Below are 137,475 nucleotides of genomic sequence, written 5' to 3' on the forward strand. Positions count from 1 at the left end.
AAGGTCCGTTTCGAAGCCGCGCTGCTCGCTAGAATGCAAAATATTTTGCAGCTTGTTTTGTGCAATAGCGGAAAAAAATGCTTATTTAAATGCCATCCAAGCTAAAGCATTAAAATCAGGAGTGTATGCAACCTTAATATTGGAATATCCAGAAATTTCTTGTTTCACCTTGTCCTGTATTGTCTCAAATTTGGGGACATCGAAATAATCGGCAAATTCATCATCTACTAACTGGGCTTCATTATTGTTGAGGTCAGAATTGTCTTGAAGAAATTGACTCATAATTATTTTGCAATCATTAATAATGGTCTCTTTCTCAGTTTGTGAGAATTAAATTAGTTTGTTAGTTGGGGGAAAAAGGAACAAAGCTATGTTATGGTATTTTGACAAATTTGGAGTAACTGTTGATAAAATTTGGCTATTGAGTTGGAATTTAAGGCTTTTAATTATTTCTGAGTCATAGTACTCGATATTGCAGGTTTTCTTTAACTTGTTTAAATTTGGCAAAATTAAATGTATCGTTGGGCGTTTAGAAGCTTCAAGTTTTTAGGACACATTCTCAAAAACTTCCAGCAATCGTACAATTGCTTCTAAATGATTAATATTGATGTCATCCACTCTGCAGGTCTGATTTTTTTCTTTTAAAATTGCTGTTAGCTCTATCCAATTTATTTCAATGGACTTGAGCAAATAGTAGACGGTATTCCACCGAGTTGGACAAAAACTCTTTAAAGACACCCCTAAAGATGAATTATTTCCTGACTTTTTAAAATATCTGACTAGCTTGCTGCAACTTGTGACAATATTTTCCACCTCGGGAATAGCGTTAAAAGCTTTTTCAACAGCGTTGTTAAGCAAGTGGTTTATGCAGTGATCAGGTGATCCTGATCAAGAATATATATACTTTATAGGGTCGGAGATGTCTCCTTCCTGCGTTGCACACTTTTGACCAAAATTATAATACCCTCTGCAAGGGTATAATGATGCAAACTGTTTAATGGCAGAGTCGTCAATAATGTTAAGAGGACGGCAGTTCTTAAGAACCCATTCGGTTTCAACAGATAAGCCCTCGTCTTTTGTAGCTTTGTTCACTTCAACAAGAGCAGCGTTGTGGAATTTGCTGGCATTTAAGATGTAGCATTTATTTTTGACCAGGTTAGATGTGCTTCCTGTAAACTTTAAAACAGTACACAGTAGCACATCTTTCAACCTACAAAGTCATCAATTTTTTCTCCATTTTCGTTTTTAATTTTGCGAAAAAACTCCCAGACTTCGCTTCTGCCTCTCTGTACATTCCACTTTGCAGGTTCTCTTTGATACCCACCGCGCTTCGCACAGCCTATATATTTTAAATAAATTAAATTAACTCTTAAAAACCTAAAAACTAAACTTTAAAAAACTCTACAAATATATACATACAGGCTCGTCGGCTTCTTTTATAAATTCGTTGTCCATATTTTCGTCTTTTTTTTTTGCAGCTCTTTTTTTTTGATATTAAGTTAAAAATTGTTAAAAATTTGTAGACAAATTTTTAGCAGCTCTCAGAAAGAAATGTGCACGAATGATAAGAAACAACTCGAAGGATTCGGGCATACATGACATTGACATATTTCTTATTTCACTTTTCGATTCGTTCATTCCCTGTCATTTCGTTTGACGTCTCAAATTACGAGAGGAACCTAAGCTTACATTCATACAATCTCATTTCATTTCCATCCTTCCACTCACTTCATTCTATTCGAATGTACTCTATTAGAAGTATGTTATGAATGTAATCATGCAGATGTCTAATACAGACCCACTAACCTATTAGCAATAAGCACAAAACAATATCCAACCTAATAACCCAGCACTAGTAGACGGCGCCAGAAGCAGAAATCAGCATTATCAGCGGGAAGAATGACCGACTGACCGAAGCAAGCAAAAACCAGCTAGCTAAGCCGAAATGCATGTACAAGCAGTACATGAACAAACAATCTGAGTGAGCAGACTCAGAGATGGGTGACCCTGAAATTAACATTAGTTTTAGCACCTCCATAACATTGACCTTCCTTAGATTTAAGTATGTATAATTTAGCATCTTATATAAGAGTTGTTCTTCTGAAATAAAGACAGTTCCGAAATCAGATCACGGCACTTAAAATCAACCTACTTCGAGTGATCCTGTGTAAAACGGTTCACAAGTAGGACTCTCTGAAAGCTATCTACTTCGCGTGGCTCAAGTGTAAACGGACCACCAGTAGAACTTTCATCATCGAATCTACTTCGAGTGGCTCCTGCGTAAACGGACCACAAGTAGAATCCGCGGCATACCAGTCTACTTCAAGTGTTGCTCCCGTGAAACGGACCACAAGTAGACCCCGCATTACCTAACCACTTCGAGTGTTGCTCCCGTGAAACGGACCACGAGGAAATCCCGCGGCATACAAGTCTATTTCGAGTGTTGCTCCCGTGAAACGGACCACCAGTAGACCCCGCGTTACCTAACCTACTTCGAGTGTTGCTCCCGTGAAACGGACCGCCAGTAGGACCGGCCGATAAGGAATCAGCCGAACCACCATACCACCGGTACTTGAGGAAAACCACCCCAGGACTTCAAGCACATCAACTCCTGCCTGATCACAGCAAGCGTCTGGCCAACCCGAGCAGTCCCTTGCAGAATCCAGGTAAATTTTGTCAGGACTATTTACGGTTTTTGACTACGACTCCGGGACCTACCGTTATTCCCGTGAGTTCAAGTTTGACGTAGTTGCCGCATAACGCTCTACGGACGAATATTTGGTGACCCCGCCGCGATCCTTTAGGATCACAACTTGAACACAAACCTCAACACAATTTAACTCAACAGAAAAAAAAAAAAAAGGGAGAGACACATCGCAACAATGGGATCAGAATCAGACCCCGTAATCCAAATGCTCATTGATGAGCAAATTGAAAGCAACATAGTCATCCAAAGGCTAATAAGAAACTTCACTAAGGACTCCGCAGAGCGTAAACTCAAGGGAGGATACTTCGAGGAGAGACTCAGACAGCTCACTCACTCATGGACCCAGTTTAAAAAAAATGATGCCAAGCTCCATGAGCTAGCTGTAAGTCCTGAGAATGAGTATTTCACAAAGACCATAGCGCTAGAAGAGCTTGTGAAAAAATATGAAGCAATATTTTCGGATGGAATCCCATCAGTGTCAGGCCCGTCACAAAGGCCCCGAAAAACAGTAGAAAATCTTGAGCCAAAGGCACAAGCACAAGGAATCGAGGGAGAAAACCCTCACGTAACCTTGTTAAAATGCAGACGAAGACGCAGAAGAAGGACGGCTATATGATATGGAAGATTTTCTGTGCAACCGCACCGAAGGACGGGAAGTGTCCACCCACGTCAGACAACACATAAAGGAGCTATGGAAGGAAATTGTCACGGGATACCATGATCTCATCGACCTGAAACCAGCCATAAAAAATAATGGACACACCAATGACAGATTTCAGGTTGTACGAGCAGAATACTTTTCGTTTTTGAGCGAAGAATCGCAATCAACTTCAGCATCAACACAAAAACCCGCGATCGCGATTGCGCAGCTTACATGATACCGTGCTCCGAACGGTCGCCACTCTCGACGCACTCAAAGTGTCAACAGACAACTGGGACCCAATCTTAATACTAGCCGTCACCGATCCAACCAATCGACAATCTCTGAAGCAGATGTTAGAAAACCTTGAGCGTCAGGCAACCAGTCAAGTAACAATGCAGAAAAATACGTCGGCTGCTCCACTTCGATCCAGTTCATCACGATTGGTGTGTTCAGCCACAGCCCTGCTTACAGATAAGCCCACCGTTCTGTTACCAACCGCTCAAGTGGCAATACATGGCCCAGCCGGAACCCATCAGCAATGCCGCACACTCCTAGATTCTGGATCACAGATTAACATAATCACCAGAAGGATGGCTGACACACTTGGACTACAATTGGAGCCATCAACCTTGAATATCGCTGCACTGGGAGGAACAACTAAAAGATCACGGAAAAAGGCTGTGGTGACCCTGTCATCATTAACCACTGACTTCGAAGATCAAATCAACGTCGTTGTAATACCGGAAATAATGCCCAATCAACCATCCCACCCTATTCAAGCGCCAACAAATATTTCACCTCAGTTGCGCTTAGCCGATCCTGAATTTACGCAGCCCCAGAATATTGATCTGTTGTTGGGCGCCGAAATCATCTCCCAGCTTATGAGGCCACAACAGACATATTTGGGAGAAGGACAACCACTACTAAAAAATACCGCGCTTGGATGGATTGTGATGGGGCCAGTGCGACCGGAATCAGCTCCTAATATCAAGGCAGAACAAGTCGTCGGTAATACGACGGCTTGGACACCGGAAGCTAACGAGCCACGACAAAGTTTGATTGCATGCATCGGCAAGGAGCAAATAGTAAAATCCGGAAGAGTACATAGTTCCCCACTCAATGCGGATCAACAAGAAGCTAACGAGCCACGACAAGATCAACAAGGGGAGCCGCAGACGGACCCCAAACCACAAGCCCAAGGTTGTCAACTCACAACTGAAGAGCACAGAGTGGAAGGGCCAGTAACCAAGGATATTCAAGGAGTAGAAGTCACCTCCTATCTGGCATGGGTAACATGCATCTCCGAAAGGGAGCAAGAAGCAAGGTCAAGAGAGGACCAAGAGTCCTGTATGCGCACTGACCAACCAGAAAAAAGGTGTACTACTTCGTGGGATGCCCAAGGAGAATGGTTACGAGGGCGGTAGAGATCTCACCCACATGATTCAAAAATTTTTTTTGTATTAACATTAGATTTTTAGTAATTAGTTTTAAGATCCACAATATTTTCTACCGCAAGGGTACACATCGGTTCACTGAGACGATCCAACAACAACGCTCAGCTGCATTGGATTGAGTCCCTCAATGGGCGGGGAGAATGTTGCCACCTAGGGCCAAGACCTACTACCCCATATGCACACTTAGTAATTTGATCCATCAGCATGTTGCTATATACAGACCCACTAACCTATTAGCAATAAGCACAAAACAATATCCAACCTAATAACCCAGCATTAGTAGACGGCGCCAGAAGCAGAAATCAGCATTATCAGCGGGAAGAATGACCGACTGACCGAAGCAAGCAAAAACCAGCTAGCTAAGCCGAAATGCATGTACAAGCAGTACATGAACAAACAATCTGAGCCAGCAGACTCAGAGGTGGGTGACCCTGACATTAACATTAGTTTTAGCAAGTCCATAACATTGACCTTTCTTAGATTTAAGTATGTATAATTTAGCATCTTATATAAGAGTTGTTCTTCTGAAATAAAGACAGTTCCGAAATCAGAGTCAATCGTCTCGTTACTCAGTGTCTGAACCACGGCATTTAAAATTAACCTACTTCGAGTGATCCTGTGTAAAACGGTTCACAAGTAGGACTCTCTGAAAGCTATCTACTTCGCGTGGCTCCAGTGTAAACGGACCACCAGTAGAACTTTCATCATCGAATCTACTTCGAGTGGCTCCTGCGTAAACGGACCACAAGTAGAATCCGCGGCATACCAGTCTACTTCAAGTGTTGCTCCCGTGAAACGGACCACAAGTAGACCCCGCATTACCTAACCACTTCGAGTGTTGCTCCCGTGAAACGGACCACGAGGAGATCCCGCGGCAGACCAGTCTATTTTGAGTGTTGCTCCCGTGAAACGGACCACCAGTAGACCCCGCGTTACCTAACCTACTTCGAGTGTTGCTCCCGTGAAACGGACCGCCAGTAGGACCGGCCGATAAGGAATCAGCCGAACCACCATACCACCGGTACTTGAGGAAAACCACCCCAGGACTTCAAGCACATCACAGCCTGATCACAGCAAGCGTCTGGCCAACCCGAGCAGTCCCTTGCAGAATCCAGGTAAATTTAGTCAGGACTATTTACGGTTTTTGACTACGACTCCGGGACCTACCGTTATTCCCGTGAGTTCAAGTTTGACGTAGTTGCCGCATAACGGTCTACGGACGAACATTTGGTGACCCCGCCGCGATCCTTTAGGATCACAACTTGAACACAAACCTCAACACAATTTAACTCAACAGAAAAAAAAAAAAAAAAAAGGGAGAGACACATCGCAACAATGGGATCAGAATCAGACCCCGTAATCCAAATGCTCATTGATGAGCAAATTGAAAGCAACATAGTCATCCAAAGGCTAATAAGAAACTTCACTAAGGACTCCGCAGAGCGTAAACTCAAGGGAGGATACTTCGAGGAGAGACTCAGACAGCTCACTCACTCATGGACCCAGTTTAAAAAAAATGATGCCAAGCTCCATGAGCTAGCCGTAAGTCCTGAGAATGAGTATTTCACAAAGGCCAAAGCGCTAGTAGAGCTTGTGAAAAAATATGAAGCAAAATTTTCGGATGGAATCCCATCAGTGTCAGGCCCGTCACAAAGGCCCCGAAAAACAGGAGAATATCTTGAGCCAAAGGCACAAGCACAAGGCATCGAGGGAGAAAACCCTCACGTAACCTCATTAAAACGCAGACAAGAAGGACGGCTAGATGATATGGAAGACTTTCTGTACAACCGCACCGAAGGACGGGAAGTGTCCACCCACGTCAGACAACACATGAAGGAGCTATGGAGGGAAATCGGCACGGGATACCATGATCTCATCGACCTGGAACCAGCCATAATAAATGATGGACACACCAATGATAGATTTCAGGTTGTACGAGCAGAATACTTTTCGTTTTTAAGCGAAGAATCGCAATCAACTTCAGCATCAACACAAAAACCCGCGATTGCACCTCCGTTTGTAATACCACCAGTAGAAATTCCAAAGTTTGACGGAGACTACCGGCATTGGCTACGATTCTACGAAATTTTTACGGAATGCATCCACGATCAAGACTACAGTGATGCAGTAAAATTCCGTCATTTGGAGAATCATGTAACAGGTGAAGCACAAAACCTAATCGCAACGTCGATTGGCGGACAGACCAGTTACCAGGATGCATGGCAACGACTAAAGAATCGATACCACATTGAACGGCTGTTGATTAAATCCGCGATTCAAGAGCTTTTCGGACACCCCAGAACAAATGGATCAGCGAACCAGCTGCGCAGCTTACATGATACCATGCTCCGAACGGTCGCCACTCTCGACGCACTCAAAGTGTCAACAGACAACTGGGACCCAATCTTGATACACATCATTGAGGAAAGATTGGATCCACACACGCTGTCAGCTCTAGAACTAGCCATAACCGATCCAACCAATCGACAATCTCTGAAGCAGATGTTAGAAAACCTTGAGCGTCAGGCAACCAGTCAAGTAACAATGCAGAAAAATACGTCGGCTGCTCCACTTCGATCCAGTTCATCACGATTGGTGTGTTCAGCCACAGCCCTGCTTACAGATAAGCCCACCGTTCTGTTACCAACCGCTCAAGTGGCACTACATGGAACCCATCAGCAATGCCGCACACTCCTAGATTCTGGATCACAGATTAACATAATCACCAGAAGGATGGCTGACACACTTGGACTACAATTGGAGCCATCAACCTTGAATATCGCTGCACTGGGAGGAACAACTAAAAGATCACGGAAAAAGGCTGTGGTGACCCTGTCATCATTAACCACTGACTTCGAAGATCAAATCAACGTCGTTGTAATACCGGAAATAATGCCCAATCAACCATCCCACCCTATTCAAGCGCCAACAAATATCTCACCTCAGTTGCGCTAAGCCGATCCTGAATTTACGCAGCCCCAGAATATTGATCTGTTGTTGGGGGCCGAAATCATCTCCCAGCTTATGAGGCCACAACAGACATATTTGGGAGAAGGACAACCACTACTAAAAAATACCGCGCTTGGATGGATTGTGATGGGGCCAGTGCGACCGGAATCAGCTCCTAATATCAAGGCAAAACAAGTCGTCGGTAATACGACGGCTTGGACACCGGAAGCTAACGAGCCACGACAAAGTTTGATTGCATGCATCGGCAAGGAGCAAATAGTAAAATCCGGAAGAGTACAAAGTTCCCCACTCAATGCGGATCAACAAGAAGCTAACGAGCCTCGACAAGATCAACAAGGAGAGCCGCAGACGGACCCCAAACCACAAGCCCAAGGTTGTCAAATCACAACTGAAGAGCACAGAGTGTAAGGGCCAGTAACCAAGAAAATTCAAGGAGTAGAAGTCACCTCCTATCTGGCATGGGTAACATGCATCTCCGAAAGGGAGCAAGAAGCAAGGTCAAGAGACGACCAAGAGTCCTGTATGCGCACTGACCAACCAGAAAAAAGGTGTAGTACCTTGTGGGATGCCCAAGGAGAATGGTTAGGAGGGCGCGCAACAAGGCGAAGGAGATAACAGGTCGGATAGAATTATCGTTGGTAGAGATCTCACCCACATCATTCAAAAATTTTTTTTGTATTAACATTAGATTTTTAGTAATTAGTTTTAAGATCCACAATATTTTCTAGCGCAAGGATACACATCGCTTCACTGAGACGATCCAACAACAACGCCCAGCTGCATTGGATTGAGTCCCTCAATGGGGGGGGAGAATGTTGCCACCTAGTGCCAAGACCTACTACCCCATATGCACACTTAGTAATTTGATCCATCAGCATGTTGCTATATACAGACCCACTAACCTATTAGCAATAACCCAAAACACGGCGCCAGAAGCAGACGGCGCCAGAAGCAGAAATCAGCATTATCAGCGGGAAGAATGACCGACTGACCGAAGCAAGCAAAAACCAGCTAGCTAAGCCGAAATGCATGCACAAGCAGTACATAAACAAACAATCTGAGCCAGCAGACTCAGAGGTGGGTGACCCTGACATTAACATTAGTTTTAGCAAGTCCATAACATTGACCTTTCTTAGATTTAAGTATGTATAATTTAGCATCTTATATAAGAGTTGTTCTTCTGAAATAAAGACAGTTCCGAAATCAGAGTCAATCGTCTCGTTACTCAGTGTCTGAACCACGGCACTTAAAATTAACCTACTTCGAGTGATCCTGTGTAAAACGGTTCACAAGTAGGACTCTCTGAAAGCTATCTACTTCGCGTGGCTCCAGTGTAAAAGGACCACCAGTAGAACTTTCATCATCGAATCTACTTCGAGTGGCTCCTGCGTAAACGGACCACAAGTAGAATCCGCGGCATACCAGTCTACTTCAAGTGTTGCTCCCGTGAAACGGACCACAAGTAGACCCCGCATTACCTAACCACTTCGAGTGTTGCTCCCGTGAAACGGACCACGAGGAGATCCCGCGGCAGACCAGTCTATTTTGAGTGTTGCTCCCGTGAAACGGACCACCAGAAGACCCCGCGTTACCTAACCTACTTCGAGTGTTGCTCCCGTGAAACGGACCGCCAGTAGGACCGGCCGATAAGGAATCAGCCGAACCACCATACCACCGGTACTTGAGGAAAACCACCCCAGGACTTCAAGCACATCACAGCCTGATCACAGCAAGCGTCTGGCCAACCCGAGCAGTCCCTTGCAGAATCCAGGTAAATTTAGTCAGGACTATTTACGGTTTTTGACTACGACTCCGGGACCGACCGTTACTCCCGTGAGTTCAAGTTTGACGTAGTTGCCGCATAACGCTCTACGGACGAACAATGCGAATGCAAATAAATTAACGGCGATGTTTGGAGTAAAGTTTATGAGCTAAGTGCTGACTCGGCATCTAGAAACCCTAGGCCCTAGGGTGATCCAACAATAATCCAAGATTTCTACCCACTGTTTGTTACCCTTTAGTAATGTTAACTTATATTCTGCGTATAATAGTTATTAAATTACATTATGTTAGTTATTAAATACAATATTTAATATTTAATACAATATTTAATTTTAATTTAATTTAATTTCTTTCTTGTTTTTGTTAAGTTTGTATGTTTTAAGATGTGGGCTATGATGGCATAATTTTTTTTGTAAAATTTTTATGTTTTAAGATGTGGGCAATGCCACAGGCACAGATTATTTTCTTAAATTTTAAAGTTTTAAGGGATGGGCACTAATAGGGATAAATTTTTTTAGTAAAATGTGTATATTTTAGGTTATAAGCAATGATAGGCACCTTTTAGTTTTTAAATTTTATCTAAAAAAGTAAATGTTATTTAAAACAAAAAATTTTTAAATCTAAAATTTTCGTTTTTTGAAAAGTTTTAACTTTAAATAATTTCAAAACGGGATATGGGCATTTCAAAATTTTGATGGGCATTGCATTATTACACTATTAGAAAACGATTTCAATAGTTTTTTTTCTTTATCTGTCCAAAAAATGACCAAAACTAAACACTTAAATATTTCAAAAAAGTTTTTTTTTTTAAATTCTACAAGATTGGAACGAAAACGACTTTATTTCGATATTAAGAAAAAAAAATCAAAAAGTCAAATTTTAAAAATGTTTGAATATTTCCTAAACGGGAGTTGGGCATTTCCAAATATTGATGGTCAATTAATGGGCAATCGATTATCATTATATATATTATATATTATGTATATTAGAAGTTCTAATTTAGAACATAATTATCATGTTCTACAATTTTGTATAGCTTCACATTAAATAAATTACAGGATTTTTATTTGTGTTGCAATTAAAACATTATCCTGATCTTAATATTAATTCAAAAAATTAATTTATTAAATTATTAAAAAAATTAAAAATTTTTTAAATTCGAAATTGGAAATCCTTTTAATTCTTTTTTACGCCTCAATACAGGTTTTCTATAGCATTTAGATTGTTCGAACACTAATAAAAGTATATTTTTGTGTTCTTAAAAATTTGATTAGAAATTTCCACGTTTCCTTTGGATCATCATATTCTTGAACTACTCAAAGGAAATAAATTTTCTTCAGCAAATATTAGTTGAATTTATTCGATGTCATTATAAGCTCCGATTGAAAGAACTGAAACAACACAATAAAATTGTATTCGAACCTTAATCTTTGATATATTTTTTTGGTAAGCAGAGGTTAGGCGATACAATTCCTTTCACGTTATTTCCAAAATAAATTTTTATTTTGGTTGATCGATATATTAGATATTTTTCCATTTCAGATCCCACGCAAATGTTTGCCCCATTATTATATTATTTTTTGTTCATAATTGGAACTTTTTCTTGTAATAGTCTTGGTTTTTTGAATTTTTGTAAATCGATGGTTGTACCAATATCTACATTCCTAGTTAAAAATTTAAACAGTTTTAAAGATCATGGTTACATTTTTATGTTGAGCAAATAACTGGCAATGTAATGGATTCACCAAATATTCTATTATCAATACAGTAAACATCTTTATATATAAAAGAAAGTTGTGTTAGTTACACCACTTATAACTCAAGAACGGCAGAACAGATTTGGCTGAAAAATGGTAGGGAGGTAGCTTAGCTGGCTCTAAGACGGTCATAGGATACTTTTTTCCCGTTCGACAGCGTTCCGGTGTGACTTGACATGAAACGTCAGTCACTATAAAACGTGGTATAACATAAAAGAATCATACTTGGAATAACAAAACGCAAATGACAGCTATGTAATTGACGTTATCATGGAAGCAGCAGAAAGGCGTGGAGTCAGGCTTGAAGATCAACAGCAATAGATTTAATTCGCTCGCAAAGACATGAACACGATAGGGCAAGGTCTGTTGAATTCCGTGCACAGATAACAGTAGATCGAAATCAGCAATTTCTTGCATTTCGATATGATCCAGCTGTTGATTATAGCTCCAGTCGCCATGTCATCATTGGCCAGATGAGCCATGTCTGCACTTGCTGCCAGGCTCTGAAGTTCAATAATGAAACGAAAGAAATGTGTTCCAGACAGGCGGGAAAATCAAATTACGTCAACTTGAAACACCACCAGAGCCACTACGAACTCTGCTTGCTGGAACCACTGCTGAATCGAAGCATTTCCTATTAAATATTAGAAAATATAATTCTTGCTTCCAAATGACGTCATTTGGTTCACAAAGCTGGCGCCCTGCTCTCGTTCCCAGACAGTAAACATAAATTTCTTCAAATGTACTTCAACATCAGATATGGGAAAAGAACTGCTAGCATGTAATCTTATTGTTTGGATGAATGTACCAAGGCACACAAAAAAGCGTGTCTGTCGTGTTCTTCATTTCTTGATCGTCCAACCACAATACGCCACAGAGAAGCGTGGCAGGGTACAGCTAGTTTTTGAAAAAAAAAATAACGTTTATATAAGAAACTTTTTTCGAAAATATAAATAGTTTTCGAAAAAAAGGCATTAAACATTTACATGAAATGGTTATTTTTCGAACCTGCCATATGAGAATGTATAGTCATGCTGTAAAATTATTATCGATGCATCGTATAATAGTGTTAATTCTTAATGATTTATTCTGGACAGAATATTGGAAGTAAAAGTGCATATTTGAAAGACTAAGTTGAGAAAAGATGATATTTTTTATATTAAAAAGATATACAATTTGGAAGGTGTAACACAAAGGCGCTTAGCTCTATACTCAAGATGCTTATTTGTTTGTAATTACTCACATCTTATGGAGATGTGGGAGCTTGCTACGCCATTAGGATTATGTGCTCACGGACATATTACACTAAAAAGTTTTCAATTTTTTCTCTCGGCCGCTATTTATAACAGAATTTCTGGTAAATCCCAAATAATTTTATGCATTTTTTTTTCATTGCTACTCCAATTGCTTTTGTTTTTAGCTCGAGCACTTAAGATATAAATTGTAATAAAAAGTTATCGAAATATGCCATGGAGTAGTTGGGCCTGCCCTCCCTTTCGTAGCGGAACGCTGGCCACTTCTTGCGTCCGCATCTAATTCTTTCCTCTCAATCCCCTCCTACTTTCTTATTATCCTATTCCTAACCCCCACTTTATCCTCTACTCAGTCTTCATTCTTTCATTCAAATTTTTATTAAATAATCTATACAAATTATGCTTAAGCAGTTTTCTATCTCTATCCTTTACTTTTTCTTATTCCGACGCTTTGGTTTCGCTCTGGGCTTAACTTATAATAATACGGCAATTATCATAATATTATAACAAACTCACTTTCCGCCCGGGTTTATATCCCTACCTAAGAGAGCTCTCCTTAAGACGTAGGGACTACCGCCAAAACAAAAAGGAAATTTATTTAATTTCCTTGGGAAATTGTCAACCGTTAGCTCCAACGGCCGCGATCGGAACTTACATTTAAATGTACCAATAAAAAAAAATAAATATATATAAAATAAGAAAAACAAACCAGAATAAAAAAAACGGAATAATTAAAGAACAATGAAATACATATACACCAACACAAAAATAAATGGTTATTAAAATTAAATAATAAATAATTATAAAATAGAAATAAATAATCAATAGCGCAAAACGGTTCTCTCCTAATGTATATCTCTATCGGATTTCCAATCACGATCGGCTATCTTCCAGGCTTCTTTCCTTCGTGGGTGGATTCCGGACCCGAGAAGGCGAGGCAATTCTCCGGATTATGGCCAACCCGTCATATATATAAAAAAGGAGCCTCCTAGCCTGCGGTCCGTCCGCGGTGGGTCATATCAACACTTTCAGCCGCCCTTCACAATTACATTTCAGGTCCGGCTTCAATCCTTAGCAAGGCGCCAAAAAAAAACTGCGGCGCCAAAATCAATAGGAAAAAAAAGGGGGGATCAAACGACCGTTGGGTTTCTTGATTTTTGAGACTTTTTTAAATCCCCCATAAAACAAACACGCCAGGCCTAGCTTCCTTTTTTCACGGCCTGGCTTCTTCCCCCGGAGATGCGAGTCTGGTCGGTCCTGGAATGAAGAAGCCCATTAATTACGGCTCTCCTTCCTAGACCGACCTCTTACCTTATATTCCTGCCGATCCTGCTTCCCGCTTTGTTTCCTTCAATTTCCTTTGATCCGGCAAAATTACAATTCCTTTGCGCCACAAAACATGAGAAAGTTATTTTTTTTTTCTTTTGTCCTTCTTCCTCTTTTTTTTTTTATTTTATATGTCTACGACCGCATCGCTTGACCACTGCCTTTCAATTCACCTTCCCTTCGATCTTTCCCTGGCATGGTCATTCGGATCGAACCGTTGTTCCGGACCCGATCCGTCCCAGGTCATTAACCCGATTCCCAAAATTTCCCTGCTCGGAACTAGGTGGCAGCCCTGCGCCCTTTTACCTCCCCTAGGTGGCAACCCTGTTCCCAATTGTTTACATCAGCCACAACAGCCACATTAGCATTTTACGCTTATTAGCGTCAAATGATAATGGAAAGATGGACGATTCAGCTCTACTTCTTGGATCAGACCCATGCTCGGGAGGCGGCTCTGGACCCAATCCTCAGCGCCCAACGTGGGAGACGACCCCTCGGATTCTCGATGACACCATGGCACTTGGCTTCTTCTCTCTGCCGGCGTCTTCCTGTCCCGCAAGTACCTCCATATCTACCGGATGCCTGATTTATGCTTTCTTTTCTCTTCCAGGCACCTCTCCGTTGGTCGTTATCTCCTCCCTTTTTATTTGTGTCACTGCCTCAGATCCTTTACGTGGAATACTCCCGCGGTCTTTCCGTCCAGATTCTCCACCTCATACATGTTTTTGCCGATCGGCCTTCGGATTCTGCATTTCACAAACTTCCTTGCGAATTTGGCATTGAAGCTCTTTCCGAAGTCGCTTAAGACAAAATTCCTTCGCAAGACTTCCTGGCCAGGTCGAAACCGAATCACTCGCGTCTTCCTGTTATAGGTTCTTGCACTTGCTTCATGTGCCCCGTGTAAGTTCCTCCTTACCGCGTCTCTGATCAAGGCGATCCTGTCCGACGGCAGCAAACACAGGAGCTCATTGTCCTCCAGTGCCTTTATCTTTCTAGCCACCTTATAGTCGGTTCCATCTGTGAACATGTGCTGTCCAAACAGGGCAAAGTGCGGGGTTACCCCCGTCGCCGTATGCACTGACGTTCTCAAAGCTGCTTCAATTTCCGTCAGGATAGGTCCCAATCTCGGTGGTCCTCGCCCAGGTATGCCCTAATGGCGTTCAGTACCGACTGGTTCCCCCTCTCTGCCGCATTCGACTGAGGGGAATACACTGCTGTCCTGTCGTGGCGGATGTGGAATTCCTGCATCATTTCCTGGAATCGCTTTGCCACGAACTGTTTCCCATTGTCCTGTTGTCATGTACTTTTGAGCTTCAAATTACGTGGTTTGGAATCCGAGCATCCAGTCTTCCTCTGGTTCCTTAACGGCTTCCACCATCCTGGAGAGCGTGTCTGCCACCACGTTCTCTGACCCTTTACAGTACGATTGCCATCTGATATGGTTGCAGTTTGAACGACCACCTCGCTAACCTTCCGGCCAGGTTCTTGACGGACATGATCCATTGTAGGCTCGAATGATCCGTGATCAGCTTACACGGCATAAGCTCAATGTACGGATGAAAACGTTCCACCGCCAGCACGGCTGCTAAACATTCTTTCTCCGTCACGCTTTAGTTGCGCTGCGCTGGGTTCAGTTTCTGCGAAAAGAAGGCTATGGGCCGTTCGCTTTTGTCCTCCTCTATTTGGAACAGTACCGCTCCTACTCCGGTATCTGAAGCATCGCACTGTACATAAAACATCCTTTTAAAATCCGGATGTCTCAGAACCAGTGATGCACTCAGCGCCTCCTTCAGCGTCCTTACGGACCTCTCCGCCTCCTCTGTCATAACGAACTTGCCTTTTTTTAAGGTATCCGTGAGCGGCGCCGCTAGTTCTGCAAAGTTCCGTATGAATCTTCGATACTACCCTGCCATCCCGAGAAACCGTCGAACCTCCTTGTCACTTTTCGGCATCATCACCTTTTTTAAGGCCTCCACTTTCTCTGGGTCTGTCCTCACGATTCCTCCGCCGATCACATATCCTAGGTAACGCAGCTCCTTGAAGCAGAAGTGCGACTTTTTTAGGCCAATCGTCAGCCCTGCTGCCTTCAGGCTCCTGGATACCTCTTCCAGCATTTCCATGTATTCCTGAAAATTTTCTGACACTACTAATAGGTCGTCCAGGTACACGAAGACGCTTTCCCTGAGCCTCTGCGGTATGACTTTGTCCATCAGCCGACACAGCCTTTGGGCTGCGTTTGTCAACCCGAATGGCATCACCTCGAAATGGTACAACGGGCGTCCCGGGACCGTAAACGCCGTATACCTCTTGCTGGCTTCGTCCAGCTTTATCTGCCAGAACGCATGCTTAAGGTCCATACTCGAGATATACCTTGTCGTTTCTATGCGACTCAAGATCCCCTCGATGTTCTGCTGCGGATACGCGTCCTTGACCGTTATCTTGTTCAGCTTTCGGGCATCGAGGCAGAGGCGATTCTTTCCTGGCTTTCGGACTAACGTGATGGTGTTACTCCATGCGCTGTCACTCTCTTCTATAACTCCCAGGCATAGCATCTCATCTATTTCCTGGTAAATGAGTGTCTGCCCCGCTGGTGACACTGGATAGTGCCAATCCTTGATCGGGGTTGCCCCTTCCGTCAGCTCGATGCTATGCCTCATAGCCTCTGTCCGTCCTAAACCGTTTTCCTCAAAATTCAGGAACGAGTTCTTTATCCTGTTTAGTTGTTTTGTTTCCTCTTCTCCCAGTTCATGCTGCTCATGACCATCCTTCTCTGTCCCTGTTCTGCTCGCTTCCTCTTCAGCCATTTCCACCTCGCATACTCCAAACAACTCCGCCGCGATTTCAAACTCCTGCCAGAAATTCACTCCTAGGTATAATTCCTGCTCCAACGATGGACATAGGTAAAATAGGATTTCTCGAGTCCTTTTTTTGTACTCCACTTGCATCTTCACCTTGCCTAAGATAAGTTGCTGCGATCCATTCGCCGTTCGGACCTTAGTATACCATGGCTTCCATAGGATTTCGAGACGTTCCACCAATTCTCTGCAGCCTCTTCTAATTAGACTAATCGAAGCTCCGGAATCTAGTAGTCCTCTCATCATTCTCCCTGCTACCTTGACCATTGCGTATGGTCGTGGGTCTGTTTTGGGTCCTTCACGCGTCATGGACATCACCTAGCGGGTTACTTCCTGTCGTTCTTTTTTTCTCGCTTTGAAACGCTCGCGGATCTTCTTGACTCTTCTTGTACCCATCGTCATCCCTGCTAGCTGGTTCTCTCGGAAGATTCTTTCCCTCGCCTCCTTGTACTGACGCACCCTCTCCTCCAAACTTCGATAGACACTATTTGCCGCTTTACCTCCTACCGCTTCCTGGGTGTCTGATAAGGGTATTCGTGCTTCTATCCTTAGCCTTCCTACTGCCTCTTCTGGACTTCGGGCTCTTTCATCGAACGCTGGTTGCCCTCCGACGCAACGTTCCGGTTGGCGTTTCCCGGCCTGCAATTTGGGCATTTGAGCGTTTCGGTGTTTGCCAATCCACATTTGTAGCAGTAAAGCCTACGCTGAGCCGCTTCGCAGTCCATGTAGACATGACCCTCCTGCTGACAGTTCCAACAGGTGATAACTTTTCGGGGTGTGCCGCTGGAGATCGCCGCCATCGTATCTTCTTGTTTGTCCGTTCCGTTCATTTCGGCTGGTCCTCCTGTCCAGAAGGGGTGCACCTCTTCCAGTCTTCCAACTCGTTGCTCATCCCGGGGCTTGAATCCGGCGTTCACGCGATGAGTATGTCCTGCTCCTCGCTCCAGATTTAGAACTCGTTCTACTTCCTTGCACTCATCATGCAGGTCGGACATTTCATTGCAGTCGTCGCATGCAGACGTGTTTTTATTGTGCTCCGGGAAAAAAAAAATTCAATAAAATCATAAAAGTGCAGTGACTGCTCTAAGAAATCTACAATAACGCGAAAAGACGCTTTTTGCGATGAAATCGCTAATGTTTATATTGATTAATTAATTAATTAATTAATATAAAACACAACACTTAAAACTCAAACTAAATCAACCTCGACTGCAATGAGTTCAAACGACGTTCGCACACAACGTCAACGTGAGCTAGACGAGAGACGGCTCTCAGTACAAAGAAACAACGCGTACTTCTCTTTTAAAGCAACCGAAAACCATGCAAGCTCCGATCAAGCTCGGTCAATTACCCCCAACTTGACCGAATTCTTAAACGTAGAGAGCGAGAGAGCGCGTTTCTGCTCCCCCTCGATACCATCGATGTCTCTGCAGCCAAAGAGTGCAGTAACTAGCACCTCAATTTCTTTGACAACGTCAACAGTAACAACAACAACAACCGCAACTGTATCGACAGCGCGTTTAACGACGTCATCAGCTAGCAGCGCAAATAGTAATACGTCCGCGCTGCCCGAAAACCAAAACAAAAACAAAAACAATGACTATATTAAGCCGGCTGTGCAGACTGGCATGGATCGCTACATCCAAATCAAAAGGAAGCTGAGCCCCCTGAATTCCAAACGCAAAATAACCCGTGGCAATGCTAGCCTAGTAGCAAAAGAAACGCCCATTAACTCAAACCGATTTAAAATCTTGGCAGACGCCGATGAGGTTGAGGCGGTCGAATCCACTGAAGTTGGGAAAAGGAAGCCAAAACCTCCGCCTATCTATATACGCGAAAAAAGTTCCAATGTTCTTGTCAACAAAATTATTGAGCTTATTGGTAAGGATAACTTCCACATAATACCCCTTGTAAAGGGCAACATTCAAGAAACAAAAGTTCAAATGAAGTCTGAAGATAACTATAGAGTATTATCAAAATATCTTACCGAGAATAAAAAGAACTTTTACACGTACCAGCTAAAAAGCAGCAAGGGCCTGCAAGTCGTACTTAAGGGCATAGAGCCCGAAGTAACGCCTGCAGAGATAAAAAAGGCGCTACAGGAGAAGGGTTTTAGCGCCAAGACAGTCTTTAATATCCTTAACAGGGATAGAAAGCCGCAGCCACTCTTTAAGGTTGAGCTTGAACCAGAAACCAAGCTCCTGAAGAAATACGAAGTGCACCCAATATACAATCTTCAGTATCTGCTGCACCGCAGAATTACAGTTGAGGAACCGCACAAACGCAATGGCCCGGTACAATGTGCGAACTGCCAGGAATATGGCCATACAAGGTCATACTGTAAACTGCGCCCGGTGTGTGTAGTTTGCGGAGAACTTCATGACTCCGCACACTGCCCAGCGAGCAAAGATGACAGCAACTCGAAAAAGTGCGGCAACTGCGGTGGCAATCACACTGCTAATTATAGAGGATGCCCAGTCTATAAGGAGCTGAAAAGTCGCATCCACCAGAAAGGAATAGCTGCCCGCACCCAAAATGGACAGTTCACGGCGTCCAGATCAAACCCTGAAGTCTTCTTCTCGACTGCAGCCAGATCCTCACTAGGACCCATTAACGTTGACAAAAATGTGACATACGCAAGCGCCTTAAAATCAGGACCGGCGACACCTGCCTCAAGAAGCTCATTTCTGCAATCAGCATATCAAGAACCGAACACGGCTCAGCAACATCAACCAACAGAGCAGCCAAAAAGCAACTTTGAAGCTATGATATGCAGCCTACAACAAAGCCTGACGGAATTTATGTCGTTTATGCGCACAACTATGCAAGATTTAATGCGAAACCAAAATCTATTGATTCAAATGCTGGTTTCACAACAATCCAAATAATGGCTTTCCTACGGATATCTACGTGGAACGCTAACGGCGTTTCGCAACATAAACTTGAGTTAGCTCAATTCCTACTCGACAATCACATCGATGTAATGCTGCTTTCGGAAACACACCTCACAAACAAATACAATTTTCAACTACGAGGATATTCATTCTACGGAACAAATCATCCAGATGGTAAAGCACATGGTGGGACTGGAATTCTAATCAGAAGCCGCATAAAGCACCATTATCAAAACAAATTTGCTAAAAACTACCTACAGGCCACATCTATAAATATACAACTAAATACTGGCAACCAACTTACACTAGCCGCCGTATACTGCCCCCTCGCTTTAATATAGCTGAAGATGAGTTTATGCAGTTTTTCAACACACTTGGAGACCACTTCATAGCAGCAGGAGACTACAATGCCAAGCACACACACTGGGGATCCCGTCTCGTGACTCCAAAAGGGAAGCAGCTCTATAATGCAATTATCAAAGCCAAGAACAAGCTCGACTATGTTTCTTCTGGCACACCAACATACTGGCCGGCAGACCCAAGGAAACTACCAGATTTAATAGACTTTGCGATTACCAAAAACATCCCTAAAAATCTGATAAGCGCCAATTGCCTATCGGATCTTTCATCTGATCACTCGCCTGTCCTGTTCATTCTACTGCGACATCCAGGAACATTGGAACAACCATTAAAATTGACCTCACAGAAAACCAATTGGGTTAAGTACAGAAAATATATCAGCTCACACATTGAGCTAAGTCCTCATCTCCACGATGAAGCCAACGTAGACAGCTTTGTTAATTCACTTGAGTCTGTGCTCGTCTCTGCAGCTCGAGCCTCAACATCGCAAACTATAAATACACAAAGTAATAAAAAGACAAATCTACAAATCGAACAGCTCGTCCTCGAAAAGCGGCGTTCACGTCGCGAGTGGCAATTCCACAGATCGCCATCTACTAAGCAAAGCTTTAGACATGCCTCACGTCAACTTACTAAAGCCCTACAGCAAGAAGAAGCTTATGTCCACCGCCGCTATATAGAGCAATTGTCAACTTCTAGTACAAAACACTCACTATGGAGAGCTCACCCAACTCTAAGCTCACCGAAAGAAACAGTGATGCCTATTAGAAATCCCACAGGCGGCTGGGCGCGCAGCGATGCAGACAGAGCCAGCACGTTTGCCAATCACCTCAAAAATATCTTCCAACCAAATCCGGCCACTAGTGCCTTTACTCTGCCGACTTTACCATATGAGCCTCAGCTTCAACATGAACCAATCGAGTTTCGCCCAAACGAAATCGCTAATATCATCAAAAACCAACTAAATCCGAAAAAATCACCAGGCTGCGACCTCATAACTCCCAAAATGATCATTGAGCTTCCATATTGCGCCGTCTGCACTATCACCCAGCTCTTCAATGCCATCGCAAAACTTGGCCACTTTCCAGCGAGATGGAAAAAGTCAATTATAATAATGATAGCAAAGCCGGGAAAAGACCACACAATTCCCACGTCGTATAGACCTATAAGCCTACTTTCATGCTTATCTAAACTCTTTGAGAAATGCATTCTGACTCGAATAAACACATACCTAAGGATCCAGGAAGGAATCCCGTCACATCAGTTTGGGTTTCGTGAAAAGCACGGTACAATTGAGCAGGTCAACCGGATAACAGCAGAAATTCGGAATGCATTCGAAAAACGCGAGTACTGTACCGCAATATTTCTAGATGTCTCTCAAGCATTTGATAGAGTCTGGCTAGAAGGTCTAATGTACAAAATCAAGACAATGCTCCCTTGTAATACCCACAAGCTTTTAGAGTCTTACCTCTACGACAGAAAATTTGCTGTGAGGTGCAACACTGATATATCTGACGAATTCACTGTTGGAGCTGGAGTTCCTCAAGGAAGCGTACTCGGACCAACATTATATGTTCTCTACACAGCAGACATCCCGACAAGCACACGATTAACAACATCTACGTTTGCTGATGATACAGCTATTCTTAGCCGCTCAAAATGCCCGATGCAAGCAACTGCGCAGCTAGCTCTTCATCTGGTGGATGTTGAAAAATGGCTATCAGACTGGCGAATTAAAGTAAACGAACAAAAATGCAAGCACGTTACGTTCACCTTGAATAGGCAAAACTGCCCGCCCCTTACGCTAAACAACACCCTACTCCCGCAAGCAAACGAGGTAACATATCTAGGAGTACACCTCGATAGAAGACTCACATGGCGTCGGCACATAGAAGCTAAAAGAACCCACCTAAAGCTAAAAGCCAGCAGCCTTCATTGGCTTATCAACGCTCGGTCTCCCCTTTGCCTTGAATATAAAGTCCTGCTGTATAACTCGGTACTTAAACCTATATGGATGTACGGCTCCCAGTTATGGGGGAATGCCAGCAATAGCAATATTGACATAGTCCAGCGAGCTCAGTCGAAGATCTTGAGAACAATCACCGGGGCACCTTGGTACGTTCGCAACGAAAACATACATCGCGACTTAAACATTCTTCCAGTCAAAGATGTGATCGCAGAACAGAAGGAAAAGTACTTTAGCAAGCTATTGTCGCACCCTAACCACCTGGCGAGAGGTCTAACAAGGTTGAGTAACCAATCACGACTTCGTCGGAATGACCTACCCACCCAGCGACCGTCTTGAGGAACGTGCAACCAGAATGCAGTCTTAGTCTACTGTTAGTTAAATGTTAATGTTAAGATTTGAAAACTTATTGTTAGTCTCAAAATTAAGAGAAGATCCAATAAATAAAAGCAAAGTTTAATAAAAAAAATCATGCAGGTGTTCTAGGGTGTAGACTCGCATTGGATAAATCCACTGCCTCATCGGTTCTAGGAGATTTCTTTTTGCCGTCTTGATGACCCAATCGTTTTCCACTCCTGATTTCACCGAAGCTACCAGTCTACTTAGGGCCATAAAATACTCCTCCAGTGACTCCCCTTGCCGTTGCTTCCTCTCCGCGATATCCTGGATGCGATCGTAGTCGCCTCTATTATCGCAATATCTGCGTTGCAGGGCTTCTTTTAACTCTCTCCAGTCTTGCGGCGGCTTGGTCCTTATTAGTAGCCAGTACCATTCGGATGCCTCTTCCGTCAAAAACCGGTGGAAGTCTCGAAGCAGTTCAATCTACGGTATCCCGTATTGTTTCTGAAGATGTTCCACCCGGAACAGAAAATCTTCAGCCCTCATCATTCCTGGACGACCGGAAAATTGGAAACCCCATTTATCTATCGGAACATACTGCCGGCTTCTCTGTTGTGCCCCCTGTTCCTGCGGTATCATATATGTTCCAGCCATATTGGTGCTTCTGGGCCAGTCCATTTGTGATCCTTGGAAACTTCTATTCCTGCTCGAGCTCCGGTGCCTCCAATTATTCGGCGGTGGTGTAAACTCTCAATTCCCGCTTCGCTCCGCTCTTTGGCTGCTTTCCGCTAGTACCCGGTTCAGCAAGGCGTTCGTTCCGACCGTTCCTAATGCGTCTCCTTGGCTTCTGTTGTTTCCTGTCCCTGAACTTGGTGGGGCAAGAAAAACCGTAGCTTTCTCTGCCTTTTGTTTGTCTCCCTGTTGCTTTCCTGAATTAGGAGAACCGCCAGCTGAACCATTAGGCCGTGGATTCTCCACCTGGGTGGCCATGGAGGATTCTGATGACCTCGAGGAAGGAACTTTTCCGGAGTCCCGATCCAGCTTCCGGAGTATTTGTTCAAATCCCGTCCTCATGCACAGGTAGATCCTTCGATCCACCAGTTGGCTGAGCTCTACCCTTAGCTGCTTTTGGGAAGTGTGAATGAGGGCCTGCATCTCTCGTCGATTGAAGGATGCATAGGCCTCTGCGTTTTCCAGGCTATACAGCTCCTGAATGGGATCTAACTGGACATGAGAGTACGTCCCGAATGGAGTTGATGCTTGTTCCATGCTGAGGTTACTCGGGATTGCCCCCCTTTGTTGTGCGCTGAGTCGAGTGGTCCCTCTGCTTTGCTCGGTACCTCCCTGTGCTCCCCCTCCATGTCCAAATCTCTTTCCCCTCCTTCGAGCATCGATAGGCTTGGTCCGCCCATAGAGTCCTATTTTTATTTTACTCAAGTTTTCCAATAAGGAATTATCCAATCTATTTATATGCAAGCGCTGACTGGCTGTATTAATTAATTTCAATACCGGCCGGTACCACCAGAATGAGTCCCCGATAACCAAAATAAATAAATAAATAAACAAAATGAATAAATAAACCAATTAAATAAATGAATAAATAAATAAATAATTGATAAAAAAATATAAATGAACATTATTAAACCAAATAAACAAATGAATAAATAATTATACTAATAAATGTCGAAATAATATAAATAATTACAAAAAAGCTCCCTCCTTAAATTTTGGACTAATAGACTTCTATAAAAAATTCTCTCAGTAACACAACTATATCTGGTTTCCTATCTGCGGGCTATAGGGAAGGATGTTTGGGGTTCCGGATTGAGGCTTTCCGTTTGAACCGTGTTTTCCTTGATCTCCGGGTGAGTGTTATTAGCAGCATTGTCGACTATAATAACCATCAATTTTATTGATGGTTATTAGTCAAGATGCCTTAAGATATATATATATTTAATATTTTTGTTTTCTATTTGTAGGGTTTTTTCTTCTGGTCCTTCTTGGAGCAACGCAAAGGCTATTTGTGTTTAGCCGTTTGGGACTTCCGTTTTTGGTTCAGAACCCCTACAAATATAAAAAAATTTCTATTTCTTTCTATCCTATTCTTCTATCAACGCATATGTATCCTTTGTAGTTTAAGACACAGCCGTTGTATTTTCCCCATCTATTAATCTTATCCTTTTCCTACTCTTATCTATTTCTACTTTAAGTCCTATATATTTATCACAGTACATATCACAGTTCATTCCTTGCTGCGCAAATCGGCCTTTGGTCTATTCAGGCCCGATGTCGCATATGGAATTCCAATTCAACTTTGATTTGTACTGCCATAAATTGACTCTATTTCCTTGCTTCTTTCGCAGTCCAGAAACCTACTAATTGGGGACCTCTCGAGCGGTTCTCTATTTAGCTTTCTGGACCCACGAAAGTAGAGGTTCCTCTTGTGGAGGCTATAGCGTTGGTTTCAAATTGGGCGCCATACTGTTATGACCAACTCCTGGTCCTACGGTTCGGCAATCGGCATGGGTCTGGCTCCGGCTAGCTCAACCAGGGCCGTGGTTTCCCTGACCCTTCCCATACAGACCGCTAACAATAATAAACATCCAACATATACTAAACAGCACATGTTAGACGTTTCACAACACTAAATTCCCCACAACATTTAAATTTAAATCTTAACCTACCGAGACAATCACACTTCTAACACTCATCCTCACCTGACCAACACGGGATCTCTATCCTACTCCTGCTGACATGGAGTAGTTGGGCCTGCCCTCCCTTCCGTAGCGGAACGCTGGCCACTTCTTGCGTCCACCCCTAATTCTTTCCTCTCAATCCCCTCCTATTTTCTTATTATCCTATTCCTAACCCCCACTTTATCCTCTACTCAGTCTTCATTCTTTCATACAAATTTTTATTAAATAATCTATACAAATTATGCTTAATCAGTTTTCTATTTCTATCCTTTACTTTTTCTTATTCCGACGCTTCGGTTTCGCCCTGGGCTTAACTCATAATAATACGGCAATTATCATAATATTATAACAAACTCACTTTCCGCCCGGGTTTATATCCCTACCTAAGAGAGCTCTCCTTAAGACGTAAGGACTACCGCCAAAACAAAAAGGAAATTTATTTAATTTCCTTGGGAAATTGTCAACCGTTAGCTCCAACGGCCGCGATCGGAACTTACATTTAAATGTACTAATAAAAAAAATAAATGTATATAAAATAAGAAAAACAAACCAGAATAAAAAAATAACGGAATAATTAAAGAACAATGAAATACATATACACCAACACAAAAATAAATGGTTATTAAAATTAAATAATAAATAATAATAAAATAGAAATAAATAATCAATAACGCAAAACAGTTCTCTCCTAATGTATATCTCTATCGGATTTCCAATCACGATCGGCTATCTTCCAGGCTTCTTTCCTTCGTGGGTGGATTCCGGACCCGAGAAGGCGAGGCAATTCTCCGGATTATGGCCAACCCGTCATATATATAAAAAAGGAGCCTCCTAGCCTGCGGTCCGTCCGCGGTGGGTCATATCAACACTTTCAGCCGCCCTTCGCAATCACATTTCAGGTCCGGCTTCAATCCTTAGCAAGGCGCCAAAAAAACTGCGGCGCCAAAATCAATAGGAAAAAAAAGGGGTTTCCGTTGGGTCAAAACGACCGTTGGGTTTCTTGATATTTGAGACTTTTTTAAATCCCCCATAAAACAAACACGCCAGGCCTAGCTTCCTTTTTTCACGGCCTGGCTTCTTCCCCCGGAGATGCGAGTCTGGTCGGTCCTGGAATGAAGAAGCCCATTAATTACGGCTCTCCTTCCTAGACCGACCTCTTACCTTATATTCCTGCCGATCCTGCTTCCCGCTTTGTTTCCTTCAATTTCCTTTGATCCGGCAAAATTACAATTCCTTTGCGCCACAAAACATGAGAAAGTTATTTTTTTTTCTTTTGTCCTTCTTCCTCTTTTTTTTTTTTATTTTATATGTCTACGACCGCATCGCTTGACCACTGCCTTTCAATTCACCTTCCCTTCGATCTTTCCCTGGCATGGTCATTCGGATCGAACCGTCGTTCCGGACCCGATCCGTCCCAGGTCATTAACCCTCTTATTCCCAAAATTTCCCTGCTCGGAACTAGGTGGCAGCCCTGCGCCCTTTTACCTCCCCTAGGTGGCAACCCTGTTCCCGATTGTTTACATCGGCCACAACAATACTGGGATTTGATTGAAAGAAAACATTTTTTCACTAAATTGAGGAAGCCAAATAAAACAAAAAAATCTCTATTGACAGTAGGACCATAGTAACTTTATTTGAAAAAATGTGTTTATCCTGGAAAGTATAAAATCTTTTGCTCGTCAAACAGGTTTTTCGATGTGAGTAATAGGCTTTTTTAACAAACAATTGTACAAACGGCGGATTGTCATTTATATCGTTTGGTATATACCGACAAATACCAGAACATGCTTATCACGATATAAATTTATCATTACGAATTATATCGATACATTTTGTTAACACCCTAAGATTCTATGTCCGTCAAATTAGCGTCGCCTAGTTGGCGTCGAAGTGGAACGGTGGAATCGGAACACATCAACGAATTTTTTTATTTTCAATTATTTTACTGTTTAGCCACTAAATTGATTGAAATAAAGTTTAGAATTGTTAAGAATTGAAGAATTTATAGTTTTTTCTTACTTTTGGCGGGATCAACAACCTTAAAATACCATTAAAATACATTTTAAAACTTGGCCCCACACTGTTTTGGGTCCTAGCTCAGAAATAAGAGGAGACCCCAAAAAGCCCGATATTGCAGCTAATATAAATATTGTCAAAATATTGAGGGTAATTCCTGTAAGTTTCATAAAAATCGCTCCCTACGTTTTGGAGAAAATCGGATAAAAGTGGGCCAATCTCGTTAACGGCCCATACAAAAATGACCACCAAAAATTGTTTTTAATATTCTGAAGCTCCAAGAGGAGGCCCCCATATGCACGGTAGTTGAGTCGATGAATCACCTTTTCTAGTATATCTGGAGCAAAAATCATTCAAATCGCTCCCTACAATTTTGAGAAAATCGATTATAGTTCCCCATTGATTTTAATTGATAAGGGAGGCGCCAACTCGTGAACCGGAACCAGTCCACGAACAAGTTCGTTCCACTAGTTCCAAATCTACAGACCGCCTTTGTTGGGCATGAATATGCTTATTGAGTCCTTTACAGAGGATGCCCCATTATGCACGGTATGCCGTTGCAAACCTAATTTTTCATATAATTTAATAAGACTATTTGCATTAAAATCGCTCCCTACGATTTGACGCAATTTATCTTTAAAAATTTCTGCATTTTCTTAACCAATACTGGACCTTGTTCCCAACACAAATCGCGCCAATGTTAAATTTGAATGGCCCCACATGCTTTCTTTATGGAGGATGCCCCATTTTTCACGGTATACCATTGTAAAGCTAATTTTTTAAATTTCTGAACCTATTTTACCAATACTGGCCCCATAACCGCTTCACATGTTTTGATGCTGGCCAACATGGCGGCAGCCATGATCGAATTTGAATTTCCCCATTATCTCCCCTTATAGAGGATGCCCCATTTTGCACGGTATATCACGAGAAAGCTAATTTTTTGCTTAATTGAATACCGGTCGTTCCATTCAAATCGCTCCCTACGATTCGATGGAATTAAGTATTCAAATTTGTACATGCTTAACAGGTGCTTAACAGCACAATGTTGTAAAAGCTCAACAGCCACAAGTGTTGGCCTATTTTTAACACTGAATGGGCGCCATTCCCCATTTCCATTTAACAGTTGAGACGATGCCGGTGTACATCAAAAATTGTGTAAGAAATAATAATACATTATTTAGTATTATACGATCGTATAATACAATTATACGTTTTAATATTTTTTCAGAACGTAGCTTTATACGAATATGTGCCACGCCGTGGTCGCTGGGCCCCGGGACAGGCACGAGGACGGGCCCCGGGAGCCCCACGCGGACGGGCTCCGGGAGCGCCCCGAGGACAGGCCCCGATAGCGCCCCGGGGACGGGCCCCGGGGACGGGCCCCGGGAGCGCCCCGCGGACGGGCCCCGGGAGAGCAAGGAGAACGGGCCCCGGGAGCGCCGCCAGGCCAGCTCCGACGTCTTCCACGGCGGGCCCGGAACCCAGCAGCCACTGAAACAGCAGCAGCAGGTTCAGAAGCAGCAGGACAAGCAGAAGCAGCCACTGAACCAGCTGCAACAGGACCGGCAGTCATTGAACCAGCTGCAGCAGGACCGGCAGTCACTGAAGCAGCTGAACCAGCCGAAGATGCTGAAAATTAAAATTTCTTAAAAAGTGAAAAGAAAAAATATAAAACAAGATAAAATTAATAATAAACATTTTATTCATATTTGGGGCGGGCATATTGGAGCGGGCGGGGTTAGAGAAAAATGCGGGAGTGTCAACAGTAGGGATTCCGCCAGAGCGTGGTGCCTCAAGAAGGACTGCAAGGCATTGGCGAAGCTCCGTTGGGCCATGGAATCGGTGACCACCTCGAATTTCTTAGACACGGGTGGAAAGCGCCGGGGTTGCTGGTAGCTCAACTGGCTGGTGCTCACTGCCTCCATGAGCATCTTGGAATGAGTACTCTATCTTCTTGCAGGGGATCACTGTCTCCGTTTTGAACTCGGCGTCTTTGCTCTTTTCTGGATTCCTCTCCAAAAATAGCCTTCGACAGCAATGGTGCACAGTCCCCAGAGCTTCCCACAGATGCATCTTCTTGATGATGGCTTGCAGGGCGTACTTCGACCGCGTTAACTTGGCAGTCTTCAGGGCCTCAATTACCGCTTCGTATCCATTCGTTGGCGCTTTCAGAAAATGCGCAATTCCCAGGCGGGTGTCCAGCAGAGCATACACGGCTTTGAGAAGCTGAAGCTTTATGGAGAGGGCCATAAAGGGTTCGTGGTACAGCTTGAAGACCGCCTCGAATGGGTCGAATTGGTGCTCCTTAAGTAGGTGCTGAAACAGCTCCTCACTGCAGCCTCAGAAGCTCCGCCATCCGAGCACCCAGCTTTATATGTCGAATCTTAAAAGCGGGCTGAGGCTGCATGCAGGCCGCTTGGAAGCTTAGAGCGATTTGTAAAACATGGGCCGCCTGTCGCAGATGCACTTCATCGTTGTTGAAGAACTGTTGCAGCACAAAGTTGCGTCGCTTGTAGTTTTGTAGAACCTTTGTAGAACTGCAGTGGCTTTTGCCATGGCTCGAAGGCGTTGATGGCGGGAGGAGCTGCAGCCGCCGCTGCTTCCAACTCCCTTTCGTATTCCGCAATCGCCGCTGCGTCCTCTGCATCGTCTTCTTCGTCGTCACCAATGATCTCATCGTCGCTGAGAATGGGCTCGAACTGCTTCTGCGGTGTACACGATCGCTCTTCATCATCCCGATCCCTATCTCCGCGATGAAGCGACTCGGAAGAGTGCCTGTAGTGATAGGCTTTTTTGTTTTTATGTTTTTTATAGTGGAAGCGCGAGTCCTCATCGTCGTAGTCCATGGTATCAGGAGAGCGTGGTCGCGTAGGTGAATCAATTGAAGCTGGCAGGCGGGGAAGGCGGCAGGGGAAGCTGCAAACACTGCGAGCGAGAGCGTTCCAATCGCTTCCTTCGGGACCGATGGCTTGAGTATTCGGGTGATCATGACCAATCCCTCGAACCCTTGTCCCGGGAACTGGTTTGAAAGACACAGGTTTGAAAGTGATTATAAAGTTATGCTCGTTATATACTCACCATCTTATATATTCCCTATCATTGCTCTCCGAACGGGTGTGAGATTTTCGAGCGGGTGGTCATCAGGGCGCCATTCCAGCCGTTGACATCATGATTCTGCAGATAGATAGCTGATGTTGTCCACCACCTGGGGTCATAGTCCCGGGAAGTCCCTCTTGATCATGTGATTCAAGAATTTACAAGAGTTTAATTCTAAAATGAAAGTCACATTAGATAAATTCGAAGTGGAATCTACTAATCTTACCTGACCAAGGTGACCACATGGCAATTTTGTGGAAGGGCGTAATAATGGGCCTCATTCTCCTCCGCTCCGTCGGGACAAGCTCCTTTCGAGATGGCCGTAGCACTGACCTTTTCCCGTAGTCCCGTGGCACAGATGTCCAAAGAGCCCAAGCTGAGTTTCTATAAGATTACGAGGATTATGATATGAGTTATTTCAAAATTCCATGTGTAGTACTCACCTTATTGGCCAACTCCGCCAGATAGAGCTGACGCAGTGGCTCCTGCAAACACTGCAGGCTCGTCACTTTGTCTTTCAGCGGTAGTGATCCCAGGCAGGTGACATCGAAGCTACAAATGGCGTCCTTGGCCACGGCCGTGAAGAGTTGTTCGATCTGGGCCTGCACAATGTTGCTGATCTGCAAGCCACGTCCCCTTGAGCGCCCACTGTAGTGGGATGAAGAATAGTTCGAATCACTGCTACCAATGTGGGATTCCGAGCTGACGGAGCGCTAAGAGCCAGAGAATTCACCCCAACTGGAGATTGATCCTATGCGCATCAGCTTCTTTTGCCTGCCACATATAATAAATATTTTAAAATCATTTAAAAGTGAATACAAAACACCTTACCTAAAATCAGCAGCTGCTGAGATGCGCGATCCTCGGTTGCGTCGGTTGCTGGCACCTTGAGCTAGTGCTGCCTCCTATCTGGAGGCGTACAGTAGAATCATCATTTGCCACCGCCTTGTGTTTCTCCATCACGGACAGAATGCGAGTCAGTACTGGTGGTTTGCACAGATCAATTTCCTGGAACTCTAGTAGCTGAGCCAACTCCAAGGCGCCCAGCTTAAGGGTGTGGTGAGGCATCGCTGACATGACGGGTGGTGGTTCGATTTGCGTCAGAGATCGAGGATCCGAGGATCAGCGACTCAATGTTGGCGTTTTACTCCACGGTATCGTTATGCAGGATAACCCGCTCCATCTATGCCTGGAACTCTGTGATCTTCTGTTTCAGCAGCAGGGCTAGATGGTAGAAGGTAAAGCTGGAAAATTAGTAGAGAAATAAGAATCAGAACTGTTCTAGAACATCTATAACGAATAAAGACGTACTCATGTTGTTAGGGTAACCATAATGCGGACTGCCAGAATGGAGACATTTAATGGAGACATACATTTTAAAACTTGGCCCCACACTGTTTTGGGTCCTAGCTCAGAAATAAGAGGAGACCCCAAAAAGCCCGATATTGCAGCTAATATAAATATTGTCAAAATATTGAGGGTAATTCCTGAAAGTTTCATAAAAATCGCTCCCTACGTTTTGGAGAAAATCGGATAAAAGTGGGCCAATGTCGTTAACGGCCCATACAAAAATGACCACCAAAAATTGTTTTTAATATTCTCAAGCTCCAAGAGGAGGCCCCCATATGCACGGTAGTTGAGTCGATGAATCACCTTTTCTAGTATATCTGGAGCAAAAATCATTCAAATCGCTCCCTACAATTTTGAGAAAATCGATTATAGTTCCCCATTGATTTTAATTGATAAGGGAGGCGCCAACTCGTGAACCGGAACCAGTCCACGAACAAGTTCGTTCCACTAGTTCCAAATCTACAGACCGCATGAATATGATTATTGAGTCCTTTACAGAGGATGCCCCATTATGCACGGTATGCCGTTGCAAACCTAATTTTTCATATAATTTAATAAGACTATTTGCATTAAAATCGCTCCCTACGATTTGACGCAATTTATCTTTAAAAATTTCTGCATTTTCTTTACCAATACTGGACCTTGTTCCAAACACAAATCGCGCCAATGTTAAATTTGAATGGCCTAACATGATTTCTTTATGGAGGATGCCCCATTTTGCACGGTATACCATTGTAAAGCTAATTTTTTCTGAATCGAATGAGATTATTTCTATCAGAATCGCTCCCTACGATTCGATGGAATCAAGTCTTGAAAATTTCTGAACCTATTTTACCAATACTGGCCCCATAACCGCTTCACATGTTTTGATGCTGGTCAACATGGCGGCAGCCATGATCGAATTTGAATTTCCCCATTATCTCCCTTTGTAGAGGATGCCCCATTTTGCACGGTATATCACGAGAAAGCTAATTTTTTGCTTAATCGAATACCGGTAGTTCCATTCAAATCGCTCCCTACGATTCGATGGAATCGAATCGATGGAATGGCCATGTGTTGGCCTATTTTCAACACTGAATGGGCGCCATTCCCCAAGCATGTGCATATGTATATTTCAAGCATGTACAAATTTCTCTATGCGTTATACATATGTAGGTGTTCTCAGAACTGTTGATTCTTATTTCTCTACTAATTTTCGGATCAGCAACATTGTGCAGGCCCAGATCGAGCAACTCTTCACGGCCGTGGCCAAGGACGCCATTTGTAGCTTCGATGTCACCTGCCTGGGATCACTACCGCATCACTACAGACAAAGTGACGAGCCTGCAAGTGACGAGTTTGCAGGAGCCACTGCGTCAGCTGTATCTGTCGGAGTGGGCCAATAAGGTGGGTACTACACATGGAATTTTGAAATAACTCATATCATAATCATAGTAATCTTATAGAAACTCAGCTTGGGCTCTTTGGAAATCTGTGCCACGGGACTACGACTAAAGGTCAGTGCTACGGCCATCTCGAAAGGAGCCAGTCCCGACGGAGCGGAGGAGAATGAGGCCCATTATTACGCCCTTCCACAACATTGCCGTGTGGTTGGCTTGGTCAGGTAAGATTAGTAGATTTCACTTCGACTTCATCTAATGTGACTTTCATTTTAGAATTAAACTCTTGTAAACTCTTGAATCACATGATCAAGGGGGACTTCCCGGGACTATGACCCCAGGTGGTGGACAGCATCAGCTATCTATCTGCAGAATCATGATGTCAACGGCTGGAGTGGCGCCCTGATGAACATGTACCAGCCGGTGAAGACCTACGAGTACAAGCGGAGCGAGGAGCTAACGCCCATGAACGAGGCTGTGAAGCTCTTGCTGCCGATGTTGGTGCGCTGATGGTGCGCCTCCTGACCGAGCAGTCGGTGCTGCTCCAGAAGCACATCCTTAAGATCTACTTCGCCCTTACGCAGTACAGCCTGCCTCACCCCCAATGGGATTGGAATGTGTCCGATAGCTCCCATTTGGACGATGATGAGCACACCAAATTCGCCTACTGGAAGACCAAGAAGTGGGCTCTCCACTTCATGGTTCGCATGTTCGAATGGTAAGTTTCCCAAAGAATCACAAATTGTTTGCCGAAAACATTAATTTTTCTGTTTTTCTTTTTTAGGTATGGAAGTCTCAGCAACGTAGTTAGTGAAAATTACCTAAAATTCGCTGAGTGCTCGCCAACGTTCAGCTAAGGTGTCCTGGGGTTGTTTCTCAAGATCCTCGACCAGTACTGGAATCGTATCTACGTCGCGCCGCGTGTCCTCACGAATGTGCTCAACTATCTGAAGAATGCGTAAGTACCTGCCACTTTATCCCTAATCCCTAATAATAATATTATTTATGTTATTACACTTTTTAGTGTAAGCCAGGCCTATACCTGGAAGCTAATCAAGCCGCACATAGTGGCAGTTATTCAGGATGCGATATTCCCCATCATGTCATTCACCGACTCCGATCAGGACCTGCGGGAGAAGGGACGAGTATGTCCGCCTGAAGTTTGGTAAATAATAGGAATCTGTTGAAACAAAAGAACCTACTTAATTCCCTAATTTTCAGATATATTTGAGGACTATGCCACGCCAGTTATGGCTGCCCAATTCATGCTGCATTCCATGTGCAAGAAACGCAAGGCCATGAGCACAATTATGCAGGTCATCACGTCGCCGAATGCGGACTACAAGCAAAAGGATTGATTCCGCACATGATTGGAACATTAGCGGATGTCCTGCTGAAGAAGGCTCAATACCGGGACCAAGTGGTATCTATGCTAACCACATACGTTTTCCCGGAGTTCCAGAATCCCGCCGGCAATATGCGAGCGCGTGCATGTTGGGTTCTGCACTATTTCTGTGAAGTGCAGATAAAGAATCCCCAGTACCTGGCCGAGGTCATGCGGCTGACCACGAACGCCCTGCTAACGGACAAGGAACTGCCCTTTAAAGTGGAGGCGGTCATTGGCCTGCAGATGTTCCTCTCATCCCAGGACGAGGCGACCCAATCCGTTGAGGGTCAAATTAAGAACATCACCAAGGAGTTGCTCACCATTATTGGTTAACCGTGAAACCGAGAACGAAGATCTGACCAACGTGATGCAAAAGATCGTGTGCACCTTAACGGAGCAACTGTTGCCGGTGAACACCATCGAGACTCTGCTCAGTGTGATGGAGAAGCATCCCGACGTCCTCCTCAATCTTCATCCGATTGTTATCAATGTGGTGGGACACATTTTCCAGCACAACATTACTGGTGGGTTGGGATTCTCTCTCAATGAAGGTCTATATTTTAAATTTTGACGGCCAAGTCCATCTCGCCCGAGACGTGGCAGATGCTGGAACTGATCTACCAGGTATTCAAGAAGGACGGCATCGACTACTTCATCGACATTATGCCGGCTCTGCATATCTATGTGACGGTCGACACGCCCGCATTCCTCCATCCCAACAGGCTGCTGGCTATTCTGGCTGCCGCCATGTTGGCCAGCATCAAAACATGTGAAGCGGTTATGGGGCCAGTATTGGTCAATTGGGTTCAGAAAATTTCAAGACTTGATTCCATCGAATCGTAGGGAGCGATTTGAATGGAACTACCGGTATTCGATTAAGCAAAAAATTAGCTTTCTCGTGATATACCGTGCAAAATGGGGCATCCTCTACAAAGGGAGATAATGGGGAAATTCAAATTCGATCATGGCTGCCGCCATGTTGACCAGCATCAAAACATGTGAAGCGGTTATGGGGCCAGTATTGGTCAATTGGGTTCAGAAAATTTCAAGACTTGATTCCATCGAATCGTAGGGAGCGATTTGAATGGAACTGCCGGTATTCGATTAAGCAAAAAATTAGCTTTCTCGTGATATACCGTGCAAAATGGGGCATCCTCTACAAAGGGAGATAATGGGGAAATTCAAATTCGATCATGGCTGCCGCCATGTTGGCCAGCATCAAAACATGTGAAGCGGTTATGGGGCCAGTATTGGTCAATTGGGTTCAGAAAATTTCAAGACTTGATTCCATCGAATCGTAGGGAGCGATTTGAATGGAACTACCGGTATTCGATTAAGCAAAAAATTAGCTTTCGATAGTGGGGAAATTCAAATTCGATCATGGCTGCCGCCATGTTGGCCAGCATCAAAACATGTGAAGCGGTTATGGGGCCAGTATTGGTCAATTGGGTTCAGAAAATTTCAAGACTTGATTCCATCGAATCGTAGGGAGCGATTTGAATGGAACTACCGGTATTCGATTAAGCAAAAAATTAGCTTTCTCGTGATATACCGTGCAAAATGGGGCATCCTCTACAAAGGGAGATAATGGGGAAATTCAAATTCGATCATGGCTGCCGCCATGTTGACCAGCATCAAAACATGTGAAGCGGTTATGGGGCCAGAATTGGTAAAATAGGTTCAGAAATTTTCAAGACTTGATTCCATCGAATCGTAGGTAGCGATTCTGATAGAAATAATCTCATTCGATTCAGAAAAAAATTAGCTTTACAATGGTATACCGTGCAAAATGGGGCATCCTCCATAAAGAAATCATGTTAAGCCATTCAAATTTAACATTGGCGCGATTTGTGTTTGGAACAAGGTCCAGTATTGGTAAAGAAAATGCAGAAATTTTTAAAGATAAATTGCGTCAAATCGTAGGGAGCGATTTTAATGCAAATAGTCTTATTAAATTATATGAAAAATTAGGTTTGCAACGGCATACCGTGCATAATGGGGCATCCTCTGTAAAGGACTCAATAAGCATATTCATGCCCAACAAAGGCGGTCTGTAGATTTGGAACTAGTGGAACGAACTTGTTCGTGGACTGGTTCCGGTTCACGAGTTGGCGCCTCCCTTATCAATTAAAATCAATGGGGAACTAAAAATCGATTTTCTCAAAATTGTAGGGAGCGATTTGAATGATTTTTGCTTCAGATATACTAGAAAAGGTGATACATCGACTCAACTACCGTGCATATGGGGGCCTCCTCTTAGAGCTTCAGAATATTAAAAACAATTTTTGGTGGTCATTTTTGTATGGGCCGTCAACGAGATTGGCCCACTTTTATCCGATTTTCTCCAAAACGTAGGGAGCGATTTTTATGAAACCTTCAGGAATTACCCTCAATATTTTGACCTATTAGCTGCAATATCGGGCTTTTTGGGGCCTCCTCTTATTTCTGAGCTAGGACCCAAAACAGTGTGGTGCCAATTTTTCAAATGTATTTTAATGGTATTTTAAGGTTGTTGATCCCGCCCAACGTAAGAAAAAACTAAAAATTCTTCAATTCGTAACAATTCTAAACTTTATTTCAATCAATTTAGTGGCTAAACAGTAAAATAATTGAAAATAAAAAAATTCGTTGCTGTGTTCCGATTCCACCGTTCCACTTCGACGCTAACTAGGCGACGCTAATTTGACGGACATTAAGAATCTTGTATAAGTTTGTTTTGTTTGCACGTTTTAAAACATGGAACGTAGAAAACTCTTTTTGCCGAATAAGGTAGGTGATTTAAACAAATTTGGTTCAGCATTTAAACAGTTTCTTTACCAGGTGATGCAATACGGCGATTTCATAAACCAAATTCGCAAGACCCTTTATTATGGTGCTGGAACTGTGGATTCAGATATGGAGGTGTCACTCCCTTTGGCGGAATATGCAGCTGAGATTTTCTCAGAGCCACATCGTGGACATACGCTGCATCGCCTGAACTGCGTGGCAGCGGGAAAAATACAAGCCACCCCGTGCTCGTTAATTATGGCATTAATATATTTGGACCGCTTAAATGTCATAGATCCGGGGTACTGTTGTAGAATCACCCCTCAAGAACTGTTTGTTGTTTCACTGGTAAGTATGCGTCACCACAAAAATAACCTGTTGAGTGACAGATTTAAAAAAAATTGCTGCAAAGAACAAATTAAATTAGCTTGATTTACTCCAGAAGATAAATTAAAGTGTAAATTTAAAAAAAAAAAAAGGTTTACGATGTTACAGAATCTACTTTAGCATATTTAGGTGTTTTTGTATATTAAACAGTGCCGATAATAATCGGTCATACACTTGTCTCATTATTATGATACAATTTTTTCAATGCATTCTATGACCGTGTGATACTATGTTATATAATAAATCTCACATACATAATTAATCATTATTAATTATATTATGCTTTTTCAACGTTTTAAACACACAACTCACTAAAATACTATTTTCTTATATTAGAATTCAATTGTAGGTGTAAAACTTTTATTTTAAAAGCCTTCTAATTTCATAAATACATATGTTGGTTCATTTGCGTATTCTTGATCAGGATCTTTTTGAATGGATGTTAGAATGTGACTGTGTTTGTACTTGGTTGTGTTTTCCACTTGAAACTTTTGTAGTATGAACAGCTAAGTTTAACTTCTAATTTCGCAAAGGTCAAAACAAAGTAGGCGAAGTAATTCGAAGCATATTCGATATTCGTTATTAATCACCATTATTTTTTTGTCGTTCAAAATATTTTGCGCGGAAAACTTTAACTATATTGTTCAATGGTTAAGATGTCTTCCTGTCAATGTTAAGGTCGTGAGTTCGATCCCCAGCATAAAAATCTGTATTTTCTTTTAGTAGTGCAGTCTCAAAATACACTGTGATATTTAATAATTTTTTTAAAAGGGGGATTCTTAATAATTGAAATTGTTTTAAACCAGGGATGCCCAGTCCCATTGCTCTCGTTCCTCCTTTGTTGTTGGATTGCTCTGTCATATGGGTAGAGCAAAATCATATACGTGTGCTGCTCCCAGTATAGGCAAGGCAAATTACAATAACAATTTTTCGTAGTTTAATAACACTTAAACAGTTTCAACACTTTTCTGGCATTTTGTTGTTGGATTGCCGAAAACTTTTCACTGCAAAAAATCACTTCTTGTTGTGGTTTTGGACAGAATGGTTGACTGTGGAACGATGCATTTTTTCTTTGTCGAAAATTTTCTTTGCGAGCAGCAATGTATTATATGTAATATAATAATAAGCGGAAACAAAAAAATTAATTTGGAAAGGCATTTTATTAAATGCTATGCTAAAGTATCTGCGTCACAAGCCGATATGGAAGCGCAGTAAAAAAAATTCGAAAAATAATTGAGCATATTGAAAATAATTATAATCCTAAAATTAATTCTCAATTATCCGAAAAAATTTTTTTTTTTTCTGTTGAAAATGTTACAAAAATTTTTTTCAGTGATACGATAGAAAAAAAAAAAACTATCGCTCATATGTATTTGTGCTTTTGTGCATAGGTATTGGAATTTGCTCTGTCATAAGCAGTGTTTGGGCACCCCTGTTTTAAACCATACCTTGCAAATAACTGTTAACCGTTTTTTGCTTACGCTCTGTTCTCGAGAGCAACCGAAAAAAACCATGCCGTTTCGGTTTCTCTATGAGCAGCACACTTTGTTTCGTTTGGTTTCGGTTTTTTGTTGAACGAATTACGATGAGCCAATCATGAAACTCTCGTCTACCGAACATCGCTCAATGAGAGATTCGAGTGACGCTGGCGGAGAGAGACTCTGTAAAAGACCGATTGACTGAAAAAGTCAGCGCAAAAAGTCTTTTCAATAATTTGTTTTCGTTTCGCTGCACAGTGGTACATGGTACATGCAATTTTCACGAAAAAACTTCTTAAAATTTTAAACGTGAATTTTTCCAATTTCAAACTAATGTATTGATTATTTTAACTAAAAAATGAATATTTTTTTTTTTTTTAAATTCATTTATTTTGAGTTAAGCTTAACATCTAATATAAAAAATATATAAATTTGAATATAAAAAAATTATGCACTTTTTCTTTAATTTCTCGTCCCATTTTCAATAAATTTGATGAATCACTGTTTACACGAGAGATTTACAAAGCAAATTGACAGGTTGAGCCCACGAAACTTCACATACACACATACATGCACAAAAGACTTTGAATTGTCGAACGCAAGCAAACGGTCCTACAATGAGCAGACCAAACGAAAACAGAAAAAACTGTTCTTCGACTGAGCGTGAGCAAAATTTCTATACGAGCAACTCAATCGGCAACTCAAGTTCTATAAATCTGGTCTGATACATAGCTGATTTCGAGATAGTTTTCACTCCTGAATCCGGATTTGGAATCAGGGCTATTTATGGACTGATATATGCCTGAATATTGAATTCAGGGACGAGAGGCCATTTTCAAAAATTTAAGCTTTTTTGTTTGGTTTTGGATATGAACCATTTTATTCACATCAAAAAAAAAGGTATAGAATTTTAGTTTTAATATGCATATGTATGTATATGACAAGTGTAGAAAAATTATTTTATTAATTTTATCTGAATAATACAGCGTTTGTCGTTGATCAAATTTTTTGCATCTGAGAAGGAACTCTCAGATGCCGCGTTAGTTGCAGGAATACAAAATATGCTGCATTTAAATAATAAAAAAAATTATTTTTGTTTATTTTCCACCACTCAGGGCAATTGAAATTACACTGCAATCTATGCCGAATTCTTTCTTAGTTTGAAATTCATTTATTTCCCATTGGCTGTTTGAGGTTCAGATATGTTCTACTTAAATAAACGAAAATTTTAAATGCATTCGTGTAGACCCCTAGTAGTTATTAATCTTTCAGCTTGAAATTCAGGCCATAACAGTGTCTTGTTTCCATAAGACACGATTTAAGATACGTTATAAAATTTATTCTCTATTGTTAATCCAATCATGCATGCATCAACACAGGCCAACACAGGCATTACACAGGCCAATCCATAACTTTTAGGCTCCACTGAACCAAAGTCCAGAACAAACATAGGTTTCATCACCCATAGTTTCCGCGGTACATCTAAGAGAAAAAATGATAAAATTTTGCCATATATTAAAATATGGGGGCTGTGGAATTGAGTTTACCATCATTGTTTTTAGTAAATTTCATTTTTGATATATACGTATACTAACTAAAATAAAAAAACTTTCATTTAGCGGTTACTATGTCTTTGAAATACTGTTACCATCCAATGTTAAAATCTCAGATTTATATACCCTTGCAGAGGGTATTATAATTTTGGTCAAAAGTGTGCAACGCAGTAAAGGAGACATCTCCGACCCTATAAAGTATATATATTCTTGGTCAGGATCACCTCCTGAGTCGATATAAGCATGTCCGTCTGTCCGTTTCTACGCAAACTACTCTTTCACTTTTAAAGCTATAGAGTTGAAACTTTGCTTCTATGATATTTTTTTGATGAAAAATTTTAAGATTCCTTCCTTTTTCCTTTTCCTTTTTCTTATTGAAATCAGTAAATCCTAAAATGTTTCAATTTTGAATTTAATGGAAAACACGAAATTAATTTGATGTATTTATTATAGTAGTTAGTTAAACCACTAACCATACAACATATAGACTTCTCATTTCATACAACGAAAATGGACGCAAAAATTTCTTGCGACAGGCCCCCGGAGGCCCCAGAGAGAATCTTTCTCTCATTCTTACGCTCATTTTTACGCTCATAATCTCATTTAACTTTTATGGTTGTTCAGTCGCAGAGAGGCGCATCATCAAGAAGGTTCTTCCGCGGTTTAACCGATCTTTATATGTATGCGTGCTAACACATTCACATACACGGTTTCATGTGTGCGTTGGATTTCGTTTTGAAACCAGCTAATTTTTGATTTTTGTAACTTTACAGGCATGCTACCCTAAGAAAATGGGAGTTATCATTATAGAAAATGAGAGTTATAGTTATTACATACACACCTGGCCAAAATAATAAGTACACAGATATAGTGTTTATTTGTTTCGATATAACTCGATTTTTATGCAATGCACACCCGCCATTTTTTTTATATTGATAAGTTACAATGTAACACAATTTCTAAAACAAGAATGAAATATGGGAACCTCGTGGATTCAATACTAAGCTTAATTTTCTGCTGGGTGGGCGATTTTGGTCTGGTCAAAATAATAAGTACACATGTGTATTTGATAAATTTTAAAGGATTAAAGCTAGATTCGAGTTAAGATATGTTGGTTTTTATTATTTCCTAGCATATTTAAGTATATCCCAGGAAAAAAAATTCTATAGTTGGGCAAAAAAAGAGTTGTACAACAGAAAAAAGAAAAATTGCTTTAATTCTGCAAAAGGAAGGATAAAATCTTCGGGAAATCGCTAAAAGACTTGTGCAGTCATTATGTTTGGTCCAGAATGCCCTAAAATTCAACATTCAATTCGAAACTCGAGGTCGGAAGAAGAAATCCTGTCAAACGACCGACACCCGAATCCTAAGTTTTTACTGCTCATCCATTGCTGCTCATATTGACCATGAAATATCGTCTAGATCAGTTCGTCGAAGACGTACTAATGCTGGCTTACAAGGACACATAGCCAGAAAAGTTACTCTCCTTCGAGGGAATAAATTAAAGATGTGGAAACAGTTAGCCCAAAATCATTTGGCATGATCTGGAACAGAGGGTTCCAAAAAGTGGAATAATGTCCTATGGAGCGACGAAACAAAAATAAATCTATTTGGTAACGACTCCAGAAAGAATGTACGACTTGTTTCGTCGACCCAAAGGCAAAGAATTCGACGCCCGGTACTCGAAATAGACCGTTAAACACGGAAGCGGAAACATTATGATTTGGGACTGTTTTTCTTGGCATGGAGTCGTCCCGATTTACGGATTACCGATACTATGACCCAATTTGGATATAAAATTATATTGTCTGACATAATGCTGAGGAAGACATGCCCTTGAGTTGGGTCTTTCTACAGGACAACGACCCAAAACACACATCAAAGCTGGTCAAAGCTTAGTTCACCGAAAACAAGGTGGACATTATGAAGTGGCCAAGTCAAACTGCAGACTTAAACCCAATAGATAACCTATGGGGAGAGCTTAATCGTCGGATTGGCACAAACACATTTCAAAATATAGAAGAATTGCAGCAAAGACAAGGTACGAGAGTTGTTTGGAGACGTGCCGTAAATTAAATGCCCAGCATGCCGAAACGAATAACAAAAGTTATACAAAATATGGGGGGATATACTGGGTATTAGCATAAGATTACTATAAAAAGAAAAAAATTGAGAAAATGTTTTTTATTTTTAAGTTAGAGGCTTTGAAGAATTGCTGTACTTATTTTTTTGACCAACCCTTTTTTATGTTTTTTAGGTTTAATCGACCATAAATTCTACAAATTTCGTGAATTATTCTTATGTTAAGTATTTTTATAATCAACATTATGCCAGAAAACTAAAAGAAATTAGAATTGGTTCGTTACGGTTATCAAAAAAGATTTACGTGACATAGAAGAAATCTTATGAGCGTGTACTTATTATTTTGGCCAGGTGTGTACCTATGAAAAAATTTTATTATATTTTATATTATATATTTTTATATATCATACTTTTTATACATATTTTTTTTATATTTTTTTTTATACATACGTATTTATATATTTACGAACAATTAAAAACCATTGTACTTAGATAGGAACAGGGTATCTTTCAGTCGCTTTTATTTAAAACCCAAATTTCACTGTTGTTATTTTCAAACGGATGGTTCTTGCATACCCTACTGATGCCCACGGAAACAAAAAATCAGCTGTTTTTGTTTATTCTCACTCCAAAAAAATCATCTATCAGAAGGGTATCAAGGTATATCCGCTGGCAGAACTACAACAATATATATTAATATATAAATTTTAATGCATTCGTTGACATATGCATATTTATAAGTGAAAAACATTTTACAGCTACCACTTAATCGTATTCCATAACAAATATAAAATATGGGTTGAAATATTAATAAATAAAAAAATTTTTTTCATCATTAGCGTATAATGTATACCCCAATTTTCTTAGGGTAGCATGCCTGTAAAGTTACAAAAATCAAAAATTTTAGCTGGTTTCAAAACGAAATCCAAGTTCACAAGATATTTAGATAGTCTTTAGTTTAAGTTGCACCTTTCTACATTCGATATGCCTACGCCAGGTTAGTAGTCTGTCGAGATAGACGCCGAGGTACGTTACATTGTTAACTTAGGGGATCTGCATATCGTTTAGTGAAAGTGAAAGGCATGTTTTTGTATTAACAGTAAATTAAGTGCAAACACTTAACGCTTTTATTCATTTATTTTTATATGCCAGCCAGACCGCGATTTTGCCAAGATAATCAGCGAGTTAGTTTGTTGCTTGGATTTGGTATCTAAAGCGTCTTAGGATCGCAGTATTGTCAGCAAACGTGGACGTTGTTAGGACATAAAAGAGGGTCCATAGTGTGATCTTCCAGGTGATTATGGTATTATGGTTCCTGGTATTATGCGTACTAGAAGGCATTTTTTGAACAATTTAAACAAACAAGTAGGCTTCTATGTCTGTTTGATGACAAGACTGAATTGAATTCTTTGGGAAGTAACCAAGATTAATGATTCTATTGAATAGCTTACAAAACGACCTCAAAAGCGCAAAAGTCACTGGGTGCTGTCTGGGTAAAACCCTGTCCGTGTGCGTAATTTTTGATGCCGTGTACGCCGTGTACGCGTGAGTTTTGGTGGCGTGTAGCAGTTGTTTGTCCCATGCGACTCTGCAGCTCCTTGTTTCACACAGCCCTTATAATTTGCGGAAACATTTTTTATTTTGTGTTGGTAGAGGGGCGTCTCCGCAGACTATTACACAGACAGTACCAAGTGTGCAGTATGGCGTATGTGTGTCCATTCTCTTGACGGTTAGTGCATTACGTTAAGTAGACTTTCACTGCGATTCTACGGTTCAATAGATATTGCAGCTTGTAGATCGAGTGAACTTCGTTTTCCATTTCGCTTGACCTTGAAGAGTGATTGCGAATTCTTGTTTTTTTTAGAATTTATGTATTTCCCTGCCACTTGAAGGTTCTCGCTGCATTTTATCAGATATGTATAATAATCTTTCTTAGCTTCGCCCAGCTCGGTATTTTTCTTTGGTCTTTGTTTGCAGCCTAGATTCAAAGATATTGGCTTTATTAAGCGGAACAACGTAAACGTTCTCATTCTCGACCAGCGCAACAATTTTTTTCCCAGGGCGTTCAAGCTTTTGGAAGACAATTGGAAGTAAGCCGTTCCCCGGAAAATAAAGGAAGGAAGGTGGAATGATCCCATCGCATCCAAGTGCATGCTAGGCTGGGTTGTCCAAGGATCCGGAAAAGACAGTAAACATTTTTCTATGCACGACTGTCAATGCAACGACTGAAATTGATAAGGCCGTAAAAGAAAGCTTCAACGTAGAACCCATAATTCCAAGGACACTTCGCTCTAAAGATGATGAAGAAGATTTCAAAATCATGCAAAAAAGAGAACCAATTCTTCTGCTAAAAAAAGCAACGCCATCGAACTGAAAAAACGACGGCCACTAAGACCCACTAAAAGGGAAACTGCAGGTTCTGATGTCAATTTTTGATCCCATAGGATTCTTTGAAGGATCTGACATTACGACAAATCTGGTCATTGCCAAAAGTAAAGTCGCTCCCTTGAAACCGTTTTCGATACCACGAATGGAACTGCTCGCCGCCGTCGTCAGCATCCGCATGGCTCACTTGAACATTGGCAAATGCACTTTTTGGACAGACTCCAAGACCGTTCTGTTATAGTTGACAATGGAGCCGCACAGTGGCGCTGGATTCCTATACACGAAAACGTTGCGGATATGGCTTCGAAAGTCATCGCCAAAACAAACTTGGAGCAGTGGACCAGCAGACCGGCATTTCTCAAAAGGCCTAAAGACCAATCATTAGTCAAGTCTACCACTGGAAAACAATAATAACGAGCTCGAAGAGGTAGTTGTAGTAACCAAAGTAGAATGTTTGCGTCAACACGATAATAGAAAACTAACGAATGATTTACGGGCGGTAGCAGTACTCGCAAACACCGAATTCGAAAATATCATCTCCATATCATCTCTAATCGTCACAGGCACAGAAGAAGCCGAAAACGACGAACAAGATTTTTTAAGCTCGTAAAATTATCATTTAAGGGGGTCACCCTGTGTGGAAGCCGTTTTTCTAACTGTTTTTTGGAATTTTTTTTCTACGGTCGATTAAAAGAGCTTTAGAGATGGAGCTTTAAATTTTTTATCATATATTTAGTATATAATCATGAATATTCACAAATTTTTTTGAGCGTAAAAAATAAAAATTGATGAAGTTTTAGCGCGATGAAGTACAGTATTAAAAAACAAATTCTATAAATTTCAAAACGATCGGTCAAGTCATTGTTTAGATATCTTGATTGCCAAATGGAAAAAAGTGGTTTCGAAAAAACCTTTTTGTCCAACGTCCCTCTCGGTCTGCCGGGCGTCCGAACGCATTCCTTCTCAGCGCAATAACTTTCTAACGGCATCGAATATCGAAAAATCCTTTGAACCATATATTCTACATATCTTATAGATACGATTTATGAAAAAATAATTTTTAATTTTTTAATAATACTGTTTTTTTTGTAATTGAAGGAGGGTAAGCAGAGCGGGAGTGAAACAGTTGTCAATTTCCAACCAAAGCTATCAACTGTTTCACTTCGGTATCGAGGTAGAGAGTATAGTAGTAGAGTAGAAGAGTAAGAGTAGGAGAAACGCTTTGGTTTACTAAGCTTCTTTGTTTATTCTATTATTCATCACTCATTTGAGCTATTTTCCGTTGCACTTATTTATTTAAAACAATTGTGCTCTATGTTTAAAGTTGCTGTTTGATTAGGTTTGTTTAGTTTTTTTTGTGGTTCCAGCGTCTTTTCGCGTATCATGTCTTACTCCAGATTTGTCAAAAGTGTGCAACGCAGTGAAGGAGACATCTCCAACCTTTTAAAGTATATATATTCTTGATCAGGATCACTTCCTGAGTCTATATAAGCATGTCCGTCTGTCTGTTGGTTTCTACGCAAACTAGTCTCTCAGTCTTAGAGCTATCGAACTTTACCCAAATCCTTTTCTTTGCAGGTCGGTATATAATTCGGAACGACCGGGATCGGTCAACTATATCCTATAGCTGCCATATAACTAATTGATCGGAAATTCCATAACTTTGTTCTTTTTAAAGTTAGAGGGTTGGGGGGTTATAGAGTCCATACATGGCATTCCTATACGGCCAAATTATCTTAATTACAAAATTTTATAAGGATCGGCCGACTATCCTATTGCTGTCATAGAACGATCGGAATTGGCATAACTTTGGAGTTTTATAAGTTAGAAAGATGGGACTTGGTACAGATTCCATTTTGGGCAATACAATCCGATTTGCCAAATTTCATAAGGATCGGCCTTATAAAAGGACCAGAGAAGAACCCTCAATTAATTAATTATAATTATAATTAATTAATTAATTATTATTATATAACTGGGTATTAACTTGGGTATTATTATACTAATATACTATAATAATTTTAAATAAATTTAATTAATTATAATAATTAATTATATATAATTATATATATTTATTAATTATATATAATTATAATTAATTAATTATTATTATATAACGGTACAATTACGATTTCTTTCAGATGATTTCCACAAAGTTTTATATTGGCCACGATGAGCGTTTTTATCTAGAAGACTGGGCCAAAGCGGGCAGCATGTCAGAAGACAGGCTTAAGCAAATGGAACTCGAATTCCTTTCGTCTATTGTAAGCGTATAAGTTATATGTTCAACTTTTCTGTTAATTGTTAATTTTATATACCTCTCAATATTTTAGGACTGGAATATATATATATCCAAAGAAGAATTCTTTAAGAAACTAAGTTATATTGAACGAGCATTGGCCGAACGTGAAGGATTGCGAAGAGGGTGGTTAACATACAGCGAGCTGGTTCGACTATTGCCATGCTTTACATTAACAAAGTTCTTTCTAAATAGCATTGGCGTTCTGACATTAAGCTACGCCGCCAGCGTAATAACCCTAGCTGGTGCTTTCTTTATAGCTAGTCAAGTGCCTGGGACATTGTGGCACCGCAAGAGTGCCGTATTAACAATGGAACCTTCAATAATAGCCGCATCTGCATCCACACCTAATGCAACTCAACCTGGTCCTGTAATTATGGGTGAAATTTCCCAATCATCTAAAAGCTGCACGGATTTGAATATAGAAGTTAATTTGCTAAAGTTAGAAGAAGGTGACATTGCTGAGACAAGACTTAATGAGATCCAGTCTATCCGACTCATGGCCCAATCCGATCCTAATTTTTCCCGACGAAGTAATTATGATCATAATTGCCTTACCTTTAAATCACAGTGTGCCGGAAATCAAAATAACTGGTTAGCCGATCATCATATTCGTTTAAATGACTGCTGGAATCAATCAAAAAATTCATCTTTATTTTGGCAATTTCTCACTAATGCAATGAAACATTCACTGTTCGTACCATGGCCAGATGTGTGGTCAAAGTTAATCTAATTTTTTTGTAGAATATAACACACTAAGCAAAATAATATATTTTTATAAAAAATGAAAAAAATAACTACAAGACGTATTTATATTTTCATCAAAATACATATTTTGATTTCTTGCATTAAAAGTTACATAGTTGTATATTGATCATTGATACGGATTAAACTTTGTACATATTATGAACAGATTCAATAGAAGAAAGTTTGTAAAAAAAATATTCTAGGCACTAATAGTTGCAGTTTGAAAGAATCGTATAATAATAGTATATATATATTTTTCTTAGAAGTCGTGTTATAAAAATTTAAACAAAAATTGTTTGATATAAATTTTTTTGGACCACTCACAGATGGGTTTCAACATTTTTTCATAGTGTACAGTTTTATTTTCTTTTAAATCTTAAAAATAGCTCTATTTTGAAGATTTTGACAGGATAATAGGATTAATTCGTATGAAAAAGGCACATTTTTGTAATGTTTGCTTAATAAAACTATTGAAATCTATTTTTGGATGGCTATTTTGCAGGGATCGTAATCATTTTGAGTTGTATTTTAAAATAAAAAAATAATTATTATTTTCTGAGCGAAAAAAAACAAAATTAAACATAATCGTTATTCTCTGAGCGAAAAAATAAAAATAAAAAATAATCATTATTATTACTTTTTTTTTTTTTGCTCAAAAATTTTACTCAATTGCTAATTGCGGGCTATGTATTAAATTTGTTGGACATATACATTTGTACAGCAAAAGACATATACATATACATATAAATTTGTAAGTGCATATCTTAAGGGTCAAGCTTCTTACACAGCGAGTGTGTCAGTAATAGTTTGATAACTTTGCGTGATTCAATCAAAACCTTTCAGGATTCTATGCTTTGCATGTAATCTTTAATTGCGAGCTTACGCACTTTTAAGTTTGAAATAATAGCGGAAAACGAACGGAAAAATCATAGTGTTAATTTGGTTCTATGGAGATATGCACTCATATGTAGATAAAATTTAATACATAGCCCGCAATCATGAACTGACTGATATTTTTGAGCGAAAAAAATCAAAATCACAAATGATTATTTTTCATTTTTATTTTTTTTTAAATGATAAAATTTTCAAAGTGTGTCCATTCCTCCATAAAATACTATTTTGGTTACTAATTTATAAAATTGAAATCTCAACTTTAAATGAGTATTCAAAAGTTATGGAAAACTATGGATGCTATAGCATAATTTTAATCATGTCATGGAAAAGGTGTACTTATTGGTAGAGTATACAACAAAATGTTGATTTTGTTGAACTTTGTAATGGATTTTCTCATGTCACGGTGGCAGGATTTTTCGAAATTTCAATTTTGTAATTTTTAGCATTTTTACGGTATAAAAAATATACGGGAATTATGTTAAATTTTTCGAAACAATCGGTGAATTAGTTTTAAATCTTTTATGAGCACCAGTACTACGAAAACTTGAGCTGTGATAAAATCGCTGCTATGTTTGGAACATCTAACCAAAAAAACACAGAAAGCTGGTAATTAAACCCGGTTTAAGATTAAACATTCTAAGATATTTAGCATTGTTAAAAAAAAACCAAAAATCGAAAATAAAATTTAAAAATCCTATTCTCTCTTTTAAGAGTGCTAAGAGTTTTTACCTTGTGGAGAGTTAGTCGTAAGGTACAGTGCGTTTTTAGTAGTCTATTAATCTTTACAAGTTTATACCCTTGCTAGTCTATTATAAATTTTTCATAAACTGAGTAACGCAATGGAGAAAACGTACATGACTTTTTTACGCACTTCCAGCTATGAAGCAGCTATTAGCTATTGCAGCTATTAAGTAAAGAGGTTGTTACTTTGCTTACTTTGCTTGTTACTTTGCAATGGTTTAGAATTTATTATATGATAAATTCAAAAATTTTAGAAATTACAATTGGTCTACTATATATTAAAATAGTCATACAACAGAGTTTTTATCTTCATAATGCATTTTTGATCTTTATTATCTTGGTTAAATAAACACTGATGAGCAAAACTATAATTCCAACGAATTGCCATAAAAAGGAGAGAGTAGGACACCTTATTAAAAAATAATTATAAACATATTTGTTTGAAAAATATCCACTGTGAAAAACTGTAACATCTTAAATTTATTACAGTTTGCTTTGCTTTTTTCCTCTCTAAATATCAAATGGTTTCAAATTTTAAAAAAATAGAGTAAATTGAATTATCGATAAAATAAGACTAATTTTTGCACCAGAATGTATAAATTAGAATAGAAGATACGGACAGAGCGTTAAAGTTAAAGAGTTGAATTCGTTTTACAGTTTTTCTCGTCAGTGTAAATATTGATCAACTACTCCCTGTATCTAGTACACAGTGCAACAGTGATTCTGAACTTTTGAAGTGACATAGTAGGAATTGTTTATTGGGTCGAGTATATCACAAAACCATGTATGAAATATTTGTAACACCCTCAAAGTCTTGATTTATGGTTAAAAAATATTTTTCGGGACTTTTTTGCGCTTAAAAATTCCTGAACGCGTTTTTTTTAACCGATTTTAAAATTTCCGGTGTTTTTCAATAGTTAAATGTTATTGGATATGATAGTACAGTTTCAGGTGTAAAAATTTTGTCCTTTTTGTTTAACAAAATCGAAGATATATTTTTTTTCAAAAGCTACAACATTTAACTATTGAAAAACACCGAAAATTGTGAAATCGGTTAAAAAAAAACGGGTTTAGGAATTTTTAAGCACAAAAAAATCCCGAAAAAACGGTTTTTTAACCATAAATCAAGACTTTGAGGGTGTTACAAATATTTCATACATGGTTTTGTGATATACTCGACCCAATAAACAATTCCTACTATGTCACTTCAAAAGATCAGTCACTTTTGTTTTTTTTGTAACACTGGTATTTAACTGAACACTCGCATTTAGTTATCGTCCATATTTGTATCTGTAAGGGTATATAAGCTACGGCTTCGCTCGAAATTATCTTTTCTTTTCTAGAAAAAAATTGGGTTCGATTGTTTAAGGATATGCTCTGACTGTCAGTTTTTTTTATATTAGTTTTAGCACTACTTTTATAATAAAATTTAAATAATAACCACGTATTTAATATTTTAGCTTAATTTGACTATTTTTTCATAAAATTAACAATTATTTCTAGTTATCATCCAGTATTTCTGCCTTCTCGTTCATAAACCATAAAGGGCACATACCAAGTAGGCATCCAACAGTGATACCCATAATTCGGCCCTATAAATGATTTTTTTTATAATATTTTCTTATTTAAATCACAATATCTTGCATGGTTTTATGCCTTACGATACTTGTTGCTCGCTTGCTGGACTTAAGCTCGAATTGCGCAGAAGTTAACATGGGCTGTTTAAGTCCTAAAATTTGGCATCCGTTTTCAACGTATGTGGCTAATGTTATTCCCATAATGTCGCTAATGGTGTTGCCAAGGCCAGCGGTTGCCATAGTGGAAAGAGTAACAACCTGGCCCACAGATAGTTCAATGTATTCGCCCTAAAATATTTAATATTTAAGCTTTAAAATTTTGGGGTTGAAAAGAGATATTACCGCTATTATCATTATAAAGTTATCCAAAAATCCAAACGCGATAAACGGCACGGCATTTACAAAAAATACTGAAAGTGGAAGGGGAAAATATTTAATTAAAAGAAACTGGATCTGTCACTTACTGCTGTACAATTGACCGGCGGTAGGCGGTGGTGCAGCCTCAACTATAGATATATAAATGAATTAAATATTGAAAAAATTGATTATTTAATATAACACGACATAATTTTTTATTAATTCCTAATAATAGGATTACAAAGAGAGTGTAAGAGAGCATTCTCACTCTTTGTAATTCTCTTGTTTCAAGTTCGAATGAGTTAGAGTGGGAAGCAAATGACTCGATGGTTTTTAACGCACTCTAATCCATTCATAAATTTTTTCGTTTAGGCACACTGGAAAACAGAATAGGAGTAAACATAAAAACAGACATTTCTGCTCTATTTTTATACCCTTGCAGAGGATATTACAAATTTTGCCAAACTAGTCCCTCAGTTTTAAAGCTATTGCTAAAGCTTTTCTTTGCAGGCAGTATATAAGTCGGAACGACCGGGATCGGTCGACCATATCCTATAGCTGCCATATAACTGATTGATCGGAAATGCCATAAATTTGGTGTTTTTTAAGTTAGAGATTTGGGACTTTCCACACATGTTATATTTGGCCAAAATATCTTGTGGGCAAAATTTATAAGGATCGGCCGACTATATCCAATAGCTGTCATAGAAAGATCGGAATTGGCATACCTTTGGTGTTTATCAAGTTAGAAAGATGGGACTCGGTACAGATTCCATTTTGGGCAAAATAATGATTTGCCAAATTTCATAAGGATCGGCCGACTACATCCATATAACTGAACGATCGGAAATGGCACAACCTTGCTATTTTGAAATATGCTTGTGGCTGTTTCCAACATTTTTATTAGAAAATTGATTCGATGGTAAAATTCCCATAAGGATCGGCCAACTATATACGATCTGTTATATATATTATTATATAAGCTGCTTCCTGACTGAAAGGGTATACATATAAACTTCGGGAAAGTTAGCTTTTATGTTTGCAGCTAAAAAATAATAAACGGGGCTAAAAAATATATTTATATATACATATTTATATATATATATACATATATAAAGTAATTAGAACACCTTTCCAGTATACTTATTCAAGAAATTTAATCACCAAAAACAATTTTTTTGTATCCCAACAAAGCTAGGTATTTTAACAAAATTATACATAGTTTTTTATTCTAATTTAAATTAATTAGAAAAATTAAAAAAAAAAATACAAAATTGTGAATACTACCAAAATAAATAACTTTGACATGCCTCCACTTTTTTACTATTTTTATTTTAGTTTCAAAAAATACACGTTAAAAACTTTAAACGCGTTTCTCTCGGATTTCGACAAGATTTCACGGAAACTACTCAACCGATCTTGATCAAATTTTGCACAGGCCTTCGAGATATGATTCTCCGGAAAAAAACGCAAATCTTTCCTGCGCCACCCTGTATTTGCTTCACCGCTCCGAAGTGCACGGCAGACGCTTCACCATTTCGTAAGATCTTCTTATAAACACAGCTGGATCGATATAAGTTTTAAAAGGCAACCGTTCTACCAAGGTCTGCCAATGAAAGCCCTCAAATATGATTCCACCGTTGTGTCACAAAGCTGAGCCTAGATAGACAGAAAGTTATCGAAATTAGGATTTTGAAATTGGAACGACCACTCCCTGGACCCACCATAAAAATATATAATTGGTGGTGGACCGTTTCAGGTGCAGGGACCGTACAAGTCCTTATGAGATGGAAACGTAGCGACGCTTCTGTTAAGTTCTGTAATGGACGTGTTTTCAATCAATCCGATTTATCAAAAATTGTTAGAGATTAGAAAACCACCAGTCATCGAAAATATGCTAATTTTAAACATCAAATTACATGTTGACATGGAGCAAGCAGCGCTCTTTCGCTTTAATGGTCAAGCCCCTAGCAAAAACCTGAATCTCTGGGATTTAACAAAGGGATGTATAGATATAGATAGATTCTCAACATGGATCAAAAACTTTAACCACTCTATAAGATCCATTTAGACCCAGATAGTAAAAAAAACATTTACATCCTATCTTTAACCTGAAATACCTAACAGTAATAAGTAAAAAATTCAAAAACCGCACAAGCGCTGCTTAATAAGATTATTTTATCTAAAATTTTCCACGAAAACAAGAGAGAAAGGGGTGGCTGTATATATCACTAAATTCCAAAAACTATGACAAAAACTGCGTGCACTCCGCTTCACGTTATAATTTCGAATATATTCCATAAAAAACTTAAGCCTAGCTAGGAGTAAGGACACATCTTCTGGTGTACACCTCGCTTAGTTTTCGTAACTTGCGAAGACTGACACAAGATTGCATCCCCACAAGTAGCGAAAAATCTGGAAACTGTGGAAAAAACAACCCTGCTATCTACAGAACAAATTAAAGCGTTTCCAGATGTTTTATTATCAATGTATTGTGCTAATGGTCTTTCACGGCACATCGACCAGTTTGGGTTCAAATCGGGTGGACAGATTCGAAATTAGGAGATAGGGGCAGAAGAGAGTTTACCCAGATGAGGTATTCAGAATAAAACAATATGGTAGTCCGAGTATAACCTAAAGGTATTTTTGTTCAGATTTGATGTGAAAAAATTAGGAAACGGCAAAAATTTTGCATCATTTATTCTAAAAAGAAAATTATGCCCTTCGCTAAGCTTGAACAACATTCAGATTCCGCAAGTTAACGATAACTTATCTAGTCTACTCTTATCTTTTATCTGGAACATTCCCTTTCTTCTTTATTGCGCATGCACCCCAACGTACTTCTCAAAAATCCCACACTTAAGTCAATATGTCAATGCTATGTCAATGGACATAGCTGTGGGGAAATTCAATTAAGAGCAACATCGACATCATCCAGCGCGAGCAATCAAAAACATCCCAGTCGGACTTTTCGGTGCTAGCAGCGTTTCGGTGCATTCCGGCAGGCATCTTTCGTACCTTGTTCTCACCCACCCCGAGTTGAGAGAGGGAATTTGTTCTCTCAACATAGGTTTTGCTCTCAAAAAACTGGACTTAGAAAATTTTCATCTCGCTTGGGACTTAGAAAAATTTATGCGTGGGACTTTTAACTTAGAAAAAATTATTTCATGAACAATTCAACGTATATTATTTAAGTTTACCAATTAATGTTCTATAATAATTTTATTGAAGTACAAAATTTAAACATAGCTCAATATTTAATGAAATGATGATTATTTATATAAGGAATTTTTTTTTACAATAACTGAGGGCAGCAAAAAAATAATCCCGCGTAATTAGTGTGCGTTTTGTGCAGCGTTTTTAAGCTAAATCAACCCAAATCGAAACGGTCACATAGGGTTGTTCGTAGTGCGTCGCATTGGTTTATTATTGTGAAATGGTAAGTTTACTGCTCTGTTCGTTCAAATTTTCCTATTTTATTGTGTTGATAATAATGAATAAACGTATTTCATTAAACAAATATTTTCAGTTCTGGCTGTACTAGAAATTTGGACGTCTCAATATCTTTATTTGTAAGAATCTTAAATAATTTTTTTTCTTTTTAATTTATTTTCAGCTTTTTGTTATTTCTTTTTATATCTTTTCAGTTTTATTTTTTAAGATTAATAAATAATATATATAATTAATAATAAATAAATATGACAAACAACGCATTTCGAATTTAGTAAAAATCAATGGGCAGGTTGGGAAAAACAAAAACAAAAACCAAAAGCAAAGCAAAAAGCAAGGGAAATTTTTTTCAACCAGAATTTCCCTGGGTGAGATTTCACGCCGATCTCCCCTAGCCGGTAAGCTTGCGGGTAGGGGAGAACCGCCTTCTTTTTCCGATCGCCAAGCATATTGATACTCGCTCCGCTGGGTGAGAAAAGCGGCCACGCCAATGTAAATCGGAATGATGGTTTTCCGCAGATGGGAGTGCGCCGCGCACTCCCATTTCCTACCGCGGGATGCGCGTTTGGCGAGCGCCAGGCACGACTGGGTATGCGCTTGTTGAGGTGGGAGAGCCGCTCACGAACGTTGTCTCTCTTCTCTTCTTTCCTCTCTCTCAGACACCAGCGAACTGCGTTATTGAACTTTTTCAAAAACACACTCAATTTGGATATTGTTAATGATAGGAACACTAGCACGACTAGACACGGGACAACAATCGATGCAGTTTTTGCACGATTCATTAAGGATTTAAGTGTTCACGTATATATCTCGCACTTTAGTTACCATAACCCAATTATCACGACATTAGGAAATGATATTCATGAAATTGACAATGAAAATGGCACATGATTGGTAAATTGTCATTGTAATTTCTTTGTAATTTTTATACCCTTGCAGAGGGTATTATAATTTTGGTCAAAAGTGTGCAACGCAGTGAAGGAGACATCTCCGACCCTATAAAGTATATATATTCTTGATCAGGATCACCTCCTGAGTCGATATGAGCATGTCCGTCTGTCCGTCTGTCCGTCTGTCCGTCTGTCTGTTTCTACGCAAACTAGTCTCTCAGTTTTAAAGCTATCGAGTTGAAACTTTGCACACACCCTTCTTTCCTTTGCAGGCAGTATATAAGTCGGAACAGCCGGGATCGGTCGACTATACCCTATAGCTGCCATATAACTGATTGATCGGAAATGCCATAACTTTGTTGTTTTTTAAGTTAGAGGGTTGGGACTTTCCACACATGTTATATTTGACCAAAATATCTTGTGTACAAAATTTCATAAGGATCGGCCGACTATATCCTATAGCTGTCATAGAACGATCGAAATTGGCATAACTTTGTTGTTTTTTAAGTTAGAAAGATGGTATTTGGTACAGATTCTATTTTGGGAAAAACAATCTGATTTGTCGAATTTCAAAAGGATCGGCCGACTATATCCTATAGCTGTCATATAACTGATTGATCGGAAATGCTATAACTACGTTGTTTTTCAAGTTAGAAGCATGGGAGTTTCAATGGATTCCTCTTTTGGCAAAATAATTCGATATGCCAAATTTCATAAGGATCGGCCGACTATATACGATCCGCTATATATCTAATAATATAAGATGCGTGGCGCCACCTAGCGGACTGCGACTCAACTGCAAGGGTATATCAACTTCGGCTCCGCCCGAAGTTAGCTTTCCTTTCTTGTTAATTGTAATATTGTTATTTATGTAATATTGTATACTTGTGAATAAATTGAAAATTTTTGGAACTATACATTAATCGAACGTCATTCATCTATAAGAAAATATTAGAAAAAGCAAATTCATGCTTCGTCGTTGAATTATTTAACCTCTAATTTTCAAACTAACCTAAGAGAGAAAATAGAGATGATGAAATGAAAATAGAGAGAGAGGAATACTAGAAGTTTCACTTCTGTCTTGCGTAGGCTTGACACACCCTTTTATTTTTAAATTTTTTTACGGGCAATAATGGGCTAATTTTTATGTAAAAATGGTACCTCCGCTTTACAACCGCGCCAAAAATTCAATTCATTTTTTTTATTTCCGATAACACTTTTACGCACCGCAAGATAATAATTTTTTGAAGCGACTCCGGCCGACTGCCCGTCTCGGGATAAATAATAATTATTTCTTAACAAAAAAATTCCTAGATACTCTCCAAATATAGCCATGTATCGTGTAAAAAAATTGAATAATTATATTCGCTCAGAAATTATACGCGGTACTCGTGTGAATATAACACGAAGAACGAAACATCTTCGACCCTATAAAGTGTATATATTAAGGGGTGGGTTTGCGCGGCTAAAAAATTGACAATTTTCAAAAAATTTCTTTTATATACAGAATAAAAATTTTTATTGCAACTTTTAAGTTTCTTAAATATACATATATAAAGAAGAATTTGGGAAATTTTCTGAAAAAAATATTAAGCAGCCAGCCATTGAGACGTCATTTTCCAAGGTCCCTTGAAAAAAGGTGCTTTCGCGTTGATATCACAATTCCTCACAGAATCATCTAAAATGAAAAAACTAAATAGTACAGACCTAAAACTGAACAAAGGAAAAAAAAAATGAAAATTGGATTTTTGGGACACATTTTTGCAAAAAAATTACAATTTTGGTGAAAATTGTTGAACATTTTTTTTTTCAAAAATCCTTCATTCAAGTTTTAGAGAATTGTATCTCGAAGGCCTGTGCAAAATTTGATCAAGATCGGTTAAGTAGTTTCCGATAAATCTTTACAACCGACTTCGAAAACACAGTTTTGAGAAAAACTCGTTTAAAGTTTGCGCTCTGCCTATACCTGACCTCCATGGTCAACCTTTTTAGAACGGTTTCTTTGAAACTTTTATTCAAATTGACTTTAAAATTTGGGAGAATATTCTCAAGATTATACTCAAGATATTCTCAGAATTCTATAAAAACAATAAAAAAGAATCGATTTCTTTGAAGCCGCAAAGCCCACCTAACCCCTTAAAGAATAGCATCAACGGCTGATTGAAAATATGAAATTATGAACTCCTATTTAATTTAATAAAATATTTTTTAAATAAGTATAATAAATACATTAAAATTATTTCGGGTTTTTCCCTAAATCAAAAATTAAAACATGGTATGATTTACTGTTTTCAATAAGAAAATACTTTTACATACATACATTTCAAAAATGAAATACTAAAAACAATGATGGACGTCACAATTACACGGCCTCCCTAATTCAATATATGGGAAAATTTTCATCAATTTCTTTTCTTAGACGTACCGCGGAAACTGTGGGTGATGTTTGTTCTGGACTTTGGTTTAGGGGAGCAGGTGAAATTATACGTGGAGATTTTTTACTGTCGGCTTGTGTAATAGTTTTACTATCGTAGTAATTAGTAAAACAAAACAAAAACCATTATTTTTCAACTTATTTAGAATTTAGTGTGGGCGAGCGACCGTCATACCCAGAGGAACTAACGTCAAACGCGTTTTACTTGAAAAATATTTTTCAATATTTTCAATATTTTTGTTTTACATTTTTGCCAATATTGAGCTAGGGACCCTAGCTGTATTACTTTTTTCCTGTAACCCCTCTATTCTCATCTCATTCATGAAATAGTCATAGAATACTTAAGATTTCGCTTACAAAAATTATCTCGCTTTGTACATTTTACTTGAGTGCATGTATTCGGAATCTTCGGATAAATAGAATTATTTCCATACCAAAATCATAGTATTTCCGAAAAAATATAACTATTGCTTTTAATGGCGTAATTAACATCGGGGATAATGAAGAAGCAACTGTGAGAAGAGCCGGGGCAAACAGTGGGGTAGAAGACAGTGAAGAAGAGTTGTGGGGGAAGCCCACATGAAATGAGAATAAAAAACTGTGGCCGGGAAGAGCACGACCAGCAATATCACTGTGAACGGCAGTCCACGCGGTGATGACCTGCATGACTTGGCGTGCGCGAGGAGACTCTATATATAGCCGAAGAATTAAAAATTTTCTGTAGGCAACCGATCTAAATGAATTTTATACCAATTGAAAGGTATTGTTTTAATTAGATAATTTTTGACAAACATTTCTAAACATTTTCCAAAAGTTTGTGAGACATTAGGGTAAAAGTAAAAAAATTTGGAATCATTAATGTGTGTGGACACATTTTAGTCCCCAGATAGAATATTTTTATATATTTGCATTCTAATGCTAAATACGCGTCGATTGGTACCTCAATAGATTCGCGAAAAAATTCGATTTTTTCTACTTCTTCAAAATGAAGCCAATGTGCGTCGGTTTGTCTGTTGGCATGCAGGTCATCACCTCGTGGACTTCTGTCCACAGTGATTGAGTAGGGTAGGATTGTTTGAGGTGTTTCTTTCCAAACACAAAAAGCATGCAACGCTCAATTTTTTTGGTGAATCTATACATCGAAAGGTTAATTACAGAATGGGTGGAAAATAGGAGTATATCCGGGTATCATATGGTAGGGAAACTCGACTATAGTCACACGACTAGTTAAACTAGACTTGCAAAACTAGTAAGTGGTTTTGGAAAACAAAATTTTAAAATACAAAAATGGATGAAATCCTTTAGATTTGTATTAAAATTTCGTAACCTAATGAACAAAAGAGAAAAGCGATCTTCGGGCAGAGCCGAAGGCGATATACATTTGCAGTTAAGGAGCAGTTATATTAAAAGATATATATTGAAAATATCAGATATCGTTAGTCGATTCTTAGTCGAATAGCTTAAAAAATCCAATTTAGCAAACCCAACACGTTTTTTGATTTTTATCTTCTATGTATCTTTAAAAGAAAGTTGTATAATGGAATATATAAAATTAAGTCAACAGTTAAAAAGGTTGGGGCCTTAGAAAAAAAAGAAAAATATTATGCCCTAAAATAAATTCATCCAAAAAGTCCCATTCTTCTAACTTGAAAAAAATACCAAAGTTATGGCGTTTCCTATGAATCAGTCAGCTATTGAATTTAGTGGACCGACCCCCGGAAAGCTTTAAAACTCAGATAATTTTTGGCGTAGAAACCGACTAAGAAGGATCAAGAATATATATACTTTATATATACCGGGATGTCTCCTTCACTGCGTTGCACACTTCTGTAAGTGAATGTAATTATATGTGAAGATTTTCGTTGACTATAATTCTGCTTTGGTATTTCAAAAACCAAAAACAAGGGTAACGAACTAGATGTACGAAAAGAATCCTTCCAGCACTAAAAACGCATCTTTCCACTCGCCCTTACTAACAAATTCATGCCCTTTCATAATTGTTTCGCAGCTGCAATCGATAACAATTTAAATCCATTGCTGCCAATAAAAAATTATTGCAGCCACCATCGTCACAGAACTTCGAGAGGAATATCCTATGACTGTCGTCTGTCAAGCCACAGTCACAATTGTCGTCAATTGTCTCCACCACCCCGCAAAATTCTCCATACTGGCAGGGCTTAAATGGAGCCTAGGGCATGAACCCCATTAGCCACAGGCGACAAGGCATGTAAGCCATCGTTCATTCAGCCAGTCCCTCGATCCGCTGAGCTTTTTCTCTTCATAAAAACGCTAGCAAAGAAACACACAGAGGGGCAGGAATCCCACCAGATGCCTAATGGCCGAGCAACCGAAAGAGACAAACTATTCAAAATAAAAATTCATTGCCAAAATGTTCAAAAATTGGTGAACGAAGAATTGAGGGAAAATACTCGTTCGGCGGCAGAAAAAATGTATAAAACATACATAAAATGGGGATGTCCATCGGGGACCTCTAAGAAAAATTTGCTTTGAAAAACTATTACGGTGTCGACGAAAAAATATCACTCAGACGCGCAGGCAACAGAACATAAAAAAGCAAACAAGGCCAGGCTATTGGCACTATTGAGTCGACACTTCGCGGCACTGCGGCAGCGAATAGAGGACGAGGCGGACGAACTGCGACAATACGCATCAAAAAAATGATGCGTATTTGCGTTCATACCGCCGCGGGCTCCGCACATGGGCGGACTATGGAAGGCAGGTGTCAAATCTGCAAAGCACCTACTCCTAAGAGCGGTGGGCAACGCGAGATTGACCGCAGAGGAGCTGCAGACCGTCCTGGTTGGAATCGAAGCCGTGATGAATTCGCGGTCCCTGTGCGCCCTCCATCAGGACCCAAGCGACGGCGAGGCGTTGACTTTCGGGCACTTGTTGACAGGCGGGCCGCTCATCGCCCCACCAGCAACGCGGACCCCGGACCAGCAGGGCCTAACGTGCTTGCGGCGATGGCGGCTTGTCTCGTCAATCAAGCAAACGTTTTGGCAGCGATGGTCCCGGGAGTACGTCTTGGGCCTTCAGGTGCGGTCGAAGTGGCATCGGGAGCAGGAAGACATCAGGAAGGGCGATCTGGTCCTGGACGGAAGGGTCAGGGGCGCCGTCGTGAGGACTAGCGCTGGAACGATCTTCAAGAAGGCGATCCATAAACTGGCTAGGCTGCCGGTTAGTTGAAGCCGGATGGAGGCCTTCAACGGGGTGGGTGTAGAATAAATTGACGGTCGAGAAAAAATTGAAGTCTAGTCTAAGTTAGCATAGGGCGGAACGGGAGCGAAATAAAGTTGCGCTCTCTGGCGAATTCGACGCGCTTCGCCGCAATAGATAAGCTAGGCTTAAGTTCTTTTGGTTAAAATATAGCGAATTATAACGTTGAGTCGAACGCTTTTGTCTTCTTTTTCGTCGTTGTAAAAAATTATAGTAAACAGCCACTTTTAATTTTTTTCGAAAGTAAGAGGTAAACTAATCTCAGTAAACAATCGTTACACACATCACATCATTGGAAGAACTTACTCCACAGTTAAGACAGTTAAGAATGTAAGTAATCGTAATCTGAAATATAAATATTTAAATGATCCATGGATTGGCCACATAGTAACTTATTTTAATGCTTGGGTTATGTTAAACTGTACTATTTGCACGAGTCCCTATTTTGTATTCAGACTCCAAAGCCAAAGCAATTACCGCATAATAAATCAATTCTGAGTGCTCTGAATTCACTACTCCCACACCCTGTCCGATCCAAAATCCCAGTTTAGCCAACTGCAATCACTCATGCTGGGAGTCGATTGAGTTGCTCCTGATATGGTGTCCTGTCCTGTGGGGTGGGTGTTCGAGGTTGACAGTTACAAAAGTTGGTAGCCTCAATTTGATTCGCAAGATCTGAAATAGCAGCGGCGAAATGCGAAAAGAAATAATGGGAGTGTACAACAAAAAAGTCAAATTTAAATGGGGACAACACGTAAAAGCATACTTGAATTTAAAATATTTTATTGTGAAATTCGTTTTATGAATTCTATATCAAGCTCAAATACCAAATGGTCTATTAAAGGTTTTTATAGTCTTTTGGATAAAAAGCAAATATGTGACCTGGCATATGACATCGAGATTGATTGACGTGCAAATTGAAAAGAAATTGTAAAAAATAAAAAAAATCCAATTGTAAAGGCTCTGCATTGAAGCACTTGCCATTACGTAAAGCGAGGAGCTTTAGGAACCGCAGTTGGCGGAAGGCGGCGCCATCTATGGAAAAGGTGTAGGTGTTGGTATTGAGGAAGCGCCTGGAACAATTGAATTCCGGTAGTTCGCCATTTGTGGACCCCAGGAGCCAGCCCGCCTAAAATCCGCCGTCGGTCTGGTTATGAGTGTAGGTAGGATCATTCCCAAGCGAGAGATTGAGCTGACTAGACGGTTGAAGCAAGGCTGCTTAGAAGGTAGCAAGAAAATATCCGAAGATCCCGCTGGCATTGGAGTTAATTTATTTTGGGGACGCCCAAAGGCTCCACATTGTCCTCCGGCTTACTGGAGGTGTGAAAGTGGGGGATTGGAGAAAACCCGGGGTGAGTGTTCTAATGGTCAAGGGATAGGGCTTAGTCACGAATCTAGTTTTGGCAGGCCCGAGCGGAATTTCGTATTGGCTACTCCCAGGACGCCAAGGGAAAGGAGTCAAGGTTGCTCGAGGAAGCCAGTCCACTCAAAGGCGGACAAGAAGAGCACCAAGGAGGAGCAGTAATCCCAGCCTGAACTAGGGTACCGCAGCAAGTTCGCTTCGAACCGAAGCTAGGTTCGAGCGAACGGAGGAGCGCAGAAGAGGCGCTAATCGCAGTTTAGCGCGATAGACCGGAATGTGAGGGAGGAAAACCGCGGAGGTGTCCCCTTGTTAGAAGGTCCAGGCTGAAGGGATTCCAGCCTAGGATCCGACCCAGCAGTGAACCCATGAAACCGGCAAAGTGATTTTAAGGCTCCTGGAGTCGTATCAAAAGTTCAGTTAAAAACTAAAGTAAAATGATAGAGTTTTAAACGGAAAAAAAAAATCATGTGGTTTAATCGGGGAACCAGCCCTCATCAAAAATGTATTGTCGCTACAAATTGTGATTTCTTTCTTGGTTTTATTTGTCTGTGCCGACCCCATTGGGGAACTAGGTTTTTTTATCGTGTAAAACTTTGTTTCAGCGGCCCATCGAAAGCGTTTTCGGCGTGGGAGTTTTTTTGTGAGTAAAACCTACAAATTTGTATTATTTGACATCCTTTTTGATTTTAATTCCTGGTGTCCCGACAAATCCGGACTCTAAGAGTCAAAAGTTCTTTTAAGCCCCTTTTGGTTCCTTTGATTTTTTCCATTTTTTTTTTTTAAATTAATACCCAGCCTTACGCTTTGATTTGCTTGATTATGAATCAATGTCATTAAATTCGATGGATTTTAACTTGTCCTATTTTGTATGCCAATTTTAATATTATATGTACGCTTTGATATTTATTTTATTTATTTATTTAAATTTTATTATCTTAAGTTTTATGTACTCATTTGCAATGATCAATTTTTATATGTATTTTCTGTCGTATTAATAAATATTTTATAATGTTCTAAACACTAAGAATTATGCCGCAGCTAGCCGGGATTAGGTAGTAGGAGTAACCAAGAAAAGGGGTCGCTCGCATTATGCGGAACCGGAGCGATCATTGGTCGGGACTTTTTCCGGAGAGTATGTCGTCGAGAGCACGCATTTGTAAGTTGTGACCCAAACTCCCGAAATCCTCAAGCAATAGGATCAGGAACCAGTCTGTGGGCTATGCAACCAGACATAGCCACGGTTGTCAACGGTTGCTATCAAAACATAAACATGAGTATCTAGCCTACAGTAGTGGTAAAACGAGTAGGAACACAGAGTATGGAAATAATTTGTTCTCTGTCCACGTTACACCTTACTATAGGCAGAGAAAAAAATCTAATTTCTAATTAAAAATTCCAAATAAATATCCACACCTGCTTAATCAAACGCTTAGGAAATGCAAGCGTATTTTGTCCTTGGATGAAACGCTTGACCACGGGTGATTAGGTCAGATGTGGGTAGTTTTGTCATCAAAAAATAAAAAATAAATAAATAAAATATATTTATTAGCATGTTCGTGACATTCGAAGAGTATGCAGCGTCGGTCATCTTTTTATAAAGATTGCTGCAGACCACGATGGTCATCATAGTGAACATGCCTAGCTGCAAACATAGAGAGGTGTTAAACGCAGGAATACAGGAAGAGGGGGATTATGCTAATGAGGCAATTAGTGCAATTTCCTTTACTTCGTCTGTCCGCGGTTTGCACCAAATGTTTTATTGTCGCAGACTTGCGATAAGCAGCCTTGAGAAATGATAGATATTGAGAAATTTTATATCGGTAAATTTTAATTTTTGTTTTTGTCTTTGAATGAATGTTTGATGTTATCTAAAATTATATAAATTTTGTTTTAAATTTTGTATGAGGTTTAAAATCTTCACTTATTTAATACTTGAATAGACTCTTATTTTAGAGACAGAAATTAAAATCTGTTTATCACAGCTCTGTACAGTTAAACGAGTTATAGCCAGACGAGGGAAGCGCAACAGCAAGTGCAGGGTAGTAGAAAAGGGTTCATTGACCTAAAGTAGATAAGAATTGCAGGCGAGCTGCAATTCTATGTGTGAAAAAGAGAAACAAGAATTACATAATTCGGGGTCGTTGACTTCTGGGCTGTGATAATTGATAATTAATTATTCACAGCTGATTTTATTTACTGAGCCAAGTCATTTTAATATTTGTATTTATTATTTTAGGAAATTAATTATTATTATTTACTTATTTATTTATTTATTTGCTTATTTATTTGTCTATTCATCTAATTAGTTTGATTTAGTGTTAAGAATTATATGGCGGTTCGTTTATTCTGGTTTATTTATGAAAGTAGTCCAAAATAAAATTCAAAAATTGAAATTATCAATACGAAGTCGATTTAGTTTGTTAAAATGGATTTGTCAAAGCCGAGGGGTCTCCTGGCACACCTCCAAATGTGTGCTATGTGACAGGACATTGTCAAGCGCGCTGTTTATTGAGATTATTTTATCTCGCCGCGAAAACGAAAGGACAAATAGGTGGCTGTAGAAATTAAATTAAATTGTGAAAGAAACGAACGAAAAACGAAAATGCGTGCACTCTTCGACGTTATAAATTCGATTATATTCAATCAACAAAAACTTAAGCCTAGCTTATCTAGTGCGGCGAAGCGGGCGAATTCATGGGAGAGCGCAAGTGAGAGCTTCACTTGCGCTCCCGCTCCGCCCTAAACTAACTTATACTAGACTTCATACAATTCCACTTAATTATCTACATCTAATTATACACCGGCCCCGTTGAAGGCCTTCCTTAGGCTTCAACTATTGGCAACCTTGCCAGCTTGTGGACTGCTCTCCGAAATAGTGCTCCTCTACTCGTCCTGACGTCGGCGACCCTGACCCTTCCGTCCGCGCCGGCGTGAGTCTCGACGACCCTGGCGGTGATCCACTGTGGCGCCCGAGCAGGGTGCTTTAGCCAAGGCTAGTTGTGGTCATAAGTTTCATAAGACATGTCTCCAGGCTCATGCTAAATCCAAGGGTTCGTGTCCAAAGTGCAAGACCGCCAAAGTCCTTATGTCGTCTCAACCCCAAGCCACCGAACCGTTAGCTCCTGAGCCTGCAGTTAATATGGCTCAAACCATTGAATCGGTTGTTTCCCAGCAGTTGCGAGGGTTGCAAAATGAGTTGCTAACGCAGTTAGCCGACCAGATGCGGCAACTAATTGAGGTCAATGTAGCAGCGCACCTTCAGCCAAACCGAAACAACGAGTTTGCCCAAAACCCACACCCGCAATCCTTCCTTCCGCCGATTAGATGAAGGGCCATCTTTGTCGCGACCAATGTCAGCTTTCTCGAACTCGGATCTAGCGAACCGTCCAGATAAGGTTGGACATATTATATTCAATAGAATTTTGATTCCTTCTACGACGGGTTGTTTAAAGACCCCTATGACTGAAAAGGAGCTTATAGAAATCCTCAGAAGGAATTTGCGTCCCGAAATAAGACACGAACTTCTCAATTTAGCCAGCGACTCCGTACAGCGTCTAAGGGATGGGTGTAGGCGCAGGGAAAGCTTTTTAGAAGACGTTAAACGGAGTTATGGATACCAGAGACCGGCTCCGTTTCGCAAGCAAATAGCAGAATTAGTCGAAGATATGGAACCCGATGATGCTACTGAGTTTTCGGCTGCAGAAATAATTGATGAGATAGATGCACTAGCATTAGTTTGTTGGAACTGCAGGAAGGAAGGGCACCGCTACCATGACTGCGAGGAAAAGAGAAAGATTTTCTGCTATGGGTGTGGCACCCCAAATACTTATAAACCATCATGCAAATGTCAAAATAGACGGGAAGGTGAACACACGACCACACCAACAGTCGTGTGTTCCACGTCGAAATTTCGAAAGTCAGGAGAAGCATTAAATTGTTTGTCCAATTTGGCTGTATGCAGAGGTTCGCTTGTTAGACCAAACGGTATTAGGTCTTCTGGACACAGGTGCTTCAGTCAGTGTCCTAGGTGGGAAGTTGGCTGAGGATATTATAAGAAAACGTATACCCCTTAAACGTAGCTTTGGACTACTTGCCACTACTTGGACTATCACTACTGCAGATGGTCACAAGCAGGAAGTAATAGGGCGGCTGCGCAGTCCTATAAGCTACGAAAACAAAACAAAAGAATTAGAGCTTTTTATAATTCCTTCGCTTAGCCAGGACCTGTACCTGAGTATAGATTTCTGGACCGCATTTGATCTTCTGCCACCCTACCCTAGGATTCGCACATCTTAGACGAGACTCAGAAGTTAGCCCTAGGAAAAGTAGTTAGAGAATTTCCTTCGTTTGCCATTTCTGGATTGGGGAAGACAAGCCTAATAGCTCACAGTATCGACGTAGGAGACGCAAAACGTAGGAGACGCAAAGACAGTGCTCGGTCATCTCCGGTGGTCTTAGTGCAAAAACCCGGCAAGGTTAGGTTGTGCCTAAACAGTAGAAAAGTCAATGAGGTAACGAAAAATGATGCTTATCCATTGCTGCAAATTGACGGTATCTTAAGCAGACTTCCGAAGGCGAATTTTATAACCAGCTTAGACCTAAAAGATGCCTATTGGCAAATACCCCTAGATCCAGCATCGCGGGATAAGACCGCTTTTACTATCCTTGGCCACTATACCAGTATAGAGTGATGCCATTTGGACTGTCAAATGCACCGCAAACCATGACCAGGCTTATGGAAAAAGTAGTGCCTAGAGAACTAAGGAATGAGGTATTCGTCTATCTGGATGATTTACTGATTGTGTCCGGCTCTTTTGATAGTCATTTGAAGGTCCTGAGTGCGATAGCAGGGCGTATGAAAATAGCAGGGTGTATAATTAGATGTAGATAATAAGTGGAATTGTATGAAGTATATAGTTAGTTTAGTATAAGTTAGTTTAGGGCGGAGCGGGAGCGCAAGTGAAGCTCTCACTTGCGCTCTCCCATGAATTCGCCCCGCTTCGCCGCACTAGATAAGCTAGGCTTAAGGTTTTGTTAATATGAATATAACCGAATTTATAACGTCGAAGAGTGCACGCATTTTTGTTTTCGGTCGTTTTTTTCGCATTTTAATTATTTCTACAGCCACCAATTTTTTCCTTTCGTTTTTCGCGACGAGATAAAATAATCTCGATAAACATTTTGGCGCCCCCGGGTGGACTGTAGTATAATTAATTAAATAAAAAAGCAACAAAAAATAGTGACAGTGACACATACATATATATACAATATATATAACATATATATATCCAAAAAGAGTTGCTCGCGACGGTTGTGGTGGTGAATTCACAAATAAGAAATTTAAGAATTCTCCGCGTCGCGAAATAAAACTTCTCCATAGCTGCTTCTGGAAGGATTCGTCGTCCCCATGCACTGCACCTGCATCAATTGTGAAAGGAAAGTGGCCGCAGGATTAGAGGATCCGAAAGCAGAACCCCAGGTATTTGTGCAAAAAATTGAAAGTTGAGATAAGACAAATTAAAATCCGTCTTGTGCTGGAATATTGCACCCTCCTTTCAATTCTTGGCGCATACGTACGTAGAAAAAATAGTAGAGCAAAAATAAATAACAACATATATAAAAATTCTAAAATTTTAATTATAAATATATGTGCTAACCTAAATGTACTGCCTGTGGATAAAATAAAAAAGAGAATATTGATATTATTTGCAATCACTGTCGCCCCCTACCCCTCGTTCTCGAATTTACAAATCTTCCAAATAAATACTAAAGTGCAGCCAAAAATTATTTTAATTATTTCAGATAAAATAAAGGTGCTTATATATTTGGTTTACATACATACAAATAGATGCAGCGATAATATTCTCGTTTTCGTTTCCCACCGTTATCCGCTGCTGTATGTATGTATGTATATGCACTTTTTGGCGCGTATAGTTTACCGGTCTGCCAAGTGACGCGCTCCCCTACAATTTGGTCAAGCATATTGGTTTCGGTGTCATTGGCGACCAACTATTGTTTTGGATACTTTGTGCCTCGACTATCAATAATTCGTTATCAATTAATTAATCAATTTAGATTTGGTTAAATTTAATAAATTATTTATTATATTTAAATAAGATTAATTAATTATTTTCGTTTTCGCATTTTCTTGTTGTTGAATTAAATTCAATAAATTTTTAAATACATTTTAGAAAAATTTAATAAATAAAAAATTTAATAAATTTTTAATATTAACATTTTAAAATTAATAAAAAATTTTAAATAAATTATTAAATCTTAAATTTGCATCGTTTTCGTTTTTGTATTGAAAAAACAAATTTTTTTAAAATGGAAAGTACTAAACAAAAACTTAATTCCACGACTCTTATTGACTTAAAAAAAAGATTAAATGTCAAAGTTAAAAGCATTCGCCGGTTGGAGGAACGTTTGGAAGATGGATCACTTCCTCTAAACAAAACCGAGCTAGAATGCAGGCTTCAGGTTTTAGATGAGGCAATTTCTAAAGCAAATGAGTTGCAAGACCAGATCGAGCAAATAGATGAAATGGATGATTTCGGAGCCGAGTTGGAAGAATTAGGAATAACTACGAAGGCAAGGATTATGTCCTTATGTAATGCCTTGAATTCAGCTGAAGACTCCCGTTCAGCTACTGCAATTTCTGCAGCCCCAACTCGAGCTCGACTTCCTAGTTTGGCATTGCCAAAATTCAGTGGAAATTATTCGGATTTCAAAAATTTCATAAGTCTTTTCGAGACATTAGTTGACAAAGATGTGAACATTCCAGTTATCGAGAAATTTAATCATTTAATTTCTTGCCTTTCTGGTGAAGCCTTAGGAACTGTCAAGGCATTCCAGGTCACCGAGAGTAATTACGCCAAAGCTATCGCTAGTTTAAAAAGAGTTTATGATAACGAATGTCTCATCTTTGCGAACCAAATACGTCAACTGTTCAGCCTTCCGAAAATTTCCCAGCCGTCTGCGTCGTCCTTGAGGGGTCTCATCGACACTGTATCATCAATTTATGGATCACTATTATCCATAGGAGATGATACTAAAATTGCAAACTCAATGATTATTCATTTAGTTTTGAGTAGAGTGGATCCAGTGACCAAGCAAAAATGGGAAGAGTCACTGGATTATGAGGAATTGCCGCTGTGGTCCGATTTCGAAAAAATACTAAATCGTAGATACCAGCATCTGTCCGCTGAAGAGACTGGCAAACCAAAACAAGAAAGAACTGGGTTCGGCAAGCAACTAAATAGAACTTCGTTGGCTTGTTCTTCTACCAACGCCAAACCAGCTTGCAGTTATTGTAACGCGAACAACCATTTTTTGGCCCAGTGTAGTCCGTTCGCTCGCCTTGCTGTAATGCAAAGGTTTGAGTTTGTTAAGTCAGCCTCCCTATGTTTGAATTGTCTGCGAAAAGGTCACACGGTAGCGAATTGTAAATCGACCAGGTGCCAAATCTGTTCAAGATCGCACCATAAACTTCTGCACCGATTTACAGTGACCGAAAATAGCTTAGCATTACCACCACCCACACAAAATCCTCCTCCAGAGTTAACGAATGATGGCCCTTCTACTTCACATGCTTTGCATGCGTCGTCTGTAGAAAGGGTTTTGTTAGCAACGTCGATCGTAAGCGTTCGCACAAAAAATGGTGAGCACATCTTGGCCCGAGCATTACTTGACTCAGGGTCACAAATGAATTTTATTACAGAAGATCTTGCTCAACGCTTACAGATCCGTAGGGAGGAATCGTGCATCAACTTGCTTGGAATTGGTCAAACTAATTCACAAGTTAAGAAAAAGATACACACCGTGGTGAAGTCGAGAGTCAATGGTAGCGAGTTTCCGTTCGACTTTTGGGTTTTGAAAACCATTTCAGGCTATCACCCTGATCAGTCAGTGAACGTAAAAGATTGGACCCTACCAAAGAACTTGCCGTTAGCAGACCCATATTTCTACAAACCTCAGCGGATAGATATGCTAATTGGAGCTGAGTCATTTTTCGAATTGTTGTCCGTTGGCCAAATAAAACAAGGTCCGAACCATCCCATCCTTCAAAAAACTCTCCTTGGGTGGATAGTGTCGGGAAAATATCTGGCAAATTCCTCAACTCCTCCACAGCCAGTCTCTAGTCTGAATTGCCAAGAGGAAGTATTAGAGTCAATAGACAAAAACTTGAAAAAATTCTGGTCGTTGGAAGAAGTTCCTTCTTCTAAAAAGATGTTGTCGCCAGAACAAGAGCTATGTGAGGAACATTATCGGAAGACTACAAGAATACTGCCTTCAGGTCGATTTGAAGTTAAACTTCCATTTAAGTCGGATCCAAGCGTTTTGGGCAATTCATTCGAGATAGCCAAACGCCGATTCCTGTCGCTCGAGAGAAGATTATCTCGAGATCCGAACTTAAAGAAAATGTATTTGGAATTTATGGAAGAATACGAATCCCTAGGCCATATGTCCCCTGCAAGCAATGACGTTCTTGCTTCTCCACACTACGTCATACCCCACCAGTGTGTCTTGCGGCCGCAAAGTACAACGACCAAACTTAGAGTCGTTTTCGATGCGTCCTGCAAGACATCCACACAAAAGTGTTTAAATGAGTTGTTGATGGTGGGTCCAACAATTCAGGAAGAACTTTACTCAACTCTTCTTAGATTTCGGCTAAACAAATTCGCTCTGGTAGCCGACATAAAAAAGATGTATCGTCAAGTGATGGTAAATGAAGCAGATCGACGATACCAGTTGATAGTGTGGAGAAAAGACCCGTCTGAGTCCTTGAAATTGTGCAAGCTCAACACCGTTACGTATGGCACTGCACCAGCCCCATTCCTGGCCATAAGGTGTTTGAAGAAGTTGAGTGAATCCGCGAAAAATACATTCCCTCGAGCTGCTAAAGTTATTGGGTCTGACTTTTACGTCGACGACATGTTAACGGGTGCTGGTTGCGTGGAGGAGCTAAAGACAATTAAGTCTGAAGTAACTCAGGTTCTTCAAAACGCTGGGTTTGAATTGAGCAAGTGGTTTTCAAACTCGCCTGAAGTTACTGCATCCGAGAGCACGGTTAAGCCAATAACACTTTCGGACTCAGAGCTGACAAAAACATTAGGAATCGTTTGGGTTCCTAAAGATGATGTATTTAAATTCGAAATTGATATGTCAGTCATGGGTCAAAGGGCGACTAAGCGGAATATTCTTTCGGTGACGTCAAAGCTTTTCGACCCTCTTGGCTTATTAAGCCCGATCCTTATTAAAGGAAAGATCCTGTTACAGGAACTTTGGCTCAATAAGCTAGATTGGGATGAGTCCATTCCACTGCACTTGGAAACCGCATGGAACAAGATTCAGCTTGCCTTGTCACAGTTAGAAGAGATCTCAATACCGAGATTTGTGATGAGTGAGCCAATGTCACCAATTGAAATTCATGCCTTTTCTGACGCATCGATGAGAGCCTATGGAGCCTGCGTCTATATCCGTTGCAAATCTGCAGAAGGTAGTAAAGTCTCATTGTTGACAGCAAAGTCGAAAGTAGCGCCGCTCAAGACAAAGACGCTCCCCCGTCTTGAGTTATGTGCCGCTCACCTTCTCGCGGACCTCTGTCGCAAAATAAAACCTCTTATCAAAGCACCGATCGAACGAAGTGTATATTGGTCAGATTCGGAAGTTTGTCTTCATTGGATTCGTTCCCATCCATCGTCGTTGTCAACGTTCGTATCAAATAGAGTTGCTGAGATTCAAGAGTGGTCAGAGGATAGCACGTGGCGGCATGTACCAACTAAACAGAACCCGGCAGATATTGTGTCAAGAGGTGGAGACGTAAAGGAAACGATAGAATCAATTTGGTTCACAGGTCCATCGTTTTTAACGGAGCCGGAAGATAAGTGGCCAACGAGCCCTCGGTTTGATCCGTCACCAGAGATTTTGCAGATGGAAGCAAAGAAGAGTGCGGTCGGACTGACTGCAATGGTCTCTACCTCATATTTGTTGGAAGTGATAGAAGGATTTTCCTCTCACTTAAGACTGCTGCGAGTGTTCGTTTACATGGTCCGCTTTATAAAGAAATGTAAAAAATTAGTAGTTCCTTCTGATAATGTACCTTCCCCTGTCGAATATCGAGACGCGTTTAATAAAATTGTCCAGATAGTCCAAGAGCACGAGTACCAAGAGGAAATTAAAAATGTTAGAAAAAATCTTGTTGTTAGCCCAAGCCTACAGAAGCTAAGTCCGTTTGTTCATGAAACCTCTCAGGCTGGGCTTACCTTTTCGTTGTTGCGGGTCGGGGGGCGACTAGCTAATGCTCCTATTTCGTACGATGCCAAGTTTCCAGTATTGTTGACGAAGCGCTCTCAATTTGTTCAGAGCTACGTCCGATACTTGCACGAGTCGAATTTTCATGTGGGTCCACGAGCACTAGTGAGTCTCTTGCGACAGCGCGTTTGGATAGTAAACGCGCAGGAAGTCTGCAGTCAGATAGTGCGGTCATGCATACGATGTTTTAAATGCAAGCCTCATCTGATGACTCAAATCATGGGAGATTTACCCCTAGATCGAGTTCGTGCTCTCCGCCCATTTTCCATATGTGGCGTGGATTTCTGTGGCCCTATTGAGACGACCTTGAAAATTCGTGGTAGGCCACCATACAAGTCCTACATTGCCCTGTTTGTTTGTTTTTCGTCTAAAGCAGTACATTTAGAAGTAGTTTCCGATCTGTCAACTGATTCCTTTCTATTGGCTTTTCAAAGGTTCGTTGGGCGCCGAGGATGTCCGCAGACCGTGCACTGCGACAACGCGACGAACTTCGTCGGAGCGAGTCGCCACTTCGCGGCACTGCGGCACCAGATCGAGAGCGAAGCGGACGAGCTGCGGCAATACGCATCAAAAAAAGGATGCGTATTTGCGTTCATACCGCCGCGGGCTCCGCACATGGGCGGACTATGGGAGGCAGGTGTGAAGTCTGCAAAGAACCTACTCCTACGAGCGGTGGGCAGCGCGAAGTTGACCGCAGAGGAGCTGCAGACCGTCCTCGTTGGAGTCGAGGCCGTCCTGAACTCGAGGCCCCTGGGCGCCCTCAGTCAGGACCCAAGCGACGGCGAGGCGCTGACTCCCGGGCACCTGTTGACAGGCGGGCCGCTCATCGCCCCACCAGCACCGCGGACCCCGGACCAGCAGGGTCTAACGTGCTTGCGGCGATGGCGGCTTGTCTCGTCAATCAAGCAAATGTTTTGGCAGCGTTGGTCCCGGGAGTACGTCTTGGGCCTACAGGCGCGGTCGCAGTGGCAGCGGGAGCAGGAGGACGCCAGGAAGGGCGATCTGGTCCTGGTCGCCGAGGACGACCAGCCGCCCCAGCAGTGGATCACCGCCAGGGTCGTCGAGACTCACGCCGGCGCGGACGGAAGGGTCAGGGTCGCCGACGTCAGGACGAGTAGAGGAGCATTGTTTCGGAGAGCAGTCCATAAGCTGGCAAGGCTGCCAATAGTTGAAGCCTAAGGAAGGCCTTCAACGGGGCCGGTGTATAATTAGATGTAGATAATAAGTGGAATTGTATGAAGTATATAGTTAGTTTAGTATAAGTTAGTTTAGGGCGGAGCGGGAGCGCAAGTGAAGCTCTCACTTGCGCTCTCCCATGAATTCGCCCCGCTTCGCCGCACTAGATAAGCTAGGCTTAAGGTTTTGTTAATATGAATATAACCGAATTTATAACGTCGAAGAGTGCACGCATTTTTGTTTTCGGTCGTTTTTTTCGCATTTTAATTATTTCTACAGCCACCAATTTTTTCCTTTCGTTTTTCGCGACGAGATAAAATAATCTCGATAAACACAGGGTTAACTCTGACCGTGGAGAAAAGTAAGTTTTGCATGCGCAGTGTGAAGTATTTGGGGCATATCATAGGTGAAGGGGTGGTGCGAAACGATCCGGAAAAGGTGTCGGCAATGGTAGATTTTCCCTTGCCGAAAACATTGAAGGCTTTACGACGGTTCTTAGGGATGGCTAATTGGTATCGGAAATTTATTAGTAATTTCGCTGCAGTAGCCGCGCAATTGACAGATCTGTTAAAACCGAAGCAAAGATTCGCTATGACCCCAGACGGACAGCTAGCTTTTGAGAAACTGAAAGAATTGTTAAGCTCGGCTCCGGTTTTGTGAAGCCCCGATTTCAGCAAGGCTTTCTCGATCCACTGTGATGCTAGTAGTACTGGCGTGGGAGGAGTTTTGGTGCAGAAATCGGATGAAGGGGATGAATGTCCGATAGCCTTCGTGTCGAAGAAACTTAACAAAGCACAGAGAAATTACACGGTAACTGAACAGGAGTGTTTGACAGCGATTATTTGCATGAACCGAATCTACCCGTATATTGAGGGTCACCAATTTCAGGTGATCACGGATCATGCATCGCTGAAATGTCTAATGGGGCAAAAAGATTTACACTCCCGATTAGGACGATGGGCCATTTCGCTGCAGCGTTTTAAATTTCAATTCGATCACCGTAAGGGCATCCTTAATGTCGTTCCGGATGCGTTGTCACGAGTGCATGAAGAAGAAGTAGCTGATTTAGATGCAAAACAGGGTCTTTTGATAGATTTAGAGTCGCCACATTTTCGGGATCCTGAATATTTAAAATTGATGGAGGGCATCGCAGCTAATTCAGAGAATTTGCCAGACCTAAAAATAGCGGATGGGTTGCTGTTTAAGAGGACCGAGCAGGTGACAGGCGAGCCAATTCACGACAGTATTTTTTGGAAGCTTTGGGTACCTACACAACTTGACCCGGAGATTTTAAAAAATGCACATGACGACCCGTTGGCGTCTCATGGAGGTATCCATAAAACTCTGGAGCGGATTCGGCGTTATTACTTTTGGCCAGGGCTGGTAAAAGATGTAAAGGAGTACGTGCAGGCCTGTAAGCTTTGTAAAACGACCAAAGCCCCAAACCAAACCTTACCCCCAATGGGAGTGGCTCACGAATCACAACGAGCATTCCAAAAGCTTTTTATGGACTTCTTAGGACCCTATTCTCAATCTAGGAGCGGTAACGTAGGGATCTTTATTGTTCTCGACCACTATAGCAAATTCGTCTTTCTAAAAGCGGTAAAGAAGCTAACGGTTGACACAATCGTCAAGTACCTACAGCAGGAATTATTCCATACCTTTGGAGTTCCTGAAAATGTGGTATCGGATAACGGTTCGCAATTTCGAGCGGAAATGTTTCAAAAATTGTTGCGTGATAACAAAATTTCACACACCCTCACAGCCGTGCACTCTCCTCAAGCGAACGCTTCAGAAAGAGTCAATCGCTCAGTGATTGCCGCTATTAGGTCTTACATACGGGAGGATCAGAAGGACTGGGATGAGCATCTCAGTAGCATTTGTAGTGCTCTCAGATCCGCGGTGCACTCGAGTCTAGGTACCACCCCGTATTATATGGTCTTTGGCCAGCATGTTATGACCTATGACCTCGGGGGCGACATATAAGCTACTTAGGGCTTTGTCCTTATTGGATGACAAGTCGGTAGCCTTTTCGAGGCAGGACTCCTTAGAGATTGTTCGACAGCATGCTTTGAAAGTGATGAGGCAACAACAGGAAAAGAATGAGCGAAATTATAATCTCCGCTCGAGATCGGTGGCCTACAACGAAGGACAAGAAGTGTTCCGAAGAAATTTTAAGCAGAGCAATTTCCAGACGGGTTATAACGCGAAGTTGGGACCGGCTTTCGTGAAGGCTAGAGTAAGGAGAAAGATTGGAAATGCCTATTATGAGTTGGAGGATCTACAGGGTCGACTGATTGGGAAATATCATGCAAATTACATTAGACAGTAGGATGTGCAAGTGCTGTGGTGATCATCCTTGGGAAATTGGAACCCCAAGTCTGATCTTGAGGGGGGAGTACTTATTGTAGCACTTGCCATTACGTAAAGCGACCCCTAGTAGCCGCAGTTGGCGGAAGGTGGCGCCATCTATGGGAAAGGTGTAGGTGTATATATTGAAGGAGCGCCTGGAACAATTGAATTCCGGTAGTTCACCATTTGTGGACCCCAGGAGCCAGCCCGCCTAAAATCCGGCGTCGGTCTGGTTATGAGTGTAGTTAGGATCATTCCCAAGCGAGAGATTGAGCTGACTAGACGGTTGGAGCAAGGCTGCTTAGAAGGTAGCAAGAAAATATCCGAAGATCCCGCTGGCATTGGAGTTAATTTATTTTGGGGACGCCCAAATTGTCCTCCGGCTTACTGGAGGTGTGAAAGTGGTGGATCGGAGAAAACCCGGGGCGAGTGTTCTAATGGTCAAGGGATAGGACTTAGTCACGACTCTAGTTTTGGGAGGCCCGAGCGGAATTTCGTATTGGCTACTCCCAGGACGCCAAGGGAAAGGAGTCAAGGTTGCTCGAGGAAGCCAGTCCCACTCAAAGGCGGACAAGAAGAGCACCAAGGAGGAGCAGTAATCCCAGCCTGAACTAGGGTACCGCAGCAAGTTCGCTTCGAACCGAAGCTAGGTTCGAGCGAACGGAGGAGCGTAGAAGAGGCGCTAATCGCAGTGTAGCGCGATAGACCGGAATGTGAGGGAGGAAAACCGCGGAGGTGTCCCCTTGTTAGAAGGTCCAGGCTGAAGGGATTCCAGCCTAGGATCCGACCCGGCATTGAACCCATGAAATCGGCAAAGTGATTTTAAGGCTCCTGGAGTCGTATCAAAAGTTCAGTTAAAAACTAAAGTAAAATGATAGAGTTTTAAACGGAAAAAAAATACACAAAAAAAAAAAAAATAAATCGGGAAAAAGTAAAGGCAAACAAAGGACAAAAAGAAATTTATTAACGTAATTGTCCTAGTAGTTTAATCGGGGAACCAGCCCTAATCGGGAATGTATTGTCGCTACAAATTGTGATATTTTCTTTTTTTTAAATTAATACCCAGCCTTACGCTTTGATTTGCTTGATTGATTCATAATAGTATTAAATTCTATGGATTTTAACTTGTCCTATTTTCTATGCCAATTTTTAAATTTTATGTGCGCTTTGATATTTATTTTATTTATTTATTTACATTTTATTATCTTAAGTTTTATATACTCATTTGCAATGATCAATTTTTATATGTATTTTCTGTCGTATTAATAAATATTTTATAATGTTCTAAACACTAAAAATTATGCCGCAGCTAGCCGGGATTAGGTAGTAGGAGCACCCAAGAAAAGGGGTCACTCGCAGGATGCGGAACCGGAGCGATCATTGGTAGGGTGGGCACGCGAGAGTCGCCCCATGACACCTGGGTGACTCTTGGTTAGGTGCGGGAAGGGAACCCCCCATCTCTCACCATCTATAGGAAATCGGGACTCTTTCCGGAGAGTATGTCGTCGAGAGCACGCATTTTTAAGTTAGATCCCTACCTGGAGAGGCACCCTTGGGAACCGTTAATTAACACCTTCCTTGCCGACGAGCCGAAGCCGGATATTCCAGCGTGCGCTGGTTCCCATGTTTTACCACTCGCCTCAGCCCATAAATGATTGTAGGAGTTAGCGTTCGTTACAGCATTTTCCCAGTAACTTCCAAGTGAAAAAAAGCCTTAAACCAAACCGCAAATAAATCAATTCCCACGCCTAAGATAATTTAACATATTTATATTTATGCCATGATTGCCTATATATCCATACTCTTCCGCACGACAATCGCATTACTCGTGTAAACAACAATGAAGTTGCCGAATTATCGCCGGCTGTCAGTTTGGAAAATTTTTTTTTGAAAATACAAGGGCATGTTATTTTCAAAAAACACGAACGGCAAATAACAATTCAATTCATTTATTTGACTAGCAAAAATTGCTGTCGTGTCAATATCTCTCCTATTATTGTTGTCCTAGCGTTCTACAGTTTTCTGCTTTTTTTTCAAGCATTCCTATATATGTCAGAGGGATACGAAACTAAAATACTCGAATTGGTTTTGTCGCTTGACAGTTGGTGGATGTGACTACACGTCGAATGGTTGCCTTCTCATATGCAAAAATAATAAATTACGGGCGGAGAGTCAAATAAATCGAATTCAGTGTCGGGGTAAAAATAATGTTTAGCCAGCTTTTTATGCAACTAAAGTAGCAGAGTGAAATAATATCAGCTAGTCTATGAGTTTTAATTAGCTTTCTTAGTAATTTGAATAAGTTGATGCATTTCGTAATCATAGTCTTTAATTTTGGTTAAAAATAAATGAGAAATTTATCCACATTTGCCCTGCCATTCCTTAATCAGTATTTCTGGCACCCCGGCGCATCAAAAATCAGCCAATCATTCTTACGGGAATTTCTTCGCTCTTGTCATGTTGCATTTTCAACGACACACAATCACGAGGGCGCGGAACAATTGCAATGCAATATCAACTATTTTTAATGTCCTAAACTGATAAGTAACCTTACTGTTATTGTGTGTTATATAAATTATAATTAAATAAAAAAACCAAAAATATGTGATATAATTTTGTTGAATGAAAATGTTATATATGAAGGTATAAAAAATTACACATTTTGTTAAAAAAACTTACTTTTCAGTTAATTTATATATTTTTCTAATGGTATAACGTTTGGTCCTAAATTAAACAAAATAGATTTATAAAAAACCTTTTTAACGAATTAAAGCATATTTGGATAGTTTCATTGGGTGTAGAAAAATTGTAGAACAAAAGTTTCCTACCTTTTAGTAAAGAACATCTCCAATTGAAAATCCAAGAGAAAATCAAATTTCTTGAGTAACTTATGAAGGAAATGTCTGTTCAGGATGATAGACGCGTATTTGGAGGAAGAATGTGAAAATATTTTGTAAGATGACACCAATGTTCGCATTATCTCTAATATAATGAATCAAAGTTGTTTTAGCAAATGTTTGTATGTTAAAAAAGGATTTTATTAAAACCTTTCATTTGGCATGCGATTCAGCACCTCGAGTACTTTCCACAGTGATATTACTATTAAATATTAAAGATTTATACTTTTTCATAAATACAAGGCGTCTTATGTTTTATTTGGAAAAGATAAACATATTTAATTTTGGTGTGCTTCTATACAATACAGGTTGAGTGCCCAATAAGCGTCAATATCAGAAATTTTGTTTATCGGCAGCTTCTGCATCGTCGCGACGAGTCTCCCCACATCTTCGCGTTTACTGACATCATCTACCATAGATATAGTGGATAAGGATAATTCGCATCAGTTGAGCATGAAGAAAACTCAGATTTGCCTACTATTTTTTCAATACGTTCATCCAATTGTCATGGGTTTCATTAGTGTTCATGGCTCACTTATATGACAGATATAGGATCAAACTTATGTATATCGACTTAGGAGGTGAGGCTCTATAGAAATATAAGGGAGGGGTATCAAAAATTTGAAAAAATATTCACTTCAAAATTTTAATAAACTGCAACATATGCAATTTATGCTATCTCGTAGTCTCTGAGATACACGAGTTTATATAGACAGATGGATGAAAATGGCTATATTTCAAAGGCTGTTGATACTAATCAAGAATATATGTATTCTTTAAGGGGTCGGAGATGATTCTTTTTATCTTTTCCATACATTCACACGAATAAAATATACCTTTCCGGGAGTATTATTATTATTTCCGAGTACCGGGTATAATATATGTAATATGTAATTTATGCCTGAACTCCACACATTGGCGCAATGTCGTCACACTTGAAAAAATTTTATTAAACAATTCGGAATTGACACAAACATAAGTTTCACCAGGAGTGTGACAAATGGGGCTTAGCGCCTTGTGGGGATATTTTTTGCGAAAACATAGAAGTTTCTACCAGGACGTACTGGCTTTGGAGAACCCTGGGGCCGAAACAGTTGGGTGCCGACAAAATCCGCTATAAATAAAGGATAACAATTTGTTAGCCGAGCAACAGGTGCAAACTATGTATATCAACAAAGCGAATAGATTTTCACGCCCTCCACAGTCTCTGGAAACCACATGTGTAAGCTCTAAGGTGGATTGCCTTTAAAGCATTCCATGAACCGCCTCTGATATATGGGCTTAATCCATTTTTGCGACGATGCCTCGAAGTTCCCTTTAAAGATTTAATCTTTACTTTAAGCAACAGTACAGCCATTGTTTGTTTCATTTGCGGATAGACCAGAAGAAAAGGGAACTTGTCGCAAACACCTGCTCTCCTCCAGGCTTATTTCACTTAATCACTATTGCCAGCCGACCACAACAATAAATAAAAAAAATGTAATCGGTGCCAAAAATGTATAGTTTAAAAAAACATATAATACAAGAAAGAAAAGATAACTTCGGGCTGAGCCGAAGTTCATATACCCTTGCTGTTAAGGTTGTTCCATTTCCGATCGTTCAGTTATATAGCAGCTATAGGATATAGTCAGCCGATCCTTATGAAATTTGGCAAATCAGATTGTTTTGTCCAAAATAGAATCGGTACCAAGTTCCATCTTTCTAACTTAAAAAACACCAAAGTTATGCCAATTCTGATCGGTCTATGACAGCTATAGGATATAGTCATCCGATCCTTATAAAATTTTGTACATAAGATATTTTTGTATATAATAAGATAATTATATGTATTTCAAATATAACATGTGTGGAAAGTCCCAACCCTCTAACATAAAAAACACCAAAGTTATGGCATTTCCGATCAATCAGTTATATGGCAGCTATAAGATATAGTCGACCGATCCCGAGGATGTGTGCAAAGTTTCAACTCGATAGCTCTAAAACTGAGAGACTAGTTTGCGTAGAAACTGACAGACAGACGGACGGACGGACAGACAGACAGACGAACAGACGGACATACTTATATCGACTCAGGAGGTGATCCTGATCAAGAATAAATATACTTTATAGGGTCGGAGATGTCTCCTTCCCTGCGTTGCACACGTTTGACCAAAATTATAATACCCTCTGCAAGGGTATAATTAAGTAAAAAAAAATCAACTCATAATAAAGATTTTTCTGCTTAGAATCGAACTCACCACCTTACGATTAACAGGCAGATACCTTAATCATTGAACCATGGGGTGAAAGTTTTCCGCGCAAAACATTTAGAATGACAAAAAAAAAATAGTGATATAATTAAATAGTGATTAATAACTAATATCGAATATTACTTTGCCTACTTTGTTTTGACGTTCGAAGGGTAAACCTTATTGAATTGATTTGTTTTTCGAACGAGCCGGACAAGGCGGTGCTCATGCATTGAACACGATACGAATTCCAAACATAGAATGTAAGAGATCGGACCCAAGGGAATAAGTAATCAACAGCATGGTTTCAAAACGATCTCCTGCAGTCTAAACAAATACTTATGTGGTGCACTTGAAGCTAGTTTTAAATATATTTAAGATTTTCATATATCTTTCTTTTAAGAGAAGTGAAATAAAAACAAATTTTAAAACGGAACTCATTGGAGTAACACCATTATTTACAAGGGGCTCCTCTTAACATTTGGTCCTTCGAGCCAGATCACATGATAAAAGGAGCACCTATACTAATAAGGTTGAAAACTTATTGGAGATTGAAAAAGTCGGCCGACTGTCGTCGCATGCAGACGTGTTTTTTATTGTGCTCCGGGAAAAAATATTCAATAAAATCATAAAAGTGCAGTGACTGGTCTAAGAAATCTACAATAACGCGAAAAGACGCTTTTTGCGATGAAATCGCTAATGTTTATATTGATTAATTAATTAATTAATTAATATAAAACACAACTCTCAAAACTCAAACTAAATCAATCTCGACTGCAATGAGCTTAAACGACGTTCGCACACAACGTCAACGTGAGCAAGACGAGAGACGGCTCTCAGTACAAAGAAACAACGCGTACTTCTCTTTTAAAGCAACCGAAAACCATGCAAGCTCTGATCAAGCGCGGTCAATTACCCCCAAATTGACCGAATTCTTAAACGTAGAGAGCGAGAGAGCGCGTTCCTGCTCCCCCTCGATACCATCGATGTCTCTGCAGCCAAAGAGTGCAGTAACTAGCACCTCAATTTCTTTGACAACGTCAACAGTAACAACAACAACAACCGCAACTGTATCGACAGCGCGTTTAACGACGTCATCAGCTAGCAGCGCAATTAGTAATACGTCCGCGCTTCCCGAAAACCAAAAAAAAAACAATGACTATATTAAGCCGGCTGTGCAGACTGGCATGGATCGCTACATCCAAATCAAAAGGAAGCTGAGCCCCCTCAATTCCAAACGCAAAATAACCCGTGGCAATGCTAGCCTAGCAGCAAAAGAAACGCCCATTAACTCAAACCGATTTAAAATCTTGGCAGACGCCGATGAGGTTGAGGCGGGCGAATCCACTGAAGTTGAGAAAAGGAAGCCAAAACCTCCGCCTATCTATATACGCGAAAAAAGTTCCAATGTTCTTGTCAACAAAATTATTGAGCTTATTGGTAAGGATAACTTCCACATAATACCCCTTGTAAAGGGCAACATTCAAGAAACAAAAGTTCAAATGAAGTCTGAAGATAACTACAGAGTATTATCAAAATATCTAACCGAGAATAGAAAGAACTTTTACACATATCAGCTAAAAAGCAGCAAGGGCCTGCAAGTCGTACTTAAGGGCATAGAGCCCGAAGTAACGACTGCAGAGATAAAAAAGGCGCTACAGGAGAAGGGTTTTAGCGCCAAGACAGTCTTTAATATCCTTAACAGGGATAGAAAGCCGCAGCCACTCTTTAAGGTTGAGCTCGAACCAGAAACCATGCTCCTGAAGAAATACGAAGTGCACCCAATATACAATCTTCAGTACCTGCTGCACCGCAGAATTACAGTTGAGGAACCGCACAAACGCAATGGCCCGGTACAATGTGCGAACTGCCAGGAATATGGCCACTCAAGGTCATACTGTAAACTGCGCCCGGTGTGTGTAGTTTGCGGAGAGCTTCATGACTCCGCACACTGCCCAGCGAGCAAAGATGACAGCAACTCGAAAAAGTGCGGCAACTGCGGTGGCAACCACATTGCTAATTATAGAGGATGCCCAGTCTATAAGGAGCTGAAAAGTCGCATCCACCAGAAAGGAATAGCTGCCCGCACCCAAAATGGACAGTTCACGGCGTCCAGATCAAACCCTGAAGTCTTCTTCTCGACTGCAGCCAGATCCTCACTAGGACCCATTAACTCTGACAAAAACGTGACATATGCAAGTGCCTTAAAATCAGGACCGGCGACACCTGCCTCAAGAAGCTCATTTCTGCAATCAGCATATCAAGAACCGTACACGGCTCAGCAACATCAACCAACAGAGCAGCCAAAAAGTAACTTTGAAGCTATGATATGCAGCCTACAACAAAGCCTGACGGAATTGACTATGCAAGATTTAATGCGAAACCAAAATCTATTGATTCAAATGCTGGTTTCACAACAATCCAAATAATGGCTTTCCTACGGATATCTACGTGGAACGCTAACGGCGTTTCGCAACATAAACTTGAGTTAGCTGAATTCCTACTCGACAATCATATCGATGTAATGCTGCTTTCGGAAACACACCTTACAAACAAATACAATTTTCAACTACGAGGATATTCATTCTACGGAACAAATCATCCAGATGGTAAAGCACATGGTGGGACTGGAATTCTAATCAGAAGCCGCATAAAGCACCATTATCAAAACAAATTTGCTAAAAACTACCTACAGGCCACATCTATAAATATACAACTAAATACTGGCAACCAACTTACACTAGCCGCCGTATACTGCCCCCCTCGCTTCAATAGAGCTGAAGATGAGTTTATGCAGTTTTTCAACACACTTGGAGACCACTTCATAGCAGCAGGAGACTACAATGCCAAGCACACACACTGGGGATCCCGTCTCGTGACTCCAAAAGGGAAGCAGCTCTATAATGCAATTATCAAAGCCAAGAACAAGCTCGACTATGTTTCTTCTGGCACACCAACATACTGGCCGGCAGACCCAAGGAAACTACCAGATTTAATAGACTTTGCGATTACCAAAAACATCCCTAAAAATCTGATAAGCGCCAATTACCTATCGGATCTCTCATCTAATCACTCGCCTGTCCTGTTTATTCTACTGCGACATCCAGGAACATTGGAACAACCATTAAAATTGACCTCACAGAAAACCAATTGGGTTAAGTACAGAAAATATATCAGCTCACACATTGAGCTAAGTTCTCATCTCCACGATGAAGCCAACGTAGACAGCTTTGTTAATTCACTTGAGTCTGTACTCGTCTCTGCAGCTCGAGCCTCAACATCGCATACTATAAATACACAAAGCAATAAAAAGACAAATCTACAAATCGAACAGCTCGCCCTCGAAAAGAGGCGTTCACGTCGCGAGTGGCAATTCCACAGATCGCCATCTGCTAAGCAAAGCTTTAGACATGCCTCACGTCAACTTACTAAAGCCCTACAGCAAGAAGAAGATTATGTCCACCGCCGCTATATAGAGCAATTGTCAACTTCTAGTACAAAACACTCACTATGGAGAGCTCACCCAACTCTAAGCTCACCGAAAGAAACCATGATGCCTATTAGAAATCCCACAGGCGGCTGGGCGCGCAGCGATGCAGACAGAGCCAGCACGTTTAAAATTCACCTTAAAAATATCTTCCAACCAAATCCGGCCACTAGTGCCTTTACTTTGCCGACTTTACCATATGAGCCTCAGCTTCAACATGAACCAATCGAGTTTCGCCCAAACGAAATCGCTAATATCATCAAAAACCAACTAAATCCGAAAAAATCACCAGGCTGCGACCTCATAACTCCCAAAATGATCATTGAGCTTCCATATTGCGCCGTCTGCACTATCACCCAGCTCTTCAATGCCATCGCAAAACTTGGCAACTTTCCAGCGAGATGGAAAAAGTCAATTATAATAATGATAGCAAAGCCGGGAAAAGACCACACAATTCCCACGTCGTATAGACCTATAAGCCTACTTTCATGCTTATCTAAACTCTTTGAGAAATGCATTCTGACTCGAATAAACACATACCTAAGGATCCAGGAAGGAATCCCGTCACATCAGTTTGGGTTTCGTAAAAAGCACGGAACAATTGAGCAGATCAACCGGATAACAGCAGAAATTCGGAATGCATTCGAAAAACGCGAGTACTGTACCGCAATATTTCTAGATGTCTCTCAAGCATTTGATAGAGTCTGGCTAGAAGGTCTAATGTACAAGATCAAGACAATGCTCCCTTGTTATACCCACAAGCTTTTAGAGTCTTACCTTTACGACAGAAAATTTGCTGTGAGGTGCAACACAGATATTTCTGACGAATTCACTGTTGGAGCCGGAGTTCCTCAAGGAAGTGTACTCGGACCAACATTATATGTTCTCTACACAGCAGACATCCCGACAAGCACACGACTAACAACATCTACGTTTGCTGATGATACAGCTATTCTTAGCCGCTCAAAATGCCCGATGCAAGCAACTGCGCAGCTAGCTCTTCATCTGGTGGATGTTGAAAAATGGTTATCAGACTGGCGAATTAAAGTAAACGAAAAAAAATGCAAGCACGTTACGTTCACCTTGAATAGGCAAAACTGCCCGCCCCTTACGCTAAACAACACCCTACTCCCGCAAGCAAACGAGGTAACATATCTAGGAGTACACCTCGATAGAAGACTCACATGGCGTCGGCACATAGAAGCTAAAAGAACCCACCTAAAGCTAAAAGCCAGCAGCCTTCATTGGCTTATCAACGCTCGGTCTCCCCTTTGCCTTGAATATAAAGTCCTGCTGTATAACTCGGTACTTAAACCTATATGGATGTACGGCTCCCAGTTATGGGGGAATGCCAGCAATAGCAATATTGACATAGTCCAGCGAGCTCAGTCGAAGATCTTGAGAACAATCACCGGGGCACCGTGGTACGTTCGCAACGAAAACATACATCGCGACTTAAACATTCTTCCAGTCAAAGATGTGATCGCAGAACAGAAGGAAAAGTACTTTAGCAAGCTATTGTCGCACCCTAACCACCTGGCGAGAGGTCTAACAAGGTTGAGCAACCAATCACGACTTCGTCGCAATGACCAACCCACCCAGCGACAGTCTTGAGGAACGCGCAACCAGAATGCAGTCTTAGTCTACTGTTAGTTAAATGTTAATGTTAAGATTTGAAAACTTATTGTTAGTCTCAAAATTAAAAGAAGATCCAATAAATAAAAGCAAAGTTTAATTAAAAAAAAAAAAAAAAAAAACTTATTGGAGTAACACCTTAATATAAGGGGCTCCTCTTATCATGTGGTCCTTGTGGTCACCCTGACGTTTTCCCCCCTGTGGTAAGAGACTCAGGTTAGGCTGCGATCTGGGCAAAAAAGAGCCCAGTTTAAAATCGCGTAGTCAAACACAAAAAAAAAAGGGAAAACCCGTTGTTTTCCACCAAGAGGTAAGGTACACAGAAAGCAAAATTTTGTAAATGCCAATAGGCATAAATTAAGGCTGCGATCTGGGCAAAAAAAAATTATAGTCATCGGCAAGTTTTGTTTTCTTTTTGGTTTTATAACTTCAATTTAATAATTAATAAAAAAAAACAAATTTGTCTACTTAAAATTAAATAAGAAACAAAATAAGCAAAAATTACTAGGGGACTGTAATTTTTGCTTACTAGGGGACCCTAATTTTTGCTTATTTAAAAAATACTTAAAAAAGTATTCAAGATGTCCACTAAAAACAAAAGTTACCAAACAAATATATTACAGTCCAATAAAAAATCGAATGAAAATAATAATAACTAATTTTAAAATGTAAACACAAGTCAAGCACTTTTGTGGCCCCTTGCAGGATGTTCAAACAGTGTTCAACTTACTGTGGGGAGCTAATAAAATAACTTTAACAATGTTAAAATATTTAAAAATATGAAATAGAATTATATAAACAACAACATATTGTTATCGAACAATTATAAAAATAATAATTTTCTATTGGTGTTTTTTAAGTTGGAGGGTTGGGGCTTTCCACCCATGTTATATTTGGTCAAAAAAACAACATATTGTTATCGAACAATTATAAAAATAATAATTTTCTATTGGTGTTTTTTAAGTTGGGGGGTTGGGGCTTTCCACCCATGTTATATTTGGTCAAAAAATCTTGTGGGCAAAATTTATAAGGATCGGCCGACTTTATCCTATAGCTGTCATATGTTTATGCTGTGTGAAGTTTTTTAAGTTAAAAAGGTGGGACCTAGTACAGCTGGCATTTTGGGCAATCTTATCCGATTTGCAAAATTTTATTAGGATAATTGGCTTAACTTTGTTGTTTTTGAAGCTAGAATGATGGGACTATCTACGGTTTCCGTTTTGGGCAATCTAGGATTAGATTATAGGATATAGTCGGCCGATCCTTATGAAATTTTGTACATAAGATATTTTGGTCAAATATAACATGTGCATAAAGACCCAACCCTCTTACTTAAAAAACACCAAAGTTATGGTATTTCCGATCCATCAGTTATATGGCAGCTATAGGATATAGTCGGCCGATCCCGGCCGTTCCGACTTATATACTACCTGCATGGAAAAAAAGGATGTGTGCAAAGTTTCAACTCGATAGCTCCAAAACTGAGAGAAGAGTTTGCGTAGAAACCGACAGACAGACGGACATGCTTATATCGACTCAGTAGGTGATCCTGATCAAGAATATATATACTTTATAGGGTCGGAGATGTCTCCTTCACTGCGTTGCACACTTTTGACCAAAATTATAATACCCTCTGCAAAGGTATAAAAATTGGTGTTTATTCTTAAAATTAAAGTATTGCTAACTGTGTGAATCGCCTGTTCAGAGGTTAGTTTAATATTCTATATATTATGTGTTCTTTTTTAAATAATTAAATCTATTGATCTACATATATATACAAAATAACAACTGATATAATATAAAAAAAACCTCTTGACGAGGTAAAATACCGGTGACAAACCTGCAAAGGAAACCAAAAATTTCTGATATCAATTTTTGGGACGAAAATATTCCTATATATAAGTGTACAAAATTGCACATAAAAAATATTCTTATTCGGCACGTGCCTGATTTTTTTTTGTTTTTCTCGTCAAGAGGTTTTTTTTATATAATCTATAATATGAGCCGCAATGGAAAATACAAAGAATATTTCTACAGTGTGACAGTATTGCGCACAAGTGTTATAAAGTACAATGGATATTTAATGTATGCATTGTGTACTCATATTTATGCATAGAAATGCAATATCCCACATCAAATGTAGCTAGTAATCTATATACAAAAAATTTATGGGTTATGGCCGTTTAAAAAACTAAAAAAAAAATATCCGCTTAGTTCACTTGCTCACATAACTTTCAACTCATGAAACTATTTAAATAACTGTAACAGTGTTGTAACTTCGGATGCGGATATAAGCTTTTCTTTATTGTTACTTATGAGTTTTTAGCGATATGTAAAACTGAGTGTTATTGGAGATTTAATTTGATTTGAACTGATTAAAATTTTATTTTAATTTGCAAAATGATGTAGAATTTAAAAAAAAATTATACTTTAGTTACTGTACATATTTAATATTTTTCGGGTACATGCGTGTTTTAAATGGGCGGTTACAAAACTTATTTTTCTTTGAATAAGTCAATAAATAAAATTTGTATAGCTGTTTTTTTTTTTTGGTTGACAAACATTTAATTACATTCATGATTTGGACAATTAGATGTATCTTATAATGGTTGTTAATTGACGAAGTATGTAATTTCACACTCTAGGGAATTTAGAGTCGACTATAAAAGAGTCAGTACCTTAGTACGTTGTATCCCACTTGGTACAACTGTAATTTTAAAACATGCAGCGTTTATTGGTGATAGTTATGGCCATAGGGCTTCTGTGTGTTGCATTTGTACGCGGATTTGACGAAAAGGAAGCTATGGCCAAGATGTTGGAAGCATCAGAGGCTTGTATGGACAAGGTGGGTGCTAATGAAGCCGATATTCAGGACCTGATTAAAAAGCAGCCAGCTTCAACTTACGAGGGCAAATGCCTGCGAGCTTGCGTGATGAAGAGCTTTGGTTTGTTCAGTGAAAACGGCAAGTTAGACACCGGAGCCGCACATGAGAAAGCTAAGCAGTATACTGGTAACGATCCAGCAAAATTGAAACTGTCTCTTGAGATAGGAGACACTTGTGCTTCTATTAGTGTGCCTGAAGACGAGTGTGAGGCTGCTGAAGCCTACGGTGCCTGTTTTAAGGGAGAGGCTATCAAGCATGGCCTTATGTAAATCCAAGTACTTCGGATGGACCACAGAATTCCAAAACCCCGCCCTGAAAACTTGCATAATCCGAATATTAATGTACCCTCTTCTAAAAAAGAATCAATAAAAGCATTGTAAACTACTTACTTTTAAAAAGCTTTTTCTTTTTTTCGTCATCTATTTTTCCCAGAGCATCGCGTAGATTACAGCGCTCTTCCTCATCCAGGTTACATAGCAGTTCCATTGCCCGTTCCGTGCTCAGGTGTGTATTAAACTTGGAGTAGCTTCTGCAAGCAAAGGAACAACAGTACGAGAAGGCCCAGGTCTCCTTTACAATATGCGCGCCGCCGGGAGTTGGTGTGCCTATTTTTGGCCTAACAGGGATTGGCGTGGATAGGAGTTGACACTGACGAATTAGTTGTCTAAACACGGAAAGAGATTGTCGCCGCATTGTGGCTATGTATTCGTAATTGAAAAATTAAATATTAGATAATTGCAACTGCACAAGGAAAACCTTCCGACTTTTGTTTAGTAAAATTATTAAAAGGTTCTTAACACACTGGCCTACTACGCGTGTCCTGCAGAGTGAAAAATTGCGTTGGCGCCAAAGCTCCTCGTTTAATAAAGCTTCCCATCATCTGCAAACTTCTTGACTAGGTCATGCACGGGACTAGCGTAAACAAGTTTCAATTGTGGGACCCTGTTGCATGTTGCATATATACGAAAAAGCTTTCTATGGTGGGTTGCGGTGGTATTTTTAACAAAAATATCTACGGTCCTTCTAAATTTTCTCTGGGAATCTCTGCACGACTTCTGTAATTACATTTTAGAATTTTGTCGTTTATAATGTGAACGTTAATGTAACAATTATAAATTCTCTTAATTTGTTGTATTTATTGAATATTAGGTTTTTTACAATTAATAGATGTCATTATTTAACTTTATTTAGTTCATATACAAGTGAAATATCTGTTAATACCCTAGATAACGAAACTTCCATCCCTGTGTATACCCTGTCATACCTATCAATTAATATATAAGTAACATTCCAGAGCCTACTGTGGGAATAATTCAAATATATCATATTTATATTATCAAATAAATTACTTATTTCCATGCAATTTTCATCGGCATCCAGACATGACCCCTTCAAACTCATTTATCGACGACATTAGACATAACAATCAAACACCTTTGTTCCAAATTCATAAACAAGTGCCCATCCTGGGAACCTACATAAAACTCTAACTAATCAATATTAGCGTATAACAAGAAAGGAAAGCTAACTTGCAGTTAGGTTGTGCCATTTCCGATCGTCCAGTTATATGGCGGCTCTAGGATATAGTCATCCGATCATTATGAAATTTGGCAAAACAGATTAGATTCCAGAATGAAATCCGTAGAAAGTCCCATCATTCTAGCTTAAAAGACACCAAAGTTATGCTAATTCCGAGCGTTCAGTTATATGGCAGCTATACGATATAGTTGGCCGATCCCAGCCGTTCCGACTTAATACTGCCTGCAAACAAAAGAAGGATGTGTGCAAAGTTTCCACTCGATAGCTTTAAAAGTGAGAGACTAGTTTGCGTAGAAACAGACAGACAAACAAACGGATAGAAGGATATTCTCATATCGACTCATATCGAGGTGATCCTGATCAAGAATATATATATTTTATAGGGTCGGAGATGTCTCGATCTCGATTCGCACACATACATGCAAATTATCTAAAATATAATATATATATTAATATAATAAATATATTATAAATATATATATTATACAATTATTTGGTCACTTGCCACCAAGCTCTTATCATGTAAACATACCCACACTCGCATCTATCACCCTAACGGCAGACCAAGCTTAAGATATGAAACAAACAAGTTCCCCCTATTGAACCATCAAAAACAAAATTAGACTAAACATCCGGTAGAATCACGCCAATGCGGCTCCCCTTTTTAAGCATCCGAATTGGTACCCAAAGCATTTTCCATGCTGTTCACAGCAATCCCATTCGGGAAATTCTATTCAGAATTCATTTCATAACATACTTCGGGAAAGATCCCGAAGCAACAAGAAAAAGAATTAGCTCAAGCCTGGGCTGTCAGAACCTAGCATAGGTTAAGATATAATGAACGGGATACAAATGAAATCAAAAAAAAATTTAATTCTTTTTTTAAGTTACTCCGGTCGTTACAAGTCGTGATTATAATTTGCACAAGCTCAAAGAAAAAATTCCCCATCAAATATACACATCCATGTATGTACGTACATATGTATGTATGTATCTATGGGCACGTAACACCAAGCTGCACAGGTGGCTGCAAAAAATTGGTAGCTGCACTTATAGGACTATGTATATATTGAGTTAACGAATTTTGCCAGACATAAGCGATATATCACAAGTTGCGTCATCTCAAGGGCTTCACGTGAAATATAAATAAGAGAAAATGAGGCAATTTCCTTCATTTGGAAAAAGCATTTTCATTTGAGGTACCAATCGACGCTTATTAGCAGTATATGCGAATATATAAAAATACTAGCTGACCCGGACACGCGTTGCTGTGGCTTTTTCACACAGATGGTATTTGTAAAAAAATATGGTGATCTCCTTATTTGACTTTCTGCTGCTATAACCCTTTAGTACAAAGAAATTATTTACGAACAAAGACGAAAATGTTGATGTTGGTATACAAATTCACTGGACTGAGATTTGAAGGGGAAGTACGTTGAACACAATTATTTAAAATGTTCTTACACTTGATATTAAGCAGAAATTAAATTTAACACCAATCGGTGTCTTAATGATGCGTTATATGTATATGTTTTTGGTTACACAATGTTTTTGGTTAACCTGTCTTTACCTAAAATCATAAATTCGACGGTTTCCCTACACGTGAACACGCAACATATATGTAGTTTCCCATGGGAAAAACATGCATTTTCCAAATCTAAACCACAAATGGACATTGTTTGACCTTTATATTAATTTATATACATGGCGAAAGCTAAACGAATTGGAAATTGTAGCCTTTTGAAGGGTATGGTAGAATCTGATGGTATCATCGGAATACTTCCCAGACAAAATGGATGCTTCAAGAATGTTTCCGCTGATCTTTTTGATGACCAAACGCGTACCGTTACATAATTGAGGTAGATTCAAATTACGCAGGAGAATAATAGGGGTACCAATCTTTAATCGAAGATTATGTGGTGGCATTCCAGGGATGTCTAATGAATTTAAAAATTCAATCGGAAAATTTACACTTCCATTTTCATCAACAACAGTATCGATTGATTTAAAAGACATCAGATCGCCTGGTAACAACTGTTGTATCTGAAAGTTAATTTCGTCAACATCAACCTTTTTTGGCTGCCAAAATCGCCCGTTGACTAAGCCATTCATGATTCAAATAATTATTCTGTATCCGGGAAAATACTCTGAATCAATTAATTTTTATTCTGAACAACAGTGCAAAAATTGTCTGGTAGTTTAATGCATCGCGTATTTTGTTGCAGAACTATTTTACCGTTCCCAATATTTAGTTATAATATGAATTCAATTTACACTTCAGTCTAAGTAACACGTGGCCGGAAATAATTGAATTATACGTTATTTCGTTCATTACAAAATAAATTTATTTAATTTTATAGCGTCAACAACACGTGGTAAATGTGCTGTTATATGCTGTAGCTTCCCAGTCGTGCCTGGCGCTCGCCAAACGCGCATCCCGCGGTAGGAAATAGGAGTGCGCGGCGCACTCCCATCTGCGGAAAACCATCATTCCGATTTACATTGGCGTGGCCGCTTTTCTCACCCAGCGGAGCGAGTATCAATATGCTTGGCGATCGGAAAAAGAAGGCGGTTCTCCCCTACCCGCAAGCTTACCGGCTAGGGGAGATCGGCGCGAAATCTCACCCAGGGATTTTCTGGTTGAAAAAAATTTCCCTTGCTTTTTGCTTTGCTTTTGGTTTTTGTTTTTGTTTTTCCCCAACCATGCCCATTGATTTTTACTAAATTCGAAGTGAGTTGTTTGTCATATTTATTTATTATGAATTATATTTATTATTTATTAATCTTAATACATAAAACTGAAAAGATAAAAAAAAGAAATAAAAAAAAGCTAAAAATAAATAAATAATAAAAACAAATAAGATTCTTACAAATAAAGATATTGAGACGTCCAAATTTGTAGTACAGCCAGAACTGAAAATATTTGTTTAATGAAATAACGTTTATTCATCATTATCAACACAATAAAATATAAATAATTGAATGAACGGAGCAGTAAACTTACCATTTCACAATAATAAACCAATGCGACTCACTATGAACAACCCTATGTGACCGTTTCGATTTGGGTTGATTTAGCATAAAAACGCTGCACAAAACGCACAATAATTACGCGGGATTATTTTTTTGCTGCCCTCAGTTAAAGTAAAAAATAAATTCCTTATATGAATAATATTTTTCATTAAATATTGAGCTATGTTTAAATTTTGCACTTCAATAAAATTATTATAGAACATAAATTGGTAAACTTAAATAATATACGTTGAATTGTTCATGAAATAATTTTTTCTAAGTTAAAAGTCCCACGCATAAATTCTAAATCCCATAAATTCTAAGTCCCAAGCGAGACGAAAATTTTCTAAGTCCAGTTTTTTGAGAGCGAAATCTATGTTGAGAGAACAAATTCCCTCTCTCAACTCGGGGTGGGTGAGAACAAGGTACGAAAGATGCCTGCCGGAATGCACCGAAACGCTGCTAGCACCGAAAAGTCCGACTGGGTTATAACACACGTTCGTAGATTTACCATAGCAGCGCCATCTATTGATTACTTACTCAACCCAGTCGAAAGGTAGAGATATCTGTTAGAATCATTTGGAGTTAACAGATAATTGTGACTGTCAAATAATAACAGACAAATAATTAGCAATAAATTAAAATTGCGACTATAATTTGAGATTTAAACTATCCTATCTCTCAAGTTCGATCGAACTGCATATGGTGTGCGAATTTTATTATAATCGGGTTAGTGGTCCATTGAAGACATTGTGACACGAGATTTATATTATTAAGATTTTATCTGGGAACTAAAATGACTCCGCCAGCCCCAATTTAGTGATTCACAATTTTTTTACTATCATCAAGTTGTCAGACAAGTTGAATGAGACTAATTTTCTTAGGGTAGCAAAAAAGTTCAATGAAATTATGAGCGTAAAAATTTTTTTTTAATTTTGAAAAATTTTGAGTGTGTTTGTTACTAAAATTGAAGCAACTTTTGTTCTACGATGTTCTTCTTAAACTTTCCTTAAAAAATTTAAAAGATTCTTAAAATAAAAAAATGCGTAGCTTTACAACCAATGCACCTCATTTTACATGCTATACTTCGATAAAAGTATAGTTGTATAGTTGTAGTTCGATAGAAGTTGTAAATATAGCTCTACAATTTCTGTAAAGCTTTACTAAACCAGCTGAACATGCAAAAGATACGTTTTAAACATAGAAATGACTTTTTGAAAATATGAGATTAAAAACTCCTATTTAATTAAAGAAAATATTGTTTTACAAACTGTAACAAATTCATGAAAGTTATTTCTAGTTTTCCCTTAAATCCAAAATAAAAACATAGTTTCATAGCATGATTTCAATAAGAAAATCTTTCATAGGAAAATGTTCGGGAAAAAATCAAAGAAGTCCAAAAATTAAGTAGAAAATGGGAAATTTCAACTTTGGATGATTATTCCAAAGATATGGTAACTGCTAAATGCCATTTTTTAATTTTAGTTGTTACACATACATTTCGAAAATGAAATTTACTGAAAATAATACATGGCCTACATAATTCAATATATGGTAAAATTTGATCAATTTCTTTTCTTAGGTGTACCGCGGAAACTGTGGGTGATGGAACCCATGTTTGTCAGGGGAGCCTAAAGGAAGGAGAGGGTGAAATTATTAATTAAATTAATTATTTCTGCTCTTTTACAATCTTGCAGAGGGTATTACAATTTTGGTCAAAAATGTGCAACGCAGTGAAGGAGACATCTCCGACCCTATAAAGTATGTATATTCTTGATCAGGATAACCTCCTGAGTCGATATGAGCATGTCCGTCTGTCTGTCTCTCTATTTCTACGCAAACTAGTCTCTCAGTTTTAAAGATATCAAGTTGAAACTTGGCCCCTATCCTTTTTTGCTTGAAGGCAGTATATGAGTCGGAACGGCTGGGATCGGTCGACTATATCCTATAGCTGCCATCAGGGGCGAATCCAGGATTTTGATAAGGGGGGTGGGGGTCAAACAATTTTTAAAGATGGGGTGTTGACATTTTTATCTTGAGATATATGCATAATTCCCACGTATATACAGATAACCAAAACCATACTTTTTATACCCTTGCAGAGGGTATCACTGTGGACGGAAGTCCACGATGTGACGACCTGCATGCCTAGGCGTGCGCGAGGAAACTCTATATATAGCCGAAGAATTAAAAATTTTCTGTAGGCAACCGATCTAAATGAATGATATACCAATCGAAAGGTATTGTTTCAATTAGATAATTTTTGTTGAAACATATTCCAAAAGTTATTTGGTTTGGGAGAAATTAGGGTGAAAGTAAAAAAATTTGTAATCACTAAAGTGGGGCTGGTGGACACATTTTAGTCCCCAGATAGAATATTTTTATATATTCGCATTCTAGAGCTAAATACGATTAATACCTCAATCGACCCGATCCGACATTTCATTCAGAAGTTATTCGAAAAATTCGATTTTTTCTTCTTCTTCAAAATGAAGCCAGTTGTCGGTTTGTCGGTTTGTCTGTTTGCACTATTTTTTTCTTAAAAATCCTGAAAAAAATTGGAAAATGTTTGTTACTATCATATGAGCAACTATTGTTCTACAACTTTTTGAAATACCTTAAGCTTACGTCAAAAAATTAAAAAAACTTTGTTAATGAAAAAATTCATAACTTTATAATTAAGAAAGATATTAAAAAGAGCTTTACACCGTTGAAAGGGTTTTTTAAATATCTATTTCACTTTCTTTGAGACCAAACGTCTATATAGTAAAAAAAAAAAGGTACACATAAATAATACTTTTAAAATAAACTTTTATATATATAGAAAATAAACTTTTTTTTAAGAAAAAAAATTATTTTTCAAAATTTGGTCGACTGATCCTTTTTATATTGCACATGTAGATAGCTTTTGTGATTTTTTTTTTTTTATTAAACTTTGCTTTTATTTATTGGATCTTCTCTTAATTTTGAGACTAACAATAAGTTTTCAAATCTTAACATTAACATTTAACTAACAGTAGACTAAGACTGCATTCTGGTTGCACGTTCCTCAAGACGGTCGCTGGGTGGGTAGGTCATTCCGACGAAGTCGTGATTGGTTACTCAACCTTGTTAGACCTCTCGCCAGGTGGTTAGGGTGCGACAATAGCTTGCTAAAGTACTTTTCCTTCTGTTCTGCGATCACATCTTTGACTGGAAGAATGTTTAAGTCGCGATGTATGTTTTCGTTGCGAACGTACCAAGGTGCCCCGGTGATTGTTCTCAAGATCTTCGACTGAGCTCGCTGGACTATGTCAATATTGCTATTGCTGGCATTCCCCCATAACTGGGAGCCGTACATCCATATAGGTTTAAGTACCGAGTTATACAGCAGGACTTTATATTCAAGGCAAAGGGGAGACCGAGCGTTGATAAGCCAATGAAGGCTGCTGGCTTTTAGCTTTAGGTGGGTTCTTTTAGCTTCTATGTGCCGACGCCATGTGAGTCTTCTATCGAGGTGTACTCCTAGATATGTTACCTCGTTTGCTTGCGGGAGTAGGGTGTTGTTTAGCGTAAGGGGCGGGCAGTTTTGCCTATTCAAGGTGAACGTAACGTGCTTGCATTTTTTTTCGTTTACTTTAATTCGCCAGTCTGATAACCATTTTTCAACATCCACCAGATGAAGAGCTAGCTGCGCAGTTGCTTCCATCGGGCATTTTGAGCGGCTAAGAATAGCTGTATCATCAGCAAACGTAGATGTTGTTAGTCGTGTGCTTGTCGGGATGTCTGCTGTGTAGAGAACATATAATGTTGGTCCGAGTACACTTCCTTGAGGAACTCCGGCTCCAACAGTGAATTCGTCAGAAATATCTGTGTTGCACCTCACAGCAAATTTTCTGTCGTAAAGGTAAGACTCTAAAAGCTTGTGGGTATAACAAGGGAGCATTGTCTTGATCTTGTACATTAGACCTTCTAGCCAGACTCTATCAAATGCTTGAGAGACATCTAGAAATATTGCGGTACAGTACTCGCGTTTTTCGAATGCATTCCGAATTTCTGCTGTTATCCGGTTGATCTGCTCAATTGTTCCGTGCTTTTTACGAAACCCAAACTGATGTGACGGGATTCCTTCCTGGATCCTTAGGTATGTGTTTATTCGAGTCAGAATGCATTTCTCAAAGAGTTTAGATAAGCATGAAAGTAGGCTCATAGGTCTATACGACGTGGGAATTGTGTGGTCTTTTCCCGGCTTTGCTATCATTATTATAATTGACTTTTTCCATCTCGCTGGAAAGTTGCCAAGTTTTGCGATGGCATTGAAGAGCTGGGTGATAGTGCAGACGGCGCAATATGGAAGCTCAATGATCATTTTGGGAGTTATGAGGTCGCAGCCTGGTGATTTTTTCGGATTTAGTTGGTTTTTGATGATATTAGCGATTTCGTTTGGGCGAAACTCGATTGGTTCATGTTGAAGCTGAGGCTCATATGGTAAAGTCGGCAAAGTAAAGGCACTAGTGGCCGGATTTGGTTGGAAGATATTTTTAAGGTGAATTTTAAACGTGCTGGCTCTGTCTGCATCGCTGCGCGCCCAGCCGCCTGTGGGATTTCTAATAGGCATCATGGTTTCTTTCGGTGAGCTTAGAGTTGGGTGAGCTCTCCATAGTGAGTGTTTTGTACTAGAAGTTGACAATTGCTCTATATAGCGGCGGTGGACATAAGCTTCTTCTTGCTGTAGGGCTTTAGTAAGTTGACGTGAGGCATGTCTAAAGCTTTGCTTAATAGATGGCGATCTGTGGAATTGCCACTCGCGACGTGAACGCCGCTTTTCGAGGACGAGCTGTTCGATTTGTAGATTTGTCTTTTTATTGCTTTGTGTATTTATAGTTTGCGATGTTGAGGCTCGAGCTGCAGAGACGAGTACAGACTCAAGTGAATTAACAAAGCTGTCTACGTTGGCTTCATCGTGGAGATGAGGACTTAGCTCAATGTGTGAGCTGATATATTTTCTGTACTTAACCCAATTGGTTTTCTGTGAGGTCAATTTTAATGGTTGTTCCAATGTTCCTGGATGTCGCAGTAGAATAAACAGGACAGGCGAGTGATCAGATGAAAGATCCGATAGGCAATTGGCGCTTATCAGATTTTTAGGGATGTTTTTAGTAATCGCAAAGTCTATTAAATCTGGTAGTTTCCTTGGGTCTGCCGGCCAGTATGTTGGTGTGCCAGAAGAAACATAGTCGAGCTTGTTCTTGGCTTTGATAATTGCATTATAGAGCTGCTTCCCTTTTGGAGTCACGAGACGGGATCCCCAGTGTGTGTGCTTGGCATTGTAGTCTCCTGCTGCTATGAAGTGGTCTCCAAGTGTGTTGAAAAACTGCATAAACTCATCTTCAGCTATATTGAAGCGAGGGGGGCAGTATACGGCGGCTAGTGTAAGTTGGTTGCCAGTATTTAGTTGTATATTTATAGATGTGGCCTGTAGGTAGTTTTTAGCAAATTTGTTTTGATAATGGTGCTTTATGCGGCTTCTGATTAGAATTCCAGTCCCACCATGTGCTTTACCATCTGGATGATTTGTTCCGTAGAATGAATATCCTCGTAGTTGAAAATTGTATTTGTTTGTGAGGTGTGTTTCCGAAAGCAGCATTACATCGATGTGATTGTCGAGTAGGAATTGAGCTAACTCAAGTTTATGTTGCGGAACGCCGTTAGCGTTCCACGTAGATATCCGTAGGAAAGCCATTATTTGGATTGTTGTGGACCCAGCATTTGAATCAATAGATTTGGTTTCGCATTAAATCTTGCATAGTTGTGCGCATAAACGACATAAATTCCGTCAGGCTTTGTTGTAGGCTGCATATCATAGCTTCAAAGTTGCTTTTTGGCTGCTCTGTTGGTTGATGTTGCTGAGCCGTGTTCGGTTCTTGATATGCTGATTGCAGAAATGAGCTTCTTGAGGCAGGTGTCGCCGGTCCTGATTTTAAGGCGCTTGCGTATGTCACATTTTTGTCAACGTTAATGGGTCCTAGTGAGGATCTGGCTGCAGTCGAGAAGAAGACTTCAGGGTTTGATCTGGACGCCGTGAACTGTCCATTTTGGGTGCGGGCAGCTATTCCTTTCTGGTAGATGCGACTTTTCAGCTCCTTATAGACTGGGCATCCTCTATAATTAGCAGTGTGATTGCCACCGCAGTTGCCGCACTTTTTCGAGTTGCTGTCATCTTTGCTCGCTGGGCAGTGTGCGGAGTCATGAAGCTCTCCGCAAACTACACACACCGGGCGCAGTTTACAGTATGACCTTGTATGGCCATATTCCTGGCAGTTCGCACATTGTACCGGGCCATTGCGTTTGTGCGGTTCCTCAACTGTAATTCTGCGGTGCAGCAGGTACTGAAGATTGTATATTGGGTGCACTTCATATTTCTTCAGGAGCTTGGTTTCTGGTTCAAGCTCAACCTTAAAGAGTGGCTGCGGCTTTCTATCCCTGTTAAGGATATTAAAGACTGTCTTGGCGCTAAAACCCTTCTCCTGTAGCGCCTTTTTTATCTCTGCAGGCGTTACTTCGGGCTCTATGCCCTTAAGTACGACTTGCAGGCCCTTGCTGCTTTTTAGCTGGTACGTGTAAAAGTTCTTTTTATTCTCGGTAAGATATTTTGATAATACTCTATAGTTATCTTCAGACTTCATTTGAACTTTTGTTTCTTGAATGTTGCCCTTTACAAGGGGTATTATGTGGAAGTTATCCTTACCAATAAGCTCAATAATTTTGTTGACAAGAACATTGGAACTTTTTTCGCGTATATAGATAGGCGGAGGTTTTGGCTTCCTTTTCCCAACTTCAGTGGATTCGACCGCCTCAACCTCATCGGCGTCTGCCAAGATTTTAAATCGGTTTGAGTTAATGGGCGTTTCTTTTGCTACTAGGCTAGCATTGCCACGGGTTATTTTGCGTTTGGAATTCAGGGGGCTCAGCTTCCTTTTGATTTGGATGTAGCGATCCATGCCAGTCTGCACAGCCGGCTTAATATAGTCATTGTTTTTGTTTTTGTTTTGGTTTTCGGGCAGCGCGGACGTATTACTATTTGCGCTGCTAGCTGATGACGTCGTTAAACGCGCTGTCGATACAGTTGCGGTTGTTGTTGTTGTTGCTGTTGACGTTGTCAAAGAAATTGAGGTGCTAGTTACTGCACTCTTTGGCTGCAGAGACATCGATGGTTTCGAGGGGGAGCAGGAACGCGCTCTCTCGCTCTCTACGTTTAAGAATTCGGTCAAGTTGGGGGTAATTGACCGAGCTTGATCGGAGCTTGCATGGTTTTCGGTTGCTTTAAAAGAGAAGTACGCGTTGTTTCTTTGTACTGAGAGCCGTCTCTCGTCTAGCTCACGTTGACGTTGTGTGCGAACGTCGTTTGAACTCATTGCAGTCGAGGTTGATTTAGTTTGAGTTTTAAGTGTTGTGTTTTATATTAATTAATTAATTAATTAATCAATATAAACATTAGCGATTTCATCGCAAAAAGCGTCTTTTCGCGTTATTGTAGATTTCTTAGAGCAGTCACTGCACTTTTATGATTTTATTGAATATTTTTTCCCGGAGCACAATAAAAAACACGTCTGCATGCGACGACTGCAATCGAATTGACTCTGATGACGCAGCTTTTGTGATGACGCAACTTTTGATATATCGCTCATATCTGGCAAAATCCGTTAACTCAAGATATAGTCCTGTAAGTGCAGCTACCCATTTTGTACAGCCTCCTGTGAAGCTTGCATTTACTTATACATGTGTGTGTATTTGTTTGCAACTTTGCTTTTTGGAGTCTGCATATATTTGGTCAATACCCTACAAAATATGGAGTATATCTTTTCAGATTTTAGTTTATTTATTAAAAAATAAAATCCAAATAAAAAAGGGCTTGAAAAGCAAAACGTAAACATTGACTCAACTTGGACTCGAACCCAGGCCCTCCATGTTAGGAACGACGCTCTCAACTCGGCTAACCTCGAACTTTGTTGCATGATGGCAACTTTTGATCTAATTCTGCTTTGTGTTTCAGTGTTTCATGCCTTAATGAGAAGAGTCACAAGATTGGTACTTCAACCGACCCGGTCCGACATTTCTTTCAGAAGTTATTCAAGAAATTCGATTTTTACAGTTTTTTCAAAATGAAGCCAGTGTGTCTGTGTCCTGAATAAAATTGGAGATTTTTGTTAATGTCATATGACTCATATGATATGAGCAATTATTGTTCTACAACTTTTTGAAAAAGCTGCAAAAATCTAATTTCTTGAATAACTTCTGAAAGAAATGTCGGACGGGTCGGTTGAGGTACCAATCTTGAGATCCCAAAGAAAAACAAGAAAGGAAAGCTAACTTCGGGCGAAGCCCGACAACTTGCAGTTGTGCCATTTCCGATCGTTCAGTTATATGACGGCTATTGGATATAGTTGGCCGATCCCTATGAAATTTGGCCAATAAGATTATTTTAGCCCAAAATGGAATCTGTACCAAGTCCCATCTTTCTTACTTAAAAAACACCAAAGTTATGCCAATTCCGATCGTTCTATGACAGCTATAGGATATAGTCGGCCCATCCTTATGAAAGTTTGTACATAAGATATTTTCAAATATTTCAAAAATAAAATCCAAATAAAAAAGGGCTTAAAAAGCAAAACATAAACATTGACTTATTAACTAGGATTAGAACTCAGGCCCTCCGGTGTTAGAAACCACAACGCTCTCCCCTCGGCTAATCTCGAACTTCGTTGCTTGATGGCAAATTTTGATGTAATTCTGCTTTGTGTTTCAGTGTCTCATGACTTAATGCGAAGAAAGAAAAATTTTATGAGTAGAACGCTTTATATGCATATGCCCCCACTGAGCATATAATGCATATAAATAAATGTAGCCACCACCGTTTTGGGCCAAATCATGAATTAAAAGCAAAAAAAAACCAGGCAAACCAACTCCGCCAATACTTTTCTAATATTCATTATATTATATCGCACACCCAAAATAAATTGTTACATTCAACAATTGGTTTAACTAGAAAAACTGGAAAAACGAAATTTCCATTTTTTTTTATTTTTTTATCTTTGCGCATTTATTTTAGATATAATACATGTTTATTATATGATTGAGCGGATATGCCATAACTTTGTTTTTTTTTTATAAGTTAGAAGGATGGGACTTAGTACAGATTGCATTTTGGGAAATCTTATCCGATTTGCAAAATTTTATTAGGATAATTTTCTTAACCTTGTTGTTTTTGAAGCTAGAATGATGGGACTGTGTACGGTTTCCGTTTTGGGCAATCTAATCCTATGTTCATAAGAATCGGGCAACTATATCCTATACCTGCCATATAACTGAACGATCGGAAATGGCAAACCTTTCTGTTAATTTGTTAAAATAATTTGGTTTCCCACCAAATTATTGGTTTTGGATTTTAAATACATTTTTCGGCAAATTTTTAAATAAAATTTTTAAACTAACCAAATTCCAAAACCTTTGTAAATTAAAAATACGTATAACTTCAGAGCCACTGAAGCTATCGAAAAATTATTTACGTCTTTGGAAAGGTTTTTAATTATTCCACCTTCTTGAATGTCAAAATCTATGGAGTTTAAAAAAAAGAGTTTTGAGGTTTATCCTTACAATTAAATTATTGCTAACTGTGTAAATCGCCTGTCCAGAGGTTACTTCCATATATGTATATATATTCTATATGTTATGCGTTCTATTTTAAATAATTGAAGATCAATATGTACAAAAAAACAACTGATATCATATAAAAAACCTCTTGACGAGGTAAAGTACCGGTGACGAACCTGCATGCGAAACCCAAAATATCTGATATCAATTTTAGTGAGGAAAATATGCTATATAGGCGTACAAAATTGCATATAAAAAAAAATTCTTGTTCGGCACGTGCAAGAAAAAAAAAAAAAAATCAGTCACGTGTCGAACAAGAATATTTTTTATATTTTTTTTAATAATATTTTTTAGATCTATAGCTGTCATAGATCGATCAGAATTGGCATAACTTTGATGTTTTTTAAGCTAGAATGATGGGACTTTCTTCAGATTGAATTTTGTGCAATTTAATCCGATCTGCTAAATTTTATAAGGATCGGCCGATTATATCGTATATCTGCCATATAACTGATGGGAAATGGCACAACCTTGCTATTTTTAAAGATGCTTGGAGCTGTTTCCAACATTATTATTAAAAAATGCCAACTGTATAGGATCCGATATAAACATTTTTAATAATATGAGCTGCTACCTAACTGCTTTCCTTTCTTGATTTGAAATCAGTAGATTTTATTGAAATCTGTAGATTACACCATGTTTTAATTTTTGATTTAGGGGAAACCTCGGAATATTTTAATTGAATTTATCCTAGTTAGTTAAATATTTTCTCCAATTAAAAAGGAGTTTTTAATTTCATATTTTCAAAAAGTCATGGCTAAGTTTCATTAAGTCATGGCTAAGTTTCGACGATTTTTCGATTGCTCTCATCAGATTCCCTACATCTTTGATCTTTAATACAGCTTCATCTTTTCGCAAAAAAAGAAAAATATATTGTATTATTTTCGGAGTATATTTGACCTACATATATAGTTAATTGAACCATACACATGGCTAAATACAATATTATTTCTATTACAATATTACAATATTATACAAAGTACAAGTGCGTGAAGAGAAAATTGATCACAAACGAAAAAATTTGAGTGATAAATGTTTTTTTCGACCTAATTTATGAAGTGTCAAAATGTTAATATTACTATAACTTTTAAACTTCTTACTCAATTTGGATAATCTTAGGCTTAAATTGTTGGTAAATAATAAATCTTTTCCCTCAAATATTGAAACCTTAGAAAAAAAATTGTTTTTTTTGGCAAAAATCGATCTGAAAAATTGAAATTTTCAAAATTGGTCGAAAATGACACTATTTTTGTACTTTGTTCGCTTGTGCATTACAGAGATTTGATTCAATCTGCACATATTATATATCCACGTAAACGTTACTTCAATACCTGTCAATCAATATCCTTTTTTTGTTTGTAAACAGTTTTTTTCATGAGATATTACCAAAAAACTGAAAAAGGACCTCAAAAACACGATTTTCAAAAATATCTCAAAAACGGTTCTTAAGAAAAATAAACGGATGTCATTTTCGTGTTCTCCGACCCCAAATTACTATAAAACAATCATCAATTTTAAGGTTCACTCGATTACATTTAAATTTGTAAACTAGTGTAATGAGTCTAATTTGCTAAAAAATACGAGCTTGCTCACAAATGAAATGTACTGGTGGTGGAGAAATAATTTTCTAGATGTCCGTAAGCAATTTTCTGCACTTAATGAGTAATTTCTTTATACTGGAGACTCAATTTCTTGGTCTTAAGTTATTAAGTGAATCTCCAAGCAATAAAAATTCCAAACAATAACCTGCTGGCGCTCAATTTATTGTGTACCCCTGCTTCTCATGCGATACATTCGGATACACTGATTTTCCTGTGGAAGTAATCCGTTCACCAAGTCAGTCAATGGAATCTTGAAGGAGTCTTGGTCCACCTATCGTCTTAGATCCTCCGTCGTTGGAAAACCTGCAAGTTACTGTTTACTTGTACTGTTTACTGTTTACAATTTTTTACTAAGAGTGCTTCTTTTGATTTTGATGCTATTGCACTTGAAAACTGGTTTAATTCCTCTGTCTCTGATTATGAAATTTTTGTTCCCAAGTACATTGTGTTTCGTATGGATTGGCTATTTTTCGCAGGTGGACATGTAGGACATCCTACATACCTCCATCCGTTGGGGACACTGTATAGTTTTACCACCTTCAGGCTATTAAGTTTGCCTTCTGATTTTGTGACTCTGATCTTGTCCTAATTATGGGTGATTTCAACCTTCCCCAAATCTCCTGTATCCAGTATGAACATGACAATTATTTGCTGGCTTGTTGTCACAACGACTTTTTTGAAGAATTAATTGAATTGCACTTTTCCAAATCTATCCCACCCATATCACATTTAGCGATCTCTAGACCATATTTTCTCTAATATGATATCCTCTGTGACTTTAAATCGGTCTTACCCATTATTGCTTCCTGAGGACTTACACCATCATACACTATTGGGTTCTGTATTAATTGATGTCCCTAATATTCATGCTAACTATAAGGCTTAGCCTCGTACTAAATGTTTCCGAAAAACAGATTATAATGCAGAATTGACTGGGAATATCTTTTATCTTTTAACTATATCAAAGCTGCTACTGATTCTTTTTATGATGTAATGCACAACGCGTTAGACGCGTTGATCTTGATTTCTTGATTCTCTTTCAACCATAGATATCTCATTTTCTGTATTCTATGGTACTGTTCCGATATCCTATGCTACCCTCTTACTATCCTATTCAATTTATCTTTGCACCTTTGATGCCTTTCCAAGAGATGGAATGAATCTATACGTTATACTACAACCAATCTGCTTGAATTCTCTTCGATCGTCCTCAAGAGTTATCTAAAACGAATTAAAACCGATATTGTTTACACTGATTTTAGCAAAGTTTTCGATTCTGTAAATCATTGTCCCCTTCTCCGGAAAATGCATCTTATGGGTTTTCCTCCAAATATCATACGATGGATGACTTCATATCTATTGAATCGTACGCAGCGTGTGATGTTCAGGAACATCACATCACAAATTATAAACGTTACATCTGGAGTTCCGCAAGGCAGTCACTTAGGAGCCTCTTCTGTTTATCCCTTTTGTCGTAAGCTATGCTACTACACTTATGTATGCTGATGATGTCAAGCTCTGTTTTTCATTTTCTGACCACTTTCTTCATAGACATTTGCAATTTGACCTTGATGAAGTCTTCTTGTGGTGCTCTAACAATCTGCTCTCACTTAACTGCTCAAAGTGCAAGGTTATGACGTTTAATCGAAGCATGTCTCATGTTATCTCGTACTCACTTGAGAATTACGTTTTAGATCGGGTTTCCTTAATGAACGATCTTGGAGTTCTCTTCGTTTAATGAACACATTTCTGTAACAGTTAATAAAGCCAGAGGAGTACTTGCTTTTATCAAGCGCTGGTCAAAAGAGTTTTATGATCCCTTCAACACTAAAACACTGTATGTCTCTTTGGTTCGACCCATCCTTGAACACTGTTTATGCGTTTGGAGTATTGAATCTATGCAAAAGCCATTTCCTTTATTTGCATTAAAATTTTTAAACTGGGACTCAGATGGTCTCCTTCCACCATATTGTGGTCGCTGAAATTATTAGACCTACCACCATTGGTGTTGTGTTGGGGTCATACTTCTTCCTAGGATCATTCTTGGTCAAGTTGACTCTAAATTTTTACTGAAAAATAATCTATTTTCTGTTCCAAACAGGTTAACCAGTTCCTTCCTTTCTTTCCTTATCTGTAAAAATTATAAACTGTTGTCGCATTTATTTTCCCCTGAATTATCCCAAAATGTAATTTGTTTGTATCTCTGTTAGAATAATTTAGCCTTGCTCTTAATTATAATTTAAAATAACTGATAACACAGGCCGACAATTTCCAACTTTTTTTTTCCTCCACGCATAATTTTACCTGCTCCATAACCTTTAGGCTCCCCTGAACCAAAGTCCAGAACAAACATAGGTTCTATCACCCACCGTTTCCGCGGTACACCTAAGATAAGAAATTGATCAAATTTTACCATATATTGAATTATGTAGGCCGTGTAATGGCGATGACCATCATTGTTTCTAGTACGTATCATTTTTGAAATGTATGTGTACCAACTAAAATTAAAAAATGGTATCTAGCAGTTACCATATCTTTCCCATGGAAGCATAGGAGCATCTAGCATCTAGCAGTTACCCAAACATTTTCCCATGGAAGATTTTTATTTTCTTATTGAAATCAGTAGATCATACCATGTTTTAATTTTGGATTTAAGGGAAAACTCGAAATAATTTTATTGAATTTATTATAGGTGGTTAAACAATATTTTCGTCTCATATTTTCAAAAAGTCATTATATGTTTTAATTCCCGATTTAAAATAAAAAAATAAAAATTTAAGATTTTTATTGTATAAATTTTATTTTTAAATATCAAGAATGAGTTATAAAGATATCCTATTGGATTGATCGTTGATTATAAACTGATTTTACAAATTCAATTTTCTTATAACTATAGCTTTTATCGGTGACAGCGACGCTGGCAGCATAGATGGACTTTGGTTGAATAGTTTTGTTTGGTCAGAGTTTTATGCTGACATATAGGTTCCCATGATGGGCACTTGTTTATGAATTTGGAGAAAAAGGGGTGTGATGTTTACGTCTACTGTCGTCGATAAAGGCGTGTGAATGGTTTATGTCTATGTTTATGTCTGGATGCCAATGAAAATGCTATGGGAAAGGGTTTGTGTCTAGCCTATTTGAATTATTCCCACAGTAGGGTCTGACTTTATTATTATAAACACTTTTATTATTATTCATAAAATATTCAAATTTATCATTTATGTCAATTTGGCGGCCTAAATTATCCGGAGATTCAATTATTCTGTATTTTTGAGTTTCATTAAAAGATGTTGGTATATGAGCTAAAATAAAAGTATTTTTGGTTTGACTGCATATCCAAGGTGAAGTCTTTATTGATAATAATTTTTCTTCATTTATGTCATCTAACTCTTCATGTTTTAATATTTTAGGATTAAATATTCCAATTCTTGTTAACTGAATCCCCATTTGTAAATCTTCAATGTATTCTAGAAAAATGTGTAAAGAGTATCTAAAAAGGTGCAAGGCCTCATTTTCCTTTTCTTCCCGTATTAATTTATTTATGTCTTCTTTATGTTTATTTATTATACCAATGATTTCATTAAATTCTGAATTTTCTATCATATTTTCTTTTATATTATTTAATTTTATTTCTAACTCTTTTTTTATCTTCTTCTGTTAGTGTACCAAACAAATATTTGTGAGCTGATCCTACAATATTTATTAATCCCCGTTTTTGTCTATTTGATGATAATCCCTTTTATTTCATGTTTTAATTGTTTAAGTGCCAATGCTATATCTGGAATTGTTTTATATAAATTTTCATATTTTATAAATTCTTGGTATGTATTTTGTTGGGAATAATGTTCGTATATTCCAGTAACAGAAGTGGTTAGGTGCATCCAAGTGATTTGATAGAACTAAAAACTCAAGTTAACATGTTTATGCTTATAAATATGTATGTTCATAAGAGAGTAGAAGATTTATAGCTCGCTCTCTCTGAGTAGATATAGGTAGCCAGATTGGTATATTATAATTACTAACATAATTCAACACTTTTGCTTAATCATAATAGAATAATCTGAATATTGAAATTTTTTATATAGACCAAGTTGTCTAACGAATTCGCAGTGTTTCTGTTTACATAAATTCTTTGTTAGTAAGTCTGCGACATTCATTTCAGTATTTACATATTTCAAAGATATTTCATTAAACTTGACTTTTTCTCTGATGTAATGGTATTTAATATCTATGTGTTTAGTACGTTTATGTTCGACAGGATTTGTTGCGATATGCTGCGCACTGGTGTTGTCACAATTTATAGTCATGGGATATATATTTGGCCACTCAAGTTCTGTCAGTAGCTTCTGGAGATATGCAGCTTCCCTAGCTGCCGTTGCCATTGCAATATATTCAGCCTCTGTGCTGCTCAAGGCGACTGCTCAAACTCTGCTTTACTGACGCCCAAGAAAATACGCCTCCAGCCATGAAAAATGTGTACCCTGAGTATGATTTCCTGTCCAGCTTGTCATTTGCCCAATCAGCGTCGGTAAAGCCATCGACTGAGCCATCGGATTTGCAGTAGTGAAGACTCAGATCTACGGTTCCAGAAAGGTAGCGTAATACGTGCTTCGCTGCAGATTCATGTTCCACGTGTGGGTCTGTGTTTCTTTGCGACAATTTGCTTATAGAGTGCAAAATGTCTGGTCGGCTTATAACTGCCAAATACACAAGCGAACCAATTAGTGATTGATAAGTTTTTATATTTACCTTTTTACAACTTTCGTTCGGGCATTGAGTTTGGAAACCAGAGTCAAGCGGAGTTGACGCGGTTCGGCAATTTTCCATACCAAACTTTTTCAAAAGTGCTAGAATTTATTTTTTTTGATTTAGCCGTATTTCGCCCTGCTTGCCATCTCGCTCTATTTCCATTCCAAGAAAATAGCTTAATGGTCCTCCGTCTTTCATATCGAATTTAAGGGAAATCAGCTTTTTAATTTCTTCAATTTGATCCTCACTTGGACAAATTATGATGAGATCATCTACATAGACTGCAATGTAACTGTACTCCTTTTGCTGCTTTCGTGTGTATAGGCATGCTTCGTTTTTACAGCGTTGGAAACCAATAGCTTTTAATGCCTCATTTAGAGTGTCATTCCAGGCCCGTCCGGACTGTTTGAGTCCATAAATTGCTTTTTGCAGTTTCAAAACTTTTTGGGGATTGTTCTTGTTGACAAAATTTTGTGGTTGTGTTAAGTAGACATCTTCATCTAGCTTGCTGTTAAGGTATGCATTAGAGACATCTATTTGGTGCATGAATAATTGTTTTTCCACGGCGATAGCTAATAACATGCGAATTGTCTCGTACCTTATAACTGGAGAGTATGTTACCCAGTAATTCACACCAAATTGTTGCCCACAGCATTTGGCAACCGAGCGGGATTTAAATCGCTCTATTTCGCCTTCTCTGTTTCTCTTGATGCGAAAAACCCATTTTGAGCCGATTGGCTTTATACCATGAGGTAGATCCACCAATGTCCACGTTTTATTAGCGATTAGAGCGTCATATTCAGATTGCATCGATTTTTGCCAGTCCCTTTTGTATTCGCTGTCTAGGGCTTGCGTTACGGATTTCGGTGTTTCGAAATCTTCAAAAGAGTTTAGATTGTTTAATACCTGATACTCTTTTCTAGGTCTTCCAGGCTGCCCATTTCTTACGATTTTTGGTCTGCCAGGGCATCTTTGACCTTGTTCGCTCACATCTTCTTCATCAGATTCTGGTTCACTTGCGCTTACAAATCTCTCTCCATCATCGGTGTTGTCCAAACTGCTGCTACTGCTAATGCTATAATGATCGGGCTCCTCCACGTCATCTTCAGGCTCATCAGGTTCATCAGTCATAGCTATTTCATTTTCTGCTGGTTTGGACTCAAAACGAATGATGTTTGTTGCGAAGTCATTAGTATTCTGATTTTCAGGTTGTTTATTGGAAAACTCACCTGCAACGAATTGTACATCTCTTCTCTCCACTATTATGCGTTTATCTTTGTCATATAGGCGGTATGCCTTTGCTGTATGAGAGTAGCCAACAAAAACGTATTCTTTGCCTCTAGCCTGGAGTTTATTTTTTACAGTTTTATATATGGCAAAAACCTTAGATCCGAAGATTCGAAAATGCTTTACTGATGGCTTGCGTTTGTACCATATTTCGAATGGAGTACAACCATCTAAAGCTCTCGTTGGACATCTATTTCTAATATATGCGGCTGTTTGCACCGCTTCTGCCCATAAAAATTCTCCAATTTTTGCATGAGGTTTTAGGCTCCTTGCCATTCAATAATTGTACGGTTTGCGCGTTCAGCAACACCGTTTTGCTGGGGTGTATAAGGGATAGTTAATTGTCTTTTAATTCCGCATTCATTTAAATAATTTTCAAAATCTCTATTTATGTATTCTCGACCATTGTCACTTTGCAAGCATTTTATTCGTATGTTCGTTTGGCATTCTACGTAAGTTTTAAATGACTTGAACTTATTAAAAACTTCATTTTTCGTATGCATAAAATAAATGTGTATTTTTCGCGAATAGTCATCTATAAATGTAACAAAATAGCGTTTACCTCCTAATGATTTGGAGTTCATTGGTCCACATACGTCGGTATGGATTAATTCGAGTAATTCTTTGGTCGATCGATTTGCTTTTTGTGGAAATGGTTTTGCACATATCTTAGCTTTGTTACATGTATCGCAATTTATATTTACGCTAATGTTTTTGATATTCATTCCAGTCACTTGTTTATCATTTTTTAATTTTTGTAGGCTTTGAAAATTTAAGTGTCCAAACCTATTATGCCATTTTATCGCATTTTCGTTCAACATATAAACCGCATTGCTTTGCATTTTTGTTTTGAACGTGTATAAATTTTTGTCTCGAACGGCGGTTAGCATTGTTTTTCCATGTTTGTTCTTTACTACAGCTTCGTTGTGCCCAAATGTTATAAAGTTCTCCCATTCAGCTGCTTTGCACACTGACAAAAAATTCATTTGCAAATCTGGAACATACAGCACATCTCGGAGTTCAATATCTATACCATTATTTTGAACGTTACTGTGCCAATACCTGGTGACTCTATATATTTTTTATCTGCTAACATAATAATTGATTTTTTGCTTTTGAGAGTTTTAAACATGCTTTTTACACAACACATATGAGAGGTAGCTCCACTGTCAACACACCATTTATCAAATTTTTGGCTGACAACGCCGCTTTGAGAGTGCATTAGACAATTATTTGATTGCTGCTCTTTATCTCTCTCATTCTTTGGTTTGCTTCGACACTCGCTGGCACGGTGGCCATATTTCTTGCAATTGTAGCACTTGCCCTCAAACGGTATTCTGGCGTGATCTCGGTCGTCACCCTTATCTGTATTCTTTTTGCGGTTTTTTTGGATTTTGTCTCTTCTATCAATTTTTCTTTGATCTTCATGATTTTTTGCATGCACATGTGAGTAAACCGTTTCGTTTGTTCGATCTCGTTCATCTCTTTCTTCTCTTCGCGCCCCTTCTTCTAGAAGTTTCAGTTTTACGTTTTCAAATGATGGTAATTTGTCACGTGTTTCGATTGCCACAACAAAGTTTTCAAAATTATTTGGCAAACTAGTCAACATCATTATAACTTTCAACTCGTCATTGATATTAATATCTAATTCGGCCAATTTGTCTGTGATTTCAACAAATGAGTTTACATATTCAGCCACATTACCACCTTGGCTCATGTTCAGACGCAAAAGTTTTTGGTAGAGTTGAACTTTTCTCACTGGACCAACGGGCATGTAAATTTCGTTGAGTTTAAGCCACGCTTCAGAGGACGTTCTGCAAGATTTAATATGCATCAGCTGTGACGGTTTTATATTCAGTATAATTGAAGCTAACGCTTTTTGGTCAATATTATACCACACCGCAGAGTCCGTTGAGTCTGTTGGTCTTTTAAGTTTACCACTGACAATGTCTCATAGATCAGAGGTTATTAACACACTGCGCATGACCATACGCCACATATCATAGTTATTATCACCGAGTTTCTCAATTTGCAGAGACACACTCATTTTGGTAAATTTAACAATTTTTATACTTTGAGCTCCTTTAGCAAATTTATATTTCAGTTTAAATTTCGCCAATTCACTTCACTCCGAATGACCCGCGCTTCTGGGCTCATAACCTTTTGTTGGGAATAATGTTCGTATATTCCAGTAACAGAAGTGGTTAGGTGCATCCAAGTGATTTGATAGAACTAAAAACTCAAGTTAACATGTTTATGCTTATAAATATGTATGTTCATAAGAGAGTAGAAGATTTATAGCTCGCTCTCTCTGAGTAGATATAGGTTGCCAGATTGGTATATTATAATTACTAACAAAATTCAACATATTTAATATTTATACCCTTGCAGAGGGTATTATAATTTTGGTCAAAAGTGGGCAAAGCAGTGAAGGAGACATCTCCGACCCTATAAAGTATATATATTCTTGATCAGGATCACCTCCTGAGTCGATATGAGCATGTCCGTCTGTCCGTTTCTACACAAACTAGTCTCTCAGTTTTAAAGCTATCGAGTTGAAACTTTGCACACACTCTTCTTTCCTTTGCAGGCAGTATATAAGTCGGAACGGCTGGGATCGGTCGACTATATCCTATAGCTGCCATATAACTGAATGATCGGAAATGCCATAACTTCGTTGTTTTTCAAGTTAGAAGGATGGGAGTTTCAATGGATTTCTCTTTTGGCACAATAATTCGATATGCCAAATTTCATAAGGATTGGCCAACTATATACGATCCGCTATGTATCTAATAATATAAGTTGCGTGGCGCCACCTAGCGGACTGCGACTCAACTGTAAGGGTACATAAACTTCGGCTCCGCCCGAAGTTAGCTTTCCTTTCTTGTTTTGTTTGATTTATTTCTATCTTGTGGTGTTCGTAATTAAGAGGTATATTTGTAGTTCCTGTATTCAATAGTAAATAGCCATTTTTTGAAGTAATTGGGACAATACTAATTTGTTAAGCCGTTATTAAGGGTAACGTTGTCCATGGTACTATTATTATCACTTTCAATTAGAGGTGGGCATGGGCTGAATTTTTCGACACGGCCCAACACGACACGACAGCTTAGTTTTTTTAGCACGCACGCACACGCACGGCCAAAAATTTTGCCAACACGGCCCAACACGAAAAATAATATTTACATTACAAAAAAATTTTTTTTCTCGAAATTTCTAGAAAATACAAAATTTTTAATGCTTCGTGTTTTGTCGTGTTTTGGAAGGTCGGCACGAAAACGCACGCACGCGTGTTAAATTTTAATTTTCAACACGAACACGCGTGGGCACGCGTGCCACGACGAAAACACGAGCCCATGCCCACCTCTACTTTCATATATTTTTCATCTTTTGCATGATTTAAATTTACCTCATATTCTTCCCGTTTTTCATTAATTTTATCAATTTTTGATTCTTTTATTTTTTGGACATTTTTATTAGGTTCCAAACCGAAAATAAATATTTCAGCAGGAACTTGTAGTGTCATGTGTTATTTCATGATTATAAACATATGTAGCTTTTTCGATATTCATGAGCTTGTCTTCAGCATCATTAAGTGTTTTTATGATTCGTAATTTTTCATTAATTGTTTCTTGCTACTAGTAATTTCGATCTCAATATTTTCTTTTTCTAACCAATTTTGTAATGATTTGCATACTAATCCGGGATCTTGATCCATTTTTATTATTTTTGGTTTACCTAACATATTAAATATTTTAAGTAATGCTTTATTACTTTCGATCCAATCTGTGGTATGAGTTTCTATAATTGAAACAAATTTTGAATAAATATCAATATAAGTTAAAAATTTTCATTGATCAATAAAATAATAGTAAATTACATATTTCTCACGAATATTTTTACTTTCAGGGGTTTTTTCAAATGTCAATGGTACTTTTCTATGTTCCGCCTTGCATAAATTACAAATATCGCATTTATTAATTATATTTTGGATTAATTTTTGTGCATCTGGAAAATAGTATTTAGCTTTAAAATCGTCATATGTTTTTCTAATACCTTGATGAATAGTTTTCTCATGAATATTAATTATCTTCTCGTGAAAATCTGCGTAGGTAGATATATTAGGAAGTATTACTGATGTTTTCATTAATTTTGTTCCCAAATTTGGTTTAATTAGTTCCATGAAAGCCCTTTGAAATATTGCTAAATCCTCTTCATTATTTATGTACATTTCAAAATTGTGTCCACATACAAATTTAAGAATAATGTCTTTTGCTGTACGTTCCGTCATGTTACTATATTTTATTGTATTAATTGTTTTATTAAAATACCGGACTAATTCATTACTATCTTCATTTCCGTTTTCAAATATTAATTGGTGACTGAAAACATTAATTGGACGCTCTGTAATCTGAATACAATTGCCATTGTCTTCTTGGGCGTTATGTATAGTAGCTCCTTTACTTTGTAAATATGTTCGTTTTGAAATGTTTCTTCTAGTTGTTCATTATTTGATTCTTTTTTAGGTAGCCTAGATAAGGCGTCTGCTACATAATTTTCCTTTCCTTTAATGTAATTCATACCACAATCATATTGACTAAGATATATTTTCCATTTTTGCAATTTCATATTAGGTTCTTTAATATTGTGTAACCAAACTAGTGGTTTATGATCGGATGTAATTTTAAATTTTCTTCCAAATAGATAGGGTCGGAAGTACTTAGTTGCCCAGACTACGGCTAATAACTCTTTTTCGATAGTTGAATAATTTATTTCATGATCATTTAATGTTCTACTTGCATAGCAAACTGGTCTACTTTCTTGAACTAAGACAGCTCCTAAAGCATCAGCAGTTAATTCAAATGTTTTTTTCAAAATCTGGATATCTAAGGATTGAATCATTTGTTATTAGTGTTTTTAATTTTTCAAATGCTTCAACGTAATTAGTATCTTTGACATTTATTTTTGAACCCTTCTTAAGGCACTGGGTCATTGGTTTAGCAATTTTTGCAAATTCTCTAACAAACTTTCGGTAAAATCCACAAAGACCAATAAATGATTTAATTTGTTTAGGAGTACTTGGAATTTTAAAATCGTGAATAGCTTGAATTTCATTTGGGTATGTTTTAATTCTTTCAGTAGTAATCATATAAAAAAACCTCTTGACGAGGTAAAGTACCGGTGACGAACCTGCATGCGAAACCCAAAATATCTGATATCAATTTTAGTGACGATTATATGCTATATAGGTGTACAAAATTGCATATAAAAAATATTCTTGTTCGGCACGTGACTGATTTTTTTTTGTTTTTCTTGCACGTGCCGAACAAGAATATTTTTTATATGCAATTTTGTACACCTATATAGCATAATATCGTCAGTAAAATTGATATCAGATATTTTGGGTTTCGCATGCAGGTTCGTCACCGGTACTTTACCTCGTCAAGAGGTTTTTTTATATATCAGTTGTTTTTTTGTATATATTGATCTTCAATTATTTAAAACAGAACGCATAATATATAGAATATATATATATAGAAGTAACCTCTGGACAGGCAATTTACACAGTTAGCAATACTTTAATTGTAAGGATAAACATCAAAACTATTTTTTTTAAACTATAGATTTTGACATTCAAGAAGGTGGAATAATTAAAAACCTTTCCAAAGACGTAAAGAATTTTTCAATAGCTTCAGTGGCTCTGAAGTTATACGTATTTTTAATTTACAAAGGTTTTAGAATTTGGTTAGTTTAAAAATTTTATTTAAAAATTTGCCCAAAAATGTATTTAAAATCCAAAATTGTTTCGTAGTTGTGGGAAACCAAATTATTTTAACAAATTGACAGATGAGAGGCCTATCCTTATGAGAGTTCCACTATATAATAAATTATTAAAAAAAAAACAAGAAAGGAAAGCTAACTTCAAGCGGAGCCGAAGTTGATATACCCTTGCAGTTAAGCAGAAGCTTATATTATTATTATATATATCGGATCCTATATAGTGGTCCGATCCTTATGAGAATTTCACCATCAACAAAATTTCTAATAAAAATATTGGAAACAGCCCCAAGCATCTTTAAAAATAGAACGGTTGTGCCATTTCCGATCGTTCAGTTATATGGCAGGTATAGGATATAGTTGGCCGATTCTTATGAACATAGGATTAGATTGCCCAAAACGAAACCGTAGACAGTCCCATCATTCTAGCTTCAAAAACAACAAAGTTAAGCCAATTATCCTAATAAAATTTTGCAAATCGGATAAGATTTCCCAAAATGCAATCTGTACTAAGTCCCATCCTTCTAACTTGTAAAAAAAAACAAAGTTATGGCATATCCGATCAATCATATAATAAACATGTATTATATCTAAAATAAATGCGCAAAGATTCAAAATTAAGAAAAAACTGGAAATTACGTTTTTCTAGTTAAACCAAATGTTGAATGTAACAATTTATTTTGGGTGTGTGATATAAAATAATAAATATTAGAAAAGTATTGGCGGATTTGGTTTGCCTGGTTTTTTTTCCTAACACGGAGGGCCTGGGTTCGAGTCCAAGTTGAGTCAATGTTTTCGTTTTACTTTTTAAGCCCTTTTTTATTTGGATTTTATTTTTAAATAAATTAAAATAATTCTGAAAAGATATACTCCATATTTTTTAGGGTATTGACCAAATATAAGAAGACTCCAAAAAGCAAAGTTGCCAATCAAATACACACACATGTATAAGTAAATGCAAGCTTCACAGGAGGCTGTACAAAATAGGTAGCTGCACTTGCAGGACTATATCTTGAGTTAACGGATTTTGCCAGATATGAGCGGTATATCAAAAGTTGCGTCATCTCAAAATCTATCTACATGTGCAATATAAAAAGGATCAGTCGACCAAATTTTGAAAAATAATTTTTTTCTTAAAAAAAAAGTTTATTTTCAGTGTATTTTTTTGTGTACTATATAGACGTTTGGTCTTAAAGAAAGTGAAATAGATATTTAAAAAACCCTTTCAAACGGTGTAAAGCTCTTTTTAATATAATTCTTAATTATAAAGTTAAAAATTTTTTCATTAACAAAGTTTTTTTAATTTTTTGACGTAAGCTTAAGGTATTTCAAAAAGTTGTAGAACAATAGTTGCTCTATGATAGTAACAAACATTTTCCAATTTTTTACACAATTGTACAAAATTGCATATAAAAAATATTCTTGTTCGGCACGTGACTGATTTTTTTTTGTTTTTCTTGCACGTGCCGAACAAGAATATTTTTTATATGCAATTGTGTACACCTATATAGCATATTTTCGTCACTAAAACGTTTCGCATGCAGGTTCGTCACCGGTACTTTACCTCGTCAAGAGGTTTTTTTATATGATATCAGTTGTTTTTTTGTATATATTGATCTTCAATTATTTAAAATAGAACGCATAACATATAGAATATATATACATATATAGAAGTAACCTCTGGACAGCCGATTTACACAGTTAGCAATACTTTAATTGTAAGGATAAACATTAAAACTATTTTTTTTTAACTCTATAGATTTTGACATTCAAGAAGGTGGAATAATTAAAAACCTTTCCAAAGACGTAAAGAATTTTTCAATAGCTTCAGTGGCTCTGAAGTTATACGTATTTTTAATTTACAAAGGTTTTGGAATTTGGTTAGTTTAAAAATTTTAATTTAAAATTTGCCCAAAAATGTATTTAAAATCCAAAATTGTTTCATAGTTGTGGGAAACCAAATTATTTTAACAAATTAACAGATGAGAGGCCTATCCTTATGAGAGTTCCACTATATAATAAATTATTAAAAAACAAGAAAGGAAAGCTAACTTCAAGCGGAGCCGAAGTTGATATACCCTTGCAGTTAAGCAGAAGCTTATGTTATTATTATATATATCGGATCCTATATAGTTGTCCGATCCTTATGAGAATTTCACCATCAACAAAATTTCTAATAAAAATATTGGAAACAGCCCCAAGCATCTTTAAAAATAGAAAGGTTGTGCCATTTCCGATCGTTCAGTTATATAGCAAGTATAGGATATAGTTGGCCGATTCTTATGAAACATAGGATTAGATTGCCCTAAACGGAAACTATAGATAGTCCCATCATTCTAGCTTCAAAAACAACAAAGTTAAGCCAATTATCCAAATAAAATTTTGCAAATCGGATAAGATTTCCCAAAATGCAATCTGTACTAAGTCCCATCCTTCTAACTTATAAAAAAAAAACAAAAAAAAAACAATCATATAATAAACATGTATTATATCTAAAATAAATGCGCAAAGATAAAAAATTAAAAAAAACTGGAAATTTCGTTTTTCCAGTTTTTCTAGTTAAACCAATTGTTGAATGTAATAAATATTAGAAAAGTATTGGCGGAGTTGGTTTGCCTGGTTTTTTTTTTTAGCTTTTAATCCATGATTTGGCCCAAAACGGTGGTGGCTGCATTTATTTATATGCATTATATGCTCAGTGGGGGCATATGCATATAAAGCGTTCTACTCATAAAATTTTGCATTCTTCTCATTAAGACATGAGACACTGAAACACAAAGTAGAATTACATCAAAAGTTGCCATCAAGCAACAAAGTTCGAGGTTAGCCGAGTGGAGAGCGTCGTGGTTCCTAACACGGAGGGCCTGGGTTCGAGTCCAACTTGAGTCAATGTTTACGTTTTACTTTTTAAGCCATTTTTTATTTGGATTTTATTCTTAAATAAATAAACTAAAATCTGAAAAGATATACTCCCTATTTTTTAGAGTATAGACCAAATATATGCAGACCCAAAAAAGCAAAGTCGCCAATCAAATACACATACATGTATAAGTAAATGCAAGCTTCACAGGAGGCTGTTCAAAATGGGTAGCTGCACTTACAGGACTATATCTTGAGTTAACGGATTTTGCCAGATATGAGCGATATATCAAAAGTTGCGTCATCTCAAAAGCTATCTCCACGTGCAATATAAAAAGGATCAGTCGACCAAATTTTGAAAAATAATTGTTTTTCTTAAAAAAAAAGTTTATTTTCAGTGTATTTTTTTTTGTGTTCTATATAGACGTTTGGTCTCAAAAAAAGTGAAGTCGATATTTAAAAAACCATTTCAACGGTGTAAAGCTCTTTTTAATATCTTTCTTAATTATAAAGTTATGAATTTTTTCATTAACAAAGTTTTTTTAATTTTTAGCTTAAGGTATTTCAAAAAGTTGTAGAACAATAGTTGCTCATATGATAGTAACAAACATTTTCCATTTTTTGTCAGGATTTTTAAGGAAAAAATAGTGCAAACAGACAAACCGACAAACCGACGCAAACTAGCTTCATTTTGAAGAAGAAAAAATCGAATTTTTCGAATAACTTCTGAATGAAATGTCGGATCGGGTCGATTGAGGTACCAATCGACCCCAGATATTCTATCTGGGGACTAAAATGTGTCCACCAGCCCCACTTTAGTGATACAAAATTTTTTTACTTTCACCCGAATTTCTCCCAAACCAAATAACTTTTGGAATATGTTTCGACAAAAATTATCTAATTGAAATAATACCTTTCGATTGGTATATCATTCATTTAGATCGGTTGCCTACAGAAAATTTTTAATTCTTCGGCTATATTTAGAGTTTCCTGGCGCACGCCAAGGCATGCAGGTCGTCACCTCGTGGACTTCCGTCCACAGTGATGTTATTACAATATTTGGTTCAATGTATTTTATAAATTCTTTTTCTGAAATAAACGTGTGTTGACAAATTGCTAATTGATTTGTAAGGATCTTTGAAATACATTGGTCAGTTACTAAATATTTTTGATCCATTACATCCACTAAAGGATTTGCAGAATTTTCCAAATAATAATCACTTTTATTATTATTCATAAAATATTCAAATTTATCATTTATGTCAATTTGGCGGCCTCAATTATCCGGATATTTAATTATTCTGTATTTTTGAGTTTCATTAAAAGATGTTGGTATATGGGCTAAAATAAAAGTATTTTTGGTTTGACTGCATATCCAAGCTGAAGTCTTTATTGATAATAATTTTTCTTCATTAATGTCGTCTAACTCTTCATGTTTTAATATTTTAGGATTAAATATTCCAATTCTTGTTAACTGAATTCCCATTTGTAAATCTTCAATGTATTCTAGAAAAATGTGTAAAGAGTATCTAAAAAGGTGCAAGGCCTCATTTTCCTCTTCTTCCCGTATTAATTTATTTATGTCTTCTGTATGTTTATTTATTATACCAATTATATCATTAAATTCTGAATTTTCTATCATATTTTCTTTTATATTATTTAATTTTATTTCTAACTCTTTTTATCTTCTTCTGTTAGTGTACCAAACAAATATTTGTGAGCTGATCCTACAACATTTATTAATCCCCGTTTTTGTCTATTTGATGGGATAATCCCTTTTATTTCATGTTTTAATTGTTTAAGTGCCAATGCTATATCTGGAACTGTTTTATATAAATTTTCATATTTTATAAATTCTTGGTATGTATTTAATATTTTTGTTTGATTTATTTCTATAATGTGGTGTTCGTAATTAAGAGGTATTTTTATAGTTCCTGTATTCAATAGTAAATAGCCATTTTTTGAAGTTATTGGGACAATACTAATTTGTTGAGCCGTTATTAATGGTAACGTTGTCCATGGTACTATTATTATCACTTTCAATATCAGAGTCAGAATTTTCAACATTTCTGGAATTACGAGAAAAATTGCGTTTTTTAAGTTTTTTAAATTTACTTTTGTGTTTTATTACTTTGTGACCCCTATTTATTTCCTGCCAGTGTTTTTCATCTTTTTGTATAATTTTTCCTGTTTTCTTAAATGGATTAACAAGTTTCGGCTTACGTTTCATATCTTTTTCAACTTTTGCATAATTTAAATCTACCTCATACTCTTCCCGTTCTTCATTAATTTTATCAATTTTTGATTCTTTTATTTTTTGGACATTTTTATTAGGTTCCATACCGAAAATAAATATTTCAGCAGGGGTTCTACCTGTAGTGTCATGTGTTATTTCATGATTATAAACATATGTAGCTTTTTCGATATTCATGAGCTTGTCTTCAGCATTCTTGCTACTAGTAATTTCGATCTCAATATTTTCTTTTTCTAACCAATTTTGTAATGATTTGCATACTAATCCGGGATCTTGATCCATTTTTATTATTTTTGGTTTACCTAACATATTAAATATTTTAAGTAACGCTTTTTTACTTTCGATCCAATCTGTGGTATGAGTTTCTATAATTGAAACAAATTTTGAATAGATATCAATACAAGTTAAAAATTTTCTTTGATCGATAAAATAATAGTCAATTACATATTTTTCACGTATATTTTTACTTTCAGGGTTTTTTTCAAATGTTAATGTTACTTTTCTATGTTCTGCCTTGCATAAATTACAAATATCGCATTTATTAATTATATTTTGGATTAATTTTTGTGCATCTGGAAAATAGTATTTAGCTTTAAAATCGTCATATGTTTTTTTAATACCTTGATGAATAGTTTTCTCATGAATATTAATTATCTTCTCGTGAAAATCTGCGTAGGTAGATATATTAGGAAGTATTACTGATGTTTTCATTAATTTTGTTCCCAAATGTTGGAATTATAAATTTATACATGAGTGTACAACGCACTATGTGGATGGTTATGTATTTAACTGTAAACTAATTGTCGCTTACTTATGTTTCTAAGTTCGTCTGCCTGCGTGCAGTCTATCATATTTTATTGAAGTCAGTCGCTAATGAAGCTCAGAAACGAATAAATCGAATAGGTTATGGGCCCAGCACGCTTCCACTGCGCGTAACCTAAAATTTCTGAACATTCCGAAAAGTGACTCGAATTTGCAAAAATGAGTGTATCGTGGCAAATTGAAAAATTAAATGAAAGTAACTATGATGTATGGTGCATGACCATGGAGAGTTTCCTGATAGCGTCAGAGCTCTGGGATGTGGTCAGTGGTGATCTGGTTAAACCAGAAGACGGTGCCGATTTAGTCAAATGGATTAAAACTGATAAAAAGGCTCGAGCATACATAGTAATGAACATGACGGGGGCGCAAATGACACAAGTGAAAAAGTGTATGACCTCCCGCGAAATGTGGACTAAACTAAAAGAGTTGCATATGCCGGATGGCCCTGTTCAACAATTTCAACTTTATAGAAGATTGTTAGGGCTAAAATTGCAACAAGGCGGGAGTGTGTTACAATTCGTCAACGAATTTGTTGAGATATGTAATAAACTGTGTGAATTGGATATTGTGCTATCTGATCCAGTGAAAGTTATAATGATTCTATCGAGTTTGCCCAAATCATTCGAACTTTTCGTTGTTGCTATGCAAACGCGTGATAAACTGCCTTCGTTTGAACAAGTGAAGTCGAAGCTTCTAGAAGAAGGTGAACGGCATAAAGGAATCGAGGTGCATGAAGAAGCCGTTGAAAAAACTGCATATTCAGCGGGCACCGTAAATGAGAAAACCAGAGATAACACAAAGAACAGAAAAAATTTCGGGCGCCAATCGAATGCGAGAAAGCCGTTAGAGTGTTGGTCGTGCGGGCAATACGGCCACAAAGCTGCAAACTGCAAAAAACGAAATGACTCTAAGAAAGAAACGGAGAATGGGAGAAGTGAGAGATCATACTCCAGCGTTTGTCTAAGTGCGCAGCCGAACGAACTTAGTCGAAAGATGTGGTGTTTGGACAGTGGGGCCACAGCTCATTTATGTTGTGAAAAATCGCGGTTTACTAACTTTAAAGAACATAAAGAGCGTATACTCTTAGCTGACAATAAATTTGTTGAGTCAGAAGGCCGTGGCAGTGTACGTGTAATCTGGAAAAATTTCGGTATTACATTAATGGATGTGCTGTACGTGAAACACCTGCAGTGTAATTTTATGTCGGTGTCAAAAGCGATTGACAATGGACTTAATGTTTCATTTACAAGAGATAACGCAAGTGTAATTGAGAACGACGGCACGGTTATATTGACTGCCAAGAGACAAAACGGTTTGTTTATATTTGAAAGCGAAAATAATAAGTGTTTTAATATTACGTGGGTGACGACACCACAATTATGGCACAGTAGATTTGGACATTTAAATTTCGGGAGCCTTAACAAAATGGTTAAGGAACATATGGTGAACGGCCTAAAGTCGAACTTTGAGAACCATGATGTGTGTGAAATATGTGCGAAATGCAAAATCAGCGGAAAGAAATTTCCAAAGGCCAGTGAGAGCCGCGCAAAAGACATTCTCGGTTTGGTGCACACAGACATATGTGGTCCGGTTAACCAAGCATCTATTGGAGGTGCACCATATTTTGCAACATTTATTGATGATAAATCTAGATATGTGTTTGTGTACTTCTTAAAATCACGGGATGAGATTTTGGAAAAATTTAAAGAATTTAAGACCCTTGCTGAGAATCAAACCGGTAAAAGGTTTAAAGTCTTGAGAAGCGATAACGGCCGAGAGTACTTGAGTGGGGCATTCGAGCAGTTTTTGATTGACAACGGAATTGAGAGACAATTATCAGTGCCATACACACCGCAACAGAATGGTGTAGCTGAGCGCGCAAACAGAACCTTGGTTGAAATGGCGCGTAGTATGGTGGTACAGGCTGGACTCAATGAAAGTTTCTGGGCAGAAGCTATCAAGACTGCATCCTACTTGAGAAATCGCGCAGAGACGTCAACTTTACATGGTATGACCCCTTTTGAAGTATGGACTGGCAGAAAACCTTGCGTAGGGCACTTGCGAGTTGTCGGTGCGAAGACCATTGTTCTTAACAAGATGCGAAAGAGGAAATTTTCTCCAAAGGGTGAAGAGCATATTTTGGTAGGATATGCAGAATTGTCAAAGGCATACCGCTTATATAATTTTGAGAAAAGAAGAGTCATCACAGCCCGTGACGTAATTTTTATTGAAGACGATTTTACCAAAAAGGATTTGGCTAAGGTGTCTGAATATCAGATCGTTGAACTCCAATGTGAAACTCCAGTTGATGAGTGTTTGCAAGTAGAACCTGAGGTGAGTTCTAGCATTTTATCGTCTACGGAACAGCAACCTCAAGATGTTGAGGCTAGAAGAGGACCAGGACGACCAAAGATGATACTCACTGGGCTACCTGGACGCCCGAAGAAGCAATATACCATGCTAAATATCCTGACAACTGAGGATGTCTCAGTACCGAGTAGTTACAGCATGGCACTAAGCTCAGAGCATGGAGACAAATGGAAGGCATCGATTCAGAAGGAGATGAATAGTTTGAAAGCCAATGGTACGTGGTCATTAGTTGACTTACCCGAAGGCCAGAAGACCATTGGATGCAAATGGGTATTTGCAGTTAAACGAGACAAGTTTGGCAACGTCGAGACGTTTAAATCACGACTGGTTGCTAAAGGGTGCGCACAGCGCCTAGGTATTAATTATTTCGAAACTTTTTCTCCAGTTGCTAGATATTCAACAATTAGACTTGTCATCGCCCTGGCCGTGGAATATAAAATGTTTCTGCATCAGATGGACGTTTCGTCAGCATACCTCAACAGTTACTTGCAAGACGAGGTATATATGCGGCAGCCTGAAGGCTTTGTTGACAAACAGTTTCCAAAACGGGTCCTGAAGCTTCACAAATCGTTGTACGGCCTTAAGCAGAGTGGGCGAGAATGGAATGAGCAGCTCAATGCCGTTCTATTGAAGATTGGTTTTACTCCGTGTCCGAGTGAGCCATGTTTGTACATACGCAATACCCAAGGCATCATGGGAATTGTAGTTGTGTACGTTGACGACTTGATCATATCCAGTTCGAGCAAAGATGACCTGAATGAGATCAAGGTGCTAATCTCACAGTCGTTTGATGTGGTCGACAATGGCACATTGAAACATTTCCTGGGTATGGAAATTGAGCGAGAGGGTGACACTGGTGGAGTAAGGATTGGTCACAAACAATATATTGAGACACTTCTTAGTGAGTATAAAATGCAAGACTGTAAGCCTAATAGTATACCCCTAGAAGTTGGTCATCAAATCAAATGTGACAATGAAGGATGCAGCCAAGTGGACCAAGTCAAGTACCAATCCCTTATTGGATCGCTTATGTATCTGGCAATGACTACCCGGCCAGATATCCTACACTCTACAGTAAAACTTGCTCAGCGAAATGCAAGTCCGCATGGGGAGCACGAGGCAGCTGCTAAGCGTATACTGAGATACCTGAGAGGCACATCGGAGCTACAACTTTGTTTCAAACGCACAGGTCGAGATATCCATTGTTACGTGGATGCTGATTGGGCAGGCGACTCGACAGATCGGAAGTCGTACACTGGATGGGCGTTCTTTGCTGCAGGCGCTGCTTTCAGTTGGGAATCGAAGAAGCAGAGCGTAGTGGCACTAAGCAGCACCGAAGCAGAATATATTGCGTTGTCTGGCGCTGCTAAAGAGGCAATGTACATCAAGAAGCTGATTACCGAAATGGGGTTTGGTGGCATTAAAACGTTACAGGTCTTTAGCGACAACCAAAGTGCACAATGTTTAGCCAAAAATCCAAAGTTCCATGCGAGAAGCAAACACATTGATATTAAGTATCATCATGTCAGGGATATGTATAAAAGTAAAATTATAAATATTAAATATGTATCTACTGAGAATATGATTGCTGATGTATTAACAAAGAATTTGAATAGAGTAAAACATGAGAAATGTATTAGTCTACTAGGACTTTTGTAATGAAGACATAATGCGTTGAGAAGGAGTGTTGGAATTATAAATTTATACATGAGTGTACAACGCACTATGTGGATGGTTATGTACTTAACTGTAAACTAATTGTCGCTTACTTATGTTTCTAAGTTCGTCTGCCTGCGTGCAGTCTATCACATTTTATTGAAGTCAGTCGCTAATGAAGCTCAGAAACGAATAAATCGAATACCAAATTTGGTTTAATTAATTCCATGAAAGCCCTTTGAAATATTGCGAAATCTTCGTCATTATTTATGTACATTACAAAATTGTGTCCACATACAAATTTAAGAATAATGTCTTTTGCTGTACGTTCCGTCATGTTACTATATTTTATTGTATTAATTGTTTTATTAAAATACCGGACTAATTCATTACTATCTTCATTTCCCTTTTCAAATATTAATTGATGACTGAAAACATTAATGGGACGCTCTGTAATCTGAATACAATTGCCATTGTCTTCTTGGGCGTTATGTATAGTAGCTCCTTTACTTTGTAAATCATGTTCGTTTTGAAATGTTTCTTCTAGATGTTCATTATTTGATTCTTTTTTAGGTAGCCTAGATAAGGCGTCTGCTACATAATTTTCCTTTCCTTTAATGTAATTCATACCACAATCATATTGACTAAGATATATTTTCCATTTTTGCAATTTCATATTAGGTTCTTTAATATTGTGTAACCAAACTAGTGGTTTATGATCGGATGTAATTTTAAATTTTCTTCCAAATAGATAGGGTCGGAAGTACTTAGTTGCCCAGACTACGGCTAATAACTCTTTTTCGATAGTTGAATAATTTATTTCATGATCATTTAATGTTCTACTTGCATAGCAAACTGGTCTACCTTCTTGAGCTAGGACAGCTTCTAAAGCATAATTACTAGCATCAGCAGTTAATTCAAATGTTATTTCAAAATCTGGATATCTAAGGATTGGATCATTTGTTATTAGTGTTTTTAATTTTTCAAATGCTTCAACGTAATTATTATCTTTGACATTTATTTTTGAACCCTTCTTAAGGCACTGGGTCATTGGTTTAGCAATTTTTGCAAATTCTCTAACAAACTTTCGGTAAAATCCACAAAGACCAATAAATGATTTAATTTGTTTAGGAGTACTTGGAATTTTAAAATCGTGAATAGCTTGAATTTTATTTGGGTTTGTTTTAATTCCTTCAGTAGTAATTATATGGCCTAAAAATTCTGTTTCTCTTTTCATGAATTCGCATTTATCTAATTGAAGTTTAAGATTGGATTTTCTTAATCGGACGAAGACTTTTTGAAGGGACTGAATATGTTCTTGTAAGGAGGTTGAAAATATAATAATATCATCTAAATATACTAGGCAATGAGTTCCTATTATATCATGAAGAATATTATTCATACATCGCTGGAATGTAGCAGGAGCATTTTTTAGACCGAAAGGCATTCTAGTATATTCATAGTGTCCTTTCTTGGTGGAAAATGCTGTTTTTTGAATTGATCTTGGGTCCATTTCAATTTGATGGAATCCCTTTGCCAGATCTAACGTTGTAAAATATTGACATTTTCCTAACTTATCTAGTATTTCATCCATATTGGGGATGGGGAATTTATCGTCAATAGTTATCTCGTTAAGTCCTCTGTAATCAATCAGCCATACGAAATTTTGGAATGCCCGATGCATCCATTTTCTTGGGTACTATTACTATAGGACTACAATAGGGAGATTTAGATTTGCGGACAATACCTTGTTTAATCATATCTGCTATTTGGTTTTCTACTTCATTGTCATAAATATAGGGATAAGTATATGGTCTTCTATAAATGGGATCTTCATGTTTAGTTTTTATTTTATGTTTGATTTCATTTGTGAAGGTCAAATTGTCACCCTCATGATACTGAATATCAAAGAATTTGGACATTAGAGAATGTAGTGCCGATTTTTCCTCACTGTTGAGATGATCATCTCGAATATAACTAGTTTTTAATTCCGTTTCCAATGCGTAAATGTGTTCTTCATCCTCTAACATGTTTGTATAATTTTTGTTATGTTCCTTTATTATATTGATCATTGGAAATTCGTAATTATTTAGTTTAACAGTATTCTTTCCAAAATCTATTTGGGCTGATGTAAGGTTTAAAATATTACGTCCTAAAAGAAAATCGTAATGATTGGAAAATTCTTTGACAAAAAATTTTTGTTTAGATTTAAATAATTTTGGAATTATAAATTCAATGGATTTATTTAAAGTGACTGAATTTCCTACTGTTTGAACTTTTATATTATTCTCTTTAATTGGATATTTTAAAAAATTTTCATTTATTAAACTTATACTGGAACCTGTGTCAATGAGGCAAATGCATGGTCTATTATCAATTTTTATTTTTATTGCTGTTGTGTTTCTTCCGAGGCTTGTGTCTGAAAATTTTCAACTATTTCCATTGGTTCTGGTCTATTCTGTTGGTCTGATAGTTTTTGAGGAACATTAACAGACCGATTATAATTTGGAAAGTTTTGACCTGAAGGATTTTGAGAGTATCTATAATTATTATTATAGTTTGAATTAAAATTTCTATTTGAATCAAAAGTATTTTGTCTTTGTTGATAATTATATGTCCCACGATTATTATAATTTTGACTCCTATTGTTTCCTACATTCTGATTGAAATTTTGGTTTCTGTCCCTCTGATTATTATTAGAATTATTAGTATTAGGAGTATTAGATGTGGAGACCATTGGTATATTATATCGATTTTCAATACTTCGGGAAAAATTGTATATATCATCATCATCATTAAGACCTACAGCTTGAGCAGCTTGTTTTAATTTAGTTGGAGTTGATATATCGTATTTGCATATAGATATGTACACTCGTAATGGTAATTTTTCACGAATTACTTCTGCTATATGATCACCTAATACTCTCGAAAATATAACAGTGTTTGCTGCATTATTATCCAGACTTAACTTATTACAAATTTTGCTTGTCTGTTTATCTAATTCATCAATAAACTTACGTAAACTATTTTGATATTTAATTTTATGTAAATCCATGATCATGAGATCGTGGGGTGTTTTGATGAGTTGAATTCACTGATGAGTAAGGTTCTTAATTCATTCCAGTCCTGGGTTGAATTCCTAAGAAGAATTGTACGTGCAGGTCCAACGATGAGGTTTAGGATAGCTCCTTGAATGATTTCATTCTGAGTAGACGATGTTGTTTTGTATTGGGTAATCAAGTTATCAACACTTTTTATAAATAGTGCTAAATACATTGTATCACCATCAAATTTGTCAATTTGCTTTAGTTGCATGAAGAAATGATTCATATTGCTGTCAGACAGGATGTGCCTTGCTGCAGCTGATGTGGATGCTTGTTCAGATTGCATTTTAAAGTTTATTTATTTAATTTGGTATATATATGTTTTTTATTTTTTAAATTGTCTTGATTATGTTAATAATTTTATTTTATTTGTTTATTTCAAATAGACATTAGAAATCCTCATTCGTGATTTGACTAATGCTGAGTTCCCTGGTATTAAAATTTTTTTATGTAATGTTTGTTGCACTTCACACTAGAAATCCTCATTCGTGATTTCACTAATGTTTAGAAATGTTTATAGATTCGTTTTGCGGATACAATAAATTCGCGATGTATTTAGTTCGATACTTAAAACACGCGAGGATAATTGTATCCTACCGACTGCGCCAATTATATGTTTTAATTCCCGATTTAAAATAAAAAAATAAAAATTAGGATTTTTATTTTATAAGTTTTATTATTAAATTCAAGAATGAGTTATAAAGATATCCTATTGGATTGATCGTTGATTATAAACTGATTTTACAAATTCAATTTTCTTATAACTATAGCTTTTATCGGTGACAGCGACGCTGGCAGCATAGATGGACTTTGGTTGAATAGTTTTGATTGGTCAGAGTTTTATGCTGACATGTAGGTTCCCAGGATGGGCACTTGTTTATGAATTTGGAGCAAAAGGGGTTTGATGTTTACGTCTACTGTCGTCGATAAAGGCGTGTGAATGGTTTATGTCTATGTTTATGTCTGGATGCCAATGATAATGCTATGGGAAAGGGTTTGTGTCTAGCCTATTTGAATTATTCCCACAGTAGGCTCTGGAATGTTGTTTATATATGATTTGATAGGTATGGCAGGGTATACTGGTTTTATGGAGGATTCGTTATCTAGGGTATTTGCAGATACATTAAGTGTATTCGCGGATACACTACTTGTATAAGTAAATCCAAGCTTCCCAGGAGGCTGCACAAAATTGGTAGCTGCACTTACAGGACTATATCTTGAGTTAACAAATTTTGCCAGATATAAGCGATGTATCAAAAGTTGCGTCATCTCAAGAGCTATCTCTACGAGCAATATGAATATGATCAAATGAGCCAATTTTGAAAATAATTTTTTATACCCTTGCAGAGGGTATTATAATTTTGGTCAAAAGTGTGCAACGCAGTGAAGGAGACATCTCCGACCCTATAAAGTATATATATTCTTGATCAGGATTACCTCCTAAGTCGATATAAGCATGTCCGTCTGTCCGTCTGTCTGTCTGTCCGTCTGTCGGTTTCTACGCAAACTAGTCTCTCAGTTTTAATGCTATCGAGTTGAAACTTTGCACACATCCTTCTTTTTCTTGCAGGTAGTATAGTACATAAGTCGGAACAGCCGGGATCGGTCGACTATATCCTATAGCTGCCATATAACTGATTGATCGGAAATGCCATAACTTTGGTGTTTTTTAAGTTAGAGGGTTGGGTTCACATGTGTGAATTTTCCACACATGTTATATTTGATCAAAATATCGTATGTAGAAAATTTCATAAGGATGGGCCGACTATATCCTATAGCTGTCATAGAACGATCGGAATTAGCATAACTTTGGTGTTTTTTAAGTTAGAAAGATGGGACTTGATACAGATCGGCCAACTATATACAATAGCCTGAACGATCGGAAATGGCACAACTGCAAGGGTATATCAACTTCGGCTTCGCCCGACCCTCAACCGACCCGTCCGACATTTCTTTCAGAAGTTATTCAAGAAATTAGATTTTTACAGCTTTTTCAAAAAGTTGTAGAACAATAATTGCTCATATCATATGAGTCATATGACATTAACAAAAATCTCCAATTTTATTCAGTATTGCAAAGAAAAAAATATAGACAAACAGACCCACTGGCTTCATTTTGAAAAAACTGTAAAAATCGAATTTCTTGAATAACTTCTTAAAGAAATGTCGGACCGGGTCGGTTGAAGTACCAATCTTCTGAGTCTTCTCATTAAGACATGAGACACTGAAACAGAAAGTAGAATTACATCAAAAGTTGCCATCAAGCAACAAAGTTCGAGGTTAGCCGAGTGGAGAGCGTCGTTCCTAACACGGAGGGCCTGGGTTCGAGTCAAAGTTGAGTCAACGTTTACGTTTTACTTTTCAAGCCCTTTTTTATTTGGATTTTATTTTTAAATATATAAACTAAAATCTGAAAAGATATACTCCATTTTTTAGGGTATTGACCAAATATATGCAGACTCCAAAAAGCAAAGTTGCCAATCAAATACACACACATGTATAAGTAAATGCAAGCTTCACAGGAGGCTGCACAAAATGGGTAGCTGCTTTAAAGTGCTATATCTTGAGTTAACGGATTTTGCCAGATATGAGCGATATATCAAAAGTTGCGTCATCTCAAAATCTATCTCCACGTGCAATATAAAAAGGATCAGTCGACCAAATTTTGAAAAATAATTTTTTTTCTTAAAAAAAAGTTTATTTTCAGTGTATTATTTTTGTACTTGATATTTGATATTTAAAAAACCATTTCAACGGTGTAAAGCTCTTTTTAATATCTTTCTTAATTATAAAGTTATGAATTTTTTCATTAACAAAGTTTTTTTAATTTTTTGACGTAAGCTTAAGGTATTTCAAAAAGTTGTAGAACAATAGTTGCTCATATGATAGTAACAAACATTTTCCAATTTTTTTCAGGATTTTTAAGAAAAAAATAGTGCAAACAGACAAACCGACAAACCGACAACTGGTTTCATTTTGAAGAAGAAGAAAAAATCGAATTTTTCGAATAACTTCTGAATGAAATGTCGGATCGGGTCGATTGAGGTACCAATTAGCTCTAGAATGCGAATATATAAAAATATGGCCAAAAAATTTTGTTTCTCTTTTCATGAATTCGCATTTATCTAATTGAAGTTTAAGATTGGATTTTCTTAATCGGACGAAGACTTTTTAAAGGGATTGAATATTTTCTTGTAAAGAAGTTCAAAATATAATAATATCATCACTGTGGACGGAAGTCCACGAGGTGACGACCTGCATGCCTTGGCGTGCGCGAGGAAACTCTATATATAGCCGAAGAATTAAAAATTTTCTGTAGGCAACCGATCTAAATGAATTATATATCAATCTTAAGGTATTGTTTCAATTAGATAATTTTTGTCGAAACATATTCCAAAAGTTATTTGGTTTGGGAGAAATTAGGGTGAAAGTAAAAAAATTTTTAATCACTAAAGTGGGGATGGTGGACACATTTTAGTCCCCAGATAGAATACATTCGCATTCTATCTCTGTTAGAATAATTTAGCCTTGCTCTTAATTATACTTTAAAATAACTGATAACACAGGCCGACAATTTCCAACTTTTTTTTCCTCCACGCATAATTTTACCTGCTCGATAACCTTTAGGCTCCCCTGAACCAAAGTCCAGAACAAACATAGGTTCTATCACCCACCGTTTCCGCGGTACACCTAAGAGAAGAAATTTATCAAATTTTACCATATATTGAATTATGCAGGCCATGTAATGGCGATGACCATCATTGTTTCTAGTACGTATCATTTTTGAAATGTATGTGTACCAACTAAAATTAAAAAATGGTATCGAGCAGTTACCATATCTTTGGAATACTCATCCAAAGTTAAAATCTCAGATTTTCTATATTCATTTTTGGTCTTCTATGATTTTTTCCCAAACATTTTCCCATGGAAGATTTTTATTTTCTTATTGAAATCAGTAGATCATACCATGTTTTAATTTTGGATTTAAGGGAAAACTCGAAATAATTTTATTGAATTTATTATAGGTGGTTAAACAATATTTTCGTCTCATATTTTCAAAAAGTCATGGCTCAAGAAAATCTGAGATTTCTACTGTGTAATTGTTACAAATTATATGTTTTAATTCCCGATTTAAAATAAAAAAATAAAAATTTAAGATTTTTTATTTTATAAATTTTATTTTTAAATATCAAGAATGAGTTATAAAGATATCCTATTGGATTGATCGTTAATTATAAACTGATTTTACAAATTCAATTTTCTTATAACTATAGCTTTTATCGGTGACAGCGACGCTGGCAGCATAGATGGACTTTGGTTGAATAGATTTGTTTGGTCAGAGTTTTATGCTGACATGTAGGTTCCCATGATGGGCACTTGTTTATGAATTTGGAGAAAAAGGGGTTTGATGTTTACGTCTACTGTCGTCGATAAAGGCGTGTGAATGGTTTATGTCTATGTTTATGTCTGGATGCCAATGAAAATGCTATGGGAAAGGGTTTGTGTCTAGCCTATTTGAATTATTCCCACAGTAGGGTCTGACTTTATTATTATAAACACTTTTATTATTATTCATAAAATATTCAAATTTATCATTTATGTCAATTTGGCGGCCTAAATTATCCGGAGATTCAATTATTCTGTATTTTTGAGTTTCATTAAAAGATGTTGGTATATGAGCTAAAATAAAAGTATTTTTGGTTTGACTGCATATCCAAGGTGAAGTCTTTATTGATAATAATTTTTCTTCATTTATGTCATCTAACTCTTCATGTTTTAATATTTTAGGACTAAATATTCCAATTCTTGTTAACTGAATCCCCATTTGTAAATCTTCAATGTATTCTAGAAAAATGTGTAAAGAGTACCTAAAAAGGTGCAAGGCCTCATTTTCCTCTTCTTCCCGTATTAATTTATTTATGTCTTCTTTATGTTTATTTATTATACCAATGATTTCATTAAATTCTGAATTTTCTATCATATTTTCTTTTATATTATTTAATTTTATTTTTAACTCTTTTTTATCTTCTTCTGTTAGTGTATCAAACAAATATTTGTGAGCTGATCCTACAATATTTATTAATCCCCGTTTTTGTCTATTTGATGATAATCCCTTTTATTTCATGTTTTAATTGTTTAAGTGCCAATGCTATATCTGGAATTGTTTTATATAAATTTTCATATTTTATAAATTATTGGTATATATTTAATATTTATACCCTTGCAGAGGGTATTATAATTTTGGTCAAAAGTGTGCAACGCAGTGAAGTGATCCTATAGCTGCCATATAACTGAATGATCGGAAATGCCATAACTTCGTTGTTTTTCAAGTTAGAAGGATGGGAGTTTCAATGGATTTCTCTTTTGGCAAATTAATTCGATATGTCAAATTTCATAAGGATCGGCCAACTATATACGATCCGCTATGTATCTAATAATATAAGATGCGTGGCGCCACCTAGCGGACTGTGACTCAACTGTAAGGGTACATAATCTTCGGCTCCGCCCGAAGTTAGCTTTCCTTTCTTGTTTTGTTTGATTTATTTCTATCTTGTGGTGTTCGTAATTAAGAGGTGTTAATTGAGATTATTTTATCTCGTCGCGAAAACACACGAAAGGAAAAAAGGTGGCTGTAGAATTAAATTAAATTGCAAAAAAAACGAACGAAAACGAAAATGCGTGCACTCTTTCCAACGTTATAAATTCGATTATATTCAATCAACAAAAACTTAAGCCTAGCTTATCTAGTGCGGCGAAGCGGGCGAATTCATGGGAGAGCGCAAGTGAGAGCTTCACTCCGAAGTGAGAGCTTCACTTGCGCTCCCGCTCCGCCCTAAACTAACTTATACTAGACTTCATAAAATTCCACTTAATTATCTACATTAATTATACACCGGCCCCGTTGAAAGCCTTCCTTAGGCTTCAACTATTGGCAACCTTGCCAGCTTGTGGACTGCTCTCCGAAATACTGCTCCTCTACTCGTCCTGACGGCGGCGACCCTGACCCTTCCGTCCGCGCCTGACTGAGGGCGCCCAGAGGCCTCGAGTTCAGGACGGCCTCGACTCCAACGAGGACGGTCTGCAGCTCCTCTGCGGTCAACTTTGCGCTGCCCACCGCTCGTAGGAGTAGGTGTTTTGCAGACTTCACACCTGCCTCCCATAGTCCGCCCATGTGCGGAGCCCGCGGCGGTATGAACGCAAATACGCATCCTTTTTTTGATGCGTATTGCCTCAGCTCGTCCGCTTCGCTCTCGATCTGGTGCCGCAGTGCCGCGAAGTGGCGACTCGCTCCGACGAAGTTCGTCGCGTTGTCGCAGTGCACGGTCTGCGGACATCCTCGGCGCCCAACGAACCTTTGAAAAGCCAATAGAAAGGAATCAGTTGACAGATCGGAAACTACTTCTAAATGTACTGCTTTAGACGAAAAACAAACAAACAGAGCAATGTAGGACTTGTATGGTGGCCTACCACGAATTTTCAAGGTCGTCTCAATAGGGCCACAGAAATCCACGCCACATATGGAAAATGGGCGGAGAGCACGAACTCGATCTAAGGGCAAATCTCCCATGATTTGAGTCATCAGATGAGGCTTGCATTTAAAACAGCGTATGCATGACCGCACTATCTGACTGCAGACTTCCTGCGCGTTTACTATCCAAACGCGCTGTCGCAAGAGACTTACTAGTGCTCGTGGACCCACATGAAAATTCGACTCGTGCAAGTATCAGACGTAGCTCTGAACAAATTGAGAGCGCTTCGTCAACAATACTGGAAACTTGGCATCGTACGAAATAGGAGCATTAGCTAGTCGCCCCCCGACCCGCAACAACGAAAAGGTAAGCCCACCCTGAGAGGTTTCATGGACAAACGGACTTAGCTTCTGTAGGCTTGGGCTAACAACAAGATT

At 38.4% G+C, this 137,475-nt stretch overlaps 3 protein-coding genes, 2 long non-coding RNA genes and 1 pseudogene across 10 annotated transcripts; 3 read left to right on the forward strand and 3 right to left on the reverse strand.

Annotated features, from left to right (window-relative positions):
• Positions 1-25,616: 25,616 nt before the first annotated feature.
• On the reverse strand, positions 25,617-26,794 carry LOC123257346. Its single transcript, XR_006507396.1, has 2 exons — positions 26,164-26,794; positions 25,617-26,109 (listed from the first exon to the last, which is right to left on the reverse strand). It is a non-coding gene; the product is annotated as an uncharacterized LOC123257346 (long non-coding RNA).
• A 4,398-nt stretch (positions 26,795-31,192) lies between these two features.
• Positions 31,193-35,076, forward strand: LOC116655383 (annotated as a pseudogene).
• A 1,809-nt stretch (positions 35,077-36,885) lies between these two features.
• LOC6505397 (protein CNPPD1) lies at positions 36,886-48,410 on the forward strand. Its single transcript, XM_001966861.4, has 4 exons — positions 36,886-37,002; positions 37,054-37,347; positions 47,026-47,148; positions 47,218-48,410. Exons 1-4 carry the CDS (start codon positions 36,970-36,972, stop codon positions 47,914-47,916), a joined length of 1,149 nt encoding a protein of 382 aa, XP_001966897.2. The 5' UTR covers positions 36,886-36,969; the 3' UTR covers positions 47,917-48,410.
• A 2,517-nt stretch (positions 48,411-50,927) lies between these two features.
• Positions 50,928-90,810, reverse strand: LOC26514811 (transmembrane protein 65). Of its 6 annotated transcripts, XM_014904069.3 has the most exons (6): positions 90,650-90,788; positions 90,237-90,545; positions 51,607-51,648; positions 51,485-51,552; positions 51,227-51,430; positions 50,928-51,157 (listed from the first exon to the last, which is right to left on the reverse strand). In XM_014904069.3, exons 2-6 carry the CDS (start codon positions 90,538-90,540, stop codon positions 51,065-51,067), a joined length of 711 nt encoding a protein of 236 aa, XP_014759555.1. In that variant the 5' UTR covers positions 90,541-90,545; positions 90,650-90,788; the 3' UTR covers positions 50,928-51,064. The 6 variants fall into 6 exon arrangements, with proteins under 6 accessions (XP_014759555.1, XP_032309146.1, XP_014759556.1 ...); XM_032453255.2 differs by having other exon boundaries at positions 51,485-51,486; positions 90,237-90,788; XM_014904070.3 differs by having other exon boundaries at positions 90,237-90,785.
• Positions 79,577-81,966, reverse strand: LOC123257347. Its single transcript, XR_006507397.1, has 3 exons — positions 81,850-81,966; positions 80,091-80,201; positions 79,577-80,021 (listed from the first exon to the last, which is right to left on the reverse strand). It is a non-coding gene; the product is annotated as an uncharacterized LOC123257347 (long non-coding RNA).
• On the forward strand, positions 89,617-90,235 carry LOC6505398 (general odorant-binding protein 28a). The gene has a single exon (XM_001966860.4). It carries the CDS (start codon positions 89,685-89,687, stop codon positions 90,114-90,116), a length of 432 nt encoding a protein of 143 aa, XP_001966896.1. The 5' UTR covers positions 89,617-89,684; the 3' UTR covers positions 90,117-90,235.
• Positions 90,811-137,475: the final 46,665 nt, after the last annotated feature.

Source organism: Drosophila ananassae, chromosome 3R (genome assembly GCF_017639315.1).
Source record: "Drosophila ananassae strain 14024-0371.13 chromosome 3R, ASM1763931v2, whole genome shotgun sequence".
Classification (NCBI taxonomy): Eukaryota; Metazoa; Arthropoda; class Insecta; order Diptera; family Drosophilidae; genus Drosophila; species Drosophila ananassae.

What these genes read in the sequence shown, in the direction of transcription:
- LOC6505397 (XM_001966861.4), top strand. Translation starts at nt 36,970, where the DNA reads ATGGAACGTAGAAAACTCTTTTTGCCGAATAAG. An exon ending in AACTCTTTTTGCCGAATAAG is followed by an intron (nt 37,003 to 37,053) that starts GTAGGTGATTTA and finishes TTTCTTTACCAG; the next exon opens with GTGATGCAATACGGCGATTT. An exon ending in TCGAATTCCTTTCGTCTATT is followed by an intron (nt 47,149 to 47,217) that starts GTAAGCGTATAA and finishes TCAATATTTTAG; the next exon opens with GACTGGAATATATATATATC.
- LOC6505398 (XM_001966860.4), top strand. Translation starts at nt 89,685, where the DNA reads ATGCAGCGTTTATTGGTGATAGTTATGGCCATAGGGCTTCTGTGTGTT.
- LOC26514811 (XM_014904069.3), bottom strand. Translation starts at nt 90,540, where the DNA reads ATGCGGCGACAATCTCTTTCCGTGTTTAGACAACTAATTCGTCAGTGT. An exon ending in AAAGAAAAAGCTTTTTAAAA is followed by an intron (nt 51,649 to 90,236) that starts GTAAGTAGTTTA and finishes ATATATCTATAG; the next exon opens with TTGAGGCTGCACCACCGCCT. An exon ending in GCAAGCGAGCAACAAGTATC is followed by an intron (nt 51,158 to 51,226) that starts GTAAGGCATAAA and finishes AATCATTTATAG; the next exon opens with GGCCGAATTATGGGTATCAC.